Genomic DNA, 121,896 nt, shown 5'->3' with positions numbered 1-121,896 from the left:
TTTAATAAACATTAATTTACCTTGTTTTTTAAAAAGCATTATGGCTGGCTACTACAAAGTTTGTAGTTACTTATGTAGGTGGCATTCTATTCCTGTATTTCTGCTCTAGGGAGTGAGATGCGCTGTTTTATTTTCTGACTCCAATGTGGGGAAAAGGGCCTGACAGTCAGGGACCAAGACCGTGGGGACTCCTGGGCAGGTCGCTGGCCAGGCTCACAGTCACCCAGAAGGCATGTCACAGGAGCCCCAGCTGGCAGGCACACAGCCCCCATGTTAGGTGGGCACCGGGCTTGGCACATGAGCTCATGCAAAGAACACTCATGTGTGGCCTGAAGACCTGGGTTCCAGCATTGGCTGTGCCCCTTACTGCGTGTGTGCCTGTCTCTTGGTGCCTCACAAGCAGTTAATGTGAAATGGGCCTGTCCTGGTCTACTTCCCCAGGGGCTCCCAGGGCCTGTGTGACATCAGAGGGGGAAGCCCTCTTGAGCCACTGCTGATGGTGGCTCTCTCTGGAGGAGGGCATTACGGAAAACTTGCATGTTTCTGGAATGCTGATTTGTTACCAGCACGATTCTTTTGAATCTGTCAAAGTGCATCTTTCAAAAGCTTTGTTCCATTCTTTTAAATGCACGTCAGTGGACTGTAGCAGGCACCTGATTCATTGTTTATAGAACTGAGAGAAGAGATCTGGGCTGAAGCTTGAGGGGCCGCAGAAGGAGACAGACAGGCCCGAGGGCCAAAACCCCATGGCTGTCCAGCAACCCTTCCCCCGGGGAATTGGAAATGACCTGGCAGCCAGGTTGAGTTCTCCTCTTAGGGAGCCCATCTGTTCCTGCCACCCTGACCACTTGACACCAGGTCCTAGGAGCAAAGTTTGAGTCCCGAAGTGCCAGCCCTTTTTCAAAAATAAACATTCTCCATTATAGATGTACACACACACACACAAACACACAGACACACACACACACCTCACACAGAGCAAGAGGGGAAGCGCTCTTGTGTATTTTCCCTTCTAACATTAGACCCCGTCAGGGTAACTTCAGTTCCAAGTTCTGGGTGCACAAACCCTGTGACATGAGGCACTAGAGAGCAGGGTGGGCCCAAGCTGGATTGTCGGGGGCTCATCCAGGGATCTGAGCCCCCGAGAAGCCCGTGGGCTTTTCTCATAAGCGAGGCTGCTCAGTCTGTCGGGTGGCTCCAGGGCCACTGCAGGCACAAAGACTGTGAGAGCCAGACAACTCTTTACCCTGGTTCTTGGTGGGGAGCAGGAAACACAGGCTCAGTGTAACGGAGACTCATTGCCAGCGTGGAGAGCAGCCTGCAGGGATGGCAAGAGAAGTTAAGGTGACCAAATGTTCTGGGGCGCTGAGGCCACAACTTTCTTTTCCAGGACAATATGTCTCAGAAAACCCAGTCCCCCTTCTCAGCAAGGGGTAATGCCTCAGGCAGGCAGTGGAGAGCCACCCCACTGGAAGCAGCTGGGTGGAGGCGGAGAGCTAAAGTGATGCTCTTTAGTGAGATTACTGGTGGGTGAGGGGACCCAAGCCCCACTGTATGCACGGGGCCTCCTCAGGGAGCAGTTTGTAAAGCAGCTTCCTTGTGTGAGATCAACAGAACGACTGTTCACATGAAACACAGATCGTAGTAGTTCTCCTTTCAGCTGGAAAATGGATGCTTTAAACTCTCAAAGCTCTTTGGGTCCAAAAACTCTAACCTCCAATCCTGAAACCTTGGTATTTTTCGGGTTGGTATCATCTCTTCTCAGGACACTGTATCCTGTGATAGGGTATTGTTTCAGGGCCTGGATGAAGTTCTGAGTCACGCACTGTCAGTCAGAACCTACCAGTTTAGGGAACTTTATTTTACAGATGAACCCGAGGCTACAGCTGGAGGCTGCACAGCTAGTTAATGGGATTAGAACTCCCAGCGCTGGTTCAGTCCTTTGATCCACCACACGCCTCGCTAAGGGGTCAGTGCAACCCACCAGCAACGAGCCTGTTGAATATTTTGCTTTTGGGCACTGATGGCAGCCAGGGTAGCTTGAGGGTTTAGTTGGAGTGCTTGTTATTCACACCTGAGCAGGGTTCCCAAGCGGCCTTACCCTCCTTCTCTCCGGTAGGTACAAAGCTGGGCCTACTGCATGCAGCAAGGGAAAAGAACAGTGTGGAGGAAATAAGAAAACAGTGGAGGAGAGTTGGGGGGGGGGTAACATGTGACAAAGGAAAACTTCCTTTTGTCTTAAGGGCCTTCGGACAGGATCCCACACAGTGGTATATTCTCTAACAAACTAGGCAACATCGCCATCTGGTGGCCATAGAGGGCATGTGTTTTATAGAAGGAATTGAAATGCGGCGCTAATCCAGCCATCAGCTACTGATTCAATATCGACGCCCCCCCAAAAAACAGTGGAGGCTGGTGCTTGGGCGGGGGGCGGCGCACCTGTTGAGGCAGACTGCCCCCGGCAGGAAGGTGCACTGAGTATGAACTCCAGGCCAAGTGGGTACCCTTTGCTTTAGCATCAGCTGACAGGGTCTAGAAGGGCTGGCTAAGAGTACATGGCGTCATGCTTGCTGGTCCACCTGGGACTGTCAGGCTATAGGATGTCACATAAGAGGTGGCGTTTTAGAGCTCTGGTGAAGCCCATCAGCCAGCCCCGTTTACAGCCAGCAGTCACCTGCTGCGCCAGGACAGGCCTCTGTAGGCAGGCTCTAGGTTATTACTTCCTACATGACAGCCTTCCCCACCTAATCCAGTCACCTGCCTTGTAAGAGCCTCCTCGTCCAAAAAAACAAACAAAACACACTCTGCTGCTCAGAGGAGTCAGATGAACAGGAAGGACATTTAAAACAGTCTAAGTAACCATGGGGGCTATTATCTCATTCATCAAGGTCCAGCCATTTGCCAAGGTATATACACATTTTATTTAAAAAAGTTTACAGTTTTCATTATACACAACTATTAAGAGGTTATAGTCAGAGGAGGCATTTGTCCTGTTGACAGAAGTGCCCACTAGATCATCACAATGCAAGGAAACAGGGAGGGAGGGAGGGAGGGAGACAGGGCGAGGACCAATAAGTGATCAAAAGCTTAGATTTCAATGAAGGGCTGGTAAGTCCCTTTTAGCTCTTCAAGTATCACACAATATGTACCAAATACAATCAGTAAATAATGGCCATCTTCTTCCCAAGCCCACAGCCAAGACGACTAGTTGCTGAATTACGAGTCCTGGCCCTTTCTCAGGTGAGTGGAGGACTGGTGACGCCCCTGCCCCAAGGGGCCCTCCACTCCAGCCAGTCCCTGATGGAATCGCCAAGGTGTTCAGCGGCCGGAACATATAAACATGGATTCAGAAGTCCAAAGGAACGCAAGTCTTTGTGCCCAATCAGAAATGATTTGATTTCAGTCAACAAGGCTGTGAACTCAGTTATGAAGTGATGAAATAAAACTCTTTGCTAACTTTTGTAGACGTTCGCTTTTCTCACTGAGTCCCTAGAACCCAGAAGGGTCACATGCCATTAAAAGCAAACGTTAGTTCCCAGAAACTTGGTGTCTAGAAACTGACCCATGGAGGCTAGTAGAGAATCTGTCGTTCATGATTCTCAGCCATCCCAACAAGAGGCCTAATAAAAAGCAAGTGTCAGGCCACGGCCAAGAGGGCTTCAGGGAGACTGGAGGGAAAAACATTCCTTTGAGGGGAGACACTCTCCAGGAGCTTAGATCAGCAGTTGGCAATTAGAACAGCTTTTGAAGTGGAAGAAAATGTTAGGTACTGGAGAGATGCATGGCAACTTCTGACAATTATCTCAGGCGTATAAAATGCTGGTTGAAACTGCACAGTAACCTCAAGGAGGGCAATGAGACCGAAGACGCGCAGAGTGACAAGGCCAGCGTTTCGGCTGGCTGCCACCAGCACAGCCCACAAGGCCCTGTGTTGGGGCTGCAGGCAGCGGCCTCAATGCTACAGCCATCCTGCTTACCGGGGTTTGGCGGGAGTCGGAGCTCAGTCACTTAACAGGGACAAAGAATGGCCTGCACTGGTAAACTGCAAGGAAGGATTTCCAAACTGGAGGAACTAAGAAAGGGAGACTGCCAGAAATAACTCTGACTTACCACCACACCTTCAAGCAATAATGTTCAGCCTTTCTGAGGGGCTTTTCTGAGTGTTGTGATGGGACAATCTGGAAAAGCTTTGGTATGGTAACGCCCCCGGCCCCAGCCTTACTCTACCATCAATTAATGGGGGCTCAGAGTCCTCAGATTCACAGCCAGGCCTTATTCCACTCTCTCTGCACCTGTAAGTATGGTCTTCTACCTCCTTCCTCTTCCAGGACAGGGAAGGGACCAAAGTTAGCCTAAGAAGGATTCTCTTCAACTCAAGTCAGTTTCGCAGTGGAGAGGAAAAGACCCACATAGAGCCAAAAACATGCATGAGACCAAGGTTAGTGCCGGATGGGACAGATTTGCACAGAATGAGAGTACAGTGTGATTTGGGTAGCAATTCCAGAAGCTTCCAGTGCTAACAGAGAAGCCTAATGACCTTCATCACAGACTTGGATGGTGGACACACATACACACACACACCAGCCATACTCAGATCTGTTTCTTAACCCCTGCAACCTCCTCCCACAAGTCTTTATTTGGGAATTCTGCACCACCAGATTTCTAGTGCTGGAGCTCTCAATCGCAGGCAAGCTGATGTCTTTTCGTTAGAGAAACATGAATTTAGTTGGGGAGCAGAGCTGTGGCACTGCTCACATACCTTCCCTAAACTTGGTTCTACTAGTTTTTCAGACAAGATTTAAAGCAATTATTATCTGGACATTACTTTTTTTTTTTTTTAAAGGTATTTAGAACACTACTGTTTATACCATATTGAAAAATACAATTTTTTATTGTTTGAACTCAAATCACCACCCAGCACTTTAAGCCTACCCTAAGTCGCACCTACAGTAACGGTTACAGCACAAGCAAACTGCTAATCCAGCAGGTAAGCCAGCAGAGACCCTCCCTCCCCCACAGTACTGAGAAGACAACGTGCTAGATAAGAGTGAAAGTACACCATTACATGTTAAATAGTTAATACTACCCTTCCCCCAGGCCACAGATGCTAGACAGACAACTCAGTACAGTTAACCACAGCCCTACAGAACTGCACCTTACATTGTTTTTATTAAAGAAAACCTTTTGCTTCATGCCCGTCATTAACATAAAATAAGTAAATTCTTTGCTTTTTTTTTTATTTAGGAAAATAATCATGCTAAAAGCAAGTTGTACTTTATATAGATATTCAAAGAAAAGACTGATTGTGCTTTTTGAATTAAAAAAAAAAGATATCTTCCAACCTCACCAACTCAAATCTTGTGGAATATAGCACTTCTAAACTAAAAACACACATCAGAAAAAAAAATTATCCATCCCAGTGGGACGTTCAAAAATTGTCTTTAGGTTTTAGGATTGGCTAATTCTGCTCTTGTCAAATTGGTTGCGGCACAAAAAGAACAGAGGTGCTGTCTAGAGCTCTCCAAATTCAGCAGGCAACACGCAGATTTGAAAGGAACTCTGCCAGCACCTGGAACATATGGTTAGCTGAGTAAACATTTGATTAGCAGGCATTTTAAACTGTCTGATTTCCTCTTAACATATACAGGAGATTTTCTTCCTTCAAAACCTGTCTTACTACTACATCGTATGTCTGAATCCTTTCCTCCTCTTCAGTCACTCTCTGAAAAAAGCTTTGTTTGTTTTCCCCATGTAGAGTCACTTTGGGTACAAGAACCTTTATTTGTTCCAATTATTACTCATTTGAAATTTAGAATGTGTGTTGGGTCTAAAATATCCACTTCCCACTCACGCAAGCAGGTGATGACCAGGTGGCTGCCAAAAGCAGCAGCAGAAGGAAAAACAAACTGAAATGTGGATGCGTCCCCAGGAGTCCCAGCCACCAGACGGGTCCTTCCCGAATCTAATGGTCCACTGAGCGGCTGTCCAAGGAGGAGGCCATCTCTTGGTAGGTGAAGATTAAATCTGCAACCTGTCTAAGCACAATTCACACACACACCAAAAACAAACAAAAAACCCCACCAAACCCTCAAAACAAAAACAACCCACAATCACCTTCAAATTTAAAGCTTAGTCCAGGGTAGCGGTCTCAAAACGGCCACCAGAAGGCCGAGGATGTGACTCCATACATGCTGGATCAGAGGAAACATCTTTCCAGTCCCGTTTCTCTTCCTGTCCTGTCCCCTCCAAAAAGGTCTGGGTTACAAACTCTACCCCATGAAAAAGAATCAGGTTCAGAAAACACTTCCCCAAGGTTCTCCAAAGCAAAACACTCGTGGCTGCAGGGCCAGGCAGCGAGAAGGGCAGGAATCTACATATAAAATGTACTGAAAATCCGAGCCAAAAAATGGTTTTTACGTTTCACTACTCCAATTAGCTCCCTGTTTTATACTGTTACTCCACAGAAATGGGGCCACCTAGGCAGGGCTCTCAGGCAGGAGCAGCTCTGCTTCTCACGTGGCTGGCTCTAAAAGCTCCCAGAGCAGGCCTTCTCCTCCCCCGTTTTTTTCCCTTTCCATTTGGAAAAAGCACTATTCTATCTTCACATCCAAGAGCTGGTTGGTTTGGTTTGTTTCTTTGGAACCATCAACAAAAGAAGCAACTTTTTTCCTGTTATTGTCACTCAGTCTATCTATGAGAGCGGCTATTTCTTTTGACAGTTCAGTAGCACGGAGGCTGCCTTGGCCAAATGGACCTAGGAACGCATGCACTCGGGCCACAGACGGCTGCCTACATGGAATGTGGGGGTCGCTATGCACCTCAGGTTGAGAAATGACCAAGAAATCGAGATCTACAGGGTGATATATAATATATATATATCAATGCTATTATTCATAAAAACCTGGTTTAGTAATAAAAAAAATTGCTTTGTTTAAATATGAATATTATAGTCTGCTTCTCATGGTTAGGAAATAATAGTCTTTCTGAAAAGCAGGTGCTTTTTCTACTACAACTCCATATCCTGGGCCTCATCTTCCGAAAAGTCAGACATAGAACTCTCCGACGAGCTGTCACCGGTGCCCTCTTCCTGTTCTTTCAGTGCCTCCTCCGTGGCGTATTTCTGGATGTACTCTGCATGGGGTGGGGGTAAAGAAAACACAAGGGCAGTGAGCAGGCAGGCATGTGCTTCAGTGACCCCAAAGCCGGCAAGTCCCAGGGAGGTGCAAGCTTTCCTTATATGCTGGTGTAACAAAGATGACAGTTACATGGTCATGAAAGCTAAGGGGAAAATCCCACAGGAAGACGTGGGAGTTTATGCATTTTGCCCCCTTAGTAAGAGAGGCAAAGCAGAACACACGATTTGCAGGGGAATAAATAAACTGCATGGCCGTCCTAGAACTCCTTGGGCCATCCCCTCCACCAGGTGGATGGACACCCCTACCCCTGGGTGGATGTACGAGGCGGCTGACCACGCCGGGCCTCGCCTGAAAGCACAGGAAGGCCGGCAGACACCCAGGACGATGTTACAGCGCCTCCAGTTCTCAGCCAGGCTGCCCTGACTCCTTCCTTGCTGGCTTACCAATATGGTGGCCCGCCTCCCGACATGATGGATTGCAGAAATGTGAACCCTGCACTTTCTTTTTACTTTCTAAGTTAATGAAACTATTCACCTCCCAAATAGCACCAGACTAATTATGATTCCATAGTAATTTATAAGGAAATCCCCCATCATTTTTAGATTTGCAATTATCTGATTATAGTCAGCCCAGATCTATTATTTTAGGAATAGATTTTAGTCTAAACAGATCCACTTGTCAGGTTTTTGAAGCAGCTGGTAAAAACAGTCTCAATCGGCTCAGGAATGAGCTGCTATCTGGAGACACAGCTAGCCTGAGGGACTTTACCATGTATTATTTACCTAAAGATTTATGCTGCTATAGCCTAGGCTGAATCTGCTGGTTGAAAAAAAAACACCCAACAACAAAATTTAAGAACTGCTGAATAAACAACTAAACTTCCTAAAATCTCTAAGGGCATACTGTTCTCAAGTAAATAGCCTATACACAATATGAAGCGACAAGACACTAAGAATCCTGTTCATAATGCTGGCAGGAGAAAAACATATCTTCACGTCCTTAAGCTTTGTTTTTCTTCCCATGGAGTTACAGGGACTAAATGCAAGAGGAAGATAAGGTAAATAGCCAAACAGGCCTACCAAATTTCAATAACTTAGTGCAGGGACCTAGCTAAGAATATTTTTTACATTTTTAAACAGTTGTTTAAAAAAAAAGAAAAAATGAAAGAGAAGAGTAGGTGAGAGACTGTGTGTGGTCAAATCTGGCATTGTACAAGCAAAGTTAGCAGACCTCCGACTTAGAGTACTACAAATTCATAATAACATTTTACACAGATGATGAGATGAAAAAAAGCCTCTGAGTAGGTAGGAACTGACCTTAGTTTACCTTTTAGAATGAGAGAAATATTTATCAGAACCTTAGAAATTTTCTCGTGGGCTGGCTACTTTGCTCCTTTGTAGAAATTAGTGGCTGCACTTTGACATTGTTTTCTGACACTGTAACTTGGTACTATCGGCCTTAAGTAAATGCAAGGAAACATTTAGATATGTATGAAGTGATTACTGGGACAAAGCCTTTCAGGGGAGGAAAATGAAGAGCATGGTCTAGCAAGCAGGACAGAGAGAGAAGGCAGTTAGCTGCTAAGTGCCATCAGAGGGAAGCGTAAAGGGAGGGGCTCCAGCCCGAGAGCCAGGAAGGAGTCACATCTGCACTGCCCTTGAAGGAGCTCTGTCAGACGCCATCCCAGGGGAAACAGCCAAAAGCACAGACAGGGAAGGAAGTGGCTGGGATGTTAAAACACACATTAAGAGAGATCTACATTTGTTTCCTTCTTTAAAAAAAATCTGAAGCAAATAAGGCAAAACGTACCGATTTAGCTATAGTGGGTAGTGGTACATGGTCAAGCTATTCTGTTTTTCTGTAGGGCTGAAACTTTCCCTAAGGAAGCGAATATATTGGTATCTGCAACGTATCCAATCTGCTTGTCACATACTGATGCATTCAGGGGAGTAAAGGCAGAGATGGAGCAGAGATCCTGGCGTGGCAGGCTAAGATGCCACTCAGGAAAATGACGTATCTTCAGACAGCTCCAATGATGCCCCATCCTACAGACAGTCCAATACTCACAAGACAAAACAGCATCAACTCAATATGAATGCTGATTAATGTGCACGGTAAAAAGGGATGCATACATTGGCATGTGATGTTAGGCCTGGAAATGTCCGGTGGGCAGCGTGGGAGAGAGGTTACGCCTAGACACACATTTTGGGGGATCACCTACGTGGAGAGAATCATCTAAAGCTGTGAGGGGTGAAGAGGCTTCTCAAGGGGTGGGGGAGGAAAAGGGGGCTGAAGGCCCGAATCTTAAAGAGAATGAACACGTTTACGAATGCAATGAAAAAGTTTTCAGAAAAGTAGGAGGTAAAATATCAAAGCTACAGAGAGATTTGGGAAAACGGGTCTCGAGAAAGATCCAAAGATTAGGAAGAAATGAGATCACAGATTCAGTAAAGGAGGGGAAAGAAACTAGACCTTAGGAGTTTACGGCAAGGAAGTAAGAAGTTTGAAAATGAAAGGAAATAAACAACAAGACTCCTAAAGGAGTCTACAGGAGCAGGTAAAGGCTTCTAAAATGGGGGTACCTCTGATAGTCTGGGGGTAGAGGAGGAACCAGAAGGAAGGGGATAAATGGGAGAATAAGGTCACAGGTTGTGGGGGAGTGAGTCTGAGGAATAAGACAGGGCATCTCTCGTCTCCTGTAGGAGGGAACACAAAAAAGATGGAGATGGACACACACACACACCCCCAAACACAAAGGTACAGTAGGAAGTGGCGTGAGTTCAGGTCTGACAGCCATGATTTTCTCAGATTACTAAGGAAGACAAAATGATAGCCAACAATTAACATTTCAGAAAGCTGGCGCTCCCTAAGCTAGAGCTAAGGGAGAATTCTAAGATAAAAATGTACTACAGCAGATATATATACTAAAACAGGAATAGTGCTAAACTGCTGGGCCACAATGAATGTAAGAACTACAGAAATATGCTCTGTCTGCACCACGATATCAGTGGGTTGCAGATACTGTTAAGTGATTCCTTTGTCAAATTTTTAATACAGTCTCATAACAGAGTTTTTTATCTGGTTGAAACTGACTGCCTTTTTCCTGAAGTATATATTTGTTTGACTATGTAGATATTCTGCTGCATAAATCAGATAGTAATTTGCAATGCACCTGAGTACATTAACTAGAGTTGACTTATTTCTACTTTATCTCAACAAAAGTACCAGACAATACCCTATAGAGACCAGGGAAGAATGAGAGAACGCACAGGAGGAAAACCATGTTCAGCCAGTAGCCCCAAATGCTCCCATTTGTCTCACACCTGCAGAGTGAAGAGTGAAGGCCTGAATAGTCAAGCTCCCACAAATCAGTTCTACTGCCATCGCTTGCAGATGTACCCGAGGGGCCACACACTTTGCTGTTCTGAACTGCTCTGCAGATGGGCAAATGGTGCTAAAACAGGGTGGATACCAGTGCCTGCCACACGTTAAGAAGAACAGGCTGATTTTCATGGGCTCTGAATTCTTTACCTTTTTGGTGGCACTTTATGTATCTAGACTTTTCACTATGAAGTTCTCAAGCACACAAGGCTAAAAAGGACACGATGAACTCTGCTAAATCTGTATGAATCTATTTCCCTTTTCATGAAATTCATGCTCCATTAGCATGTAAACTGTTTAAGAAAGGGGACCTAGGATTCTAAATCCTAAAGAATGAGGAAACTAGTGTTCCCATCACTAACACATTTCTAACTTTGATAGCACATTTCAAGTGTTAACAGAAAAACCCCACACCAGGGAACTGGGGCCAGGTATCTGCTATAGAGGAGAAATGAGCCTTAGAAATAAACTTGCCAAAGTAAAAGCAAATTAGTTAGTATGGGACCAAGGAAAGAAGCCAGCTGGGTTTTTTGTTTGTTTTTTTAAATCAGTAGGTAAAATGATAAAAATATATATGTATATTTTTAATTTTTTAGAAGTCTAATGATGAATTTGGCTATTCTTTCCCAACTCCCCAAATTAACTGCTTTCCTCAAGGGCCAGGATGATACTGTCTATAAACAAATGTGAGATTATACCTTCCAATTAATACTTTATTCTCAAGTCCAATTTTCTAATTTTACAAGAGGAAGCAAATGGAAGCAAAGATTCTTGTGGACAGGTGTCCACAGAGATTTCTGGCAGGGTTACATCTGCTACCACCCAACAGGGAACGCTTCCACTTTCTCATCTTTCCTTTCGCTCTCTCTTCTTCCCTTCTTCTGTACCGGTACCTCCAACCTTCCAAAGGTCGTCTCTGACCCTTGGAACTACAGAGGCTGTCTCTTTTTAGGCCTAAGAAACATTGTTAGCAACTGAGAAGAGCTTTCAATGATCAAAGCCCAACAGACTGAAGTTCTTCTGTCTCCAGGTTAAACTATCTGCCTTCTCACCTTTAATTTTCTGCTTGTATTCTTCTGGTCGGTGGAGGTACATGGCTGCAGCGTCACCATTGAGAGGATCTATGGGGTTGGGATAGGCCAACAACTGGGGCAGGAAGGACTCAAATATATTGGTAAGATCTGAAAAAACAAGCAGAAATGCATCATGCACAGAACAAGCACGTTCACCTGAAATCCACTAATTCAGTGGTCAAAACCGCTTCCCTTCCTAGACACACGGAGGTGTTCCCGTAATTGTGCTCTGTTACATGTGATCTACATTACATGTTCCTTTCAATACCAATTTAAAAAAATTTTAATTTAATTTGAAGAACCAGGTAAAGATATACCTGACAGTCACTCTGAAAGGCAATTGTCCCAATTCCAATTCACTCTATTTTCTGAGACTTTAGAAATACTACATTAATTAAAACTTGTACCCCAATACTCTACAGCACTCTACATTCTTACAAAATAAGTACTCTCTTAATATCACCCTTTTCTATAGCTTTGAAAAGCCCCACTCTGAAAAGTATTCAAGCACCAGATTGTAAAAGAACTGAACACAATTTTATAGGTCTTGACGTTTAATTCAATTCTCGTTAACTTCTAATGGACGTAAATGTAACCAGTTTTTCAATTATTCTGGGTAATGAGGGTAGGAAACTATATGGACCACTTAAAATAGTAAATAATAAGACAGATAAGTCCTAATTTACTGCATTTATTATCATTTTCATAAACATTAACTCCCTTCTTTCCAGATGATATCTGCAGACACAGTTAGCTCAAACCCTGCAGTCACGTAGTAGTTTATCAAGTAGGCCCGGTAACTTCAGAGATGCTGTAACCTCCATCCTATTCGTTCCTCAGTTAGCAGACAGTGAACTTTGGGACCTTGTGTTTCCATTTCTCTGCCCCACTCTAGTTACTCTATCACGATATAAGAAACATTTCTGTTTCTGGAGGGAACGCTAATGTACAGGGGCAGAAAAACCAATTTCTTCTGCCCTTTTAATGGACTTTTTTCTTTGTAGAATGAACAATATTATAAATGGACATTCTGTCAAGCCACATCACTTTAGATTCATGGGTCTCACAGCCAGGGGTGATTTGGCCCCCCAGAGGACGTCTGGCAATGTCTGAGAAATGCTGGGTTGTCACAACTGGGTAGGGGAGGGGGGCAGGTGGTGCTGCTCTTGGGATCTCGGGGGGCAAGGCCAGGGCAGCTGCTCCACACCCCTCAATGCGCTGGACAGCCCTTCACAACAAGTCATTACACGGACCAAAATGTCGACAGTGCTGAGGCTGAGAAACCCTGGTCTAGATGAGAGGGGATGGCCAACTTTTTGTATAGGGACAGTGAATGCTTTAGGCTCATGGGCCACATTTAGTCTGTCACAACTACTCAACACTCAGCTCTGCTGTGGTAGCACAAAAGCAGCCATAAATAGGTAAGCAAATGGGTGTGGCTGTGCTCCAGTGAAACTTTATATACAAAAATAGGCAGCCAAAGTTTGCCGACATCTGCTCCAGAAAACGCTAGAAACAGGAGGTGGCTCTTCCTCGTCAGGTTAAGGAACGGAGTAGTCAGAGAGAATAAGCTAGAGCTGCACTACTCAACAGAACTTTCTGCAACGATGGAAATGTTCTGTATTTCAGCTGCCCACCCAACACGTGGTTATTGACCACGTGAAATATGGCTAGTGTGCCCGTAAGGAGCTGAATCTTTCATTTCATTTAATTCTCATTAATTTAAATAACGATATGAGGCCAGCAGATCTCGTCCTGGACAGTTCAGGTCTAGAAGTGATGTGATGGCAAGTCCCACACGGCACAGTCCTGTTCTCGCGTGTTACTGACACACGGCAGGTTGGTGTTATTACATGGACTGGGGCTCTCTCACCTTCATAAAGCTAACTTTACAACGAACCACATTACAGTAAGATTCCCATGGACCAAGAAACAAATGCAGAGATTCCTCGTCAAAAAAGCAAACAAAACAAGAACCCCTCCACCACCAAATAACCTTCCAAGATAACCCCCAACCATCTGTAGTAAGATTTTCACTGCTATTGTACTTACAATTTTTTCAAAAAGGAAGCAACATATTCAACAAACCAACAATTATTCACGGTACAAAACCATTGAAAACAAAGATTTGAAAACTATTTGTAAAGGCTAAAGGACAGAGAAGAATGTTTCTGCCTTAATGCTGGGTGGAGAAAGTACATAAAATGGTATGTCCTCTAGAATTAAAACTGTATAGTGTGTATATATATATATACACACACATATATATGATATTTAAGTTTTATGTCAGGGCAATAGGCTTGTAATTTCTACTTCTCACACTGCAAATGACTTTACTTTTTTTACCTTTAAAAATAGCATTTTCCTATAAACATGTCCTTTCCACTTTTACATATGTTTGACATGAAACACAACATGTCAAGTCTGAAAAATTTCTTTTCCTCTTATTCTTGAGTAGGCAGGTTAATAAGGCAGTGGTAGAAAATGCCAAAAGGTAAGGAAATTAAGAAGAAAAAACAAGGGGTGTGGAAGTTTACAAACTGAACATGATCCCAGATCAGAGTTAGTAAGAGTTCCAGTAACACGGGTAATAGTAACAGTAGTGGCAGCAGCAACAGATGCTTACATAGCGGGGACTACAAGCCAGGCATGTTGACACTTCACAAACACACTTAATTTCACTAGTGCCAATGAGGTAGCTGCCATTACTATCTCTGTTTTGCACATGGGGAAACTGAGGCAGAGAGGTTAAGTAACTTGCTCAAGGGGCTGGGTTTCAAACCTGGGCCTATCTACTATGCTGCCTCTGTTAATGGATAACGTGAATATTGCCTTAACTTTCGTGAGGGCACAAGCTCCCCACGTCTCGGCATCAAAATACCCTCAGAGATGGCCACAAGTTCAAGGCCAGCAGGATGGTCTCGAAGTGTTTCAGGCGTCTGTGGCCGAAATGTCTGGCATTTCCCAGTGTGCTTGCTTGTGTTCAAGTGGCTCAACCACAGGAAGTTCAGATACCTGCACACAGCGAACGGGGCTTCTCCTGCCACGTCCTCACTCAGGTACTGCACAGAAAGATGAGCAGCTGAGTGTTCCTACCTACCATGCAACAATGAAACCTTTAAAAAAATAAAGTCCTGGCTGTATTCGCTTTAAATAATGTTCAGAAGTGCTTCCGGACTCAAGAAATATTGCAGACAACATGTTTTTATAATTAGGAGTTTCACGTGTTCCAGGAACATATTTTATACCCTTCCTCACTACTTTGAAGTTTTTCAAGGCACCAGTACGGGGCTCTGCCTAGGTATGTCTCAAACAAATAAAAGAACCCTTGATTATTGGTTCTTCTTTCCTGTGTCTACTTTTCCTGCATTAACATACTTTTGATCCATTTTACAGATGTGCAGAGTCATGCCTGTAAAATGGAAGAGCAGAAAAGGAAAAGTATGCAGCCCAGTTTCAGGTGACGATGACAGCTTTTGAAGGCCAGGATGTTAAAGCAAGAGAGCATTCCTAAAAGTGGCTAGTACAGTGGTTATCACACCAAGAGGGCCCTCCCCAAAGAAACCTCTGGCAAACATGCAGATGTGCACAAAATCTCCTTTCAAGATTTGTTGGCAGAAGAGACCTGAACTATAAACCAAAAATGAAATAAAGATACTCATCTTTGGAAAAATCCATCAAAATGAACCCTTCCCCCTACAATTGTTAATAAAAACATCAGTTCAAAAATATTTTTTAAAAAACATGAACCTTCCATTTTTTGAAAGAGAGAGAGCCAGACAGGGGTCACCCCATCTAGAGATTACGATCAGCTGCCTTCATTCTTAAAGAAGTCCCGAGATCCCTGAGGAGTACGGTTTACGATGAGCAAACAGCTCTTCCTTTTGCCTTGGACTAAATCAGCACTTCCCAAAATGCAGTCCATTAGGACTGATTCTTCTGCCCGATCTTACAGTACTCATCGTAACAATACCACAACGCTCATACCTCCGTTTAGGCACATACACTAGTGATGTATATTCATATTTCATTTTTAGAAACATTCAGATCTTACTCTCTCATCAAAGGCACCATCATTGACCCCATTCATACAAAAGCAATGGTGTTTGGGAGAATCTTGGTCCTACCTTTTTGTCCACCAGAATTACTGGTAGTTGTTTCACAATATGCATGCGGAGGCCTCATACCCACCTCAGAGATTCTGATTTAGGATTGGCTGGCGTGTGTGTGTGTGTGTGTGTGTGTGTGTGTGTGTGTGTGTCTGTCTGTAAATACACAGCCAGGAAACACTACCTACCCTATGTACCCCCTATCCCCAGAGACCAAAGGGGAAGAGGGCTATTTGCTTGTGGGTTTTTTGGCTCAAGAAAATGTCTTGGCAGCCAAGCTGAAGAGGCTCTAGTTGAGTGGCCTGCCCTGACCCTTTCACGGTTCTTTTCTGCATACCCTTCAAGTAACCATCACTTCCTCGAGGGGGAGGTATTCCAAACCATGGGCAGGAAAAAGTGGGTCCCTTTTAGAGGGGGACCAAAGGGCTGCTTTAGGGTAGAGGAGGTGGTGACGGATACACCTAACACACTGTGACATTGGGTAGAGTAAATTCCATCAGGCGGGACTGTCCCAAGCAACAGGGATGCTGGCTCCTTAGTGGTGAACAACAGAGGAAAAACCTGGAAGACCACAAGTCTAATCTCAGGCCTTCCACTGACTTGCTCTTTGACCTTGGGCAGGTCTCTTTCTCTCTGCATCTCAATTTCTTCATCTGCAAAAAGAGAAGTATAACACTGCAGTTCCTTACAAGGAAGAATTACACGACTGAAACTGATTATAAAAAATAGACTTCAAACTGCATCAAAGGACTAGACTAAAATATTAATACAAATATGTCATCTTCTTAGAGTAGAAATTTCATCGAGGAATACATGTTAATTAAAATGAGTCACACTGGAAAAAAAAAAGCACCAATTCTTCAAGTAAAGCCACTCTACTCCAGGTGACTCACAAAAAGATGGCGCATTGCTTAAAGGCGAAAACACGAGAGGGAATGAATCACACATCTCATGTGTCATTCTTGGCTGTTTACGAACCAGTGACCATAAGTTATTTCTTCTTTCTCTATTTCCTTTGAAAATTAAAATGGCAACTTTTGTAAAGCCTGCTGCTATCTTCAGGTTGAAACCCTGTGGGCGCCCAAAGCTTCACGAGCTCTGCCCCACCAGGAACCACTATTACCAAGCAGGCAGTCCTCTCAGAGGCTTTCACTTGCATAATCTTCATTTGTTTTTCCGATGTAACACGCAAAGAGCTGTAACTCACAAAACACAACCATCACACAGTACAGGCACTGCCATTGCTCCCTTCTCAAATGCCACCTATCTAACCCCCTTTTCTAAATCTACTCCTTGTCCCCCAGATGTCCAGGGCCCTGGGTTCCTTCTTTTTAAAGCCAAACAGATAACATACTGAAAAAATTGTTTGGAAAGACATCAGCCACTTGCACAGCAGTGTGAATTCTGTGGTATTTGTATTTTAAGAAACAGCCTCATGGAGTGGCCGGTTAGCTCAGGTGGTTAAAGCGCGAGCTCTTAACAACAAGGTTGCCGGTTCGATCCCCACATGGGCCACTGTGAGCTGTGCCCTCCACAACTAGATTGAAACTGCTACGCGACTTGCAGTTGATGGGTCCTGGAAAAAAAATCACACTTAAAATAAATAAAATTAAAAAAAAAAAAAAGAATTAGCCTCATACACTCTTACTCTGGGAAGCTCATCATCTTATAATAAGTCTATGCTGATAACTACAAAATCTTTCTAATCGATCCTCTGTACTTTTTGTTTTTAATTTTTATTGGGGAATATTGGGGAACGTGTTTTTCAAGGACCCATCAGCTCCAAGTCAAGTCGATGTTTTCAATCTAATTGTGGAGGGTGCAGCTCACTGGCGCATTTGGGAATCGAACCAGCGACCTTGGTGTTATGAGTACTGTGCTCTAACCACTGAGCAAACAGGCCGCCCTATCCTTTGTATTTCCGGTCTTATCAAACCTGACAAGTCTAAAATTATTTCCCTAAAAACCTATTCCTTTCTCCTAATAGCTAGGCTGACTCCAACGCCTTGTTCCTTAGCCCCAAACCTCCGGAAGGACCATGGTTGGGCTTTCCTCCTTTTTTCCACTTATCAATCAGTTTCCCAGACTCGCTACTTGTCTTAATAAAATGCATCTAGTTCCTCTTCTGTTTCCCCTGGCACGTGACTACATCAAGGCCAGCATACCATTCCCGGCCTGGATCAGGGCAACCATCTCCTAATGGGCCTTCCAGGCTATAAACTCTTGTCTTTGTAATCAGCTTCCTTAAAACAATCACTCGGGTCATTCTCTTCAAGAGCAAGTTCCTCTTGTTTGCCTTCCCAACTCCTCATATTCCAGAAGCATGTCATCCAAACAAACTTGTATTTCACCGGGCCCCTCCCCCGGAGGAAGACCCCTGGCTTCCCAAGCTGAGAATCCCTGAGCTAGCCACAACTCCCTAAGGTACTTAACTGTCCTGTAATTCAATAGGGAGCAGGGCTGAAAGGAGGGGAAGAAAAAGCTCACAATTAGCGAGGTAAAAAGGTGGACCAACATCTGGGCATCCAGAACTGATTCGCTCTGACATACATGGATCTCTTGCCCTGGGCTTTTGGCATGATAGCTGCAACTAATGGCTAAATAAATTGGGATCACCTGGAATTTCAACCATGTTATTCACATCCTTGATTTACTACAGAAAATCAGCAGCTGACCTTTCAAAATCCCATTGGTTGACTTTTGCTCATCTTACAGGGAATTGTAATTAATTCATCATGAACTGCTAAGCAAGTCATGAATTTATAATGTGTTCAAAATAAAACCCAACCATAAATTCCATTTCATGCATTCAACAAGTATTGTGTATGTGTTATCTACTATATGTATAAGAAACATGTACAAATATACATGTAGTCGATTTTTTAAATAATATTGAAACAAGAAAATGAAATTTCCAGATTTCCTTCAGTTATTTAATAATTTTAGGTTAACTACTAGATCTTCACTTTTCTACTCGTTTATCAGCCTCTAAGAAGTTGCGATCTTAATGGATTTGAGTGTTTTTACTTTCTCCTGCTCAGTCTTGTGAACACTGAGAAACAGTAAAATTCTATGCCCCACAGGAGGAGTCAGAAACCTATGTACCTCATGAGCCAGAGGGGCAGCACTGTATCTGACAAGCAGTGATGTGTGAAAAACACACGCTAAGCCCTCGGCCCTAAAAGAAGACAGACATGCCCTTGAGACCTTCAGTACAGCCAATGCCCTCAGACAGACAGGAGGACTTCAAAGAAACGGCTTTAGGATTCAAAATAACGTTCTCCACGATAACTAATTTAACCCAGCTTTAATGAGGAAAAGCCTGTTTCTCTGGCTGTTCTGAGGGCATACGTGTGGCGAGCTGGAGCAGGCCACCACTAAGACTTTCTGTGGTACCAGGGCACAGAACCAGTTGGCCGCACGGCTTGCCATACTATATTTGGTTTACTGAATGCTAACATGCTGCTAATGGAGTAATATATCCAGCCACCAATCTGCTAGACTATAAATTCAAGAATGTATCCAGTTACTAAACTGAGAAAGTCTTCTATGGATAAAATATACAAGAAGTGTGAACTCATCAGATGTATGTATGTTCTTATGTTAGTCCACGGCAATCTTTTAAATACAGAATGAGGTCTCATGAAGAGGGTCATGCAGGCAAAAAACAGAGCCTCCCTCCTCACACCTCTCAAAACAAAGAGCAATTAGTAGGAATTAACAGAAATTAGTAGTTAGATCTTTGAAGGATTTTTGCACTATGCATGATATACTTAATCTTGCTAGTGGTAGCATTACAGTTTTTAAGTATTCCAACCTAAAAACAGGTATTTCTGTTCTATGTGGGAAAGAGCAATGTCAAAGATGTTGGGTACTAAACCCTGGAGGACTACCAGATATATTCTGCTAAATGCCAGATCAACAACCAGAGGCGTGGAGTTACATAACATGGAACAGTTTAAAGCATTCTACCAACTTAGAAAACCATCTCCCATCCATTGCCTAATTGCAGCTCCCCCCGCCCAATGTATTTAAACTGTAGAGATCTGCAGAAGAAAATGAATGCTACTATTTGTATTAGAATGAAGAAAACAGGCTCTTGTTCATTAAAAAACAATCCCCTTGTTGGCACGTCAATCTCAGAACACTTCCCACCTTACTTAGGTGTTCTTTAGAGGTCACCCTAGTCCAAACCTGGTATAACCCTGCTTACCTTAAAAGACTGCAAGCTAAACCATGGTAATAGGATTTGTTATTAACTTGCCAGAAATGAGGGCAGTTAATATATAATTAGCTAGTTGGGTATTCTTAGTCATACTAAAACTCATTATTAAAGTTTTTAATTACTAGACAATAATTTAGTTTGTCCTTAGCATCAAAAAAGAACAACTTCACACAATTACAAGATAAGTGGCCATGCATGGGGAAAGACTTTACCTATACAAAGTGATCACATGCAAATGAAGAGAAAACAAATCCATATAATCACAACTGAGCCCTAAAACTACAGCTCCAAAGGAAGTAGAATAGAGCTGTGGCTGTCTTTCACAGTCTGGCTCATGTCCCATGATCCAAAGCCTGAACCACTCCAGTGTTCTAGTGTTGACCACCAGTGAATGTGAATGTGGTATTTTAAAAGAATTTCTACTAAGTTGTTCAATCCCAAAGGACCCTGTTTAAAGTGTATAGCTAATTAAACTCTTGGGCCTCATACCCACCCCACGGCTGAATACCTCCAAGCAGACACATAACACGGATGGATCGTGGAGCTAAGTCCTGTTGAAGCCATCAAATCCAAAACTCAGCATATTTCTTCTTTATCTACTACAGTTGACATTTCTCCCATAGTGCCTGAAAGAAACTGCTCTACCTGGCCTTTCTAGGAGACTCATAATGACATCCAGCTGTTCCAAAGGCAGGATTATGTTTGTGATTCCCACATAGATGGATCAATAATACTGCACTCTCAAGCCTGTTCAAACAGTAGTTGTTGGCCAATCATCCAGGCAGACAGATAGACATATCTGGTGTCTGTGTAACTACACTAAAATGTCTAGAAACACAGTTAGCAAACACTAATTCAACAGAAAGCATAATTTTAAGATACAGTTACCTTCAGCCAAAATTTGAATTGTTTGGAAAGATTCATTGGATGGAATAAGTATTTCCAACATGGGAAAGCTGACATCCATTTAGCAGCTTTAAATTCATGAGGCCACAGCATAGTACTATTAAATAAATGCATGGTTTAAACTTTTTCTAGATGCCTAGGAAAAGAAACTTTGTTTTTCTTGTTTAATTCTAATCTCAAAGTCTCTGAAGCATTCCTTTGGTTGTAGTCAAACTTCATTTGTCTGTCATTGACTCTCCAGGAGACCTAGGGGAAGTAATTTCCCAAATCTTGATTTTTCTCACCACAATAAGAGGAGTGTGCAGTCGATTGGCTAGCAACCCTAAGAGTGAGGATAAAATGATAAACCGCCTGATTTTATAAGAAAATTGTCTTCCACCTTACACATCCATAATTCAATCCACAAAATAAGTAATTTACCACGTCAGTTAAGAAATGAGTAAAATGAAAGTTGGAGAGAGAAACACAACTTGCAGGTGGACAAGTATGCATGGCCCAGAAGGGTGAGGGGGGGAATTAAAGCCATATTGCAGTGCAGGTACCTGAGCTTCCAGGAGTTTGGGTTGAAAAGACAGTTATGGATAAAATATATCTTGGAGTAAAAACGAAAACTGAAAAACCGAAGGGGAGCTAAAAAGCTACCGATGGCTTTAATGAACTTTCCTCCCATCAATCTTTAAAATTAGTTGTTTTTGAAACTGAAATCCAGCTCCTCTTGGCTGTATTTTAAGTTTTCCAGAGCTTTTATCACTGCTGTCTGGAAGAGCAGGAAGGGATATAAAAAAAGATGCTATCAAACAGGAAGCCAAAATGAATCAATTTTGTGATGGCATCTGCTACTTTCCTTTTAATGTCACGAGAGTAACAATAGAAACTTCATGCTCAATAGGTAACTTCATACTGATGACAAGCATCTTTATAAAATTAGCCAAGTTACCCACTGTAATTAGCTCTCTTGCAAGGTTAAATAATGTAAAATTAAAAATCACTGGGTGACCACATTATAATTACACGGATTTTGAGCTTCTGAATGAATAAACTGCACGCATACCTGGCAAAGAAAAACAAGATGAGGACAGAAGCAATAAGTCAAATGGGCTACCAGAAATCAATTTTCTTTTGGCACGTAGGGCGTGGAATAGAGGACTAAATTTACTACAAACTTGAGCATTGTTTATTATCAGGTTATGTAAGTATAAATCTGAAATTTCAACTGCAATTGCTGTTACAGTATAAATATGTATATCCATTGAATAGCACATGCCCTGGGGCATAGTTAATTGTAGGACATTTTACAAGTAATTCCCTGTTCTTTACCCTGTTATACAGTAGAGATGTTGAAACAAGTTTTGGTTGCATTTTGGGTGTCAGTTGAATATTTGTGTTAATATGCCAACTTTCTCCTATTAGTTGTTTCATATTAAATTACATTTCTTTTTGTCCACTGAACTAAGATGCTCTCAAGAATCACAGCAAGAAATTTGAGTGATTTCAGAATTCACGCGTTATGAACTAACCCTCAGTACCAGAGGCTTCAGCAGTTTGTAATAAAAATTTAGTTTAGATCTCAAGATCAGATAAGTCTAAAAGAAACAAGGTTGATTTGAACCAATCCTTTCTACCAGCACTTTTATACACACATTTTAAATTTAAAGAAAATTTTAACATTTTCTTGATGAAGAACATTTGGGTTTGAGCAAAATGTCAAAACAATTCTCCCATGCACAGTATACTTCTGACTATATTCTAAAAATATTTCTCTAGTTTCCTGTACTTACCCATAATGTTAGTGTGTCCATGCTCTTGTATTATAAAACACTTAACAATAACTCATACACATGTAATACAGAAATCAAAGTTCACTTTGACCAGTCAGGTTTAATTCGTTACTTACTAAATGCTTTGCGAGGTAACATGAGAATATATTCTAACATCTTACTGACGTGATGAAACCTTAGTTATGTTGGCCTTCTGCTGTAAAGGCTGTTCTGAACATCTTATACCTGCTGGTGGGAATGTAAAATGGTACAACCATGCTGGAAAACAGTCTGTCAGTTCCTCAAACAGTTAAACACAGTTACCACAGTTCTACCCAGCAATTCCACTCCTAGGAAATACCCGAGAAATAAAAACATGTCTATATAGAAACTTGTGCACAAATATTGATAGGCCTTATTCGTAATAGCCCCAACGTGGAAACAACCCAAATGTCCATCATCTGACAAATGGATAAAAATGTGTTATCTGTATAATGGAATATTATTTGGCCATAAAAAGGAACAAAGTACTGATACATGCTACAACATGGAAGAATCTGAAAACATAATATGAAATAGAAAAAGAATGTCCAGAATAGGCAAATCTGAGACAAAAAGTAGATCAGCTGTTGCCTAGGGCTAGGGGGATAGGAGTGTGGTAGCTAAAGGGTGTGCAGCTTCTTTCTGAGGTGATGAAAATGTGGTAATGGTTGTACGTAACTGTGCATATACCAAAACCTATCGAATTACACACTTTAAATGGGTGAATTTTATGTATGTAAATTATAATTCAGTGAAGCTATTATTTAAAAAAAATAATAAATCTGTTCTGAGATGTGAGGCACTTGAGAATCAGCAAAGCTTTTCTGGTCAATAGTAAAAGAATTAGTTAAACTAACGTCCAACTTACTTTATTGTAATTGGAACCAGCTTGTAGTATTTTGTTATGTACATCTCTAAAATGTGAATGCAGTTTAAGAAAAGACATCATTACATCAGATGTTCCAGGCAGCCTGCCATGAGACAGTTTTACAAAAAAAAACAACACATCTTAAAAGGAATTCATTCAATCAGCCTCAGAGTGTATGTTCCTTCTTGTTGCCCCATCTCCTTATAAGCTGCCTCTTCCCTAAACCTCTCATGCTAAATAGTACTGGGCACGATGACTTCACTCATTAATTCAACAAATATTTGAACCCTTATTGTATACCAGACACTGTTTTAGACACTTGTGTGCATGTGTGTGTTTTGTTTGTGGGTACACTCACACACCACACACACACAACACACACACACACGACAAAATCCCTGCTCTTGTGGAGCTTACAATCTCATAGGACAAGTGTCTAATAGGATCCTAAACAAATACTGGTTTTCAAGACAGATTTTTAAAACAGGGTGCTGTGCTATGGGAGGGGTTTTATTTTAGATGGAGTGGGCTAGGAAAGGTTTCTCTGAGAAGTAATGTTTGAGGTGAGCAAAGATGGGACCAGCCACACAAAGCTTAGGGAAGAGAAGTCCAGGCAGAGGAAATAATTTTTGAACAGCAGAATCAGGAGGACAAAACAAGGATCAACGGTGTGCTGCGGGTGACCAGCCTTCCTCGGGGACTCTCACACACCGTCCTAGTACAAGGATGTCTGGCAAGATGACTCGCAGATTGTGGCTGGAATAAGACGTCTTATGTACCTTCAACCATTAAAAGGTCTTACAAGTCCTCAACAAGAGGAGGCCATCTCTGGTTAACCCCAGCTTAAAGTGATCTTGCCCTCCTCTCCTCGGACCTCTCCACAATTGTCTGTTTGCACCACTCATTCTTTCAAACACACTGGTGTGAGGCCCTGTGTTAGGAATGCCAGGACTCAAAGACAAATCAGACGTGAACCTCCACTGGCTTTCAAGGCAGGAAATAATCTAGTAGCACAGTACATGTAGGCATAGCGACAAACACAAGATAGAAAGTAAATGCAGACCACAAAAAGAGCTATCAAACGTAAGAGTGGCCAGAGATGACTTTTCAGCTGGAGCTTCAGCGGAAGCTCTGTGGGGTGGGGGCACGAGAGCAGGGAGAGTCTATGATGTGTGACGATGTGGACATGTGGGGGAATAGGCAGATTCATTTGTTGTATCCCTAATTACCTTTAATATGTTTTAAAATAGTTTTAGCCTCCCCAACCAAGTTACAAGCTCAGGGAGAGAAGATCTGATACTTCGCATATCTCAGTGATATTTAGCAGAGTATTTTGCAGAGCTAGGCAATTCATTGTTGATTCACTGTAAGAGATGTCGATTTCAGCACTGCAGGTAAAGCTAAGTTATTCTTTGCTTCACAGTGAGGTTTAGGCCTTTGAAACAGATACTCCCTCAAACACCTTAATACAGCATGTCATTTCCTAGGGATATTCCTGAAAGCTTTCCTGAAAATAAAGGGTATTACAGATAAATATGTATTCTGAACACACACACACACAAAAATGCTCTGCATATGTATATCACTATACCTTAATTTCACAATCTCACAAGATTATTTTAAATTTCTGCTAAACCAAAGCTTGAAAGCATGAGAAATCTTTTTGCATTGATCAAACTTTCCCACCCAGGCCTTCAAAATCCCCTCCCATTCCCAACAAAACATCCTAAATCAGAGAAGAAAAGCCAAGCGACATTTTTTTTTAAGGCAGTGTCTCAAAATCTCTGAAAAATATTCCATGGCCAAACTCACCATAGAGAGCTGTCCAAGTTTGATTAATTACATCTAGACACACAGTTCCTGACCTGAAACAGATGGAAAGAATGGCATTTTTTAAAAAATTAGAAAGTTAGTTGCATGTATCTGGCAACTAATTTTATTTATCAAGAAAAATACCTTTAATAGATTTAAAACTATTAATAGATTTACCCCAATTGGGGTAAGTATGACGAGGAACAGAATATATACAAAGTCTTATGTGTCTCCTTACAGATTGAAAGAGAAAAACAGTAACTGTATTATGGAGACAGCAGACAACACAACAGCTTAACCAGGTGACAAGACTGAACACTGGTAACCAGGGGCAAAGGCCTGTGTGCCTCTCACAGGATGCCCAGAGGAGGACATAATCTCACTGTGGGGTTTTCTGGCCTGCAGTGCATACTCTGAGTCTAATGGTAAGGAAATATCAGACAAACCCAAACTGAGGGGCAGTCTTACTATAAAATATCTCGTCTATATTCTTTACTAATGTCAATTTTATAAAAAGCTAAGGAACTGAAGTAGTTTAATGAAACCTGACAACTAAATGAAATAATACATGAGCCTGGACTGGATCTTTTACTGAATGGGGAAAAAAAGTGCTAAAAAGTACATTGCTAGAATATGGCAGTAGATTACAAAGTACTGTATTAGCGTTCAATTCCTGAATCTGATAACTCTGTTGCGATTACGTAAGAGAACATCTTGTTCATAGAAGTATCACAGGACAACGGGGCATGACGTATGTATACAACCTACTCCCCACAGGGTTCAGAATACCCCAAACGTCCACGGTGTGCATACGCACGAAACATCAAAATTTAGTGCACGACAAGGAAAAAATGGAGAATAATCACATACTCTAAAACAGCACTGGAAGTAACAAAATAGGAGGCACTGGTATTACATTTAAAAATATCACTAAATAAAATATTAGAAGGAAAGAAAGGGATAATTAAGATTCAATAACCAAAATGAAACTACAGTCACTCATGTTTGCTTTACTCTCACAAATTGAGAAATACTTTATGGGCTGAAAATAGTAAATCTGCATACTGGAAACAGATTTCTGAATTCTGTCTATAAAAAGAGAAGGGAAATGTGGAATATCACAATCCTAGGCAGATACCAAGGGAAATGAAGGACCCATTCATGACAATGGAAAATCTAAGCAGTCTAACATAGTAGAATTTGAACTAAGTGGTTTAGCATATCATATTCCTGGATTCTACAGTTTAAGTGACCATTTATTTATACAGTCCTCTGCTGATAAAATCCGAAAAGACAACTGAGGCTTTTGTATAATTAAGAGAGAGAACTCTAATCAAGAGCAGTCGCTGCTAAGATTGAGAAATGTTTTAAAAGTTACTTACGCTTCATCAATGTTGGGATGGAAAATTTTATTCATGAATCCTGTAAAAAGAGATGTTCATTAGCAGCAAAAAGTATCCAGACAACAATTAGTTTGAAAGAATTTCTGTATCAGGAACAATTTTAGTATTGGAAAAAGGTGATGACACCCTAAGTCGTCATTACCTTCAATCTTAGACCTTTGGTTACTGACAAGACTACAAGTATATCCTGCCAGTGTCGATTACTTAAAATACGTTCGAGTTCTATTTTTAAAAATGAGCAAACTTTGAGAGCAATGCAGCTTCTTATACAAAATAATCATTAAAAGAAATAGTTTTCTGAACTATGAAGGTACTTGCCAAGAGAATTTATAGTATTAAATGGTTTCTAAGTAGTGCCACGATAAAAGCTAAGAGAGCGACTCTGACTCCCCTCCCACAAGTTTTCTTGTTCAATCTCTCAATTTGGAGGTTCTGCATTTGAACTTCTTCTGAAGCTCAGTGACTGGTATCACTCGGCTACATTGTGTGCGGAACATGAATGAAGCTGTTGAAATGCTTCCAAACCACAGAGGGTTTCGTTAAGAATGGTGACTAAAATATTTCCTTTAACTTTAGTCTACTCATTCCAGGAAACTCAGTTTTGATTAAAATTGGGGCAACCAAGAAATGAGGCAAGGTATTAAAAAAAAAAGAAAACCAAACAAAAACTGTAGGATGGCTATATCTGTCAGAGATTCAAGTTTTCTGATTTATTCCTAGAAAAACAAGTATAGACTTTAACATAGTGATAATTAAATTCCAAGGAGAAATTATTTTCTAACTTAAAAACTGGTGCGTCTGTGTGCGTGCGAATGACAATATTCTAAGGCAGACCCACTGTCAAAGCTGTAATTTGTCATCCTTATCACCTCATTTCCTGTTAAGACTTCCTATTCCATTGCATACTTTCAGCAAAGCGAAGTTCCTTGCTAAAGTGACCATCAATCACTACAGCCCATCCCACCCTCTCTCGAACCCCGACCTCACATTTCCTTCATTCAAAATATATTTGGTCAATGCCTCTGTGTCAGGCGTTGTGCATGTTTAGGGTACCACATAAATAAGACAGCACACTATTCTCGAGGAGGTCACTGCAGCAGTGGCAAGAGAGACACGAACAAGTGACTGCAACGTGCTCAGAGCTGACACAATCAGGGAGCGTGCAGGGAAGAGGAAGGTGTCAGAAAGATGCAGAAAAGTGGCATCAGAAGAGGACCCTCAAGGATGAGTTGCGACAGAGGACGTCTCAGAAAAAATCTAACAAACTTCTCTAGACTTAGAGAAAGGGAATAAGAAACGAAATCCCAGATATGCCAGTCCCCGCTTACTCTAGCCACTCCAAGGAACGAATTATGCATCTAATTTTTGTTTTTCAATCCTTTGTGTTGAAATGGCTTACTGTTTTATCTACTGCTAGTAAGAGAACCCATGCAATATTTAAATTACTCTGATGCAAAAAGAAAAGCCTTGTGTTCAATTATAATTTCATATTAATTTTTCATTCAGGAAATGAAAGCTGTTCCAAAGTCTAGATTTAATAGGTATGTTTATGAAGAGATTATACAATGGAAATGCTCATGTCTGAATGTTAAGAGGAGAAAACACAGGATAAAAAGCTACATGACCCTAGAAAAACACTAATAGGTGTTCAAGAAGACCCATAAGGATATTTGCTGAAGCATTTAAATCCAACCCTATTAAAAGGGACCGGAGAAACTAGTGCATCCAGACATTGGGAGTTCTATACAGCCAAGGTGATGCACGAGACCAATGGAGTATCAACTTGGATAGATCCAAAGCTGAGGGGAAAAAAGGTTGCACCATGATACCATTAGATAGACTAAACTAAAACAACACTATATATTCTCTATGGTAACAAGTATGGAAACTGCACTGGACCAACATATCAAACTTACAAAAGTAATTTATTTCAGTGAGAGTGCAGGGCCCATGGTGGGAATAGGGAACAGAAAGGGGAATGGTAATTAAAGATGAGTATATCTATAACACTGTATGCCTTTAAAAAGACAATGTGCTTCTATATTATTTGCTCCCTTTTTTAAATAAGTCTGCACAGATAGGAAAGTGGAAGCAAATATGTACAGCTGTTAACAGTGCTTAATTCTTCATGGTGGAAATATTTTCTCCATTATACTTTTCAAATCACATCACCCCCCACCCACCCCAATTAGCATCACAGCAATGTCAAAAGGCTAGAAGGAAACAAACACAAGTCAATGGTATTCAACTTTGAGAGAATCCCCCATTATTGCTACTACTCTTCCGATTTGCCAAAATTTCTACAAAGTGTCATTTTAATAGTTGAAAAAAACATTTTCAAAGAAAAAATTATAAACAGCAATCATCCTAAAGTAGACCTAATTACACACTGGTTATCTAGTGCTGAACCCTTTAAAAGAAAAAGGTAGCTAAAATCCATTATTTTGCTTGAGCTCTCATATCTTAAACACTCTTATTTAAATAATACAAATTCATTACAAGAAAAATCAGAAGACCCTCAGGCCCTAAGGCACTCGGTCCTCAAGATTAGTTGCATATAGGAAGGAATACACTGCTATTATAACGGCCAAGACACCTTCTGGTGAGTGGCAGACATTAATGTCCAGCCACTATAAATGGAAACTTAATTCAGGAGACTTGTTCTATTATGGGAAAGGTATTTTGCTTGAAATACCTTTGCATTTTAAGAACTTAAAATTCATTCTTGATACTTAAAATCCTGCTACAACTCTCCTAAGTAACACCGACTGAAGCAGCATGTATGGCAGAAGTTTCCAATGCTGGCTCCAGGTAAGAATCATCTGGAGAGTTCTTGAAAAATGGAAGTGCTGTTAGAAGGTGGCCAAGTGTTATGGAGAAAAACACAAGGAAGGGGACGCTGAATAGGACTGCTGGGGTGGGGGCAGCAATCTTAAACAGGATGGTCAGGGGGGACCTTACGGAGAAGGTGACTAAATTTGAAGGCGGTGCAGGAGGAGTCATTCAGTATCTAGGGGAAGAGTGTCTACACAGCACCAACAGCCAAGTGCAAAGTGCACCAAGAGTTTGCTTGACGTGTTCGCAGACCAGCAAAGAGACTAGTGAAGCTGAAGCAGAGTGAACAAGGAACAGAAGATTAGAAGTGAGGTCAGAGAGGTGACGAGCATTTGCAGGCCCTTTCAAAGATGCTCGCTTTCATTCTGAGTGAGGTGGGAAACCTGCTGGGCAAAGAATGATGGGGAATGGCAAATCTCAAGCAAAACGGAATAAGCTGTCTCTCCTATAGTAAGAATGAAGCTTCAACAACTTATGTCACAGGGAACCTCAAAGGTGTTAAGTCAAGAAAATAGCTACAGTGAAAGCGATTTACATGTTTATCAAAACTGTCTCTGAAAGGTTAAGGTGCCTGCTTCCTGGAGATTACATTTGGAATCAATGCAGTTTCCACAGTTTTCAATTAAATCTAGATTTTGGCTTGGTTGAGTCCAAGAGGACATAATACAGAGGGCCCAAGAGGACTTAGGAAACATATTCTTCAGTAATAAATGGGTTGGAGCCCAGTCCCCAGTGCCTGTGCTAAGTATAAAACAGTATCTGAGCTCTGAGACAGAGGGCAGAATCTGACTGGAAAGAGAAAAGTCCTAACAGGGATTTGAGGCTGGTCCCAGCTCTGCTTTTAATTGTGTGCATTGGGCGGGTCACTTCCCCTCTGTGGGCCTGTTTCTCTACCTGCAAAGAGAAATAGCAGGACTGTATCATCTCCACAATCTCCAGTCTTACTCAGTTTGGAAAGGGACTATCAGCTCTAAAAATCTAGGATTTAGTAACAATGGCCAATGCTCTGAGAACAGAAGACTTAAAGGGAAATGCCCAAAGGTTAAGTCCTTAAAGGAAATTTATTCTGTAAGGCACATTTTTTAGTAGGTACAGAAATATTTTGGAGGAAATACAAAGCTACCAACATGCTAACATACCACCAAGAGACACAAAATCCGCTGACTATTCCAAACTAGGCAGAAACAGGGTTTATAACCTCGCCTCTGAGGAACAAGCACAGCTAGACCAATCCTAACAAAAAAACAATTTCCAGACTACAATCCTCTCTTGCTATACCAGGCTTTTCCAATTGTTAGAAAAATACCCAAAGCAAATAAATGGAAATGAGCGTACAGCTCTCCTGCACATTTGTTCTTGGACAAGCTGTACATAGCATTTCTGGCAAAGCCATTTACATTCTGGATAACGATGGCAACAATGGAACTTCTGGAAGAGGAGGGGAGGAGACTGAGAAAGAACAGGCTAGGAATTCAGAGAAGGGACGTTCTCAGGGCTAAGGATGTTTGCCCTGGCATGTTCCCCTTCCTTTTGGCAACGCTAACGCCACACTAATGAATACGTCTGCAACAAGAGAACTTTCCCAACGCTTGTTTCCATTCAACCAGGAACTATTTTGAAGATATTTTAAAAGAACGTATTTTGAAAACTGCTTTCATGCAGACATGGTAGTGGAAGCAGCACGTCGTTTTTAATCTACATGATTTAAGATTTTCTGCACTACCAGACATTTGCTAAGGATATATTTTGATGCTTTGACCTGATAAAATTCAGAACTCCTTTGTTTAAATCTTTTGGACAATTTTTCTCTGGCATGGCTCAAGCACTTGTAAAAACAAGGGGACAATCAAAACAAATGTTTAGATCACCACCTCTGTCCTCTTATCTTTTAGCAAAAGGGAATCTGGTGATTTATAATCCTGGAGGAAGAATCCAAATCATGCTTAGTTGATGCAAAACTACAGATCTTCAAAAATAAAAGCACAGATTATTAAAATAGAAAAATACACCAGGCTTTTGGTTTGTTCCACTCCAATACTCAACTGTCTAGAATAACAAACCTTGACCGACAGGCTAATAGGTAGAGAAGGTAAATAACATTGTGCCGAATCATGCTGAAAACTGGTTTTTATTTCAACCAGTTTCTGTGTCCAATCCCAGCAGGGGATCTGTACAAAGTTAGGCACACTTTTGAATAACTTCTGATATTGGGGTCAATATGTAACTAAAAGAGGCAAAAATTCATTGTTTTCCACCTTTGCTCCTTTTATTTGTAAGGATATTTTTTAAGATCAAATTTGTGTGTATAGAATGAAATACCTAGGGCCAGTCATCTGCCCAGAAATTTCATTGAGAATAATCTTCAAAAAATGAGGTAAAACAAGTGGCTCATGAAACCAGGAAAACCCACTCTAAGGTACACAGGTGAAAAGGCGCCAAAGACATGGAACGGTAGCTCTGGTCTAGGGATGAAATGAGCCTGCATTGCAGATGGCTGATGCATTTAAATTGATAAGCTTCTGAATTCCTAGGAGAAAACAGTAAGTGAATACATTAAATTATTCTCATATTCCATCATCAGGACAAATGCCCACATAAAGTAGACCATTCAGAATCAAACTGATTAATTCTATGTTTTTTAGAGTAGGTATCATGATCTAAAATATAGTTATTAAAGATCGAATCTTATCTCCCCTAGCAGTATCTCAGACTATAAATTTTTAAGGGCAATCACTTGGATCTTCATTCCTAGCATGCAGGAGGTGATTAGAGTTGGGGTGTTCCAGATAAAAAAGGGGTGGGGATTCTGCCAGCTTTGTGCGTGAGCGCATCCCCTTGGATAGGTTTTCATCTTACCTCAGACAGCCAGGCCCAGCCCGTGGCAGCCTGCACCCGGGCAGAAGTCTCTTCAGAGAGCTGAGCCTTTCCTACTCGGGAGAGGTGCACCGGGGCCGGTCTCTTCTTGGGTGAGGAACCAAGCAAGGAGCTCCCTCTCAATGCCCTGTGTCATGGGAACTTCTGAACTGATCCTGTGTGTGTTCAGGAGATCTAAACTCAACAAGGGGTCCTCTGTTCTGTTTCTTCCTTTCTCTCTGATAATATGGAGTCTGAGGAATGGGCTGGATGGATAAGAAAAGTTCATTTATAACTAAGAAAAGGTGAAGTGTTATCCTTCCACAGCATAACCCTTCTACCAACTTAGCAGATTACCAAACCTGCAGCCTGAAGTCGAGTCCTGTACTTTCACTTTTGGAAGCTTGTGATCTCTTCCTGTTTCCGTACTTTATCTTTCACTCTCCTGGTCATTCATATAACCACACTGTCTCAGTCAGGCAGTTTTTATTTTCATGGTCAGAGGCAGTACAGAACACACTGGATGTGCAATTGTGAGACCCAATTTCAAGTTCCTCATATTAAACAAAGTCATGGTTAAAAAGTCAGGCTCCAGTCAGACTGCCGAAGTTCCACTCTGTGAGCCTCGGGCAAGTTAGAGTTACTCAATCTCTTCCTTTCTGTTTCCTTAGTCATAAAGCTAGGTTAAAAAATGGTATCTACACATCCCAGGACTGTCATGACGGTTAAAGGAATGTATGTATAACATTTGACCAATAACTGGTACACGGTAAGCACTCAATGTTACTATTAGCTTAATGAGCTCAATCAAGTAATTTCAAATCGCTCTCCTCATTGTAAAAATGAAAATATCTACCTCTGCATATCCACCTCTTAATCCTTTAGGAATTGTCAAGAGCATTAGAGGATACTTTGATTATGGGATATTAGGTTTTCTATAATGCCCATCACACTGGAAATGGGAAATACAGTTACTCTAATGTTGATTAAAAAGACCATTTGGTTTAGGGGAAAAGAACACTAGACTGGAAGCCAGAAGGTAGACTGCAACTAGTTAGTAGGGATATATCGCCTCCACCTTCCTGAGTCTCGTTTGTACCATCTTTAAAATGAGGCGACTGGATGGGATTTCTGAAGTTCCTTCCAGCAATATGGTTTTCACCAACACCAGGAACCTGAACAAAAGCTTGTGTGAACAAGCTTTTCAAAGGGGACTAAGACATTCCTCTTGTTTTTAAAAGAATATCACTTCAACTAAAGAAAAAGGAAGCCAAGAATACATGTTTTTATTATGATACCAATCCTAACGGGCAAGGAATGGATTTAATGCCAAAAAGATGTCAGAATTAATAACCAGCTCAAAAGCTCGAGGTCACCTACTATAGTTAAAGTAGGAGCTACCTAAGCAGCAAGTTAGATGGAATTTTTATATAGCAAATGGAAAGAGTATATAATAATGAATTGCCAAAGGCAGAATTAAAACTGACATAATCCAGCTTGAAGAAGGAAAGGGACACCCTTCTGATAGAAGCAAGCATGTACAAAGGCAAGGCTTACCCTTAAAAATGGCCTGGAGGACAGGGAGGGAAAGATAACTACTATTTTTACTCGGGCTAATAGCAAGATGAAGCTGAATGAACTGAGACATCACAGACCAGTAACAGAGGTTTTTCATTACCAGGGCCAATTTGAACACTGGCTTCTTCTGTCACTGAGAACTTCAGCACCTGGTCCCCAAGTCTCTCTCCCTGCCCCCAACTCCTGTCATTTTTAATGACATTATCACCTATAGAGACCCCACTCCTGACACCCTGGCCTCTCAGTCAGTTCTTTGAGCTTCTTCTCTATTCTGTCTCATTCACACTCCCATACCTTGAACTTTGTCATCTCTACGAACAACTTGACCTCCAAAATCAATTTCAGACATCCCCGCTCCCAGCACAGCCTCCAATCCTTGTCAAAGAGCTTCCCATCCCATGAACTATTCTTTCACCTATGAACTCTAATCCATTGACCCTCCCCTTTGCTTCCTACCAACCAGCACCATCTTCACCCCATGCTTATTTAAAATTTAGGAGCCATCACCATCATCACTCTAGCAATCCTCTGAAAATTCCTTGCCCTCTCCCTTCCAAAATGCCCATTTGCAGTGAGAAGGAACCAATCATTCACATTCTCTGTACTTGGGCTTGAGGGTACCACTAAGTAGCCATTTTCATTCATTCATTCATTCACTCACTCACTGAATACAGTTGACCCTCAAACAACACGGTTTGAAATGCACAAATCCACTTATGTGCAGAGTTTTTCAACGGACCCTCACAGTTCAAACCCACTTGTCCAAGGGTCAATTCCTCGGTTGGGCACGCGTAGATGCAGAAGGCCGACTTTAGTTACTACAAGGATTTCCAACAGCGCCCCAACCCCCGCGTGGTTCAAGGGTCAACTGGATTCTTCTACAGAGCAGGCACTCTACCCGGCACGGAGGTAGGGAGAAGGGCTCTTAGCGCAACAGAGCCAGGCGCCGCCGTCGCCGAGTTTGCATCTTCTCGGCTGGCGAGGAGGACAGACACAGAAACACGTCACCAACTTTTAAAAGTGTGCTCAGTAACCTTTTGTGGCTTCACCATCACCTGTAATTTCCCCCCTCCATTCTCTTGTAGCTTGCTCCCCCGTTATCCAGTGACGTGTACATTTTACCATTATTCTGCGAATCTCCCATTCCCTTTGTTCCTCTTCATTTCTCACTTTGACTTAATGCCCATCTGCTTTGAGAAAATGGAATCCCAACTGACAGGGTCCCTCATTTTCCCGCACAAAATCCTCCCTACACACATCTTCCTGCCCTCTCTTGCCTCTATAGCTCACTCAAACATTCATGGTCCTCTCCAACACCACTCCACTTGTGTTCTGGCCTTGCCCCAGCCGAGCACCTCAAAGGCGTCGCTCCTCCAATCCTCCTCCTCTTTTCTGGACGACTCCCTACAACGAGCACACAAACATCCTTCAGATCTCCCATTTAACAAATAGCAACGAAAACCTTCCTGATAGCTTCCCTTAGGTACCACCCACATTGGTATGATGTCCTTAATATAGCCAATTTCTTCAAAGCAATGTGTATCTTCACTGGAGTTGCTCCATCCTGGTGTCTGATCCAAAACCCTGACCCAAACCACTAGTACCGATGCTCCCCTTCAACAGCTGAGTGATTATTAAACCTGCTTGAAACCTTTCAATGACTCTTCCATTTCATTACAAATAAAAGTCAACCCTTTAAGCTGGCCTGCAAAACCCTATGACATGTCATCCTGCCTCCCACTTGGACCTTCTCTCGTGTCTCACTCTTCACCCGGCCTCCCAGCCTTATTTCTTCTTCCTTGAGCATACGAAGCACCTGCCTGCCTCATAATTTCTTCGGCCTGGAATGCTGTTATCCCTGATCTTGGAGGATCAGCGCTGGGCTTCTTTTCCCTTTTCATTTAAACCTCAGCTTGAATTTACTTTGTCAGAGGCCCTTCCTGAACACCTAATCTAAGGTTAGCTATTATATCAATTCTGTCACATCCATTCTCTGCATAAAGCTATCAGACATTTTAACTTTTGCTTTGTCTTCTCCTCCCAAAGAATATAAGGGTCAAGAGAGCAATTTGTTCACTGCTGTATCTCCAGCACCTAGAATAATGCCCTGCACTCAGTGGGTAGCCCATAAATTTGTGGAACTGATTAGAAGAAATAATGTAAGATGTATCCATTTTCTGAGAAAGCAGGTTCTGCCTCAACTGCCAGACGTACTCTTTTAAAAATCCATCCTGAAAAACTTCATTTTCAGAATAACACCAGTAAAAAGAGAGCTCTTAACAATTGCTTAATTCTCATTGCATTATCTAAAAAAAATTTTTTTTTACAAAACTTCCCTACTAGAAATTTATTTCTCTCTTCTGGAATTCAAAAGATATAGATCACTACACAGTAGCAATTATTTAACTGTTTGAGACAAGAACTGAATTCAAACCCAAGGTCATGAAAATAGAGAAGTATACAGGTAATCTTACTGGAATTTTGCTTCCTCAGTCTAAGAATTCATACTATCTGTGGAAATAGTGGTCCAAGTTGGCCTTTGTTAAATGACTGACCCCAAACCTCTCATGAATGACCCACTCCTCTCTACTACAAATCCTGGTCCGACCCTGGCTACATACTACTCAGCTAGGTTCTTCACACTAGTTCCCGAGGGAGCACACTGTTCCCTTCTAGGAAGACACAAATTAAAATGGTAAATATTCTAAGCTCTATAGTTAGCTTAGTCATGCCGTATTATAAAAGTCCATTCCAAAAATATTGTGAGGTAATTTCTGGCCACAGTGAAATAAAAAATTTGAAATACCAGGCGAGTCTGCTATTCTGACAATGAAAAAAGGTTAATCACTTCCCTTAATCGCTGGCACAAAAAGAATACGGTGCACTGATTACGAGACTATCTTTTAATTAAGAAACTATGGCAGATTGGGGAGATTTAGAAGGGACTCTGACAGGTTATAGCCAGTCTAGTTTCCCTCGGAATAGGATGAGAAGACCTAAACCATCCTATTCAGATGACGATCTGACCTAATTGTAAAGGTCGTTAGTATAGCGCCATATAGTACTCTAACTGTGGTTTCTGCCCATGACTTTTTCAGGTTCTCTCCACTCACACAGGTTTGGCTAGCTCTTGCTCTATGCCAGTGCCATCAAATGCCATTGCAGAGTGAGCTGGTTTTCTTCCCTGGCCAGTCTATCAACACTCAGCAAACCACTAAGCAGTGCCTCCAGAATCCTGTTCTCAACCAACCATTCCTCTTACACGCTCAGCTTTGGCGTGGTCACCCAAGTGCAATCCAGACACACAGTGCCTAGCGCTTCCTCCCAGGAGAGGGAACTCCTTATTGTTAACGGAGATATATGTCTAGGCAGTATTTCAAAAGTCAGTGTGTAGACTTGTTAGATGGAGCTTACAACACAGTTTTCTATTTTAAAAGAAAAGTAATAGGTGACAGTTCCCAGGCTGGTCTTGAGGTTATTTACAAGAGATTCTAAAATACTCTACAACTCTACCTGAAATTAGTAGAATGCAGTTCTATTAATATACTAACCAGTAATCATTTTAAAATAGGCGAAAGGCCTTCTTAATTTTCTCTTAAATGCTAATATTTGAAGTTAAGTATGATCTGATGAAGACTACTATAGATCCTGAAGGGGGCTTCAAGATACATTCAAGACCTTTAGAGACAGAAAACCTTAAATCTATTATTTTATGATTGTATTTTATTAGATGATGTAATTATTTCCCTTGGCTTAGCTTTATTAAAAGTATTACTGTTATTATTAGCTATGAACAAGGGGACTTTTTGGTTCATATGAAGAGAAAAATGGAGGGGGGGGAACAAAAATGGAAGAGTCAGACTGAAAAGAGAAGTACTAGGTAAGAATTACTTGAGGTAACAGCCCAGGAAGGGAAATGAGGGGAAGCCAAAAAGGAGTAAAGAACAGTTATGTGTAAAGGTGTAAAGATAGAACCCAAGATAGAGTCAATTCTACTGTACGCAGGAAGACAAAGGAAAGAGAACAGTATGTACACTTACACACACGCATAATTAACAATGAGAGGAAAAAAGAAAGGACGCTGGTGGGAAACATGGGGCCAGCAGGCCCTTAGCAAGCTACCAGGTGGGAATTCTGGCCAAGGATAGCTTGATGATTTCCTAGAACAAAAGACAGGAAAAGTGTAGACTCCTATGAGGATGTAAACAAAAAGACATGTAATTGCCACATGTTTAAAACTATTTATTTTTATAATAAAAGGGGACTTATTGTAGAATATTTGGAAATTACAGGAAAATGTCTTTAATCCCCTAGCCAAGGATAACTATACTCAATATTTTGGCATTCATACTCTGGAATTTGCATGGAAAAAAAGTTACAGTGTATAAAGTTATACATTTTTCTGTGTGTTCCTTTAAAGATGGTGTTAAAGCACGAGTAAAGGCTGTAAAATATTTTGTTCATTAAGATGCATCATAATTTAAATACTTTATTATCAACTAGATCATTTAGGTTGCTTCCAATTTTAAACTTTTAAAAATAACACTTCAATTTACATACTCTGTACATTAATCTTAGTGCACATATCTGATTTCCTTAAGATAATTTAAGTTTTAAGTAAAATCACTCAAAAGATATAAAATCTTTATCGATCAATATATCCTACTAGGTTGGCTACATCATAATACCTTTGCCAACAATGTCTAACCTGCCAATTTGATAAGTCATATATTCCCATTTTTTAATTCTTTGGATTAGACATAAAGCCATTTTGTAACCTGTGCTTATTGGTTATTTTTTATGTTTATAAATAATTGCTCTGTATTACCCTCTTTATATACATGATCACTCATCTTTATTTCACCCCTACAGCAACTGCAAGTATGTGTTTTCTTTGGCAAAAGCTTTCTCTTAATAGGTAAGCACATGTGTAACGGCTGAAAACTGAATCTGGAGAAGTATGGATATGGCAGTCGCTATAGCGACTTCTTTGCATAGAACAAAATCTTCAGGGACTGAAAATTACTTGGGGTTTTGAAAAAGTATTTCTAAAGTCCTCATGTGCACCTTCACGTCTCTAAAGCTTTGTAAAGACTATATTCTCAACACATGCAACACAACCTTTCTTCTAAGGCTATCTCCTCCTCCATACCATTTCTCCCTCAACTGAGGCACTGACTGACACCTCTTCTAAAACACAATGACACACTGTGAACTAAAGCGTATGCAGTATTTTATTTATGTTGATCTTCTCTCCTAACTAGTGAAAGCCTTGAACAACCTTCCTAATTATTCGGTAGAATGCCATATAGCATATGAAACATGCAGAGTTCATTTAATTCCAAGATCTCATTTTCTAGAAGAGGAAACAACGTTCAAATAAGCATCATTCTCACGATTAAGGGAAACTAGGACCAGAACCACTCTTTCCCGATAACCAGGCCACTGACCAATCACACTCTCCTAACTCTACACAGTGGTGACACCCAGCGGCACTGCTAAGCATTCTGGGAATGTTTCTGAATGAGAAAGATAAAAGTCTGAACTTCCAAATAAATCAGAACTTAATTAGAGTCAAATAATTTATTTCACAGCAGTCACTCTTAAAACTGAAAATATTTCAGTGATGTTACATTGACTAAAAGAGTTCTATAATTTCTCTTTGAAAGCGCTCATAGAGCCAGTTTACAAATCATAATCCTTCAACTTAAATCAATTTCATAATTACATATCATTTTGTACTCCAACTGATGTCACGCAAGTTTGCCATTCACTTTATTCTCTGGAATTAAATGACCTTTAGCCATTTAAATAATTTATACTCAGCTTCAAAGCATCAAGATTTGCCATCATTTATGATATTCAAAGAGAATGTAAAATTCCAAAAGATGTGCTTAAGAGATTTGGAACAATGATGGCTCTGTAAGAGTCACCTCCCAATGTGTCTGTTTATAGTCCTTCTCTTTCCAAAGAGGATTTGAAGTAGCTTTACTACTATTTTGAGGAAAAAGAAAAACTTATTTAAAGATGTAAATTGTTTTTAAAAGTACATTTTAGTTATATCTCATGGAATCATTAACTACTGAAAACTCTCTAAAACTATATTTGGAGGTTATCCCAAAGATGAGCCTGTCAAATTATATTGAATATATACTTAAATATGCAGAGAAAAATGTTTTAAAGTACATATACCAGCATGTAAATAATGATCTCTATTGAGTGGTAGGATTATGAGACATTTTAGTTTTTCTTTCTTTTTGCTCACCTGTACTTTCTTACGTTCCTACTATGGGTAGGGAGCATTTATACAATTACTACACACACACACCCCAAACAAAAAAGTATATATACATATATATTTTTAAACTCCAAGATCTAAGCATTAAAGATGTTTAATCTAAATTTGCACATCTTAAAATTTAAGAGCTCAAAATCTGCCTCAGGAAGAAGGACATGCCTGCCTAGATACTACAGAAACAGGGTTTTTCTTATCTCTTTGCCCTTCTGTATAATTCTACAACTATCTATACAATTCAGAAAGGAAGCTTTGCTTATTCTAAATGAGTCACTAGCCCTCAAAATGTTTAAGGCACATTCCAACAGTAATTACATTGTTGACAACCTGAAAATGGGTCACCCCACACACACAACTGATTAAAACTCTCTTATGCAATCTTCCTTTGGAGGAAACAAGGACAGCTTGTACAAATATTTCAACTAGAACTACTTCCCTTAAGAGAAGACGGTACACATGTGTAGGTATTACCAAGTTCTAGAAGCACACAGAAAGGCAAAGGAAAAATTATGAAGTTAAATTAGCCTAGTTATTTGTCCCAACCAATTTCATATTACACCATTAATTTCAGAAAGTACATAGGCTTCTGTTGTGCATTAGTTAATAAATAATGTCTGAAGTTCACATATTTTTACTTTGAAAGTTATGATGAAACAACTGTATTACCTGGAAAAATATGTTAAGACAAGGTTTGAGAAATAACTATATTTCTACAGGATGTGTAATTGCATTTCTATAGGTTCACTGTTAGTTTCAACAAGCTATACTGTTTCCTTTCTGACTAAGAATTAGGGTAACAAAACCAGATTTAGCATGCCAATTTTCAGTCTTAAGTAAATAGGTATTTATGAAATGTATTTGACATATGAAATATGGTTTGACATTGTTTGTACAGGTTTAAAGATCATACCTCTCAACTTACATTTTAAGTCTCTATAGATTTAAAATGCCTGTCTCGAAAGAAACACCCTAAAGATACGATAAATGGGGACTAGAGAACCACAACACGATAGGAGACCCCTCCAAACTGAGTGAAACCTACATCCTACCACCTAGAATGGCACTGGGACAGGGCTGCTGCCCCAACTACACAGATATAAAGTCAGGTATCCTTGGGGACTGTCTCAAAGACTCAACACTTCAGAGTTCCCCGCCTAGTTCACTATTTAGCAACCCTCAAGTTCAGAGACCCTTGTAGCAGTGAGGAAATTTTCAATTCAATTATCTATAAAGTACTTTTTGATAATATATATTGAGTTTAGAAAACTTACCTAAGGGACCGTAACCTCTTACAGTCCAGTTTATTCCTAAAATGAACACTAACAATTCCTAGCCAGAGAGGGAATTATAGATGCTCTGTAGTATTTTTACAGCATTAAAGCTCCAGAGCATGTAAAGTAGCTAGATGTCGGGGGAGAAGCTGCTGCATTTGATTAGGAATTAGTCTGTGACTATCCTAACTTTTCTGCATTATTGATCCTAGGCAGAAATGTGGGGACTTAGAATCAAAGCATTAAGCTCAGAATGTCTTTGATCTACCTCTTTAAAAAACCCTTTTGTTGGGGTAGGAGCGTGTGTCTAATCTCTAGGAGACCCGGCATTAGTTCCAAAGACAAGCCCACAACAGTCTCCTCTTGCTACTGTGTGGACTGTGGCAATTCTGCACTGAGGCTTTGAGTGACTTCACAGAAAGCTCAATGTATTCCAATTTTACTTTCTTCTTTTTTCTTAAAATTGGTGAACATTTTATAATACTTTAAAATCATCTACAAAACGAAATTTTTAAAAGTTGGCTTAAGTTAGCTAAGCTACTATACCAGTCTACAATCTCAAAATATATAAAGGTGTCAACCCTCAATGAGATAGATATACCTCTATAGCATCTGACACTAACATACCTAAATTGTCACTAAATGCCTTAAAGGCACTGACACATTAAAAATATCACCAATTAGGGCAGAAGGAATATGAAGAAGAGGAAAAAGTATCTCTTTATACAACCCCACTGAGGTTTCTATTCTAATTTCTTCAGCTGTTTGAAGGGCTAAAAAGATTGGGAGTGAAGAGAATGGAAAACAGTCGTTTCATTGGTAGGTACCCAGAGCTGGAGTGAAAAGCAAAGTAGGATACAGAGAGGATTTTTAAATGACAGAATTAGAATAGATACTATGTAATATTAATTCCAACAATCTGGCATTTAAAATGAGATTTAAGATATATTTATTATTCTAGTGCTAATAGCCTGAACAGACGGTGGGCCTTACAATTGTTTATTTAATCTGACCCTGAAAGACAGAAAAATCTAGAGTTATAGTCATTACAATCATGCAAAGGGTGTATCTGAACATCTTCTATAACACTATAGAAGCCCCCCCCCCCCCCCAAAAGTCACTGATTAATTTAACCAAAGTCAAAAAGGAAAAATTCAGTTAAGGAACCATTTCTGGAATAATTACCTCCCACCAAATGTAGGATTGTTTTTCTTTTTCTCTTTGGTATCAGAACTCTCTAAGGAGAGAAACTGGGTAGTTACCTACCTATAGATGGAGATTTGAAAGGGTATTTATCAGGAAGATCCACTCTAACTTTCCATACTCCTCCTTCATACGGTGCTGAAAGGAAAGTCAAAGTAAAAATGTTAAACATTAAATCCTAATCTCTTTTGAAAACCTTGCAAATTAATTCCTTCAAGAGTCAGGGACTTCTTATAACTCTATTCAGATTAAAATACTTTTCTTTAAAAGATCTAGAGTTAGAAAATAAGCAAAGATTCACTTTCTCCCCCAAATTTTCCTGATTTTTTATTTTAAAGTGTTAAAGACTATCAATTATTTGGTAAGTGATAGCCTCCTACCTCAATCTACCCTATACCCCGTCAAGAAAAACAGAAACAAACAAAAAAAAATTCCCTAAACCATCCATGTAACCATCCAAAACAAAACCCAGTATTTACAATTCATGTTTAATACTGCCACATAGAGATAAAAGAGAAAAGCATATAAACTATGGTAACAGCAAGATTTCCTCGCTGGTTCTAGAGTTCAATTAAATTTACTTTTCAAAAACTACACATACCGCCATCTGCCTTGGATATTTTCAATGTCTGTTAAAGAATAAAGGACTGTAGTAGAAGAACACATACCAACACTTGTACTTACTTCCTTGTGGTCCGTAAAACTTCACTACAAATTCATTGAGTCCTCCCAGGATCGTAACCTCATGCTTACTCTCAATGCTAAGGCGGATGGTAAAGGAAATTACACAGGCTTTGTCTTACCTGGGAGAACTAACGATGACATCTCCAAGATACGCCATTTAAAGTGTTTCCAACAATTGATATGAAACCAATAAAATACACAGAATAATTCTGATAATTCAGAAGGCAATAGATACTCTTGTGAAAAGAATGTGAAAGAGCTTTAGATTCAGAGATCAGTGTTCAAATCCCAGGACTGCCATCTACTGGGTTTGTGAGCCTAGGCAAAATAATGTAAACTTACTCCCCGAGCCTTTGTTTTCTCCTTGCAAATCAGGAAAACACCACTTCATAGGATTTCTGTGAGGATTAAACATGTAAAATGCACAAGACTTCTTTTTGCACATACTGTACATAAATACTGAAAAACAGGCAGGTAATGTTAGTTTTCTCCCATCTGTACTCTCTCCTCCCCAGCCGATCCCCAGTGAGCCTGTAACATTAATCCAGTATTCCCTTTAGTCACATTCAGATACTCAGCAAAACACTGATTCTCCTAAACTGGAAATGTTACACTCCTAAAATTATGGATTTACTAAGGAAAGTCCCCACAATTTTCTCCTTAGCTTAGAGAGTAACAAAGATAATTAGAGATACAACCTTGCTACAAGTAGTATTGCCAAATCAAATGCCAAAGACCAGCAAAAATAAATATATATTTTTAATTTGGTCTGAAGCATTTATTTTCACCTATTCTTTCCCTTCCTCCGGAACCTCCATCCCCCTTAAACTGGGTGCTCTGGGGCTATAATTACAGAGGAGTGACACTTCTATGTTCTCTTCCTCAAAAATATACCTATCCATGAGACTCTGACCCCTTTCAGATTCAAAGATTTAATTACACAAACCAAAGCAATCCATCTCAGCAGTAGAGAGGGCTACTGCTCTAACATCTGTTTCATGTCTCCGCTCTGTACTCTAACCCAACAATAAGTCTGGCAAGAATTTCAGGTGGTGGGGGTTTTAGGGAGCTCTCAAATCCCACTGTAACATTAAAAAACAAAACAAAACACCATATATGACAGACTGGTCTCGTCCTTCTCAATCAGCAGTGCAAATTACATGCACTATCATACAAAAGAGGAATAAGCCAATGAAATTTTAAAATGACCTCTTAAATAGAGAAAAGTGATATTTTTAAGGTTTGAAATTAAGTATTTGGTTCTCCAATCCTCTGTGCTGTAGGCCAGGGAATACACAGAAAGGCCAAGTGTATTTTTGGCCAAGTCCTTGTTCAAGAATCTTAAACAATACCCACTAAAGATAGTAAATAAAAGAAGTTGGTCTATGCTAATTTGATCTAACTACTTTACTAGCATACACAATGAAAGGATTCAAATAGAATCCACACTGGAAAACCAGCTTCATTTCTCATGGTCAAATGACACACACATGCAAGCTTTGATATATACTAAATTCTTTCTGACCAGTCACCTCTGATACCCTGCAAAATATCCCAAAGCTAATGCTAACGTAATAAGTAGAAGTAAAACATGTTTAAATTGTTTTAAAACTTTTAGAAAAGCACCCTTGTGTTAATGAAAAATAAGTAAAATCTAGTTACAAAAAGCAAAATTAAATACAAGCTACAAAGTCCATGAAGAAAACACTTAAAAAAATCTTGGGTGTAAAAAAGCTTTTCTAAGATGACACCAAAGCCAGAAGAAACCACCGAGGAAAGAATAGCAGATGCAAGCAAGCACACGTTTAAAACTTCTATATTGTAAAAGACAGTTAAGACAAAAAACAAGCAAAGAAAAAATAATTATAGCATATGACCAAAAAAAATGTGGATTTTAAAAAAATAAGGGGTTATTACAAAAGCAGTAAGCAGGATTAGGAACACATTAACAAAGAAAAGGCCAGAACAGCCAAGTTAAGAAAAGCTAAATAAGCAAAATTAAGTTACGAAAAGTTCAACTCATTAATTTAGAAACGAGACATTTTTCACTATAAATTGATCAAGATGAAAGAACTGGATAAAACCTAGTGTTCAGTGGAGTATAAATTAGTATTCCTGAGGACAAAGTTAGCACTATATTCCAAAACTTAAAATAAATTTACTCTTTTATTCAAATTTCACTCCTATGAAGTCATGTTTTAAAAATAACCAGACACTGCTGGTGGAAGTGTGAAGCGGTTTCAATCACTTGAAAACCTGGCACTGTAAAGCAGCACATATGCACACTCTACGCCCGTCAGCGCTACTCCCAATAGATATGTATAGCTATGTTCCCCAAAACCCACGTCTAAGAATGTTCACAGCACTAGTTGTAATATCCAAAAATTAGGTTACAGCCCAAAGGTTCATGAACAATAAAAAGGATCGATTCTGGTACAATCACCCAACAGAATATTACACAACACTAAAAAATAAATTGTCACAACGCAAATGTATGAGTCGCACAGATATTACAGTGAATGAAAGAAACCAGACAGCAATGAGCATACGTGGTACGATTCCATGCACACCCACAGGCTAAATGAATCAAGAGTGTTAGAAATTAGGACAGCGGTCATCCTAGAAGGCCTGTGGTAATTGGAAAGGGGCTTGAGGGGGGAGGGGGCTCTGAGGGTGCTAATTATGCCTTTATTGTTCCATTTATCACTGAGCTATGAAAATAACGTGCACTTTTTGTACACATTTCATTGCTTAATAAAAAGTTCCAAAAGTAGACAGTGTGTCTGATACATCTGCAAATATATTTATTGAAATATCCGCAACTTAAAAATGGCAATAATCCAAACAGTTATCAATAGAAAACTGGTTAAATGAATTACAAACCATTTGTACCACAGGCTGCTACTGCTGTCTACCCCCACCCATGCAGGGTTCCTCCGATGGATGTTTCTGCTCCCCTTGGGAAATCCACAGGTAGCTGACTGAACATAATAGCACAGATACAGATATTCCAGCCATTAAACAAAACTAAACTAAAATATACAAGGATAATGAAAGAATGGGGTATGGCAGAGGATTAAATTGAGTTTAACAAAAGTTGTAAACTAATTTTAAAATATAACAATCTGTAGAGGCAAAATCCATCAATCAGAACTAATTTGCTATGAATGACACTGACACTGATCTATGGCAATTACTCTTCATCAAGCATTTAAAATTATAAGTTATCCACATGGGTGTCTTCTAGTAAACTGAAGATACCTTTTGTATCCTTTCCAAGGATGCAAGTCCTGGTTTCTTCCATTTTGTGTTCTGTTTGGGACACAGTCCATGCTTTTATCTATTTTCCAAAGAACGTTCTCCTTTCCACTCACTCCAACCTCCTCTTTCCCATAATACCTGGTACAGCCCACATGCCAGATACTGGGTCTGTCTTTAATTACACATTATACTGAAAATTAAGGAGTTACTATAGTCCATCACATATGAAAAGTTAAAAATAGACTGAATAAAAACCTTTAAAACTTCCACCAGGTTGGTAAAATGAGAAGCTGTGCTAAATTTATGCTGCCCTGGAATGGGGTACAGACACTAAATCAGATGGAAAAAAGAATTTAAGTTTAGATCAATGAAAAGCATTGTATTAAAAATAAGCCGTTCCATCATCACGAATGAATGAGTTGCCCACAACAAATATAAAATTACGTGACTGCTGTTACTATGTGTATTTATGGTAGAGGCCACGAGTTTCTGTCTCCTCTCTGCTGCAAAGTCAAGGGTAAGAAAGGCAACGAGAAGGCAGGTTACATGACCAAAATGATGATCCATCTCTGAGACGGCCTGGTCAGGCTAGTAGACTGGCGGGAACTCACTAGAAGGTTCCTCCACTACTTTCTCAGTTTCAAAGCTTGAAAATATCATTCAGATATTGTTCTGGTAAAAATATATTAGAACCCCTAAAGTCACACTGTACTCACCTCTGATCTAAGTTATTTGCGAAATACTGCTTGCTATTCAGCATTTCACTGTTAAGGAGTAGTATCAGCATTTTCAGTAGACTAATGATTAATATTCTAGGAACCCAAGTTTATTTTACTTTTTAAAATGCCAGCCACCTACCACCTTATTTTCCCTGAATGGCGCTATGATTACACAATCTAATATTTAAAGGCTAATGCCAAACTGTCAAGAGATAACTGACATTCTTGGCAAAACGTGTCAATCAGGATTTTAGAAATGATTTCTATATAGTTCTGGAATTTTCCAGAAGGGGAGCCAAGGACTAAGCCTGTGCCACAGAACTGATGTTAACAGGTCAAGGCCCTAGGATTCAGACAGCACTGTTTCCTAAGTTTACTGAGAAGGAGTTTATAAAATAAAAGAAGCTGTCCTCCCTGAGCTGTGTCCACGTGAATGAGGCACTGGGGTAAAGAAATGTGCTTCTGTGTAGAAGGTAGAAGCAATTGGCATAGCATTCTCTCTCTATGTTCAAACCAGTCTGGTTCCAAATCTTCTTGAGATTAATCACACCACGAGAGTTGAAAAAAACTCAGCAACCATCACTGCCTAGTTTTTTTGTTTGTTTTGAATAGCATGGTGTATCTGTTAATCTATTAACGTGCAAAATATCACAAAAACGATACTTTGGGGGTTATGTTTATAAAGAATCCTTCTCCTTTAGAGATATAAATTTAAAAATTTACTAATATATCATATCTAGGATTTGCTTCAAAATAAGCTAGTGTGGGTAGAGTTAGGAGAGAAAGATACAGAGAAGAATGGTATTGGCCCTGAGTTGATAATTACCAAATCTCAGTGATGGGTATCTGGGTGTTCATTCTATTGTTCTACTTTTGTTTATGTTTAAAATTTTCCATAATAAAAGTTCCAAAAAATTAATGTAGTATCATCAGAACTTTAGTATTTAACAAGCATGAACAATCCAGAAGAAACTTAGCTACTCTAGCGAGTTCTCTTTAGAGCTTATGAAATGATCCAACCTTTTCCTAAGGTCCAATATTTAGTCTGAGGAAAAGGCAAGTGATCCAGTGTGTAAGAAAACAAAGATGTCATATTGAAAGAGAATAATTCTCTGGGGATGGGGGTGGGACAAAATGGGTGAAGGGAGTCAAGAGGTACCAACTTCCGGTCATAAACTAAGTCATGGAGATGTAACATACAACTTGGTGACTAGAGTAAATACTGTACTGCATATTTGAAAGCTGCTACGAGTAGATCCTAAAGGTTCTCATCCCAAGGGAAAAAAAAATCTTTGTTAAGGTAACTATGTTAAGGTAATGGATGTCAACTAGACTTACTGTGGTGATCATTTCAAAACCTATAGAAATACTGAATCATATTGTAGTATACCTGAAACAAATACGTTGTATGTCAATTATACCTCAATTAGAAAAATAAATTTAGGGCCGGCCCGGTGCCTCAGGTGTTTGGAGCACAGTGCTCCTAACGCTGAGGTCGCCAGTTCGATTCCCACATGGGCCAGTGAGCTGCGCCCTCTACAGCTAAGATTGTGAACAATGTCTCTCCCTGGAGCTGGACTGCCATGAGCAGCAGGAGGTCAGCGTGGGTGTCTGTGTGATGCCCTGGGCGGCTGTGTGCTGCCCTGGGCTACCGTATGCCATGAGTGGCTGGTGGCCAGCGTGAGTGGCCGGCAACCAGCGTGAGTGGCCGGCAGTCATCCTGAGCAGCCGGCAGCGTGGCGAGAGCTGCTGTGAGTGGCTGACCAACTACCGACCCCTCAGCCGAGGGGAGCACAAGTCTCCTAATACCAGCATGGGCCAGGGAGCTGTGTCCTACACAACTAGACTGAGAAACAATGGCTTGAACCGGAGTGGGAAGGAGGGTGGAAGAAAGGGGGGAAAAAAAGAAAAAGAAAAAGAAACTTAAGAGAGAGAAGAATACTCTGCCAAGATAGTAAGTAAATAGCTGACTTTCTAGAAAAATCAAATTTAATTGGCTTCAAAAAGATGTCCAAGGAAAACAGAAGCACAATGAAGGAGGATGACCATGGAGTTGCATATGCATAACAAATAGCCTCTGGGTAAAACAATAAAGATGTGCCTTTGTTTAAATTATAAGAACAAATGGTCACATAAAATTAAGCCAAGGCTCCTGGCTGAAATGAAAATTTTAAATTTTTTCAAAAGGTTTTTAAAGGTTAGTGCTCTTCATATTTGGAGGGGGGACTTTTATTCAAAGGAAAAGGAATAAAAATAGCAGAAATTAAAGCTATTAAGCAAATACTCATGGGGAAAAGAATGAAAGGCAGTGAGAGAGAAGGGAAAAGATTTCTACCAGTGATGAAATACATACGTATAAATAACGAGGGCATATTTTTATTCATTTATCTCAATCTGGGAGGGAAGCAATAATACAATGTGAAGAGCAACCAACAAAACAACATACATGTGTCCTATCTCCTAAGCTCAAGCAGTTGTTATTCCGTGCATCGCCCCAAAAAAATATTTTAAGCTTTTCCCATGAATTAATAAGAACCTGTTATGCTGAGCCAGAAGAATAGAGTGTCAGTATCTGTTAAACTCATAAAAGATTATAGATTTTATTTCTATTAGAAGTTGGTTTACTAAATATTCGACACACCTCCCACAAAAGTGCCTTTAAGGCAAACGAAAACTCCTCTTAAACACCTGCCTTCAAGAAGCTTAAAGTTTAGCAAGAGAACATGTGATCTGTCCATTAAGGAATAAATGCGAAAAAAGTGTTGGCATCAAATGCTACTAGCGTTTAGAGTAGGAAGAGATTTCTTCCAGCTTGCAGGTAGAGATAGGGATGGTTTGCCAAGGAAGGCACAGATTTACGCTGGCCTTAGAACAGCGTATGATCTGGACCCATAGGGGTGGGGAGAAGGCATTTAAAGCAAACACAGAGAAGCATAGGATAGGTCCAGACAACAGGGATCACTGCACTTTTACTTTGATGAGTGGACCACGGGAAGTATTAGACAGTAGGTCAGGACCAGATTACACAGGGCCCAGAAGCATGGATTTTATCTGGTGAACAAGGAGACAGTTGGTATTTCTATGCACAGTGCACATAACTGTGTTTCACAGAGATAACCAAGCTGTGGTGTGGTGGGGCCTGGCTGAAGGTGTGATAAACAGAATTAAAGCAAAGAGCAAAAGAGAAATGTTCAAGGCCTCAACTAAGATAACAGCAATGGGAATGATGGGAGAGATTAAATGGAGACTTCACAGGCTCTGCAACTGACTTGACCTGGCACAGCCAGTACAAAGTTCCAGCGCTGCTAGAATGTCTCCGTTTCATGGGAAACAAAAGCTAGTGTTCTATGTCAATCTCCTACTTCCTAAATGTAAACAAGCACATGTGCTCCAACATCTGTCTCTCAGCAAAGCCTTCTGGGACCACCCTATTTACAACTGTATACTGCTACATTCCCACCATCTACTATAAGATACTATGTACTTTTATTTAGTTGATCACCTGTCTCCAGCTACTACAGGGCAAGCTCCATAAGCGCAGGGATTGTATGGTTTGTTCACTTCTGCATTCCCAGGGCTTAGAAGATTTCTGGCACACAGTAGGCACACAAATCAGTATTTATAAAATGAACACATGAATGAAGTTGCAAGACAGCCACTAAAGCTGCCAGTCTGAGACCTAAGTATAGCTTTAGCCTTGGCAGACAGGTGAAGTGACACTATTAATGGCAAAGTGGAATACGGGACAGAAGGAACTCGTTTTTTATGCAAGATACTAAGTTCAGTTGTGAACACATTAAAAATTTAAAGTATAAGTGGATAAACCAAGTGGCGATACATTATGTGCAGCTGGAAAACTCGTGATTTAAAGGAGGCACCTTGTAAATCACTAACTCTGAGCCTGTTTCCTAATCTCTAAAAAAAAGGGTGGGGGTGGATCAAGGAAGGGGTCAACTTCATTCAAATATCTACAAAGGTACCTGGCCCAGTATCTGACACAGTAGGAATTCAATTTTTGTAATGTAAACTAAATGCACAAAACTGAGTAAATTAATTCCCACATGGTTAAAATTTCCTAAGCAACACTCAAATTTTTTATAACATCGAAAAAAATATTTTTTTCAGAATTCTTAAGTAGATAGTAGGAAAACAGCTTGTCTGGATGCTGAGTTATCAGTAAGAATAATAAGTGTTATTGGGAACTACAAAACACAATGACGCCCTTAGGAACTAATACAGTACAAACTTATTCCTGCTACAGAAAGTTTCCAGTCCTGTTATGCTGAAGACATTGGTGGGTTCTTTTCCTAATTTCTCTTTCTTCTTTAAGTTTGAGAGCTGTCACGGGGCTACCGTCCCTTAAAATGTATGTATGGTGGGTTATAAAAATCAGATAACCGAAGTTCATGAAATTCTATTTTAAAACATGAGGATAAATACATTCTAAGAAAGACATTCTCCAATAAACAAAAGATAGAACTTTTAGCTGTTCGTTTGCAGGTTTACAACTAAGTTAGTTGGCTGAAGCTCCCACACAACTTCTGAGGGAGGTATTCCATTTAAAAACAGCCATTTCAAAATAAGTATGTACTATTTAGAAGTAAAGCAAAAAGCTTGGACAATTTACTATGATATCCTGAACAGTTAAAGAGTCATTATCTAAGAGGTAAAAAGTAGTGTATCTTTTAAAATTTTTATACAGATAGTCACAAAATATATTTAAATAGCAAGCATGTTCCTTACCATCTGGGAGACTATAAATCACACTAGCCTTAGAAGAGATTTATTTTTTCCCTCAAGTGTTATGCTTTCATTTAAAGCTTCCATGTCAGAAACCAAAAAAAATACTGGCAAAGGTCCAACTAAGTGTTATTTTTTTTTAATGGGAGAATCATCACTATAGCTCTTCCCTGGATTCAATATTCTACAACCCGATTCCCAATAATAAAGTAAATTTATTTAAAAAAAAAATTAAGTCATAAGGAAAATAATTTTTTTCAAACAGGTTTTAGAAAGAGGAAGTAAGATAAAAACCTAAGCCCCCCTACGCCCAACAAAATGTTTTATAAAGTAGACAACAAAGTCAGAGATGACCCCGTTGCAGAACAAGTGAGAGAGAGAAAACCAAAGGGAAATGTGGTAAAACAATGATGCCATCTTGAGACTAAGAAAATACAGTCAAAACTAAAATAAGATTTATATTTTCTAAAAAGTTTGAATTCTAAATATGTGGAAGTCAGAAGGCTATCAATAAAATAGAAACTGTTCTTTAATAAACAAACTTTACTGCTTTGCTATTTTACGGCAACACTGAATCTTGTTTACCTTTTTTACCATTTGTGAATTCTTTACTGCTATTAAATATGGATGATTGGAAATAAAATCTATTATATGTAGCAATAGACTGCTCAGATAACGAATGTATAATCTTGTTTACTTTTAACTGAAAGTTTACAAGTTCATGTACATAAACTAATAGTATGTTCGCCAATTAAACAATACGTTAGTCTTAAATAACTCATAAAAGGTTAATAAGAAACTTAACTTTCACAATTTGGTTTCCTTGTTGACAGCTTGATTCAAAGGTAAAACCTACAGAATGTAAAAAATAAATCATCTTCCCAAAGAACTGCTTATTTTCTCAAGTGTGATAGTGGCATTATGATTATTTAAGAAAATGTACATGTTTTTAAGGGGACCACTGATATATGTAGGCATTAAATGACAACATTTAGGGGTTAAATGTCCTAAAATATTTCAGAAAGAGGAGAAACAGATGTGTGAGAAAATAATGGTAACTGCAAAATCTTAGTTTGGGTGATGGGGATTTATTAAATTAATCTTTAATTTTGTGCACGATGGAAAATTGTCATAATAAATTATTTACTTTTATTTAATTTCCAATACCTATCATTTCAGAAGATTTTATGTGTATATCTGACTTTACTTCTATGGAAAGGTGACATTCACTGTCAAAGAACTATCAGCTAGTCAAACATCCAGTTTAAAATCTGCAAACCTGGAATACAACTCTGAACTGCGGAAGAAAAATAAAGACTTCTTGCAAGATTCTCAAAACACAAGACACCCCGAGACAGCAAGTCCACAATGAAAATCCAAAGAAATAATTTAGAAAAACTGTTTAAAAAAAAAAAATAGAAAGAAAAACTGTTTAAAAACAAATTTTTTGGAACAGTTTTAGAAGGAGGACACATTAAAAGATACTGGTACTTAATCACAACTTCTGGTTTTTCTGTCCTCAGTACGGAGGTAGACGAAACCACTGTCCACTTGTCAGAGAAGTGAACAGAAGGAGCCCTGTCATTCCAAAGGCAGACTACCTAATCACAGTAGACTGGAAAGAAAAGCAAAGGAAACACAACCTTAAGGAAGATAACAGCATTTGAACTTGAAAATTCTGAAGTCATGGGCAACATATAATTTCCCCTTACATGATACAGAAATATGCAAATAGTCAGATGGCCCTTTGCAAAATCCTAATGGAAATAATCTATATAAAATACATCCTACCTCCCCTCTGGGCTGCATGCTTCTTTGCTGCGCCGTCCACAATGCCTAAGTCAAGTCATGAAGTGGCTTCTCTGTAAGTATTACTAAGCCAAATCTAACAGGGCTTTATGAAATATCTATGCAGTATATTTGGTATTCATGTTTCCAATGTTCTTCTCTGAAAATCTGAGAACTTTACTTCCTTATTCGTAGACCGTTTTGACCCTAACATCTGACATGTAGACTGCAATGTCACTCAATGAAAATAGAATTAAACTAAGCAAGTGTTTAATAATCCCTACCCACAGACGTTCTAATCAAGGCATATATGAATCATTCCCAGTAATCGGTGACATTCTGAAGGAAATATTTTCTTTGTCCCTCTTCAAGTGACATACAGTATATTACTAAGGCAAAGGGATGCCTAAAAATTAATAAATACCAAGCAGTGATACCCATTTAGCAGATGAAGATTATAGAAGAGTGAAAAACAATGGACCACAGAAAATGAGCAGGAGGAGATCTCAAATACGTGTTTATTTATCTTCTTTTCATAGAAGTCAACACATCCCGAAGTCATAGAGGTACTAACAAAAATGTCCACAACACAAGTTCCATATGGCTCTTCTTCCTTTCCTTCTCTGTACTGGCTAATTAGAAGCTTGTGTCTCTAGACACCAATGATTCCATCATAATTTTGTGACTTCAATAACCTCCAAGAGAATTTCTTACAGCAAGCTCTTTAAAATTCAAATATGATGCCTATAAACTCAGGGGAAGGGGGAAAGAAAGCACACGTGCACATATAAGCAATTGCTTTGCCCGTATAAATCACTGCTCAGAAGCTCTGGTCACAGCACTCCTCACTCCCTAGATCTTTTCCAAAACATGAATGACTGGCACCTGCTGTTCCGTTTACTACTCCACGTTCATTAGGCATAGCAGGTGTCAAATATTAATAACAACTTAACCCTGATTTCATAAAAATTATGAGGGGGAAGAGAGCAGAACAGACTCAGGCTTTTTAAAGCAATACATGTGCAAAAGAATAAGGAACAAGTTTAAGATGATTGTCAATATTTTATACTGAAAAAGCAGAACTACAGATGAATACTTTAGATGGAACACTAAATTAAAGTACAGTCCACGACAAAGAGAACTCTGCATTACGAAACAAATGAATATGCCTTCAGTCAATTGAGCCTAATTTCTATTACCCAGGTGGAAGAGGCAGCAGCAATTATCTGCTCCAAGTTTAATAAGGGCCTGGATAAACTCGGTAAAAAAGGATTAAAGAGTAATCCAAAGTGATGTGGAAAACAGCAGTGTCTTCTTGATTGAAATTATGCTTAAAAACTATCTGAGCCAACTACTCTCTAATAAAAAAATTAATAAAATTATGTATTTTTAAAAATTGTACAAAAAGGTGGTTAGTAGGTAAATGTCTTATTTGATATGTTCAAGTAGCTATTATAAACTACCTTTATCATCTTTATGAATAATTAGGATGAAAGAACTGGGATGAAAACTTTCAACAGAAATTGGAATGCTGCTTTTTAGAAGAAGTCCATAGTAAAAATACATGAAAATGAAAGTTTTAAAAGGGAAAAGAGTTGCTTTTAGAGAACCCCATCCCCCCAAAAACACCATAAGAAAATAACCCCAACGATCTAAAGAGCAGAAAACCCTGGAAAGTCAAGAGATGTGAGGTGAAAGTGGACTGTAAAGTAGGTGTGCAATGTGATACAAGAGGAGTGGTGGGAGCTATTTTAAGCATCATACAAGTAACAGGTGACAGGGCTGAGAGGAAGCTTTCTTGCCATGCTAGTTAAGACTGCTAGCTCAAGATCAACAAAAATGATTAACATCTAGTAAGAAATGGGTTGTCAGGTACAGTTAAAAGATATGCAAGTGATAAAAAAAATACTATGGAAGCTAGCCTAATAAGTTGAACAGAAGTCTGAGATTTAAATATGCATAAGCAGTAAGAGAATAAAGATTGTATTGTTATGAGGTACAAGAAGGAAATTAAAAATCAAGTTTCTCACGAGTGCTTACTGAATAATTAAACAATGTGAAAAAAAATCACTTATTTAGCAAAACGAGAGAAAACAAATCTAGACACATACAAAAGTGGGTGTATATATAGTACGAAAATTTGGCATTGAAAAAGTGACAAAACTATTAAGTTTCCCCCTCTCGTGTTTGTACCATGGGTACAATTAGCACTGATAGGCTCAGATGCCACTAAGTGAGACAAACAGTTCTCTGGTGCCACAATCAGAGGGCAGAGTATAGTTCTGAGAACACCTTTCAATACAACTAAAAAAATCTTATCTGGTGAAGTACTGAGTTTTAGGCTTTTTTTTCCTTCAATTTTTTTAAAATGTGAGGGCCAAAGCAGCTTTCCCATCTCCTAACCCTCTAGTCCACTGCCCAGATACTACAATGTTGCCCAGATACAACCACTGTTCATGTACTTTATAGAAAAATGTTTATACATACACACATTCACATCACCACAGAAACACAGGTGTAAAATGTTCTCTAAACACCTTTCTCCATGTAATATGTGGAGGACATCTTTATCAATATTTATAGATCTAACTTCCCTCCCCTATTTTTAATGCCTGCACAATATTGATGTACCATAATTTAACTAAGCATCCACTGGTGAACAGGTAGGTTGATGTCAGTTTTTGTCACTACAATGTTATAATGAACACTCCAGTACATGTCTCTTGCTATACTTTTTCATGTTTTGGTTTGCAATTTCTAGAAGTAGAACTGAATCAAAGAGATATACAAGGTGTGATTGAAAAACACAGTGAATGTTTAAATAAAAAGAAAATTACAGTAAAAGACATTGCCATTAATCCCCTTCAAAATATACCCCCTCGCTTCAAACACACAGTTTTTGACGTCCTCTTTTGTGAGTGTCTTTAGTTACGCTGTCCTGGCTGCCTTGATGTCCTGAATCAATTCAAAGTATTTACCTTTCATGGTCATTTTGACTTTGGGGAAGAGCCAGAAGTCGCATGGTGCCAGATCCAGTGAATAAGGTGGGTGAGAACACACTGTAATGTTTTTGACAGAAATTGCCATACCAGAAGCGATGTGTGACACGGAGCCTTTCCGCTGTGATCACAAAATACAGTGAATGCTGCTGCAGAATGCCATCCAATGGAAAGGCAGGGATCTTCAATACAAGAAGCGGTGAGTCAAACCTTAGTAATAGTGTGTGACAAGTTTCAACTTGTTCAGCGCAGTCAGTTGGGTGTGAATTACGGTTGAGAGAAGCTGTGTTTTAAACAGTGCCGTAAATCATCCTCTATCATGACAACGCTCCTTGTCTCACATCACTTCTGGTATACGACAATTTCTGTCAAATAAAAACATTAAAGTGTGTCCTTATACACCTTATTCACCAGATCTGGCTCCATGCGATTTCTGGCTCTTCCCCAAAGTCAAAATGACTCAGGATATCAAGGCAGCCACGACAGCGCAGCTAAAGACACTCACAAAAGGACTTCCAGAACTGCTTCAGAAAGTGGCAAGAACGGTGGGATAAGTGTGTTTGAAGCCAGGGGGAATATTTTGAGGGGGGATTAATGGCAATGTGTCTTTTACTGTAATAAGTTTTTTTTAATTTAAACATTCGCCATATTGTTTGATCACACCTTTTACACCTAATTTTGATAAATAACTGCCTAAATGTCCTTCAAAATAGTTGCATCCAGTTATTTTCTAAATACCATCAGACGGGCCAACCTGTTTTCCTCACACTTTCATCAATACTGGTAATAAGGCTTTTCAAGGGAAATGATGTTCATCTTTGAACACTACCCCAATTGCCACCTGCACCTCAAATTGCCCAGGGCTCTTGCTCTCTCAGACTGTTCACCAATTCAACTGCAGTCCTGGCTGAGATCCCCAAGGGAAAAGGATCCACTCTGCTAACTTTCCTTCTTGCTTTTCTAATACAACATGGGAAGGTGGCCCCTGAGGATTCATGAACAAAAACACACTAGATATGAAGCATCTTCCATTACCTATCTCAAAGACAAGATTAGCCAATTAAATCTCAATCCGTATGCTAGGTTAACTCCAGAACCTGGGCAGAAAAAGGTAAAAGCAAGGAGTTTAGTCTGACATGACATCACTTAATTAAATAACAGGAATAGCATCTTACCCACTTCTCTAAATACTTAAGGCATCTGTACTTCTAGATCTACGCCCCAAATAGGATGTGAGGTTAATTTCTTATTTCTTGGGTAGACCTGGTATTTTAAATAGCTCCTTATACCAAACTACGTTTGTTATTACAGCATACAAAATAAATTCTCGCAAAAGAATTGCATAGCCTTGAATCTCTCAACAACGGATATAATACAACATTTTAAGAAATGTTAATCTCCAATTTAATAAAAGTTATAGTTTACCCTTGACTACTTCAAACGAGAGCTGTTATAAAAAAGAATTCAAACATATGACATGGTATTTACCTTCCATATATCTAAATAACATTCTTACATATTATTTGATTTCCTAGTTACAAATATTATCAAAGGACTTTCTCATTATGGAATATCAGGATTTTCACCTTACCCCCACATTCCATCTCCCTACCCACAGAATACAGTTATATCACCACTGTTGGTCAAACTGATATTCAGAGATTACGTTATTAATGATCATATAAATGTTATTCACTGCTGAGCCATATAATATTGTATGATTTCCTAAGTTTTTTCTGTACAGTATTTTTCCCCCAAGGAAATAATCACTGCCTTAAAAAACTAAGCAAATAAGAAACCAATGTGTCTATCATTAATCGGCCTCTCTACTGACAGAACTGTCTCAACATGTTTAAGCACATCACAATGAATACTTGTATTTGAATGTTTTCTCTCGCAAACGTACCCGTCTCTTGGGCTTAATCAGGTACCATGCATTCCCTAAGCATATGCTGGCTGGATGGCAAAGAAGGTGACTCAGGAATATGCTAGTTGACAGAAAGAAGCCAGACAGGGATCGATACCTGACTGCAATCTGCCAAGGAGTAATTCAGAATTTTCCTGTTAAAAAGGAACCATTAACATCATTTTAAAACAAATATACAACATCGGCATTCTCTAGATAGTAAAACCCAGGACTGAAGAGTCCCGTGTTAGAGACTGACAGAAAACAGCAAAGAAGTCCTAACACCCAACTAACCTGTCTGCCACTAGGCTTCACAAATTCACCTGGCTTCAGAACTCCCCTACGCCGAAGAAAGAGGGCTCTTATGCAATCGAGATTTCACAATGAAATCAGTCCAGAATTCTAGGGTTTGAGTGGGCTTATTCATTTGAATCTCAGCTTGATCAGTTACTTGTCATAATGGTCTTGGACAGGTCACTTAATCTCTGTGTGCCTTAGTTTTCCTCAATGTAAAAAGGGAGTAATAGTAAATACATCACAGGATTGAGGAAAGGCTCAGTATTTGCTATTATTAATACTCCAAAAACAGTATCCTCATATTTAACAGCATGCATTAGTCTAATCTACCTTAGTTACTAACCTACAAAGCTGAAATTACATCTCTCCAATCTTGAGAAGAGTTAAGTACATAAGTGATTTTTTTTACCTTTACTATGTTTAGGTCCTTACTGTACTGATGTTAGCAATTGCTAATGAGGGGATTATTAACCTATAACTTGTTCAAAAGATGGCACCTGTCACGGCTTCTATGCTGGTAAGGCCCATTCCCAATTTTTTAAATCACTACTTCTCCTTTGTAGTGACAAATATCAACGGCTAGCCCTTTTAGCATTTACAATGTGCTGAGCGCCACTCTAAGCCTTTTCTACTCACTCCTAACCCTCACAACAGCCTGGGGAGACAAGTCATTGCAAAAACAGGTTAAGTAAACCACTCGGGCTCACCCAGCCAGTAAGCTGTAGAGCTGGGGTTGGAACCCAGGCAGTCTAGTTCAAATCTGTGCTCTTACAGTATTAGCCATGCTACATTGTCTCTCTATCTAGATCACAGAGCTTTTGGAGAGGGGTGGAGCCTACTCAGACTCGTCCTGAAGATTAACTCCAGCGAAACTGCAGAGGAGACAATAATGGGAGAAAGGCGAGTTGGGGTCTGAAGAGCAAGGACAGGTAAAAGCTGAAAGGCAGCAGAGGGCTGGAGAGGAAGCCATGATGCAATGAGACAGAATTCTAAGAACTGAAAGACTAATTGTATGTGAGAGAGAAAGAACTCAAGACTATCCGATGTTTCCGACCTGGTAGATGAGGTAGATGACACCGTTCCAACAAAAATAAAAAGGAAGGCAGGAAGTAGGAGTAGGTTGGGATGGGTAGATAAGAGCAGTATGGACATTTAAGTGTCAGGTGAGGAGACAACATTAAGCATTAATCCCCCACTTTTTATCTAGCCCTGTGCTACTGTGAAAGTAGGATCTTTACAAAGGGGACAGCTCACATAAAAGGTTCTAAGTAAATGAATGAATGAATGAATGAACTACAACTTCAGATTCTTACCAGTCTAAGGAATTATTAAATAATCAACGTACAGGTCCCTCAATAAAACCCTTGTTCCACTAGTGAGAGTTAGGGAGGCTCTAGAGAATGGTGGAAGGCTTTGGAGTACAGCAAACCTGGGGTTGAGGACCAGTCCCACCACTTCCTAGGACTTAGCTACTCAAAGTGGTGAGCAAGGCCCCCCATTCCAGACTAATAAGATCCCCCAGGGATTAGATGTACATTACAGTTTGAGAAGCAGCAACCTAGAGCAAGCGAAATGTTCTCTGAGCCTTGCTCCCCACCCTCGCCATTACAAAAGTGGAGATAATCGTTATTTACCCCACAGGGTAGCTGAAGATTAACAAACGCCAAATATTTACCAAGCCTCTACCAAGAGATATTAGAGTCTTACATACGTCACTTCATGTAGTCCTTCCAACAACCCTACTGTGCAAGCATTCTTTCCACTACAAAGATGACCAGGTTGTGACACTTCCCAAGGTAAGATTATTGGTAGGTAGCAGAGCTACGGCTCACTGTCTCTCAATATTCTGTTTCCCATTAAGCCTAATAATACTATGCAAGCTGGTGCGGTGGGAGACACAAAACAGGTTTATGAGGAGGAAAGGAGACAAGTCTTACACTTACAGAAAATTCAAACAACAGTTTTAAATAAGCTAACTCATCAATCAACGTAATTCAAAAATGGTATTCACAGAAATTTAAATGACTCAGCTATGCTCATCTTGGTTTTCAGATGAGGATATTACATTAATAGTATTTATCTCAACAGCTATGCTAAAAGACAGCTAGAAGATCTACCAGCAAAAAATAACAATGGTCAATAAGATTAAGTGAAAATTCTCAATATGATACAGAAGGCTTATCTGTCTGTATCACAGGTTCCCTAGGGATGGAAATTCAGGCATGGGAAGGAACTTCCGAAGTATCTGGTCAATTATAGGACATATAACACATAAGACTGAAATTCTAGGTTTTCTTTCAATCATTATTTGTACAAATTAACTTTCCAGAAAGGCATATGCAAAATGAACATTGAGAATCACAAGTTCTAACAGATAACCAAGTCCTAGTTCCAAACCAATCTTAACCTACACGAATGACTGTACCAAGAGTTGCCCAACTCCACTCATCCAACACAGCATATTCATGCCACATTCTTCCTCTCTGCCTTTCCAGCCACACTGGTCTTTCATTTCCTGAAAGACAACAAGCCCCTGGCCTCCTTGGGGCCTTTGCAATGGCCACCTCAGGTTAACCGTCACTTCCCTCTTCCTGCAGAGAGCTGCTGCTGCTTCTTTATGGTGTGTCTTAAAGGCCACTTCCTCAGAGAGCTTTCTGGTCACCTGAAGCACACACTCCAGCAGACCCCCACATATTCAAAGGCCTATTATCCATTTCCTTGTAGATCTTACCATAAGTACTATTTTGTCTCTTCAGATCCTCTTTACCTCCAACAAAATGCAAGGGACGGGGAACCTTATCTGAATTGTTCTTTGCCTGGCATATAGTGGGTGCTCAACAAATACTCTTTCAGTGAATAAAGTGAATGGCTGCCAGGCACTGTGCTACGAGTGAGTTCTAGAAATACATCAGAGTGACTGCCCTCAGACAGTGCAAGTTCTCGTGGGGAAATAAACAAGCAAACAATTAGCAAACAGTGAAATAAATGAGCGTTATAAGGGTCGCCCAAAGGGTGCTAAAGAGGCATGCCAAGGGTGCTCCAAATCCTGGAGGGTGGGGGAGGGAAAGGCTGTTTTCAGGAGATAGCGATGCCAGCTGAACCCAAGGGGAGGTTAGCCTTTTGTTCTTACATGGATACAGTTACAATGAAGTTTTCTCCAAATACATGAAATAAGATGGCCCTCGAAGTTCAACTTGAGATCAATGTGTAATGATTGAAAGAGAGAAGGGTGCAAGCCATCTGACAGAGAACGCTTGGTTTCTCACATAGCAAGATTCAAGGAGAGCCAGAATGAATGTATTCATACATGTACAGAAACAAGCTATCCGATAGCAAGGGTCCGCCCTGCAAGCACTGACTAAGAATCAAGAAAAGAAAGGCTGGTGGTAGGGGCTACGGAAGCAACTGGGCAGGGGAGAAGGAGCATTTGCTCATAGACGAGTTTTCTGATCACAAGGGGTCTCCCTATTATGAGATGGTAGCATCATCCGATTATGACAGGCCATTAAACACTTGATTCAACCCATTGCTTTTGTTCTGATTCCTTCTCAAATAACTTTCTAGTTATGGTATGGGCTCCTAGCTATGTCTAGGAGAGACCATAATGGCACACACTGAATTATACACTGGCTTTCCAATTTTACCTTTCAGACTCATAAACTTGGTTAATCTGAGGCTAGTGAAGTAGATCTGCTCTTAGTTCACCAATTAAATATTTTGGGGTTGGGTGGTCCCCCTCCCAACAAAGGATGAGGTTAGCCTGACTTCAAACAGAGAGAAGGGAAAGGATTTAAGAAAAATGTTTGAGGTGGATCTGACCGACAGAGATGGTGAGGGAAGAAGGAGAAGCCAAAGATGATTCCAAGGTTTTAGGCTCGAGTTATTTGGGGATGGTAATATCATTCAGCAAGAGAACAATACAGTAAGAGGAGGTATAGCATTTATAGAGATGTCCCATTTACGGCATGTTGAAATCTGCATTCTCTGAAGGGCAGTTAAGTGGGGATGTCCAGTAGGCATTTGGCCATCTAAGCCTAAAACTCAAGAGATACAAAATTTTAATTTTGGAGACACTTATGTTCCGGCAATAACAGATGAAATTACCCAAGAAAAGCTTGTCAACTAACAAGGGATGAGGACCAACTGTGGAACCTGAGTAAACCCATTATTTAAAGGACAGAAGAGAGGAACCTTGCAAGGCAGGCTGTGAAACGAAGATAGGCATCTAGAATTATTCTAAATACCTATTAGGTTATCATTCAATGTGAGATTTCAACAAGTACATATGCTTTTTTTTTTTTTTTTTACAGAGGCAGTACAAGTTTTAAAATAATTTGCTTATAGTTATGTTACTGAAAAAGACACAAAGTTCTTTTAGAATACCATAATATGGCTTCCTGGGACAGGAAGGAAGTCAATGAGATACACCCTACTGACATCTTACCAGTACTTCAAAAAGTGAAATAAAACTGGCTGAAAGGAACAAAGAATTTTCTTTTGGGATCGACTTTAAATGTCTAAATCTTGCCAAAAGTTCAAAGTCCACAATGCTAACTACCTCTGGATGAATTTTCAAGACAGAGATAAAAGCTCCAATGTGTATTTCAATGACTAACATTGGTTTTGAGAGACATTAGGACACATCTATACTCTGTGGCAAACCAAACCTTTACCCTCTAAGAGGACCATGACATGACACAGTCCCCTCAAAGTATCACTGAGCTTGTGATTCACTTATTGGAAGAGCCACTGAAAATTTTAATGTCACCAAGAACCAGTTTTAAAGTTTTGCTATTGTTTTTTGCAAAGCCAAGTGCTAAAAAGTGAGTTATACAATATGTATTTCCTACCCTACCACCGTTTACAACTTTGTTAGGAGAGACTCAACGATTCCATTAAAAAAAAAACCGTGGGAATTTAATACAAGTTACAAAGTTAAGTGCCAAAGAGTGGTACGATAGGTCAGATGATGAAGTAATCACTAAAGACTGGATTGTATAAAAAGAAAATGGGATTTGAGCCCGACTTTGAAGGAATGGCAAGATAGCGAAGACAGGTGAGGTGACAGGAGTACAGAAATAAACAAAAACACAGACGCAGCAACTGTGCTAGGAACCAGCGCTCATCACGTGTTTTGGAATAGGAGATTTATGTAGGCAGTCAGGAGTAGATAAGGCCTGAGAAGCAGACAAGAGGTAAGAAAGCAGAGGGCCATCCACAGAATTTCGTATTTTTATCCTATGGAACATGTGGCCAGTGATGGTTTTATACAGGTGGGTGGTGGATGCAAAGCAAGAGTTTAGAAAAATGAATCTAGTAACTGTTTAAAAGGGTACCGTTATTGTGATGGAGCATACATTTGTTAAAACTCAGAGAATTACACCCTAAATATTGTATGTAAATTATACGTCAGTAAGGCCAATTAAAAGGAAAACAAAGGGCAAAGGTGAGACAGGAATAAGATAAGCATTAAAAATACAGGCTGTAAAAAGAAAATACAGGCTGTAAAATTCTGAACATCTGATAGCTGAGGCTAGTTCAGCAGTGGGGCTGAACCGCCTCTTCCCAACTTCAAGTTCAGTGACATCACACTGGTAATGAAACCAGCCATGGTAGGGTATTTACACCTCCGAATCCAGCACAAGTTTCAGCAAAAGTTACTGAATCAGGGCTTTATTCCCCCCTCCCTGCCCCAGGGCAGTTGTTCAACATTACCAGCACACCACTATGTCATTTCTATACGAGGTCTAGTAAGAATATGGCATTACATGCAGTGCTCCTCAACATTTTCGTCTACTGCAGAGTAACAGTTCTGAAATGCCATTTCTTAATCTTACCATCAGCAGATGGTTACCAAAAAAGTGTAAGATTTAAAAGCCTAACATTTTATTAGTTTCAAGAACTAAAGGATGCCTATGAATAAGACAGAAACTTTTGTTTGTCTCTCTCAATCAAGGTTTTCTAGCTATTATGTGGTTCCCCTGGGACTAACACCAATTGATGATAATGCACAAAAAATTCCAGCATTCACTCCATTATAATAAAGGCTAATTGCATGGGCCTATTATTGGAATATGCTTTCCTGGGTCGAACGAGCCGCATTTCAATAGAGTAAAGAGGGTTTTCTTGGAGAAACCCTACTGTGAAAAGATGAACTTTGTCTTAACATCTTTAGTTTCAAAAACTATTCATTTATAGCCGCCTATTTCACATCATCTGGAGCAAAATGGCTCATTTGTTATGTAGATTACTAAGCAATCACTTAAGAATAAAGAGGTTTCTTCTTTAGAGGCTCCAGCTAACTATCTGCAGAGTCTCGATCTCAAAATCAGCTAAGCGTACTTCTAAATATGACGGCAAATAATTCTTTGAACCCTTCTGATTTAGCTGCAGAGACACGTGTGCCTCCTTGAAATGTGAACCAGAGAAATAGGCATGTTTTCCAACCCCTTCCAGGGGCCAAGCTGGGATTCCTCCCAAGAAAGGCTGCCTTTATCTGTGAAAGTAAAAAACCAGTGTATGGGGGACGGAGAGGATGATGTTTTCTACAGCAGCTCCCTAACTAACAGACTAACAGTTTTGTTTCAAAAGTTCTTAAGTCCATTACTTAAGAACTCAGAATGGAATTTCTCACAAATAAAAAGCCTTAAATTTAACTCTCTTGGATCTTTGGGATATTAATCCTCATCTATACCAAAGTTTCTACTAGAAAATATAACTGCATTTGGAGTTCTACACTGAGATGCTGGCGTCTTCACCATTTGGACCGTGTTGCACCTAGAGCCCTTCTCTCCGAGGAAGGGAAACAAGACAACATAAGAAGAATGATCATGAAGAACTATGAAATATAAGAAGCAGAGAGAAAACGTCAGGTGGGAGAAATGACTGGAAATAGGGAGAAGAAACACGTGTGTAAGAATCACCAGGGTACTGGTATCCCCTGCCCCGACGATAACTAGGTGGAGAGAAGGGTTGCTAGGTATTTATCAGACATATACATTTTGATGAAGCACCCCATGAGTTTCTGATTTACACACTAAATTAAGAACTACTGCTCTAGGGAGTGAGCTGCCAGGCCACAAAGAGCATCCAAGGGGACAGTTCTGAGCCCCAGGCCTTCTTTGTACCACGGACCCTAACCCATGGGTCTTTTCTTTTTTGGCACTTTCCGTAGGCTTTTCATTCCCCTGGAAGAGTAGAAATAAGAACCACCAGCCCCCTCCAAAAAAAAAGAAAGAAAGAAAAATGTACCTGTGGCTCCATTTCTTTATTAATAAATATTTACCATTCTTCCAAAGTACAATGTACCGTTCTAGGAGCTGGGGACAAAGGTATAAAAGCTACAGGACCTTTTCTCCAAGGAGCAGTTTGTAACAGGCGGGAGCTGGACCACAAGCACACAGCTGATTTCAGAGTGGTAACTGCTTATCTGAGGGGAAAACAAAGGGTGCTATTAAAGCACGCAGAAGACAGAAGCATCGAAGGCAAATGTGGAGATGTGGGGACAAGTGCAAGGAAGGCTTTGAGGAAGAAGCAAAGCTGGAGGTGAATACTGAGAATCCATGAAAGTCAGCCAGCAGAAGAGAAAGGGACTATGTACAACAGTCAGGAGCTGTCCACTGAGAGGGCCGTTACTCCAGGGCTGGCTGCAGCGCCACGGATCAGCCTCCAGGGTGGAAAGGCACTCCACCTTCTCTATCGAAATGACTCGTATACCAAGGTTAGGCTTTACACCACAGGCACTTAAGAACAACTGAGGGGTTTCAAGCAGGAAGTGGCATGAAGTGAAAACAGGATCCCTCTAGCAGCAAAGACACAGATGAGGTACAAGGGGCCCTCAAGTTCTAAGATGATTTGCAACAGTCCGGGTAGATCACAAGGACCTGAATAAAGCAGTGGTGGCGGGGAGAGAAGGGGGACAGTTACAATGTCAAGGGGCAGAATAAACGATGATGGGGGAGTTAAGGGGACATCCAGGTTTCCTACCTGAGTCACAGACGAGTGAACACACACACACACACACACACACACAGAAACTATAATCTGATTTGGGAGGATACAGTAATGAAATCAGTATCAGACATATTCAAGTTTTAGGCGACTGTTTTTGGGATATTCTTGGAGGGAAGTTTGGAAGGCAGGCAGGTATACTAATCTAGATTCAGGAAATAACTGAAGCTGTATATGTATAAATCATTTGATAGTAAAGGATGTGTTATGTGAAAAGAAAATTGAGGATGAAGCCCAAGGAAAAAGCAACCTTTAATAAACCTACGTCAACCTACAAAGAGATATAGGGCCAAGGTAGGGATTTTGATGAGGCAGAATTAAGTATATTCCTTTAGTCTAGGGGTCCACAAACTATGGCCCCTGGCCTGTTTTGTAAATAGTTTTATTGTACCATGCCAAGCCCACCCACTAATGTATTGTTACTAGCTGCTTCTATGCTGCAATAGCAGCACTGAGTAGTTATAAAAGATTATATGGCCCACAAAGCCCCAAATTTTACTATTTGGCCCATCCCTACTTCCTACCTTAGTTTTTCCATCTAAAAAACAAAAAATACACTATGTTTAAATGCAACAAAAACTTAAAAGGCTCATGAAACTTGTTCACTTAATATCAAAACCATTCATCAAAATTTATGCTCAACCATTAAAAAACTTTCAACATATGTATATTATAGTTAAGATTTTAAAGTATATAAAAACTTACACCATATAATTTGAGGATTCACTCCTTAAGTTACAAAGCAATTACTGATTTACATGTGACTACAAAACAAAGGGAATCCCAAACTTCGTACCTTACATCCAATTCGGAATGTTATCCCAGTCTACTCCAAAAAGCATTCCCCTCTACAAAAATCTTGGGAATGGAAGAAATGGACCACAAAGCAGAATAAATCACCACCTCCACCATCATTTTCTGAACATTTACCATGTCCAGATACCACGCTGAGCACCTAATGCCTGTTTGTGTCATTCAAGCCCTGCAATAACCCCATGAGGGCATCCATCCATTTTAGATGAGGAAACTGAGTCTTAGAAAGGTTAAGAGCCTCATCCAAGGTCACCCAGTATAGAGTGGATAGGAGAACCTGTAGCACCGGTACAACCACACCAAGAACCAGGTCTGACCTAGGAGGCTCTGTACTCACCGTCAACCCCAAACTTCATAGTTTGTTACCTACACAAGGGAGATTAACACGTGTAAAGGGATAAATGAAATCTGAAAACAACTAGGAGCATGCATCTGCTTCTCTTCCTCCTTTGGAACTCCAAGCAGGTCTTAGAACCCAGGTTGGTATACAGGTATAAGAAGGTGAAGCCTACCGACTGTCGCAATGGTCTCTGGTCTCAGAACCACAAGCACGTACAGCACCCACTGCCCGCTGACAATATCTGAGCTCCCAACCACCACCTCACAAGTGGACTTTTTAAACAAGCCCCTCTATAAACTGACGGCAGCCAAACACACAAAATAAAAGGACTTAGTAAATCAGGTATCAGTAAATCAGTAATGTATTCTAAGAGATAACATGATACATTCCGTGGAAAAAACACAGGCTTTCACTTTGAATTGACCCAGGTTTGAATTTTGGTTTCAACACTGGCCATACGACAGTAAATTACTCATCTTCTTTAGGCCCGCTGCCTGGGGGAAATAAGACCACCCTGTTTGCCACATGGTCCAGAGAAACAGCAGTACTGTAATGGAGAGTTCAGCGCTTCAGAGTCAGACGGCCTAAGTTCATCACCCAGCTCTGCGACTTACTTGGCATGACAATGGGGCTTAAGCCTCAGGTTTCTCATCTTTAAAAGAGGAAAAATGACAGGAGGATCTACCGTTCGGGGTTATTTTGAGGATTGAATAAGATATCTAAGGTGCTAAAAGCCCAGTGCCTGGCACAAAGAGTCTTTTTATCCGAGAAAGTTACAGACCAAATAACAACTCAATTTCCAACCCTCCCAGAAAGGATCGTTATGGGGGAAAGCAATCTCTTTCTCTGAGGCTATGAAATTAACTTTTACAGCTTTAAAGGTGTGGTAGAAACACATTTCCCAAGAAAAACTGGTGGCTTGGCTCCACTTTGTTAAGTGGCGGGAAGTTTTCTTCATCTGTTGCCTCAAACCGTAAAATAAATATTAAATAATACTACTGGTGCATTCAGGCAAGCAACGCCCCTAACCTCTAACGAGAAGACTATTTCCCCCCACATATGGTTTTCAGGGCACCGGGAAGAAACCCTGGAAAGGCATCTGTTTGGAAGCAGAACTTTTAACTCTTTGTAAAACAGTCCGCTTGCACCTGTGGCCAAAGCAGAAGCAAACAGGCTTGGCCAAATGGCCCACGACCCAAATCTGCGTGTCTTTCAAAAGAACTGCCCCCCGCCCCCAACATGCAGTCACCTGTGAGCCCCATCCCCGTCTCAAAAGAAGAGACTACGTTCCACAGATTTTTCTGTCAGTCATTAGTTCAGGATATAGAAACAGATCAAAGGCAATGCAAAGACAATCTATAGTGAAAGAAATTCTTGTCCTTTAGCAGTCTTGTAAATCCATCCAGCTGAAACATGCTTTTCACACCAAGTTCAATTATTAATGACAAGACAGAAGAAATCCATAAAACCCTCAGACTCTCGGAGGGCTTTCTCAGATGCACTTCAAGTTTTCAAATGGCTTATATTCCTGCACCTGTTAATTTTTCTTCAAATAACTTCAGCTATTGTTTATAGGCAGATAACCACATTTACGTAATCCAGGACTTTAATACCTTAAGCACAAAGTTTTAATGGGCACTATAACCGGCTTAACATAGAAGTCCTCTGCCATTAAGCATATCCACTTCAAGGGGGAATCTAAGAAAAATAGGAAAATAAACTTCAGATGGAGCACCAGCTTTATCCACCCCAGAAATCTACATGCTCAGCGTATACGGACCTTAACGGATTTGCTTTAAATTTCTCAGCCACTTGCTGTAGAACATGCACAACAGTGGTTAATGCCCTTGTGCTTTCATCTCACTTTTTTTAAACAATTTATCAATGCCCAAATGCTAACCGATTTTTTTTTTTAGTTATAATCCTCACCAAAAATCCAATCCAGGACTACAGCCATTCTCTCCAACACGATGGAACAATCTAGTTCAGATTCACAAACCTCACTTTTGTTTTGAAAGCCAATGGGAAGAAAAGCAGCTTTTCTGTGGTAGATTTCATTCCTGGGGAAATGGAAATAGATGTGAACCCTCAAGGTTATACAGTACACACAGAGAACATCCTGTCTACGGCTAGTGCACTCGCAGCTAGGGGCCAAACCACCTGCAAAAGTCTCATTTGCTCAGTCTCAGATGTTGCCCACAAATTCAAGTTTATGCTGTTTCATTTTGTTTATTTTAGAACAGTCACCTTATATCCAACTGATCCAGCCCACGTCTGCTGCCAACATGTTAACATGTATTATATTTGCTACCGGCAGGAAATAAATACAACAGTTCCAGTCATACAGTACCCAAGGACAGACCCTCACGTCCCTACTCCTTCCCCACCTGTCAAACTGTGTGTGCGCGTGTGAGTCTGCGTCTGTGTCAGAGGCTGGCTGGGAGACAAGGCTGACAAAAGCAACACCATGGGTTTCTGAAAGAAAAGGCTAAAGGTAGGAATACTGGGTGACACAAACTTGTCCCGAGGTTTGAATGCCAGGTACGGTTCTCTCAGTAAGCACCCTCCCTGATTTAAGTCCTCAACTAATAAAGAGCCTTTATTTTAGAGATATTAGGGAGGGAAGTGTGTATTTTTAAAGTATCAAGTAGCTAGGAAAGACAACTAAAACTCTGAACCGTAACGTTTGGAAAAGTCCTTTAAAAAAGCGACTTGCATATGATTTTCCTAAATTAAAAATAACGTCTGTGCAGTACTTAGTGTTGCCCCACATCTCAGTGAGTTTATCTTCAAATACACTCCTTAAAACCAACACAAGTGTGAGATTACCAAGCACTAATACCACACATGCACACACCAAGTGTTTTCTGTTCTGTGCTATATGTTTAACATTCATTCTTTTAAGGCACTGAGAATTTCAAAATACTGCAACTCTCTCCAACTTGGTCTCTAAAACTGCTTTTATTCAAATGAGGTGCTGGCAAGCCTCAATGTTCATGCCTTCAAGCAAGACAAATGCTATTAAAACGGACTGGCAGCTGAGGAATGTCAAAAGTGGCACGGACCCCAAAGATCCCTCTCCTGCACACATGCGAGCGCGCGCACACACACACACACACACACACACAGAGTTGGTTAACAAGAGCCACTCAAACTTTCTAAAGGAAGTTCTTTCAATTATATTCATACTTGTTATGATGTAGCAAAAGTGAAAGACGAAGATTGAAAACATCCTCATGAATGACACTATTCAAAAAATACAAGTTCTTAAAATCATCAACCTTGCACAAACCTACACCCACTCCTATGTGACAAAGAAAGAAAAAAACCATGAAGACCATCTGTTGTCCCACTTAAAACCAAGGAGCAAGGATAAGCACAAATGTATCACGTGCTGGGCTATAATTATTTCTATTTTGGAAAGCAAATGACCAACTCCAGTTCAAAGGGAAAATATCAATTTCTACTCTCTCTCTGTTTCAAAAGTGCAATAATAAATAAGAGCCAAACTGAAAACAAAAGCTTGATTGACCGGAATCTTTAAAATTCTAAAATCCATTTCTAGACTTTAAAAAGAACAAAATCTGTTAATATCCTGCTTAAAACCTTCCCCAGTGACTCTCGGTGCCTGCAGTACGGCCCTCCTGCCGGCCCACTCGTCTGCCTCTTCCTGGGCCTCCCAATCCTGGGACTCCACGCAGTCATTAACACTCAGTAAATTCTTTGAGTGATGTGGTTTTACAGCTCTATGCCTTTGCCGAGCCCGAGCCCTGGCCTCTCTATCCGGAATGTCCTTCAACTCTGTCTGAAAACGTCTACTCATGTTTCAAGACGAAGGTCAAGCTTCATGTCTCCCAACAGCCGCATTTCCAAGTAGGCTGCACATTACTCCCTCCTCTGTGTCCCTTTGCCACTCACAGGGTGACAAAATTCACCTCTCTCTCCTAGAATAGAGGAGCCACGTCTCAATTCTCTGGGGAGCATCTTTACTGCTTTGCAAAGGGTCTGACAGAGAAAAGGCATTCAAAGTACTTGATTGGAAAACACTGAGAAAACATGGATACCATTTCACATCCCACAGATTGGCAAATATTAGAAAGCTAGACAAGTGTTGGCATGGAGACCAAAAAACAGGAAGTCTCAAATGCTGTTGATGGAAATACAAAGTTTGGTACAACCACTTTGAAGTAAGAGGAGCATTACTAAGGCCAGCAATTCTGCTTCAGGTTATGTACATTAGGCACTATTTGTCAAAGGCAGCTTTTGATTAGCTTTTTAAATGAGGGGAGATATATATATACATATATATATATATACACACACACACAATTATACATATCTATATATAATGTGTGTAAATATATATATAGCAATATATATATATTTAATAATATATACATAATATATATTATAGGTATATCTCAAGTATGCATCTCATGTATTGCATGGGTAAATACTTTTTTAAGGATTATTTTATAAAACCATAGTTTCCAAAAAATAAAAAAAACTATAGTTTCCAGTATGCACATATATGCTGGGTATCAATGTGAAGTACATTTCTTATTGTGTCTAAATGAACAAAAAAGCCTGAAAAACACAGCCCTAGAGAAACCACTCATGTTCAAAAAGACATTCAGAAATGTTCATTATAGCACTATATATAATGGTGAAAAGCTAGAAATAACCTAAATGTACATTAACAAAATGGATATGTAAAATAAGATGCATGCATGTAATTTACTATAAATGAGTTAAAAACAGAGCTACTTCTGTTAACATCAAAGAACCTCAAAAGTAATACCGAACTAAAATAAAATGTATGACACCATTTATTTAAACACACAAAACAATGCTACATATTACTTATGGATACATACAAATGTAAGAAAGTTAAAAGGTGACTGGAGGATTTCACACGGGGCTTCAATTTAACTTCAGGTTTTATTTCTTTTTAAAAAACAATTTCTGAAGAAAATAAGGCAAAATGGTAAGATCTGAAAAAACTGGGTAATGGATCCTGTTCAATTAGCTTTACTTTATTCCTCAGATTTCTTGTGGTGTTCAAAATATTTCATCATTTAAAAAACATTTTTAAACGCGCAGTTAGAACACATAACAATCTTGAAAATGTCCTGGTGTCCATAGCTCCAAATCAACATATATTCCAACATATATTTGAATGCTCGTGTGTCAGATACTGTGCTAAGCTAGGTACACAATCTCACTTAACTGGTGCAACAGCCTTCTGTGGCAGGTACTATTCCTTTTCTATTAGGCTGATTGCATCAGTCACTGTCTTTAATCTTGAAGATCCAATTGTATTCACCATTCCACGTTTTTAAGGACGAAAAATGGATTAATCTATTTTTTAAAGATTTTAATATGGATTTAAACCAAAAAGGTTCTTCTGCTTAACTCAGTTAAACCAAAGACTCTATTCCAAGAATTACACACAACTGAAATTTTACTAAAACATAGTCTATCTCTGCAGTTTGTGTAAAATACATATACAATGAACACCAATCAAAGCTCCATTTGGTCACTTTGTTTTTAAAAAAATCAATTCGTGAATATGGGTCCACTTCAAGTACACTCTGCATTAATTGCTAATTTTTTAAAAATGTGCAGCCGTAACAGCTAAAGTCTAAAAGCTGAGTATATAAATTATTAGAATGTGTGAAACATACTTTCCCCACTAGGACAGACTTTAAAGCAATCTTTTTGAGACTAACTTGTGTTAAATTACTGTGTTATTTTGTTTAATACCACATTAAGTTGTTTGAAGAGTAAGAATACACAGAGGGTGCCAAAAAAATGTATACACATTTTAAGAAAGGAAAAAACAGTATTAAAATGGTAATACTCAATACAAACGGTAACAAAAGATGAATACAAGTCATGTGTGTACATTTTTTGGCACCCCCAGTATATATACACTTATTCTTTCTTCCTCTGTAAATGGATAAACTAATAATCTCATCACTTAGATAGTTCCCCTATGGAAATTACATGATATAAATGGAATTATTAATATTCTTTGGTGTGATAATTGTACTGTGGTTACATAGGAAGAGTCCTGACTTTTTGAAGATGTATATTCAAGTATTTAGGCTGAAGTGTCAAGATATTTGCTACTCGCAAATGGTTCAAATAAAAATATATACGTATGATAAAGCAAATATGGCAAAATGTTTATTACTGAGTCCACCTAGTAGCACGATATACAGGTATTCACTTATATTATTATTTCTACTTTTATGTATCTAAGATTTTTCATAGTAAACTACAAAGAAAATTTTACAGTCAATATCTGTTTGACAAAACAATATTGCCATCATGCAATTTTCTCTGAATTACCTTTACCAACTAACTTCTAGAATGAAGTTTTACCTGCGTTTGTAGTTTTACTCATAAAAATGGGGCAGCTGAATAAAAAAGATCAACAACAGGCCAACTTAAAGGCCTACCACTATATTTTAACCAGTAAGTATTACTGCCAACCTAGAATTGGTTCTGCAATATTATTAATCATAATTTAAAGTCCTCTCTTGCTACTGAACAAGCTTAGACACTTTTTATGTGATTAGAAGTTACATAGTAATTTAGAAAAATTGTAAAACTGATTATCAATTTGCTCAATCACAACATTTCCAACTAATAAGACAAATTTTGGTAAAAGGAGTTATGATTTAATCCCCTGTTCTTATCTAATAATTAGCTAAAATACCCCAATGACCAATTACAAACATCTAAGGCGACTGATATTAGATAGGATTGGTTCTAAAACATGGAAGCATTCTAAAATCTACTGTTCGTAACAGCAAGCATCCGGGAACTAAAATAAATGAGAAATTTACTAGCTTAAAATTACATTAATTGTTTGAAAGAATTTGAACAAGGGCCTTGTCCCATCTACTAAACCATGCTGCCTCTCAAGATGTACTCTATATGAAGGATAATACTGAAATAAGACATGAGGGAACCAAAAGTTTCCCTCCCTGAAACATATAGTGAACAGATACGCTTGCCCCAAAGAACAAAATCAGAAGGCATTCTTAGGTTGGCTGCTCCTCCTTACCAGACAAAGACCATAACATTCTGGCCTCAATTCCACCATCTGTAATAATGGCAACAATTGCTTCTTTCATGGCGTTGGTCAAAGTTTGACTTAAACATGGTAAACAAAGCATCTGAATTCTCAGGTCAGCAGGTGGTGAGTTAACACTGGGTAACACTTTAATAATTTCATAATATTTCAATTAATTCTAGTAATCTATTTCTAGAAATGAAAGGGCAACAACTATTACTGGCATAAGATAGAGCGTTTTCCTACTCAAATTTAACATTAATGCAGTTCTCTAAATATGAAGCAACACTTTACCATATTTCAAAGTCAGAAATGAAGATGTCAAGGTTTTCTATTTCATACTTCTAAAAAGCCCTAGTAAATATTCATACCAAGAAAGTAATAAACTATAGAACTTATTTAGTTTTACTATCTATATCTACCTGCAAAATAGTAAGATTCAAAACAAGATTTTAAATTTATGTTATAAAGCTATTTTCAATTCTCTATTCCCTAGAAGGCAAAACATATATGACTGTGAAAGTCTTTTACATTTTATACACTTATACACACACACACTATATGCAAAATATCTACAGATAAAATCAGAATCTTCCAGTTGCAAAGACTTAGAATCATCTCAGAACCATCTCAGACAACTCCTTATTCCATGAATAAGGAACCAGACACCCAAGGAGGAAGTAAAGGCACAAGGTCACAGGCACAGAACAGCAGAGCCAAGGGCAACAACCCTATGCAGTCTTCCGGGCAATTTTCTTTTTTTTTTCTCCCTCTCTTCTCTCTCCTCTCCCCCACCCCCACTCCGGTTCAGGCCGTTGTCTCTCAGTCTAGTTGTGTAGGACACAGCTCCCTGGCCCATGCTGGTATTAGGAGCCTTGTGTTCCCCCCGCTGAGGCAGTGGATGGCTCAGAGCAGTCCGGCCCTGCTCCAGGGAGAGCCGTTGTTCACAATCTTAGCTGTAGAGGGCGCAGCTCACTGGCCCGTGTGTGGGAATCGAACTGGCGATGGCGACCTCGGTGTTAAGAGCACAGTGCTCCAGCCACCAGAGCCACCGGGCCCGGCCAGCGATTTTCACACTAACACCAAACACCCAAATTAAGTCCTCTGAGTTAAAGCGTGAAGATACTAGCTAAACTATAAAGCAAAGAACCAAGTTAACATTTTTTCATTTCTCTTAATGCCCAAGACAAATAATTTTATTGTAGAATCCCAGTCCCCCAGCAGAGCCATAACCTAAAAGACATGGGATAAAGGTAAGAAATCAATTTTATGAACTGTAATTCAGGGCATGGGACATTTCATGGGAAACCAGGCCTAAATGATAACGCTGCCACATATGTAAATACAAGAAAAATAAAACTTAATATTCACTGTGACAGACACTGCTGATTAACCAACCCGGTATCTGGTCTCCCCTCTTACCAATAAAACTGTGATTTTATTAAGGGCGGTCACAAAGCAATGCCTCTCGGCCTCTCTTGCAGCTGGAGTTGGTCAGTTGACATTTCTTGCCCAGGATATAAGTGCAATTTGTAGGGGGGGACACTGAGAAAAGTTGGGGTGGGGGCAGTCTTAGCTAGATCCTGTACCTTTGCCCTACTCACCTTCTTCTTCCTCCTCTTGCATGAAACTCTGACATGATAGGAGTGACCCCTTTAGAAAGTAAGCCATGCACACACTAAAAATGCCTGGGTGAAAAGCCAGAGAAGGAAGCTGGGGTCCTGATCACATCGGCCTTGCCCTTCTGTGCCTACCTGCTAACTCCACGCTACAGCTACATTATTTCAGATCTGTTACTAGCAGCCAATTAAAATTCCTGAGTTATTCACTAAGCAGTTATACACTAACTGCATTCACAGACATTATTTCATAGATCCTTCAACCAATTCTATAATGTGGTCTTTTCACCTTTTGGACGAGGAAACCAAATGCAGACGCAAATCCAAATATGTAACTAAAGCCTATGGTCAATCTATTACATTTTGCTTTTCAAATGTAGTACATATCTGGAAAAAGGTATGCAATTCAAAATATTATCTTAATCATTTCTTGTATAATGTGCCACAAACCTATGTGTTCCCTTCTATAAACACCATTAAAACTCTGCAAACCCATAATCAGATTTCAACAACCTCTGCGGGTAAATTCTTTACCGGGAGTCCTCCTGTTGTTGACAGATGAGCAATCATACTTCCAGCAAGGTATGAGGTGTGCACTACTGGTTCCAGAGTGTCCATTAGATCATAAAAAGCAAAAAGCTCAGCCTATTCACTTTACAGAAACCCACAAATCTAGGTCACATTGCATTCTAGTATGTACATACTTAACAGTGACTAAATTACAACCTCTGATCCTTAAATCAAACTAAGCCACCAGACAGACACCTCCCATCCCCACGGGTACCCTCTCGCGTATTTACCTCCTGCCTCTGTGACATTCCACTTCCTCCAGGAAGCCTTCTCAAGGCTTGATAGACTCAACTCCATATTCTTCCAAGGTCCTACTCCTTTTAAACGTATTTTTAAGGGTACTTATGTAATATATTTGTCTAGTATCGTTATACAGTTGACCCTTGAACAGTAAAGGAGTTGGGGCACAGACCCCCAGAACAGTCAAAAACCCACATATAACTTTTGATTCCCCCCTCACATTTAATTACTAATAGCCTACTATTGACTGACAGCCTTCCTGATAACATAAACAATAGATTAATACATATTTTGTGTTATTATGTATAAAGCTAAAGAAAAAATACATTTGTACTACTCTACATATTTATTGAAAAACTCCACATATAAGTGGACCCGCGCAGTTCAAACCCATGTGGTTCAAGGGTCCACTAGGGGTCCATGCTGGGGTCCTACTCGTTTTTATATAGAGTTAAACAGAAGCACAGAGTTAATAAAAGAATCCAACAACTTATCTTTAAATAGACCTACTCAAGAGAACAGAAAAAGCTCTAAGATGAAGAAATGAGCATCTGCACCTCCTAGGTCCTCATAAAACCACGTAGAATAATATTAACAGTTAGCAGATTCAGAATAACAGAAGCCAAAAGTAAACTTGTGATTTAATTCCAAGCTTCAGTGAAGTATTAATAAATTTTTTTTAATTAAAATAAATTTTTTTTTTTTTTAGTTTTAGTTTTAATTTGGCTATTCTTCTTTTTCTTCCAAGAGCTATACTGTAAAATCTCCCAAGGCCTGCTGTATACAGAAATGGGAATAACTTAATACTTACCATTATGTTCCCACCAACAATGTGATTAAATGGAAAAATAAAATGCTTTGCATATTAAAAAAAAATTTGTATCAGTTTTACATTTCATTTTAAAAGCCACTGAAGTCTAGTCTTCCAACTTGGAATAAAGATAACTGTTTTATGAATGAAATAGTCTAACAATGGGTCCCCATTGTCAACTGCCCAGAGTCAACTCAGTGACTGATAAAATAACAATTAATGCAGCATATCCTGCAGCCCAAGAAGTAAACTGTTATCCAAATATGCTTCCTCCTAGTCTCCACACAAAAAGAAAAGCTACTTTATTTCAGCACATCAATGATACGCTGCTTTACAATATAACATGACATGAAAGAAAAAAACTGACAATCAAAATGTGGCCACCAACTGTAAGACATCTCAATTTCAAAGATGTTAAGATGCAGGAAAAATGTCTTAGAATCTATACAATATAGTGCAAACCTGATATTCTTTACTAATATTAAAAACACCATCTTCACACAACACCAGTTTTCCTTCTTGACTAAATGTGTATTTACATGGTTTATTGTATAAGTCAATTCAACCCGATCCAAATATTTTATTAAGGAATCTACTACTTATTATGCCAACACTATGCTAGGTACAAATGAAGCACAGCCTAGACTTTATAACAACGTGACTTCTCTTCCAATATATAGTAGTCCCCCCTAATCCCTAGGGGATATGTTCCAAAGGTGCCCCCCCCCAGTGGATGCCTGAAACCACAGATAGTACCAAACTCTATATATACCATGTTTCCCCGAAAATAAGACCTAGCCGGACCATCAGCTCTAATGCGTCTTTTGGAGCAAAAATTAAAACAAGACCGAGTTTTATTTTAATATAAGACCGGGTCTTACATAAGACTAAATGTGTCTTATATTAATTTTTGCTCCAAAAGACGCATTAGAATTGATGGTTCGGCTAGGTCTTATTTTCGGGGAAACACGGTATATACTATGTTTTTTCCTGTACATACGTTTTCACTTAAAGAAAGCACCTTACGGCTTCTCTTTGGCATATCCGAATTGCCAGCCATCACTACTCTTGCACTTTGGGGACGTTAAGTAAAATAAGTGCTACTTGAACACAAGCACTGTGATACCACAACAGTGTATCTGATAACAGAGATGGCTAAGGGACTAATGGACAGGTAACATATACAGCATGGATATGCTGGACAAAGGGATGATTTGAGGCAGGACAGAGGGAAACTACACAAGATTTCATTATGCTCAGAACGGCATGCAATTTAAAACTTGTGAATTGTTTATCTCTGGAATTTTCCATTTAATATTTTTGGACCACGGTTGACTGAAACCAAGGAAAGTGAAACCATGGATTGGGGGGGCTACTGTACATTTGTTAGAGTAACTGTTCTCACACTTTGTGGCCTCAGGACCCTTTATACTTAAAAATGGTTAACCCTAAAAAGCTTTTCTATGTGGTATTATCTCTTGATATATACCATTTTAGGAATTAAAAATATTAATTCATTGAAAAGTAATAAATCTTGTACATGTCAACAAATATTGTTGGAAAAATAACTAATCTCTGAAACAAAAACAATTTAGCAAATCTCTTTAATATCTAGCTTAATAGAAGTGAGCATATATAGATCTTCCAAATGTTCACACATTTCATCGCACAATATTGAAAAATTGTTTTTCAATAACACCACTGATCTCATCAGAAATGTCTGTATTACACAACTGTCAAGCACATGATAACAGATACAAATTTTCCAAAATTCTAATTTTTGCTTTGTATTTTCATTGGCAACAAATACTATCAGTTTTCCTTGAAGTGATAGACTCACTATGTTCGTTTTGAGAAAATGTCTGCCAAACATCCAAGCCTGTAGCTATAGTTTGTCAGACATACTTTCAAGTACAAATGGTGTTGCACAAAAAAGCAGCTAGTTCAGCTGGCAACTCAAAAATCACATAAGTGCTTTTTCTCAAAACCACCACCATACTTTAATACGCACGAAAGGTGCTTCCCATTTCATCACACAGAGTATTAAAGAAACACGTCCACAAGAGTCAAAATTTATCATCTTTACTCCTTATCAAGGGTATGCTCAAGTGAAACTGCCTTTTTTTAAACTGTAGGTGTGTGGTGGTGAGGAATACAACCACTACTAACACAGTTTTGGTATGCTAAGGCATCAGTAGTTTTTTCCATTGGTTTTGCACCATTAGTACAAATGTTAATACAGCAAAAAACACCAAAAAAAAGAATGTAACTAGGAAACAAGTTTTAACCTTACAGTCTCCCTTCAAAGTGTCTCAGGGATTCTCAGGGGTCTGCAAGTAACACTGTCAAACTTCTGTGTTAAGAGGGTTCAAATGATTAAAGAACTTACCAATAATCTAAGGAGCAAAAATTTGTTCCTCCCTAACAGTCCATGCATGCACACACACAGAAAAAAGCTACACTTATGTGTACATGCAGCCTAAATATATCACTAAACCTTGAGTTTTGCATCTGTATAATGAAAGTTTAAATATCTGGTTATTTTCACCATTATTCCAAGTAACTGAAAACAGGCCACATATATTTTTTTTATAGGTGTGAGCTGTTAAAGCATTTCTTACATACAAACTACTTTCCACAGAGTACGGGTGAAAGGTAAAAATACACACAAAGATCCTCAATGAAGTTCTCAGCAGACCAAGGAGCTGACAGTATCAAATCTGAAGCTATAGTAAAAGCCACCTTTAGAACCAGTAATTTGTAAAAGGAACTTGAGACACTTCACAAGCTTTAAGCTATTCTACCGTGTTTCCCTGAAAATAAGACCAGGTCTTATATAAAGTTTTGCTCCAAATGATGCATTAGGGTTTATGTTCAGGGGATGTCATCCTGAAAAATCATGCCAGAGCTTACTTTTCCGGTTAGGCCTTATTTTCGGGGAAACACAGTATTTTATAATATAAGTGAAGTTACAGAAGTGTCAGCTGTTTCTTCTCCCAATCCACAATCTTAGTGATTTCCTTTGATTTTAAATAAAACCAGCAATCAAAGAATCTTAAAACACAAATCACGTGAAAATGGCACTTAAACTAATGTATCAGCATTAAGGACAATTTCAGAACACAAATAAACATTACATGTGGAAAAATGAACAGTGTACATGAAATGACATCTGCACATAAAAGAACTGAAGTTCCCATCATTTGAGGAAGATTTGCCTCTCTCTAGCATCATTTCCATACTGTTTCTATACAGGTGCCAAAGTTTAGTCTAAAACTGGACTTGGTGAAAACCCTGTGGTATATTATTTATCGTAATTCAACAGGTGCTTCCTGAGCACCTACTTCACGTGCAAAGTCAAATGTGTGTTATAAGGACAAAAGCATGAGAAAGCCTAGTTGGCGCCAGACCCATCACTAGAAGGATTTACTCTATTATCTCAGTACTTTCGACCAGTCTACGTAGCTCAGGTTTTTTATCCAGAAAAAGTGGGCCATAACATCTCAAAGCAAGATGCTATAAGAATAAATGTGAAATATGTTAGAATGAGAAGTAGCACATTACAGAACGAGTATCAGGGGATAATAAAGGTAGAATTGAGGACAAAATGGACCAGCAGGATAGAATTTAGTTACTTGCTATTAAAAGATTTTTTGAAGAATATACAAAAGTGAATCTGAAAAAATTAGAAACCATTAAGAGTATTAGCTCTACAAATTGGTAGTTATAAAATATTCACACAGATGTAAAGTACAGCATTGGGAATATTAATGTTGCAACAACCATATCCTGTGCCAGGTAGGTACTAGATTAATTGGGGGGAATCACTACATAAATTATATAAATGTCTAACCACTATACTGTACACCTGAAACTAATACAAAATAATACTAATATAAAATAAAACTAATATAAAATAACTGCAACTGAAAAAATATATATTTAAAAAAAAAGTTATTAACTCTAGTTGCTAAAAGTGGTCCACTGAGGTGAATGGATAAATAAACTGGGGCCGGCCCGGTGGTTCAGGTGGTTGGAGCGCTGTGCTCCTAACGCGGAGGTCGCCAGTTCAATTCCCACATGGGCCAGTGAGCTGCGCCCTCTACATCTAAGATTGTGAACAAAGGCACTACCTGGAGCTGCTGGGCTGCCATGAGCAGCCGGAGGTCGTGGGGGAGAGGCGGAAGGGGGAAAAAAAACACATAAATAAACTGGTATATCCAGACAATGGAATATTTTCGGTGCTAAAAAGAAATGAGTTATCAAGCCATGAAAAGACACGAAGGAAATTTAAATGAATAATACTAAGTGAACGAAGCCAATCTGAAAAGACTATATACTGTATGATTCCAACTATATGACATTCTGGACAGGGCAAAACTATTATGGAGACAGTAAAAAGACCGGTCAGTGGTTGCCAGGGGATGGGGTGGGGGGAACAAATAGGCAGAGCACAGAGGATTTTCAGGGCAGTGTTAAGTACTCTGTATGACACCACAGTGATGGATGCATGTCATTATACACAGGTCCAAGCCCATAGGATGTACAACAGCAAAAGTGAACACTAATGTAAACTACTTTGGGTGACAATGACGTGTCAATGGAAGTTCACCAACAAATGCATCACTCTGGTGGGGGATGTGATAATGGGGGAGGCTGTTCACGAGTTGTGGGGCAGAAGGATATGGGAAATCTCCATACCTTCCCCTCAATTTTGCTCTGAAGCTAAAACTGCTCTATAAAAATAATCTTGATTAAAAGAAAATTAAAAAGGCCCACTAGGGCACTCAAACTTTAAAAAGTGAGCAAAGGAAATAGAGGTTACCAAAGAACTAGCTGAACACCTGCCAAGAGTCATCAAGCCAGTAAGATGACCCTGTCACACTACTGACTCTTAGCACTTACATGACGTCCAGATGCTGGCAAAGGCCAAAGGTCTAAAAATGCACCACCAGCGTTACTAAACCAATAAAGAGCTGGTTACAAACACTTCTGACTTATATGCCACACAAAAATACAGGTCTCCCCTTGAGTTGATATCTAAATTTTGAACTGTCCTCTACTACCTTAAAGAATTTATTACCACTATATTTATAACTAATGAGATATTCCCCATTAATATTCAATTTCTACCTTTCTTCCTCACTGTTTTCAAGGAAGCCCCTGAGAGATCAAAATGTTGGCTTAACTTTTTAACCTAGACCAAATGGGTTAGGCTCAATTTTAATATCTCACTGTTACTTTTCCAGAGGTCACTTATCAAATAGCCTCAGCTATAAATATACTCTGCTCAAGAAAACAATGTATTGTTTATACTTTAAGACTTTCAGCATATGAAAATCAGTGTTATTGTAGAAAAGAGAAAATGGCAGAAACACCAGACAAAATAAAAATATACCAAAACTGTCAAAGTAAACAAGTTTTCTCATTTCAAGGAATAAGTTTCAATTGCTTAGAAAATTAAGTCAAGAAAAAGTGACATTCGATAGTTAATCCTTCCTAAAATAACTGAATTTCTGGTTAAAACTGCCAACTACAACTATATCAAGATTTTCATTGAAATTACAAATAGAAATGCTAAAACAAACAAACAAACAAAAAAAAAAAAACAGTATCCAAATGGTGAAAAATACATTGCTTTAAGATAGAATAAAATGTTTCTATGGGCCAAATTAATGGTCCTTTGCTAGAATTAGCAGCTGATGCGAATATATTCTTCTCTTACCAGTTAATTTTGTAACTACAGTCTAAGTATTCATTTCACACAGTAGATAGGTTCTGTGACTTTGAGCAAAATGACACATTTTACCTACCACAGACTGTTATCAATGAGTTAAGTTCCCATCGTGTCTCATCAATATTATAACAAAATGATATTATTCAAGGACTTTCTGTAGTTAATAACAAGAAGAAAACATAATAGCATTAGCACTACCTTACCAAGTTCTCAATCTCATTCTGGTTTAAAACTCTTTAAGATTATAGAATTCCTTCAGTTAGGCTCTTTCCCCCATCCCTTCTTCCACCTCCCTCCCCCGCCTCCAGTTCAAGCCGTTGTTTCTCAGTCTAGTTGTGTAGGACACAGCTCCCTGGCCCATGCTGGTATTAGGAGCCTTGCGCTCCCCTCGGCTCAGGCAGTGAGTAGGCCACTCACAACAGCTCTCGCTCCCTGCCAGCCTCACCGCAGCCCACGCAGGCTGCCGGCCACTCACAGCAGCACACAGTCGCCAGTGGCAGCCCACCGCAGCCCAGCTCCAGGGAGAGCTGTTGTTCACAATCTTAGCTGTAGAGGGCGCAGTTCACGGGCCGTGTGCGATTCGAACCAGCGACCTCAGCATTAGGAGCATGGCATTCCAACCACCTGAGCCACCGGGCCGACAGGAGTTATGAAGCTCTTACCTAACAGCTTTTGCCATTCATCATGCTTATATTCATTTCCACATATGAATATTATAGATCTGAAAACAGCCAAATGTAGAAAAGTAAAATCTGCCATGGAAATTGCTAAACAAATCCACCAAATCTGTGTGTTATTAGACCACATCCTCAGATATTTGCATCCCATTTTATTTCCAAAGGGACAGTACCAATTTACACTTAATTCAAAATCAAATGTAACTTCTGTACAAAAGCCACTAATAACTAAGATTAATGCACTGATGATACCTTACAATCAATGGTTAAAAACAATTATTCCCTCCAGGAAGTGGAGCCTAATTCCTCTGGTCCCTTTGAGTGTTAGCTGCACTTAGTGACAAGCTACCAAAGAATAGAATACAGAGGGAAAAACAGTAACTTTACAGTGGAGAAACGTAGCAAGCACTACCTTAGCCACATGGATCAAGGTTAACATAACCGTGATATCATGAGGGTTTCTGAGGTATTCTTTCCAAAAACCCACAATGAATTTTGCCAAATTTTAATACCTCACAATTATAAGACCTAATCGTGAGAGGGAAAGTCACATGAACTGAAATTGAGGACCACTCCAAAAAATACTCCAAAACTGTACTCCAGTACTCCAAAACTGCCAACGTCATGTACCAGGAGTGAGAAATGGTCACAGACTAGAGAATGCTAAGGAGAGACGACCTCTATACGTATTATGGTATCCTGGATTGAATCCTGGAGCAAAAAAGAACCCTCATGGAAAAACTGGTGAAATCTGAACAAAGCCTGGAAGTTTGGGTTACAACAGTGTACCAATGTTGGTTTCTTAGTTTTGACAAATGTCCCATGGTAATATAAAATGGTAACACAGAGGTCATCTCTGTACTATCTTTCAACTTTTCTGTGTATCTAAAATAAGAAGTTTATCTAAAAAGTCAAAAGCTCGAAAAACATTAAGGCAAAAAACAGTAGAAAATGAGAAGGGCTGCTTATATCCCAAGATTTTTCATCCCAACTTTTAAAAATTTAAGCATCTAGTTTTTATAAATGCTTAGCTGCGTCGAGACTAATAATTAAAGTTACTATAACATGAAGCAAAACATGACTATAAAACATTGACTGTAACATGAAGCAAAATTGGTACTCAGAGCTTAAATATCAATAAAAATGTTGCCACCCAAATTTTTTGCAAAATATGAATTTAAAGTATCTGGAGAGTGTTAAAAGACATAAAGGTAAAATATTTAAATGCTTAAATACTTAACTGTTTCAGATTGATGGGATCCTATCCTGGCTCTGGGCCTATTCTTTTACTCAATTATACTTCCATTCCCTAAGTTACCTTTTAAAAACAAAATATAATTTAGGTAATTAAACACATAAATTTTTGAAAGGAACGGCATGCTGCCATTTTAGCCTGATAAAAGCTTCTATCAATCAGGCACTCTTACAGGCCTTATTTTAGTTTTTAAATTGACAGGGTGCATACAGTTCAGACACCCCAAGAATACAAAATGCAATGTCATTTAATCTATTGTTGTAAAAAGATACCAGGACATTTATATTAAAACCTACTAAGTCATTTTCATTTTTTCCTTTCACTCTTACATTCATAAACAGGATTAACTGAGGCATTAGGCTATACTGTTTTAATTTTTCACGTAACAAATGTGATTACTAAGTAGTAAAACTGATTTCGTAAGTCACAGATGAAAAGCAGATTCCTTCTTTCAACTTTGGCTTGTATTTTTTCCATCTATAATAAAAACAAAATACCAGAGTTTACTCTCCTAATCGGAAGCAGTACAGTGAAGCATCTGTGTTCCTCAAACTGTTACTAAGGCCATAAACTATATTGCCCAGAAAGAATACAATTAATTTCAACTCAAACAGCCCCTGTATTCAGAAAGCAACCGTTGCTTTATAATATTATTATTTGCATTCCAGGTTTTCTCCAAGTAGAGAAACACACTAAAATATATATAAGTGTAATACCTCCCAAAATTTAACTTTAAGTAATAAAATGTCATCCGGATTTCATCAGAACTGACAAAATGAAAAAATGACACTTGAGAAAACAGACTACTAAAATCATTACGTTTTATCCAATTTATTCAAATGAGTAATAAGCCCCAATTTAAAAGCACACACGTCATACACTACTTTCTTATTCCACAAAATAAAGAATTTCTGGGGAGGCCCATTAGCTCAGCTGCTTAGAATGCGGTGATCTTAACAACAAGGTCGCCGGTTCAGTCCCTCCATAGGCCTCTGTGAGCTGCGCCCTCCACAACTAGACTGAAACAACTACTTGACTTGGAGCTGATGGGTCCTGGAAACACACTTAAATAAAAAGATTTAAAGGGCCATCCCAGTGTCTCAGGTGGTTGAAGCGCCGTGCTTCTAACGCCAAGGTCACCAGTTCGATTCCCACATGGACCAGGGAGCTGTGTCCTACACAACTAGACTGAGAAACAACGGCTTGAACCGGAGTTCGGGGGGAGGCAGAAGGGGGGAAATTTTTTTAAAAAAATAAAGAATTTTGGCCGGCCCAGTGGCTCAGGCTGTTGGAGCTCCATGCTCCTAACTCCGAAGGCTGCCGGTTCAATTCCCACATGGGCCAGTGGGCTCTCAACCACAAGATTGTCAGTTCAACTCCTCGAGTCCCACAAGGGATGGTGGGCTGTGCCCCCTGCAACTAGCAATGGCAACTGGACCTGGAGCTGAGCTGCGCCCTCCACAACTAAGACTGAAAGGACAACAACTTGAAGCTGAATGGCACCCTCCACAGCTAAGACTGAAAGGACAACAACTTGACTTGGAAAAAAGTTCTGGAAGTACACACTGTTCCTCAATAAAGTCCTGTTCCCCTAAAAAAGAAAAAGAATTTCTAATTCTATTTCCCATTAAATAGAAAGATATGTATCTTTGTCAATTAAGATAATCCTTTTCAAAGGCTTGAGTATATATTATACATATTTATATATTTATTATATACTATATATATATTCATTTTTTTTCCAGGTCACCGCAAAAAATGGAGAATAAGCACAAGTAGACATGGTATTTCGTTAGTCATTCTTTGAATTACAGGATGCAAAGGGGCCAAACCTTAATCCTGGAAACACGATCCCCTAGGGACAGGGAACTACTCTCATTTACCTTGTCTGAATAGCACAGGAGGATGCTGGGTGATAGAGGACTCTTGACTTCCTACCTTGAGGACTTAAAGAAAATACAGTTAGTTAGCAGCTTCTGAGTCTCAGAAACACTCACCAGATTGAATAATACTAGCTCAGAAAAAACAAATTCTTTGGAGGCAAGGAGAGACCAGAACCTTGAAAGTGTAGGAACACAAAATTCAGGTGCCCAATTCCCACTGTGCCTGACTTCAATGAACAAAGTTCAAGCTAATCTAAGGCACAGCCTATATTTACATTCAGAGAATACATAGCAAAGTAGTAACTATACATTTTTAGCAGAAGTAAGTTCGAGTTTGATAAAGAACTGCCACGCTGCACAAAGAGAAATAGGCCAAGTATGCTCTGATTTTCAAACTTCTAGATAAAAGGATCTGGCTTCATTACTACTTTTAATTAAGCGTGAATGGAAGACACTGTAAAGGATCTGGAAATACCTTCTCTTTTAAGGGTTTATTTATGTACTTTCCTGCCAGTGAATTTAACCGTCTTGCTCAACTCCTAGAAATCAGTCAAAATATAAGCTAGGAACACTAACAGAAAACAGACATATAGGTTGAACTATATGAAATGATATTATAGTCTTTATGAGCCACCAGTAGTCTTCCAGATGTATTATGGTTTACATGCTCTAAAACTCTTAGTTAAATCTCAAACAAAGGAAAAGCCACATTAATTAATCAAAGACAGAAAGAATATGGTACCTAACTATTCTAACCTAAAAGCCTATAGAAAGAAAAGATAAAAGCAACTGTGTTCACGAGAGCATGAATGACTCAATCCAGGTATACGCCAACATATGTTATTTGATAACCAAAGGCAGCATTCAAGAACTGTCTTTCTTTACTGCTAGGAGAAATGGGCAGCAATCCAGATAATTAGACTAAAGAACACACGCAAAGGTCTACTTCCTCTCCTTCTTACACCCATAAAACAAATCTGAATAAAAAGTTTTTTTGTTTTTAATCTCTAAGGATACAAATGAATAGAGAAACAAAATACAGGTTTCCCTTTATTCGTTATCAATATGGTAGCTATGATGAATTGGATGAATTAGTCAATAAAATTAGCAGATGCTAATAATGTCAAATTGTGTTGCCAAGATTGATGATTCTGTTATCAAACATGTATTATGTTCTACATTTAATATACTTATTTAACATATTCTAAAGCAACACTGAGATCAGCCACCAATTAAGAGCTAAAACTCCTTTTGTCAGAAAATGCTGCAAGCATTTAAAATGCATTTCCTTTCTATGTTCATCCATTTGAATATAATTTGTAATAAAAATCCAAAACGCCCAAGATTTACGTCAGGGCAGCCCCTACAGGAGCATTTCACTACAGGAGCCTTAGTTCGGGTTAGTGATCTGACCAAGTACAGTAGTCCCTCCTTATCCACGGTTTCCCTTTCTGTGGTTTCAGTTACTCACGGTCAACCACAGTCCAAATATAGTAAATGGAAAATTCCAGAAATAAACAATTCATACATTTTAAGTCGCATGGCATTCCGAGCAGCATGAAGACATTTCACGTAGTCGGGCTCCATCCTGCCCTGGATGTGAATCATGCCTCTGTCCAGTGTATCCACGCTGTATATTTAGTCATTTAGTAGCCATCTTGGTTATCAGGTCGACTGTGGAGGTATGGCAGTGATTGTGTTCAAATAACCCTTATTTTACTTAATAACAGCCCCAAAGCACTAGGAGTGATGCTGGCAATTCGGCCATGCCAAAAAGAAGTGGGAAAGTGTATGTATGTACATGCAAAATCATAGGATATGTAGGGTTTGATAGTATCCATGGTTCCAGGCATGCAGTGGGGGTCTTAGAACTATACCTGGTGGGTATGGCGGGACTCCGAACCAGTTCACAGTTGTGGGACCCTAAAAGCCAACAAAGCATTTGTTAATGAAAAAAAAAAAATCCAGTTTCTTTCCTTTGGATTGAAACAAAAAGGGTTATGTAGTTTCAAGCTTTGTTGACAAAGAGATTTACTAATTTAGTAACAGAGTTTGATAAACAATTTGCAAAAAGGTCCTAAACATTCAGTAGTCTATAAGACCATAAAACAATATATCCAACCACCTAGTAGTCTCTTATGGACAAGATTCTAACCAAATCAACCTTCTACAGATAAACACTACAAGGGAAATGTTTACCTGAACTTCTGAATTTTCAAATTCATCAACCTTTCAGAAACTATCTATGTAATATAAAGTCAACTGATTGAGAGCAATGTCCAGATAACCAAAATTACACTGAAATCATTTGGACAAAACAACTAAATTTATTTTCACTAAACAGAATAGTAACCCAATTGCTTCTGAGGTAACAGAACCACCAAACTCTTTATCTAATTTTCTGTTTACATTGCCTCAACTAAAATTTTATAATCCAAGGAACCTTGAAAAGTATACATGATAAAAACATGATACATGGAAAAAGAAACATTTTGCCTAACACTGAAAAGAAAATGCTTAATTTGCAACATCAGTAACAATTTCAAATGTAGGAATGCCTCTTACTTGTATACATAATGCCCCCCCCCAAAAAGTGGTTTCAAGTTAGAACTCAGGAAGTTGAACAAAAGACATAAAAATTCCATTCCCAACCAATAAAGAATATTCTAAATCCCCAAATACAGTTCCTACAAGTGCTATAGCCTAGGCACATTTCGTGAGCCCAAAGCTGACCCAGCCAGGCCTCTCTTCCTAAAGATGACAAAGTCCAGCCAAGCCTCTCCCCTTCACATGGGTTTCTTACACCTCCCTGACTTCTTTGCAAGGCCGGGTCAAAAGCTCAGTAGTACCTATTCAAACTGCCTACCTAATGCCCTAGACACCTAGAAACAGAGCAAGACAAACAGGATCCAACTTCATCCCTCACGTGTGCATATAGCTGCCCTGTAGGGATTTCCACCACCTGGCTCTTGAAGATTTGGATCCTGCCAGCCACGGCAGGTACCGCCAGAAGCATCAGCCTGCAAACAACCAGCCACCTTTCCCAAGCAAGTAGCAAAGTACAGAGAAGCAACTACAATAACCAAAGTACCTGCCCAGAAAAATATAACAAGTTTTCTCAAACCCAATATCCCACTTGAGAATCACTAATGTAACAACAGCCTCTCAAAAGTACACGCCGACTTTCCTGTGTTTTCAAAGGTTTCTACATTGCACCTGAATTACACTTTGGCAATCTGAAAATAATACACTGATATACATGAGCACAAGCCTCCTGTCTGACGACTGAACCAAAGTCGCCCACTGAATAATTATCATTGCATAAACCAGGTTGTCTTGTTTCTTGTTAGCAAAGCTAAATGTTCCAGGTATCAGTAATAAGATGTTAATTTTTTAAGCAACATGCATGTAAACACCTACACATAAATTTTAATATTTGTAATTTTTTCATAAAGAATATACCAACTATTACAAAGCAACGTGTAATTTTTTTTTATGGCATGCCTATTAATTAGCCTATCAAATAATTCACATAGGATGCCAAAAAGTAACAAAACAAAAACCCCCACCATTTTGTTAAAAATTACCTTTAAAAAAGATTCCAGGAAAACATACTAAGGGATACCTAACTCTGAAAATCTGTTTCCTATTCTGCCACTGAGTTGCTATTGCTTTTCTCTGAGTTTAGTTCACGTGAATACTGAAGATACTATACAGACCTTAACAGAGTTCCATGTTTAAGTATTTGTAAACTGCTGTAAAGGTAACTGGAAACGCTAAGTAAAATTAATGTTAAAAAAAAAAACTTTCATCAGGACTTTACAAAACGCAAGAAAAGGGTACCGTGCACAAAAAGTGTGCTCACCTTTTCAAAAACGTATACAGTCTTACTAGCAAATGCAAAAACATAAGTTATTTGTGACCATAATTGTAAAATCCCACTCTAAAGGGCCACAAAACAAAAATATTTCACAATGAAAATTTCATTCACTAATTTTGAATAGGGGAGAGGGAAGACCAGCTACAAAACTAACTTTGACAGAGATAGGTTAGAAATCAGTGCTTTAGGATCATGCTATATAATGGGGTTCCTTCAAAATACACAATTGAAACAACAGTTTAATGTCACAATCTGTGTATGAAATAACTACCAATCAGTAAAAATTAAATTCAAGCTGTTAAAAAGTTAAATCTATACCTACCAAATGATTCAGCTATTCTACTCTATACTTATCCGAGAGAAGCGGATGTCCATACAGCTTTATTTGTAATAGCCCCAAAGTGGAAACAACCCAAACGGCCATTAAGGTAAAGAGGTGAATGCATAAACAAATTGTGGCACAGCCATACAATGGAATACTTACTCAGCAGTAAAAAGGAAATAACTACATAGTAACAACAGGAGTGAATCTCAAACTATAGTGAAACAATCCACACAAAGAGTACATACTGTCTGATTCAATTTACAGAAAATTCTAGAAAATACAAAATCATTATAGTGACAGAACTCAGATCACTGGTTGGGGGGAGGGAGAGAAAGACTACCTAGGGGCACAAGAAACTTTTATGGAAGATGAATACGTTCACCATCTTGACTGTGGTGATAGGCTTCATGTGTAATACGAGCAAAACTGATCAAATTTAAATATACACAGTTATTTATACCAACTATACCTCAATAAAAGAAAAGGAAAAAAATTCAAGATACCAAAACTAATTCTACAGCTCTTGCCAGTCATACCTATCTGCTCATGAATGTAATACATTTAACCCACCACTTCACAGTAGGCACTTCACGAAGTACAAAAGTATCCCTAATTTGAGGATTACCATTATCACAAAAAACATAAAGTTTAAACAAAGAGATCAGAACACATCTTTCATCACTATGCCAGGCTGACTGGCTTCAGCGCTGAAATGACACCAAGAAAAACACAACAGAACAAAATGAAAGCCCAATGAGTGCTGGCCCCAAGGTTTTTAATTAAACATTTTAATTCAAATGTTTACTATCTTAGATCTAGAATCCTAGTTTCAGAAAATAGAAATAATCCAAAAATACAGGGAAAGTCTTATGCCTAAGAGGTTACCTTCAATCTTATCACAGAAAAATGGCAAAGAATTAAACCAATGGCAGGGCAAGGAATGGCATAATTACATCAGCTATGCATTATGTCTGGTATTTTTAACTGTGAAAGATGGTTGCAAAAATACTAAGGCACATAACCTGTATAATCAACAGGTTTAAAATAATATATCCTGGAAGGAAAAAAGGACTTTTAAGAAAAAACACCAGAATGTTAACCTTCCAGGACAATGGTTATTAAACTGTGGTCCCTAGGCCAAAGCACCATCATCATCCGGGAACTTGTTAGAAATGCAAGTTCTCAGGCCCCACTCTAGACCTATTGAATGGACAACTCCAGAGGTGGGACCCAGCAACCTGTTTTAGCAAACCCTCCAGATAATTAAGATGACCCTAAAATTTGAGAATCACTGTTTCAAGGATAGGATTATGGGTGACTGTTTTCTTTCTGTAACCTTCATTTCCCTCAATTATCTTAGTATTTGTATAATCCAACTACGTTTTCTCATTATTTTACTAAAATGTACACTGTGGGTCTACAGTTGAAAAGCTACTGCAATCTAAAGTACTTTTGCAGGTGTGAATTGCATGCCTAAAAATCCAATGATTTTTGGAACCATTAAATCTGTTAAGACTGAACAATCTACTAAATTATATACACTATACATAAAATGCAGATCAAGGTGCCGGGGAAATTGTGCTAAGCTGAATTTTTAGGCTTGCGTATAATTTACTAGAACTGCACTGCAGGAATCAGATGTCCTAAAGCTATGAATGCTTACTCATGTAGGTTCCTGCTTAACCAAAATAAGTACTAGTATGTTATATTTGTCACCAAAATCTAGGCAGAGAAGATAAATTCAGAACACTGGGAGTTGCCAAAGCTGTAACTTTTAGCTTGAAGACCATTAAACTGTTCCACCTTCCACCTCATCAGCTCCTAAAACAGAGGCCACAGGAAATAAAAGGCAAAATACAGGTTCCCAACTGACACCAGAGCTGGTTAAAACATTACATAATTGTCTACACTTTGAGCACAAATCAGAGTAACAAAGATTAATAACTTAGGGATAGAATGACTACTGATTGATAGCAAAATACTAAAGTTGGTGTCAAAGACAAATGGCTACACATTTTAATGTTTATTTCCATTTTTTAACATCTTTTAAATAACAGGAACACAGATCCCCATACATACCATCACATAAAATTCACATTTTAACCTTCCTATTCCTTGAAAAGTCAATTCTGAAAATACAATTATAAAGTTATTACAAAAAAAATCATGATTAAAAAGTTATTACAAAAGGTGATACAGTGCTGACCTGCTATCAACAGCCCGTAGTTTGATTTTTAAGGAAAACTGTTTGACTAGTTATATAAGCATCATGACTACCCACACTACATTTTTCACTACAAAACCCCCAGCACCTAACACCAAGCCTGGCACAAAATCAAACGTTTGAGGGGATGAACTGTTATTGAAAGCTTCTGAAACCCTTAGGCAGATACCCAGGATTCTGTAAGATTCACTAATGCTGTTAATGAAAAGGTGTAAGTCACTGGCCTTTCCTACCACTCTTAAAGCTTTTGTGGAGGAAGCTTACATTTCTACCATACTTCTGAATCCCTGCATGAGTCAGTTAAGTACACTTAAAGTCACAACATATCCTGTTTTAAGTTATGACACGGCCTCTGAAAAAGGGAATCTTTGAAAACTTAGTCCGATAAAATAAGTTTGAAAATCTCACACCACTGACACAGAGAGTATGCAAAGTCCCCATTACTTATCAGATCCACTTTTATGATTTAACCTAACATTTCTTGCACTCCAACTGGTCAGGTTTTCCTGTCCTCCTTTTACCCCGTGAAAACACACTTGATCCTATAACACCACTCACAAAGCCTCCCCAGCCCCTACTTCTTTTGTATATAAACACGCTCTGGCCACACACTCCATCAGCTGTTCGGTAGCTCCGCCCCTCCTCCTTTTCCGGGTAGTAACAGAGCAGCCAATGAGTTGTGAGGAGCTGTGCCTGAGGCCTTTTGCCTGCATACGCTTTTCCAAAACAAGCAGCTCCAGCCTTCAACAGGGGCCACTGGTTCACAGATAAAAGGATCACCAGGCTGTGCAACAGGGTGAGACGAGTAACCCCCACCAACAAGGAAACCCGTGTAATCTGAGCTGTTTGTTCCTCCACCAGGGAGGACTTAAACCGATATTCCTTTAGGGCAAATCACGCTTTAAGGTCAGCAGAGTCCCAGTTCTCAGACAATCTAAATAATAAGCCCGGTTTGAGATGGAAACCTCAAAGGCTGCCAGGCTGGAAACAGCACAGTATCAGCCAGCGACCTGACTCGACAGACAAACGGCCACACTATTCACGACCATTCCACGAGATTTGGGCTAACTGCAAGCTTCCTGATTGGGACACATTCCTACAGGGCCCAAAAGTCATGTACATCAGTTTCTGGGCTCCTGGAGAGGTTTGCACAACCCTCAGCAAAAGGATCAGAAGAGAAACAATGAATGAGTCACAGTTTCAGAACATAATCGCCCAGCAGATTATTAAGTGCATTGGTGCAAAACACTCATTCCCTGCATAACTTGGGAGTCAGCTCTCCTCCTACCAACCTGCCACAAAAGAAATATCACCGACTCCAAACAACAACCAGAGAACCCATCAAGGTGGTAGAAGGCAGTGGCCCATTAGTTACTCATCCTCTTCTCTCCCTACCCCCACACCGCTACTTTCCTGCTGTATAGGTTCCCTACCAGGCTGTAAATCGTGGTGGCATAATTATGCTCAGGAGACATCCAAAAATGGGCTGAAACAGGAGATTGCAATGAAACTAGCTATCGGCCTCCACACCAAACAAATCATCAAGGGGCACTGAGGGGCAAAAAGCAAGTACATTCCTTCAGACCTTTTCTACTTCCTCTCCACCATCTTTCATTTTCAACCCCCAGCCCTCTCACACTATTGTACTCATTTTAGTAATGGGTTGGGAAATTTTTACTTAAATGTTTTGCTAAATATACCTTGCTTAAAAATTGTTGGCTCCATTTGGGCCTACCAGTGTGAATTCAACAGAGAAAGGAGGCCACAAAAATCTCACCCACACAACACACATGCACACACAAAAGAAAATACAAAAATGTTAACTTCCAAACTACGTTAGCCCAGAAAATAACAAATACGAAACAAAGATAACCTGTGCCTGTTAAATCGTGAGACTGGTGTCCTCCTATCTCATATCTCAGAGATCTATGATTTTTAAAGCGCCTCTGCTTTCTTTTGTCAGAAAGGAGGAAGGTGGGGAAAGAACAGAAGGCCAAAGCATCTTTGCCTTTCTTCATCTTCTACTAAAAATAAGCTATGAAATAAGCCACTTAGGGGAAGAAAAAAGAAAGACACCCTGCTGTTCTTTGTCTGTTTTCCTCTCCCTCTCCACCCCCCACACCCGACTCCTAAATGCGGTAATCATTCTAGATGCCACAACTACTAAATGAACAAAAGGCACTGTATGGAAAAGGCATCAGGTCAAGTTAGGCCTCACTATTTATCCTCAATCTTCTAAAAATATGTATGTATATAATTTGAGAATCTGACATTGATCAAAAACAGCTGGCATTCTCTTGCCCACCCCCATCCTAATTAAACATTAGGTAGAAATTTGCATTAGGTGTGACACTAACTCTCAATTCAAGATAAAAATAACTCAGATTCTGCCACCCTGTCATTTCCTAGTTTCTAAACAAAAATAAAACCCGAAACTGCTTTGTGTGAAATGTACACACAGCCATAGTTACAAGTTTTCCTGCAACCTTATGAAAAGCCAACATTACTGGTATCGTTCACACGTTTACAAAACTCAATCAGAGCCACAAACAGTTCATAAAAAGTCCATTTCACTTGTGCCTGGATATATGTTTGGTACGTAATATATACTTTATTACTTGCTCCTCACTTCTACCTCCCCCAAATTCTAAACTTCAAGCCCTAAACTTAGAAGTTTATCTACTGTTCCTAATTTCCAGCCAAGTTTCCTGAGTGAGGAGAAAAAACACCTTCTTATTCCTGAAAAGATTATAAAAAGAAAAAATCTCTTGCCCAGTCAACTTCCCTCCCATCCCCCACTTCCAAACCAAATGCAAAAACTACTTGTTTAAAAGTTTAGCAAATTCCATAACTGACTATTTAACAACAATCATCGATCTCTACAAAGAGGTAAAATGTCCAATCAAAACAGTAACAAAAGGAAGAAAGAAGGAATTCACCTGAAGAATCTAGCCAAACAACTTGAGTTATATAAACAAAACCCTGCAAAGGGGGAAATGGTGGGGGGATGGGGGTGAGGGAGAGAGAAGCAAGAGACAGGACTTTTTAACTGCATTTCACACACTACCACTCCCTACACGTTTCCCCCTCTCCCCAGTGATTAGTTGTCCAGAACACTGGGCTCATTTCCTCTCTCCCCCCCACCCTCTAAATTACTCCTTAAAAAATTTCTCGATTTGTCACAGGAACCTTCGCGAATTTCTCTAGCTGGTCATGAAATAATCAGTCTGGACTCCAACCAAAACCACTGCCTGACGGACTCTTATCAGTTACAGCTTTCCCACTGCTACCTCCAGAGTACATAAAGTTGGGGGAGGGGGGGTCGGAAAATAAAGGGTGTCATTTGGCAAGATCATGGCAATTATTCCCCAAGAACCTTATCCTCATAAAGGGTGTTTGCTCAAGTGCATAGTACAGGGGCTATTTTGTTAAGGAAATCCTTTCCCTCCCTCCCCCCGCTGTCATATGCATAATATGGAGGGTGGCTTGCTAGAGGGCCTGGGGGTCCTCGCCACATATAACTATGGGTGGGACAGGCTTTGTCAGTGGAAAGAAAAACAGTGAGGTTCTACTAGGCACCAGAAAGCTTAACAGGGGTCTCTGATTTAAAACATTCAGAGCTCTTTATCACTTACAAGAGGGGGCACTGAGCAAACTACTCTCTTCCTAATATAGAAAGGAATTAGGGATAAAGGAGGTCACTTGAGTTACCCCAGTTCAAGAAGCACTGTGAGTGGAGGGAAGGGAGGCATCTCAAGAAAAGGAGAAAAGGCTTCACTCTCCGGAATTTCTATCTCGAGTCCCTAAAGTCAAAAGAGCAAACAGGAAAGAGAGACCCTGAAGGTGGGCTCGTAGGTGAAGAGAGGTGGCTGGTACTGGAAAAAAGAAAAAAGGGGGGGCCGTTTAGGGAGTCCAAACGTCGTGGTGGAAAGTCATGAGCACTGGGGGTGCAGGAAGAGCGAGGAAAAACGCACGTTTCGGGGTGCTGCAGATAAAGGGGGAGCTGAAAAGGCTCTCGGTCATGGGAGGTGCCAAGGAGCCGCCGTAGGCGCTGGTAGGAGGGAGGGAGCCTCGGACAGTGCCCTGTAGTGCCCCAGGGCCCTCGCTTGGGTTTCAGGGGGGTGCCCTGGGCATCCCCACACCGCCCCCCACGTACAGCCTGAATCCCCCCTCCACGAAGGATACAGCTTGACCACGTCTGTGTCCATCCGCCTCTTGCCCGGACTGGGGGATGACATGGTGTCGCCGCTGCTTCCCCGTCGCCTGCGCCGCCGCCGCTGCCTTTCTCCCTTCCTCCGCTGGTCTGTCACGGGCCCCGGGCCCCGGCTCCTCGGAGCCCGCGGACGCGCCGGCTCCTCGTTAGAGGTGGCAACACCCTCTAGGTCCTGTCCGGTCCAGTCAGCCGCCGCCCCCCGCACGGGGAACACCCGGCACTGTCCGGCCGAGTGGGGGTGGGGACCCCGCGGCGCCCGGCTCGGGCTGCCCCTCTCCGACTGTGGGTTCCGCTGCGGCCCAGCCCCGGCGCTACTCTGCGCCGCGCGACGCTCCCTCCTGCCTGCTCTAGCTCTCTCGTCTGCTCGCCCGATCACCCTCTCTTGGCTCCCTAGCAGCCTCCACGACCAGCGGACGACTCCAGCTCAGTCGGCCTCTCTACCCTAGCCTCGCTCTGGGCGCCGTGACGTCACCTCTGTGACGTCATCGGCAGGGCGGGTCCAGTGGGCGAAAGGGGTGGGTCGCCGCGGCGTGGACTTTCGTCGGGGATTCTGGGAGATGTAGTTCCTTTTTCTCCTGCCTTCTCGGCCCTGGGCCCCCTCCCCCAACTCTCCCACACAATCGCTCAACTGCCAGTGTCGTTATCATCATCATAAACGATAATAGTAAATAATGGCAATATTATTACTTTCATGTGTTTTAGTGTAATGAACCTCCTTCTCACACACTGTTAAAAAGGCTGTTTATTTGATTTGAGGAGGCCAAGGTGGCTGTTACTCAGGCACCAAAATCTGGAAATTTCCGGCTCCAGCAGGTTCCCTACAATCTAACCTCCTTAGATGGAGAGAATTTGTTTACAGCGATTTTAGACTATAGCGAGGCTTCCTCAGAGCTTGCAAACCAGGATTCATTATTCTCCACGTATATAGATAGGGCCACTATTTCAAGGATTAGCGTTGAGGCAGCAAGGCGGCAAGGCCAAACATAATTTAGTACCCACATCCTTACTCTACAGAGTATGAGGTAATTTCACAAAATGAATGACTGACAGAAGCAGAAACACCTTACATATGCTGTAGTTGAGGACAAAGATTGCCCTCCAAATTCCTATACCAACCCTACATACTCATTCATTCAGTAAATATTTATTGAGCACCTACTATGTACTGATCACTCTGCTGGACATACAGATATCATGGTGAACTAAGAATGACTCTATAAATTTGCACAGCCCTCCCATGTGGTCTGTGGATTTAGAGTGTCAGCATCACCTGGGAACCTGTTAGAAATGCAGGCTTGAGCTTCACCTCAGACTTACCGAATTAGAATTTGCAGTTTAAGGAAGTCCCCAGGTGACTTCTATGAGCAGTGAAGTTTGAGAGACACTGCTCTGCAAGGCGCTCCAAAAAAAGGGATGTGGAACCCAGGAACCAGCCAGGCAAAAGGGGCAGGCAAGAGTGTTTTAGGCATCTCTATATTTATACCACATTTTCACTGCCATCCATTTTCAAAAATCTTATGTATGCATCCACTAGTACTTTGTCAGTCCCCTTATGTAACCACACACACACACACACACACACACACACACACGGCAATCAGCTAAAGTTGAACGGTGTTTGCTCCCATCATTCCATCCCTCAAAATGACCAGCTAGTTTGTGTGTGAGCTAAATGTACATAACATAAAATTTGCCATTTTAACCATTCTGAAGTGTACGGTTCACTGGTATTAAATACATTCACAATGTTGTGCAACCATCACTACTGTCCATTTCCAGAACTTTTTCATCATCCCCAAACAGAAACTCTGTACCGATTAAACAGTAACTCCTTGTTCCTTCCTCACTCACCCCAGCCCCCGGTAACCTTTATTCTACTTTCTGAAAAAGATAGACTATTTTAACTGCTTCTGAAGGTGGTGCATTGTTTTTTTCCTACTGCACATAGCAATTCTGTCAGAAGAGGACATACTTGAACGAAGGAATTTCTAACTCCCTTTATTTGACCACTTTGCTAAAGGAAGATAAGAATGGAGCAGAAAATCGTTCCTGACTGAGTCTCCTCTAGGCTCTTTGGGCTTCTGTTGCTGCTACCTTGTCACCCAGTATGGCCCTCCACTCTCCTTCATCTGAGTAACTCCCGCTTCCATGCTCAGACAGTGCTTCGCAAGCTTTGGTGTACTTCAGAATCACTGGGGGAGCTTGTTTAGTTCACAAGTTTCCAGGCCCCACCCGTGGGGATTCTGATTCAGAAGGTCTGGGTGGGACTTGGGCGTCCATGTCTTTAACAAGCTGCCCTGATGATTCTGATGCAGGCCAAAGTTTGACAACCACTGCTTGACGATTCCAGTAGGTATGGGCACTTTCAAAACACCACCCTGACCCCTCAAATTGGGTCCTGTGCTTCCATAGTGTCCTGTGCAAATAAGGATGTTTCCTCCCCACCTGAGAGCAAGGTGGCAAGCTTACAGCATCCAAAGGTGTTGCTTCCAGAACAGTTAGAAAGAGTCAAGGATGGGACACTAAAGAAAGAAGGGCATGAGGTGGATCTAGAAATTTTCCCTGATGCTTTAATCCTCACAGATGCTATGCTACTGTGATCTAAGTACTAAGCAAAACTAATTAGAGGCGTGTTTAATTGGAGAAACTTGTTCTGGACAACACTGGAGGAGGTAGGGCTGTTCTACCTAGAAATGCAAGGGAGATTTAGCCCTCCGAGGCAGTCATTGAAAAGGAGTTATTGGGGCTGACCCAGTGGCTCAGATGATTGGAGCGCCATGCTCCTAAGGCCGAGATCACTGGTTCGATTCCCACATGGGCCACTGAGTTGCGCCCTCTACAGCTAATACTGTGAACAACGGCTCTCCCTGGAGCTGGGCTGCCGTGTGCTGCCGTGTGCTGCCATGTGCTGCTGTCGGCTCCCCTGGGCTACCATGTGCTGCCATGAGCGGCTGGTGGCCACCGACTGATGACTGGCGACCAACTGCCTCAGCCTGAGGGAGCGCAAGGCTCCTAATACCAGCATGGGCCAGGGAGCTGTGTCCTACACAACTAGACTGAGAAACAATGGCTTGAACCCAGAGTGGGAGGGGAGGCGGAAGAAAGCGGGGGAAATAGAAAAGGAATTACCCTTCCTAGTGTGTCTAGTAAGTACCTTAGCTCTGGGTTACTTAGGACAAACCTGCCCCTCTCCAGCTCTTAATTATGCCTCAGTTAATTGCATATATCCTCCCGGAGCCTCAATTTTCTCATCTGTAAAATGTGGCTCATAACTTCAGTAGGCTGATGGAGTCAATGGAAAGATGAATGGGAAAACCCCTTGTAAACTATAAATTGCTTTTCATAAAGGTAACATGAAGTGTTCATTACAAGGTGTAATATGATATTGGTGGCAGTATTATTGTATTATTAATATCAACCCCCGCCCATTTGCCCCACTCCTTATACACTGTATGTCATTTAAGGAAAAGGGAATTCGCTCTTTTTGGTGTTTTTTAAAAGATGTCATAGCGTCAATTCCTTCTCTTTGTGGTGAAGGTATGTTCGCATTTCTACAATACGCCTTTTCTCTCTGGGCATTCTGCCATTTGCACCTTCATAAATCCATCTCCTCTCTCCTGGCTTCCTCCCCCGCCCTCCATTGCAACCTTCCCCCTCCTCTTCCCAAAGCTTCAGAGGACTCCTGAACCTGCCCTTGGCTAGGTAGGTTCAAAAGGTGGTTCCCAAGTGGTGTCAAATGACAGCCCTGGTTTTACTTATTTTTGGCTTGTGAAACCTAGAACTCCTCTGGCGCAGAGTAAGTTTGCGCTCACCTTTTTTCCCCAATGTTCAGCCATTCAGAAGGTCAATAATTACTCTAAGACAACACTGGGGCCTGGGAGTTTCTGTTTATATGTGCACACACACGGCAGCACGCTGGCATGAGCCATGTTCTTCCTTATCAGGAACGACCAGGGACGCGGTGAGGGAACAGCTGTCCGACCCTGCCTGACTCACCAGTGTTGCAATCTGGGAAATGTATTTGGGCCTGTTTATCTCACCCCAGGGCAGGGCCAAGCTTGACCAGGGGAGCCTCTGATCTCAGGAGCAGCTTCTCCAAGGCAAGAACGTAAGTTTGGAGAGAATGTAATGCTTTGAGCAAGGCACAAAGAGGGAGTAAGATGAAAACCTATCATTGGTGGAGGAGTGGAAGAGCCCAGAAGTTGCCTCTGTGTCTGAAGGTACCTGTTGACCCAATGGCATTAAAACCAAGCGCATTTATCACTGACCCCACCCAATGTGAAAGTCCTCCCAAAAAGGCCTTCTGATTCCATTTGACCATTTCTAGCAGGAAATAGGTTCATTTGAGCTGGTGTTCTTGGCATCTGAGATCTTGGGTCCAGGCCCCTCTAAGGGCAATAATATTAGCATTTTCCTGGCTGCTATAGACATAAAAGCTTAAAACTCATTTCAAGTCATTTCCACGTAACCCTGTTACAATTTGTCCCCACAGAAGCAGTCAGTGTGAGCGCAGGAAAATGCAGGCCACACAGTAGCAAGGACGGAAGATTTCACCTCCTACATTGTTGTCATTTCCACAGTACCTCTGTAACAGGCTCCTTGGGCAAACACCAACCCCCCCAAAAGCAGCATGATTCAGTAAGAGCATAGAACTTAGAGACAAACAACCCTTTCTAGTCCCAGATTTGTTACCTGTTATTGATGTATAGGCATACCTCAGAGATATTGTGGGTTTCGGTCCAGATCACTGCAATAAAATGACTATTGCAATAAAGCAAGTTGTAATCTTTTTGCTGGTGGAGGATCTTGCCTTTAATTTGTAAAAAACACAATATACTGTGAAGCACAATAAAGCACAGTGCAATAAAATGAGGTATGCCTGGAATTTGGGCAAATAACCTAACCTTTGTGCCTCAGTTTACTCATCTGTAAGATAGGATGATAGCAGCTGCACTACACTTACCTAGATCAAATAGAGGAAATGTTGCAACCTCCAAAGTGCCAGTCTTATATAAGATAGGATCACATCCCTCTACACACACACACACACACACACACACACACACACACACACACACCTACTAATGCCAAGACTCAAGGAGGGAACAAGGTTGGAATTATTTACACCTACATCCAGGAGCCCTCACCTGGGCCAACTCCCCTGTTTGGAGCCTTTGTTTTGCCAGTCGAGGCCACCTGTGTTTCCTTTGCAGCTTCCTCATCTCCACGTTCTGGAAATGCTGGAAGCCCCAGGCTCAGTTTCAGGCCTCTGTTTTTCATCTACGTTTAATTCCTAGGTGAGCTCATCCAGTCTCTGAGCTTCAACTGCCAACTCTGCCTCCCTAATCTACCTTTCTGATGGGGGCCTTGCCCGCTGCACTACTCCAGACATATACATACAGCTGCCTATTTGATATCCCTTCATGTCCCAAAATAAAGTTCTGACACCCTCCCCACCTCTTCCCTCACATAATTTTACCCATCTCAGTAAATGACAACTATTAAGTTGAAATATATGAAATTGCCATTTTAAAAGTGAAGAACAGTCCAATATGGCAACTTCATTTGGTTCAACCCAGTACATCTTTCTAGCTGCTCAGGCCAAAGGCCTGGGACGGTGGCCCACGACCCCTTTCTTTCTCTAACACCCACATGCCATCCTGTTGGCTCTACTACCAAACATATCTAGAGTCCTTTTCCCTGCCCCTCTACCAAGCTACCATCATTACTACAATTACTCAATTACTTCCCAACCAGCCTCCTCCCTTCAATTCTTGAATTCACTCAGCTAGACGCCAGTGATCCTTCTAAACCGTAAATCAGATCTTGTCTCTGCACTGTTCAAAGCCTTCCAAAGTCTTCCCATTTCACTCTATGTCAGAGCCAAAGCCATCACAGGCTTCCCAGCCCCGAGAGGAGCTGCCTCTACCCATTTCCCTCCCCGCTTTCTAGACACACTGGCCTCACAGCTCTTCATATATACCAAGTCGGCTCCTGCCCCAGGGCTTCGCGTTCACTGTCCTCAGCCTGACACATTCTTCAACTAGACAAAAGCACCACTTACTCCTTCATCTTCAGGTCTGCAGAAATGTCACCTCCACAGAGACTTCCCTGAGCACCCTATCTCAAATTGCAGTCCCAACTTCACCCCAGCACCTTCTTCTCTTCCCTTCCCTGTTTAGCTTTTCTCCCTAGGATTTGCCACCATTTTACATATTACATACTGTATTTTGCTCAGCTATCTGTTTGGCTTTTCTCTCGACCAGGATGTAAGCTCCAGGAAAATAGAAATTTTATCTGTTTCATTTACTGCTATATAGCCAATGCCTAAAACACTACCTGGGGCACAGCAAGGGCTCAAATATTGAATGAATAAAAGGAAGAAAGGAAGAAGCTAGCTAAAAAGGCAACAAAAGATGAAGAGCTTAAAGCAGTCCCTTGGAAACTCACAACGTTAGTTCTTCCTAACGGCCTCTTTGGAGTGGCAGGAATCCTTGTATATTGAGCACCTACTCTGTGCCAGGCACTTTGCCAACGTAGGTTGCTTACAACCAAACAACCTGGCAGGATAGATGTTATTTTGCCTACTTTATGGATGAAGAACCTCAAGTTCAAAGAAGTTACGTAATTTGCCCAAGGTCATATAACCAGTAAATGGTGGCATAGAATTCAAATCCAGGTCCCCAACTTCAAAGCCCATGCCTCTTACACTCTGCTGTGCCACTCTGTTTGTTAACTCACATGAAAAGCTTAATTTGTTGACATCGATGAACTCATTATTTTGCAGGCCCAACCTAAATTCCACCTTCTTTATGACCATGAAGACTTCCAGGCTATTCTAAACCAAACTAACGTTGCTATGAAAGGGAAAAGTCTGTGCCTCCTCTCCAGTGCTCCCAATCTCAGCGAACGGCGGCCCCATTTGGCCAGTTGCTCAGCCTATCCTGCAGTCTCCCTCGACTATTGTTTTCTCCCTCACCCTCACACCCAGTCCATCAGCAAACTCCATGGGAACTCCCTTCAACTTATGTGCCAAACCTGAGCTTCTTCTCCCTGTGTCTATCGCGGAATCTGAGACAGCGTCCTTTCTGCAGTAAGTCCATCTATTGGCCTCTCCTGCTTCCCTCTTGTCTGCCATAACACCCTCACCCTCACCTCACAGTCTATTCTCCACCCAGGAGCCAAAGAGACATCTTACAATATAATTCAGCCCAAGTCACTCCCCACTTGACAGTTTTCGGTGGGTCATCCTTAAACTCAGTCTAAGATCTCCATTCTGTGGCCTCTGCGATGCTGTATGATTTGGGCGTAGGCTACTCTTTCCACCTCACTTCCTGCCTCCCTCACATCCCTCAGCCATTCTAGGTGCGCATGTCCCTGGACACCCCAAGCTCGTTTCCACGTCAGGGCCTCTGAGCTGGCTGTTCCCTCTTCCTGGAACGCCCTTCCCTTACGTCCTGACAGTCAACTCCCTGCTTTCTACACTCCGACCTTTATTCAAATGTTCGGTCTTCAAAGAGACCTTCCCTGACCGCCCTGTTTTAAAAGGTATACCCTTACTTTCATCTCCTTACCTTGCTGTAGTTTTTTGGTAATTTCTTTTAGATTTTTATTTATCTTTGGTTTTAATTTTATTATTGGAAATGTTTAAATATGCTGAAAATTTGATGGCATATAGTACAATGACCACCATGCAGATTTAATAACTGTTAACATTTTACCATTTTTGTTTACCTGCACGTAGGTGTGTGTGTGTGTGTGTGTGTGTGTGTGTGTGTACTTCTTTGCCCCTAAACCTTTTGAAAATAACCTTCTGACACCATGACACTTCAGCCCAACAATCTGCAGCATGCATATCCTACAAATAAGGATATTTTCCTTTATACGCATATCATTAGCACACATTAGAAAAAGAGCAGTGTTTCCCTAATATCATCTAATTTACAGTCCATAATTAGATGTTCTTAACTGCCCCCTCCATGGCTTTTTTTCCCCTCCAAAATCCATTGAGGATTCACATAATGTATTTTGATTTTTTAATTAAAGTGTATTGGGGTGACAATGGATAGTAAAGTTATATAGGTTTCAAGTGTACAATTCTGTAATACATCTTCTATATATCACACTGTGTGTTCACCACCCAGAGTCAGTTCTCCTTTCATCACCATTTTTTTTATTCCATTTACCTTCATCTACCAACCCTCCCCTCTAATGTATTTTGATTTTATATCTCTGTAGTCAGAAGACAATTGGGAAATTACATTTTGCCTTCCTAGCTCTTTTGGGTCTCTGCCCCTCCTACATTCCACCCGCTCCACTCTCACTCCCATCTCTGTGCTATGTACACAACAAATAATTATTTAATAAATGATTGGTAATGATTAACTGAAAAGTCCTACTCTCCACACAAAAACTTGTTCACAAATATTTATAGAAGCATTATTCGTAATACCAAGAAGTGGAAAGAACCCAAATGTCCACCAACTGATGGATGGTAAATAAGAAGTGGTATATCCAAATAATGGAATATTATTCAGCAATACAAAGAAAAGAAGTACTCATACATGCTGCACCAAGGATGAGCCTTGAAAATAATTATGCAAAGAGAAATAAGCCAGTCACAAAATAAATACATATTGTATGATTCCTTTTATATCAAACACATGTTGTATGATCGTTTTAATCCAGAACAGGCCTATCTATAGAGACAGAAAGTAGATCGGTAGTGTCCTCCAGCTGAGAGGAATGGGAAAAAATGGGGGTGACCACTAAGGGATGTAGGGCTTCTTTTAAAGGTGATGAAAATGTTCTAAAATTGATTTGGTAGTAGTGGCACAACTCTGTGAATATACTAAAAATCACTGAATTGTACACTTTGAGTGAATTGTATGGTATGTGAATTATAGCTCAATAAAGGTATTATCAAAAAAAAGAGAAAGTCCTGCTCTTCCTTGCTGCTCCAGATCACAGCAGGAACAAATGTTGACCAAATATCGTCCTCCCTCCTCTCCCATCTTCTCCCCATCTCTGTCCTCTCCTCCCCTTAGAACACAGCAGAGGTGCTGAGGCATGGAGAGAAGGAAGCTTACCTGCTTTAGTGGAAAGGTCCTTTTTCTTCCAGTCTGCTGACTGAGAAGAACCACAACTTTTATTTCCACTAAACATACTACTTTGCCCTCTCTGGGGCAGAGTCCCCTTTGTTCCCACCAAATGTGAGCTTAGCCCTTTCCCCCAGCCTGTGGGGCTGTTGCAGGTCAAGGTCCCCACAAGGGCAAACACAGATGTCCACCTCAGACCATCTACTGGAGTCCAGGGCAGCCTTGCCAGGTTCCACGTGTACACACCACTTGTATTTTGTGGGTGTTGCGTGGTTAGAGTGGCTACTTGTGTCTAATCCAGCTTCCCTACTACACTGAGTAGGGAATTGTCTTATTCATCTTTGTATTTCTGTACCTAAAACAGACATTTGCACTTAAAAGGCAGAATGTGTGGACTCAGGGCTTTCACACCCAGCACTCCAATCTGGTTCTCTGGGGAGGAAGAGGAAGGCTTGGCCCTGCGACTTCAAAATCTGGGGTCCTGAATGAATTCCAATCCCAGCTGTCACAGGGTACCTGGGGACTTCATCTGCTCTCCTCTGATAGATTGTCTGTGGGTGGAGGGTAGGGGGGAGCCAGGCAATACCAGGATGGTTACTCTTACAATAGTTTACGTTGAATCAGGAACTTTAAACATTTTCTGTTAAGTCTGAAAAGACTTAACCAAATTTTTCTGATTCCTCTCAATGCAGCCAGTTCTCTTCTGCTAGTTTTGCTGGAGGAGAGATGAAGTTGCATTAGGGATGAAGTTGCATTAGGGAATGTAAAAATGTATGAACTTACTTAGTTGACCAAGGAAAAAAAAGCTAAAGTGAGAAACTGGGACTCCTGGTTCCTTTTCCTTCCTAAATGTTTCTCCTCTGACTTTCTCCCAAAGTCTCCAGATATAGTTTGGTTGTGCCCAGGACACACTGGCTGCCTCGGCCTTACTCTAGGGGTCACATGGCAAAGGCAGGAAATGTGCCCTCAGCTGACTGGCCTGTGGTGGCAGGCAAATGGAGGGAAGAGGATTGTTATTCAAACTCTGTGATGATTGGTTTGATCCAATCATCTTCTTCTTGGTTAAAAATGATCATTTTGCAATAAATACATATATCAAATCACTATGTCGTACATCTGAACTAGTATAATGTGATATGTTAATTATATCTCAATAAAAAATGCACTGATATATGCATACATAAAGTAATAAAAACACATGCATCAACATATTTTAAAAATTAAAAAGTTTTGGGGTGGCCGGATGGCTCAGTTGGTTAGAGCGCGAGCTCTCAACAATAAGGTTGCCGGCTCAATTCCCACATGGGATGGTGGGCTGCACCCTCTGCAACTAAAGATTGAAAATGGCAACTGGACTTGGAGCTGAGCTGCACCCTCCACAACTAGATTGAAGGACAACAACTTGGAGCTGATGGCCCTGGAGAAACACACTGTTACCCAATATTCCCCAATTAAAAAAAAAAGATTATAAAACAACAACAAAAATTTATTTTTAAAAAAGACATGCATTAACATATTTTTAAAAATTAAAAAGTTTTGTACTTCAAAGGATACATGAAGAAAGTGAAAAGACAACCCACAGAGTGGAAAAACTATTTGCAAACATATATCTGACAAGGTTCTCCTGTGCAGAATACATGGAGAATTCTTACAATTCAACATTTAAAAGACAAAAACCTCAATTAAAAAATGGGCAAAGGATTTGATTAGGACATTTCTCCAGGGCCAACAGGCACATGAAAAGATGTTCAGCATTATTTGTCTTTATGGAAATGCAAAGCAAAATCACAATGAGGTACCACTTCTCACCCACTAAGATGGCTATAATCGAAAAGACAGACAATAGGGGCCGGCCGGGTGGCTCCAGCGGTTAGCGCTCCTAACTCCGAAGGCTGCCGGTTCGATTCCCACATGGGCCAGTGGGCTCTCAACCACAAGGATGTCAGTTCAACTCCTCGAGTCCCACAACAGATGGTGGGCAGCGCCCCCTGCAACTAAGATTGAACACGGCACCTTGAGCTGAGCTGCCCTCTCGGATGGCTCAGGTGGTTGGAGCGCGGGCTCTCAAACCACAAGGTTGCCAGTTCAATTCCTCGATTCCCCCAAGGGATGGTGGGCTGTGCCCCTTGCAACTAGCATGGCAACTGGACCTGGAGCTGAGCTGCGCCCTCCACAACTAAGACTGAAAGGACAACTTGAAGCTGAACAGCACACTCCACGACTAAGATTGAAAGGACAACAACTTGACTTGGAAAAAAGGCCTGGAAGTACACACTGTTCCCCAATAAATTCCTGCTCCCCTTCCCCAATTAAAAAAAAAAAGACAATAACAATTGGTGAAGATGTGTAGAAATTGGAATCCTCATAGATTGCTCATGGAAACATCAAATGGTGTAGCCACTTTGGAAAAACACTTTGGAAAACAGTCTGGCAGCTCTTCAAAAAGTTAGACATAGAGTTAACCTATGACCCAGCAATTCCATTCCTAGGTAGTATGGACTGAAGAGTAATAAAAACACAAAACTTGTACACATTCATAGACGTGTTATTCATAATAGCCAAAAGTTGAAACAACCCAAATGTTCATTAATTCCCAAATGTTCATTAATTGATGAATGGAAAAACAGATGTGATATATCCATACAATGGAATATTAATCAGCCATGCAAAGGAATGAAGTTCTGATACATGCTGCACAGATGAACCTTGAAAACAAGCCAAGTGAAAGAAGCAAGTCACGACAGGCACATATTGTATGATTCCACTTACATGAAACGTCCAGAGTAGGCAATTCATGGAGACAGAAAGTAGATTAGTGGTTTCCTGAGTTGGGGAAGTAGGAAATGGGAAATAACTGCTAAGGGGGTATGGGATTTCTTTTGGGGGTAAAGTGTTCTAAAATTATTGTGCTGCGGATTATACAACCTTGCAAAAATACTAAACCACTGAATTGTATAGCTGTAAAAGGTTGAATTTTATGGTATGTGAATTATAACTCCATAAATAATAATGATACCAAATCCAGCTTGAAAAAATTAACAATAAATAAAAATGATGACGCTCTTCCAATGTCATATTTGTGGCTACCTGGTCAGTGGTTGGGGGCCAATGGACCAGGCCTCTGCACAGCTGCAGGCCCAGCGCAAACTTGTAGGGTCCTTGCAGACCCTTACATCATTGCATCATGAGGCGAGAACACATGACATCTCTCAATTTCCATCTTATTTGTTAACCAGTGCTTACCAAAGTTATAGTCACAAACATCTGACTGCCCCAATCATCAGGGTCCCGAGCAAGTTTCAGAATCAAAAGTTTTTTTCTTAGTGTTCTGGACCCTGTTTGTATACCTTCCTGGATTGGCCATGCCCACCCTGGCCCAAGCTCTCTTGATCTTGCTACATCTTGCCTGCAGCACTAGCTTCCTTCTGTGGCCCTGCAGTCACAAAGGCTGTTGCTCCTAACTTGCTCCGGTGTTGTCTCTACCTCCCCTGGGGAGCAAGGCCCAGAAGCTTCCAGCACCAACTGAATTCCAGGATCGTCTGGCTTCCAGCAGCTGTGAAGAAGGGTCCCACACAACCCAGACAAGAAGGAACAAACCCACGGGTAAACGTTGACCAAAAAGGGAGGTGGGGGCTGGGGGGAGCTGCCAATTGATCACATACTTCTCCTCTCCCCAACTAACTCTCCGTCCTTAGAGACATCCCAAGTGATTGAGCTACAACCACGTTGATTTCCGTGTGAGGGCCTTGCTAGCTTATATTGTTCCTTCCTTCCCTGTCTCACTCTTTCCATCACCCTTACTACCCTGGGCTTGCAACTACCCCGTGAAACATTAACCCTTAGCTTGGCTTCAAGCTGTGTTTTCTAGGAAGCCCAGACCGACAAACTATGCATTTACTTGAGGATAAAGGGTTTATAAACCCTCAAAGGCTCTTGGGGCTATTTTCATCACCCTGCATTCCTACCTTGCCCCATTAATAGAAACTTCTGCTCACTTCTCTGGGAAGGAACGGTACTGGAAAAATAGTTTTAAATCCTTCTCCTGAACCTTCTGCACTCCATAGAGGGAGCCCCCAGTTCTTGGCAGGAAGGATGGGGGTGTTTGCCCTGCAGTTATTCAGCTGCTTTGCCAAAGACTGTGTCAAAGGTTAAATCTGGGGAGGAAAAAAATAGGAAGCCTGTTTGGATGCAGGTAACAGGCACATTTTTCCCATTCCAGCTTCATAAGTAATAAAGCTATATTGTCATCTCAATTTATCTGATTCCTAAACCCTGTTTTCATTCAGTTCGAATCTGTGGTAGTTGGGGAGGATTTTTATGAATAGTAGAATATGATTATGAGCCCTCATGCTCTCCCACAGGCTAGAATAAATATCTAGAGACCATCGAATCTTCTTTGGCCCAGAGCAGGCTGCATCTTGCCAGCCAATGGCTCTCCTCAGTGTAGTCCAGGCATAGCAGGCAGGCAGCGACTTCATAGGAAACAACACTGGTAAGAGGCATGACAGCATATCATGTCCATCAAAACATGTCCTCATTTTGTTTTGACATAAATTTAAATGTGTTCACAATATTGTAAGACATATAATTTAGGTCCTCATTGTATCAATTACAGACATGCCTTCTTTCATTAAAGAACGTATTAATTTTTTTATTGAAAGATGACATTTAATAAAATGTCATCTAGGGAGTCCCCCCCACCCCCACCCTGCCCAGTGGCTAAAAATTTAATAGGGATTTTTTTTTTTTCCAGTGGCCAGGCTCCAAGGGTCAGATTGGGAATTCCCAAAGGTGTGCCAAAATGTGGGTTTACAGGTGTGTGATGGAGTGATGGACACCACAGCCCTGGAGCAGCTGGCACCTGGTGATTGCGTCCCGCCTACATAGTCAGTTCATCCTTTGTGTCGCATATGTATTATGGTTTACCCTGATGTGGGCCATGATGCAAAAACATCTGGGAAGCACTGAGATAAATCATGCTTTTCATAAGGGATATTTTGCTGCCCCCCGAAGTGGGCCTGCTAATTGAAAATGTTTGAGAATTATTGATGTAAAAAGGTCAGAGGAATATTGTTGAATGAATCATTGAATTAATGAAACAAATGGAGACAACCTGTGGCCCCCTGTGGCCCATTATAGAAAATAGGTGGGTCAATAAACCCTATTTAAGCTGCGAAGACCATTTGGAACAGGGCAACCAGGAAGAATGAGAGAACATACTTGAGGAGGGCCAACAGAGTGTCCCAAGTCGTCCCCTCAGGTCTTTCCACTCCAGTGCCTAAGAGGTCTTTCCTCCTTTGCTTCATTTGTTGTCTCTTGTAACACATAGCTCTGGCTCTCCCCACTGGAAGTTAATGGTAGACTTTCTGACACCCTGAGGCCTGTTCCCTTCTCCTCTCATCTCTAACCAGATTACCTCGGTTTCCCTGGAGGCCCTCAGACCTCCCTGTCCTCCCCCCCGCCTCAGCTGTGGGCTGTGCCAGGCACGCAGGTAACAGTGCCTTTGTTTGCAGCTCTGCTCACCTCTGAGCGGCTAGCGTTTGGAAGTCTTGAGAAGCAAACGCCTTGTGGTATTCACTGGCACAGACTAAAACCAGGAAACGCTCCATGCAAGCATGCGCTCCATCGTCGAAATGACTTCCTTGCCCAGGATTTTTGGCCAGTGTACAAACATGGACTAAACCCTCCCACATCCTTTACACAGGGACTTCTGAAACACATCAGGGTCTCAGAACCACAGGCCTGGCCTCTTCCTCCCCAAAAGGCTGCTTACCAGCTACCGATGATTACCTGGTGGGTACCATAGTTGGCCCAGCCCAGAACCAGGCCAGGACTCGTCTATCATTCCTGAGATTTCCCTTGTTAAGCTCTTCTAGGTTACCCCAAATTCTCAAATATTCCTCCCAACCTTGAGAAGGAGGAAAGGGGGTGCAATAGCTCTTTGGAATGCTTGTCTTCAGCACAGAGAGAGTCCCAAGCCAAGTCCCCAGACGCTCCAGTTTGCTGCTCTCCCAGCATGTTCCTATTTCAGATGCCCTCCACACTCCCCACTACGCTCAGAGCTATTTCTTCCTCCTGAGGCCTCAACTACACCTCTTCTGCCCAGCCTCTTGCTCTCTCTCTCTCTCTCTCTCTTTCTCTCAGTCTCTCTCTCTCTCTCTCTCCCCCTCTCTGAAATTGTCTGTGTGCCTGCCACTCCTTCAGATGGCTTCCAAGGTTGGGAGTGAGTGGATATTTTCTAGGGGTGCCAGGAGGTCCCTCAAAGCTTATTGAACCAAATGCTCACCCCTATCTTGCATGCCCTTAGTTCCTCACATGGAAACAAGAGAAGACAGAGACAGACAGGAAAACAAAGAAAAATTTAGAATTCAAAACTCACCACAGTGGCTTATCAGCCTGAAGTATTATTTTTCACTGGTAATTACCCTTTACTTACTGATTTTAAAAGTACTATCTTTTCAGTGGGGAAATTTAGAACATGTAAAGAAATTAACAGTCGTCCATAATCCCATGTCCCACAGAAAAATTCCTTAATGTTTGGCAGGTTTTCATTCTTCTGTTCATATATTTTTTACATAGTTGAAGTATATTGTATATGGGAATTTGTATCAACTTTTTTTGCTTACTAAATCATAAGCACCTACTCCTAACATTGTTTTTAATCTGCTGTGAACTATTCCATTATATAGATATACCAGGATGTGTTTAACTGTAGATGGGATTCAGGGACGCTTGTTGCATACCTTTTTTTCTTGTTATAATAAACACTGCACGCTTGTCTGTAACCCTCTACTTTTTAAAACTTTCTTAGGATATATTCCAAATAAAGTGGGACTTGTTGGCCAAGGGCGTGAACATTGTAAGATTCTTTTTTTTTTTTTTAAGATTTATTGGGGCAGGGGAACAGGACTTTATTGGGGAACAGTGTGTACTTCCAGGCCTTTTTTCCAAGTCAAATTGTTGTCCTTTCATTTTTAGTTGTGGAGGGCGCAGCTCAGCTCCAGGTCCAGTTGCCATTGCTAGTTGCAGGGGGCACAGCCCACCATCCCTTGCGGGAGTCAAACCGACAACCTTGTGGTTGGGAGGATGCGCTCCAACCAACTGAGCCATCCAGGAGGCAGCTCAGCTCAAGGTGCCGTGTTCAATCTTAGTTGCAGAGGGCCGAGCCCACCATGCCTTGCGGGACTCGAGGAGTTGAACTGACAATCTTGTGGTTGAGAGCCCACCGGCCCATGTGGGAATTGAACCGGCAGCCTTACGGAGTTAGGAGCATGGAGCTCTAACCGCCTGAGCCACCGGGCTGGCCCCCCATTGTAAGATTCTTGATTTTCAGAAAGTTCGTACAGCCTCCAGCAGTAATAGTTAAATAAATCATTGACACCCTCTTCCTTCCTCCTCCCCCCCAATGCACGTAACCTCCTTCATTTGCAACAGTTTGCCTTTCTGAGATGTTGAGGAAGGAAAGGAGATGTCTTCTGTGTCATTCATGCTGAATCTGTCTTTGTGTAACTGGACCACACACAGTGTGACCCAGGCAAGGCCTTCACCAGTATCAGAAGACTAGAATATTGTGGAATGTCAAGGTCATGATTGTTTTTGTGGAATGAATTGATCGCTGGCCATCTTCCTCCCAGTACCAGAAGCTCCATGCGGGCGAAAGTCAGATCTCTCTTACTACATATTCCTGGTGCCTAGCAGAGCTACTGGTAAATATCGTCAAGTACTCAACAGTGATTTGTTCAACGCTCAGATGGAATCCCTCACCTCCTTTTTCATTTCACTAGGTACCTTTCGAGAATTCTATCTCAGGTGGCCACGGCCAGGTTTCTGTGGAGAATTTTCTCCCGACCTTCCTTGCCATCTAAGGAGGCCCCTGAGAATTCCTGTGGTGCAGAGGCATCCATCCACCTATGTTAGTTCCCATCAGCTTTCCACGTCCTCTTCCTGCCCTGTTCCCTCACCCGTCAGATACACAATGTCCCCACCATGAATGCCCCCCTCTGTGAGGAGGCCTCTGCTCCCAGCCCCTGCTGGTGTCATATTGCCCCAGTCACCCAGCTAGGGAACCCTCATGGTAAGGTGGCTGTGTTAACATCCAGGAGAGAATATTTCTAATTACAGTCTGAGGTTTGCCTCTCACTGCATTCCAGGTATTTACTATAGATCAGTAATTAAGTCAGGGACCGGAAAGGAAACCTATAAATGTGTTTGGTACAACTTGTTTTGGAAAATTAAGTGTGTGTTGGTTATTAGATATTTTCCCCTCAAACCCTGCTGAGTTTTGATTGGTGTCCCTTGAGCCCCCGCGCACAGATCACTGGAATTAAATTTCTCTCACACTGACAGCTAACAATGAATTTGCTACTGAGATAACTGAGTGTATTTCCAAGCCCTTTATCTGTTTCTAGAAAAGGGGAAGGAGGTCCTGAGGCAGAAGTGCTAAGAAGGGGCATCCCAGTTTCGGATACCCCCTCTCGTAAGAGAGTTGTACTTTGGCTTTAATAAAAATCTTTGCTCCTCTAAAAAAAAAAAAAAGGAGTGCTAAGAAGATGGTGCCAAGGAGCCCGCCTTTTGCCGCCTGCCTTCCGGCGTGAAACAACCCTACTTGCGGTGGTCAGTTGTACTAATAATGTTCATTTTCAGCACAGGTGGAAACATTTTATCCCCTGGTACCTCAGTTTCTGGGCAGTGTTGACTCAGCTGTTTATTATTTGGTCAGTTTTACGAACACCTTGAAGCCAAGGTTTTGATGTGTAAACACAAAACAAAACAAAACAAAACACTCCCCTCCCCCCCACACACGTAAGCAAACAAACACACACCCTGCCCATCCACACAAATGGTCTTCCAATATTTTTCTTGGGTGAAAATTTTCTCCAATAAGTCTGTATTTTTTAAATGATTAACACTTTGATTATGAACTGCTGGAATCAGGAAGGTCAAGTCTATTGATTGACTAGGGAGCTGGTCTTTATAAGCTGGCTAAGATTTTGCCAAATGTGACAGAAAATTCTAGTACAAACATTCCGCCTTACAGAAACTTGTCCCCGGTCTGGGATGACAAGCTCCTATCACGCTCTGAAAATCAGGAGCTCTCTGTTGGTAAAAGAGAATGCCAAACAGAGGCCTTGGTATTTAAGTCTTGTAACATGGCCAGTAAGTACAATATTGTACTCAGAGTTCTGAATTCCACAGGCAACTTCTTCATTCATCCAACATTTATTACGCACTTATCTTGGGAATACAAGATTTGTAATACAGGAGATCTGTCCTCAAGATATTTCTAAGGCTATCAAAGAGACCAAGACATGCACAATTACAGTACAGGTGAAACTTCTTGTTCTTTTTTTCGTTAGGATGATATATAAATATGCATGATATATGTAGCATGATACGTATAGATTACTATTGAGAATCAACTTGTGTGTTTTTTTTTGAGAATCAAATTATGTTTTTGTTTTGTTTTGTGTTTTTCCCTTTCTTCCGCGTCCCTCTGCCCCCACTCCGGTTCAAGATGTTGTTTCTCAGTCTAGTTGTGCAGGACACAGCTCCCTGGCCCATGCTGGTATTATGAGCCTTGCACTGCCCCCGATGTCGCCAGTCGTCAGTCGGTGGCCACTGGCCGCTCATGGCAGCACACAGCTGCCCACTGCAGCTCAACACCAACCTCCAGCTGCTCACAGCAGGCAGCCCAGCTCCAGGGAGAGCTGTTGTTCACAATCTTAGCTGTAGAGGGCGCAGCTCACTGACCTGTGTGGGAATCGAACTGGTGACCTCAGGGTTAAGAGCACAGCATTCCAACCACCTGAGCCACCGGGCAGGCGGACAGGCCCCAACTTGTGTTTGTTTTTGTGAGCCTGGATGCCTGAGGAGGGAATGAAAGATGTAAACAGGCCTCTATTCCTATTTCTGGGAAGTCTTTACCTCCAGGAGGTGATAATAGGAGATGGTGAGGGTCATTAGTGTGATCTCCTATCAGTGAGATTAGATTTTATTCTCTAAGAAAGGTTGTTCAGAGGGTTGGAAAGGGAACACAGCCAGACCCCAGGATAGCCCAAAGATGGGGAAGAAGAAAAGGTTGGTAGAGGCCTTGGGGCTTAGGGGAGGGGTGGAGAGGCTCAAGTTCTGAGCAGGAAGCTGGACCAGGAGGCTGCAGGATCCCTGACAGGGGCTGCAGGAGGCTGACAGCAATGGCAAAGGGGGTTGGGAACAGGGCCTGTAGCAGCAATTCTGGCTCACAGAGCCAACCAGGGCCTCTTTCTGCTGGAGAACTGGAAGCATGGGGGACCCCCTTCTACACTCCAGTGCTAATCCCATGGACCCCATCTCTGGAACAATTGCTATCAGACTTCTCTCCAATCCGAGTGGATAGGCTCGAGGAGATTCTAATTAATGCCAAGAGCATCTTTTAAAAATTAACACATTTAGCGTCCTAATTGTTGTTGAACAGTTCATAGCTGCTACATGTGTGGGATGCTCACCTACACCAAAGTGAGGAATTCAGGGAAGACTCCCTGGAGGAGGTGACCCTATAGCTGAGATCTAAGAACATCTAAGTGAGCCAGGCTAGGTAGGGCAGGACCTGGGGTGGGGAGAAGAGTTATTTAGAGAAGAAAAATCACAATTAAAGGGCAGAAGAGGAGACAATGGTGTGCTTAGAGAGAGCACAGCACAACATGTTAGATGAACTCTTGGTGAGGCCATGTGACTGGAATGCAGGGAGGAAGGAAGGAGAAAAGAAGTTCGACACATATCCCATAGAGCCCGGAGGTAGGTCAAGAGAACCTCAGGATCTCTCCAGAACCACTTCTCCTCCCTCCCTCAGAACACCCAATCTCAAGGCATAAGCCATCAGCCTCTGACAGCTGTCACTCCTTGGTAATAGAAAGTACTGAGCAGACTCTCCGTTTCCTTTTAGCAAGAACACCTCCAATGTTGTTTGGGAAATCCATCTTCATTCACACAGATCTGAGCGTCACTAAGCAATCATCATCTTTTTCCCATGCTAACGATTTGTTTAAGAATGAAAAGGTGATGCAATTTCTGACCCCTGAGACGTAAAGGAAAGACAACTGCAGGCCTGCGGGAAAGATTTCTTTGCTTTAAAAATGCATTGGAAGAAATAGTGCCTCCAGTTTTGTGAGACGCTGCTGAGTCTGCCCGTGACTCTGGAACTGGGTCCACCATCCCGGAGGTCATCTAAGAAGCCAGCCGAGGGATGGGCTGACACATTGAGGATCTGAGACTCCTTCACTCTGACCACCACTTCCTATTTCCCCAGTTCACTTACTTGGGGACCTGTCACTCCATTGATTCTTCAACCTCATCAGAGCAACACTCCAGGGTCACAATCTTAATGTCCGTATGTGCCTCTTACCCACTTAGGTTCCATGATCCATCGCTGCGTTTGTTTGCTAGGTCTGACAACGCAATATCAGACTGGGTGGCTTAAATAAGAGAAATTTATTTTCTCACAGTTCTGGAGGCTGGAAGTCAATGTCTCGGCAGGGCTGGTTTCTTCTGAAGCCTCTCTGCTTAGCTGACAGATGGCATCGCCTCCCTTTGGCTTCACATGGCCTTCCCTCTATACCTGTCTGTATCCTAATCTCCTCTTCTCATAAGGACACCAGTCATATTGAGTCACCTTAATGATCTCATTTCAACCTAATCATCTCTTTAAAGCACTATCTCAAATACAGTCATATTCTGAGGGACCGGGGGTTAGGACTTCAACATATAAATTTGGGTGGAAAGGACAATTCAGTCCACAAGAGTGGAGTCAGAAATACCTTATCATTTAGGCCGGTCCATTTGAGATCTTCTGTTACTTGTGTTTGAGAACATCCTGTTTCAATTACTATCTGACATGAACTTATTTGCTTATTTGCTCATTTATTGACTATCTCTGTCACCAAAATGTCAGCTTCATAAGGGTGGGGACCCACTCTGGTCTGTCCGGTGCTGTATCTCTAGTACCTCAAATCATGTCTGGTTTAGACTAACGGCTCAAGAAATACTTCTTGCCTAAATGAACTACACCAGGCCACCTCTCCTGACCTTGTTACTTTTGCTCATAATCCTCACATTTTGTATTTAAAAAGCAGAGACTAATAGGCCAGAAACACCAATCCTACGCAAATAGGAAGTTTCCATTTTAGAGATCTGGTATCTGCATAATTTCAACAGACACTTCACTCTTTGGAGAGGCAGAAATTAGGTATGGCATCCCTCTGAGCCTCAGGGGCTTCTCGTTTCAACCAAACAAGGAAGTGAGGATCAAAGAGAACCTGATGGATGAGAGCATTGACTTTGAGCTTGGAGTGAATCAGAATCACCTGGAACCTTGTTTCCATAATCCAGACGCCAGGCTCCACCACATAGACTCTGATTTAATGGGTTTAAAGTGGGGCCCGGGCATCTGTATTTTTAATAAGCCATCCAGGTGATTTTAACAAGCCACCTGTGTTTTGAGACCTGCTGAAGGAGGGGTGGGTGGGAGGTGAGGCAGTCTGGGGAAGGGAAGGGATGCAGCTGCTCTCAGGCCCCCCAGGTCTATGGCAGGCCCTTGAGACAGGCCTGTGAGGGATGGAGGCTTAGCGACGGAGCCCCTCTCTGTTTAGGTACAGCTGGGCCTGGAACTGTTTGGACCGGATCAAGGTGAGCAGGTGTCACCTCAGGTCAAGACTTAACCCCTCCAAGAGGCAGCTGGACATTTGACCTTCCACCCTTCACTGTGCTCTTTGTTTTCTGCTTTCTGGTCAGTTCCGGGGAAGGGACAGACAGAGCCTGAGTCACTGAAAATGCTGCTGATGGCTTGGGAGCGTGTTCAGGAGTGGAGGTAATCCAACCTACCACACAGGTATCTAAAAATAGAACCAAGCTAGCAAGAAGCCAGCTGGTTAGGGATCCGGAGGCCCTCCTGGGTGATGGAGAGGCCCCTGAGGCCCTGCACCCCTCTGGGAACCACAGCCTTCTTTTCAGCACCGCCCTTGGCAGCTCCCACCGAGTCAGGTAGCTACCACTTGACCCCAAAACAAAGCCACTCTTCTCTGTAGCAGCCAGCCAGGCCAGCAGGCTGCAGGGTTCAGCCCCACTGCCACGTTGGGTCAGTTGGGGCCCCAATGGGCCTTGCTAGTCTGCTCTGGTCTCCAGGAGGGCTCTGTTTTAAATTGTGACAGGATGGTCCCCATGGAATAGCTGAGGCAAGTGCTTAAAATAGAGGGCCCTCTGTTCCCTGCCCCCACCCCATTCCTGACTCACCCTGCTTCCCAGACCCCAGTGCTGTGCATCTGCCAAAGAGCAGAGACCTGAAAACCACTGGGAACCAAGGCAGAAGGGGAGACATTGTCATAGTGAAAGCACCCAAGAGGAAGGGAGTGGGCAAGGGACTGGTGTCTGTAGAAGCAGAGGTGTATGTTGGGACACAGAGCTCTTGGAAAGGGGGCTCTGTTTTATTCTGGAATAAGTTTTTATTGAGCAAGTACCATGTTGATGGCTTCATGCCAGGAACCGTGAGAACCAAAAGAGCATGCCTGGTCCCGGCTCCTGAAGAACTAACAATGTCACTGGAAATGACTCATTCACTTTCTGAGCCTGACTGTGTGCCAGGCACTGTTCTCAAAGCCTTACAATGTCCTAACTCATTTAATTTTCACAACTACCTTCTGCAGTGGTTACAAGGACATCATAATGGTCATTATTATCATTCTAAAGATGAGGACACTGAGGCAGAGAGGCTAAATGATCGGCCCTATGTCCCAGCGAGGGGGGGACAGACTTGAGATTTGAATCCAGGCACTAGCATCTGTGGCTGGCCTGCTACTAAACTGGCACTAAACTGGTCCTCAGTGTGGTTGGCCACAGACTGGGGGCCGGGACCATACTGCCTGCGGCCCCTTCCTCCTCCTGGGAGTTCCTAACTACGAGGTAATGACATTGATTTTTATACAAAAATAGAACCACAGGCTCTCAAG

At 40.7% G+C, this 121,896-nt stretch overlaps 1 protein-coding gene across 2 annotated transcripts; it reads right to left on the bottom strand.

The window, feature by feature from the left end:
* Positions 1–4,839: 4,839 nt before the first annotated feature.
* On the bottom strand, positions 4,840–99,298 carry UBE2H (ubiquitin conjugating enzyme E2 H). Of its 2 annotated transcripts, XM_033099114.1 has the most exons (7): positions 98,798–99,298; positions 43,432–43,508; positions 42,811–42,885; positions 26,692–26,731; positions 25,310–25,362; positions 11,570–11,698; positions 4,840–7,131 (listed from the first exon to the last, which is right to left on the bottom strand). In XM_033099114.1, the coding sequence occupies exons 1-7, from the start codon at positions 98,848–98,850 to the stop codon at positions 7,007–7,009; spliced, it is 552 nt and encodes a 183-aa protein (XP_032955005.1). In that variant the 5' UTR covers positions 98,851–99,298; the 3' UTR covers positions 4,840–7,006. The 2 variants fall into 2 exon arrangements, with proteins under 2 accessions (XP_032955005.1, XP_032955006.1); XM_033099115.1 differs by lacking the exons at positions 42,811–42,885; positions 43,432–43,508; positions 98,798–99,298 and adding an exon at positions 32,404–32,428.
* Between the last annotated feature and the right edge of the window lie 22,598 nt (positions 99,299–121,896).

Source organism: Rhinolophus ferrumequinum, chromosome 26 (assembly GCF_004115265.2).
Source record: "Rhinolophus ferrumequinum isolate MPI-CBG mRhiFer1 chromosome 26, mRhiFer1_v1.p, whole genome shotgun sequence".
In the NCBI taxonomy this organism is placed as follows: Eukaryota; Metazoa; Chordata; class Mammalia; order Chiroptera; family Rhinolophidae; genus Rhinolophus; species Rhinolophus ferrumequinum.
The sequence above is the reverse complement of the archived record's forward strand: the minus strand, read 5'-3'. Positions and strand labels throughout refer to the sequence as shown.

Excerpts from the sequence above, each read along its gene's own strand:
- UBE2H (XM_033099114.1), bottom strand. The coding sequence starts at position 98,850 with ATGTCATCCCCCAGTCCGGGCAAGAGGCGGATGGACACAGACGTGGTC. Across the intron at positions 43,509-98,797 it reads GACACAGACGTGGTCAAGCT|CATTGAGAGTAAGCATGAGG; the intron begins GTATCCTTCGTG and ends CATCCGCCTTAG. Across the intron at positions 25,363-26,691 it reads CATCCCAACATTGATGAAGC|GTCAGGAACTGTGTGTCTAG; the intron begins GTAAGTAACTTT and ends CATCTGTTTCAG.